At 33.4% G+C, this 144,179-nt stretch overlaps 1 pseudogene; it reads right to left on the bottom strand.

Annotated features, from left to right (window-relative positions):
- Positions 1–2,306: 2,306 nt before the first annotated feature.
- LOC143412129 (RNA-splicing ligase RtcB homolog) lies at positions 2,307–71,465 on the bottom strand (annotated as a pseudogene).
- Between the last annotated feature and the right edge of the window lie 72,714 nt (positions 71,466–144,179).

Here is a 144,179-nt window from a genome sequence, read left to right on the forward strand (position 1 = left end):
TGAAGTATCTGTGTTTAAAAGTTCTAAAATTTTGTCTATACAATATATATATATATATATATTTTTTTTTTTTTCCTCTAGCTTGAGGAATACCATTATCATGAAAATATCCCTGTCAAACCTATATATTCTTATTTTACTTTCATTTATAGTTCTTTTCTATGATATGGAATAAGAATATAATTATACATTTTAGCTAATACTAGCCTTTGAGTCACCATTTATATAAATACAAACATTATATTTAAATAAAAATTCTGCTATATACAAAATTTTGTTGTATAATGATAGCAATTTAATAGTGTTTTATACTGTTCAACTGATTAATGAGGATATTTTAATGAGTATATTACAAACATTATTACTTCAAAAAATATTTTAATGCAAAGGTAGATATTCTTTTATTCTTTGTTGATTTTCCTGTTTACCTGAAAGTGTGTTTGTTTTTACTATGTCAACAAAATTATCTAGTTATAATTAGAAATAATTAGCAAACTTAAAGTAATTTTAAGTAGGAAGTAAATGTTATAGTAATTATTTTCTCTTCACAAAAACAACAGTATATTTTCACATTTGTAGATGTTATTTTAAAATTGAATTTATTTTTATTATACATTTACCTCAAATTGCTTTTAAATCTTAATTCTTAGATATGTAAGATTTTCATTTTCAATTTGAATGTGCTATTTTTGCATTTTGACTTTGGGATGCTTGTATTAAAATGGAGAGAAAATACTATTTTATTTATTTTTGTACTGAAGATTTTTAACTTTTTTTTTTCCCCATGGTCCGAAGGGTCCAACTTTGTTCTTTTTTTTTTTTTTTTTTTTTAATTGGTTATTTAAAACATTACAAAAATTGCAGAATCACATCGGTTACACATCCACATTTTTACATAATACCATAATAGTAACTGTTGTATTCTGCTACCTTTCCTATCCTCTACTGTCCCCCCTCCCCTCCCCTCCCATCTTCTCTCTCTACCCCATCTATTGTAATTCATTTCTCTCCTTATTTTTTTCCCATTCCCCTCACAAACTCTTATATGTAATTTTGTATAACAATGAGGGTCTCCTTCCATTTCCATGCAATTTCCCTTTTCTCTCCCTTTCCCTCCCACCTCATGTCTCTGTTTAATGTTAATCTTTTCCTCCTGCTCTTCCTCCCTGCTCTGTTCTTAGTTGCTCTCATTATATCAAAGAAGACATTTGGCATTTGTTTTTTAGGGATTGGCTAGCTTCACTTAGCATAATCTGCCTATTTTTAACTTTTAGTTATTTTTTTTTATAAATTATTTTGGTTTTCTAGATACATAATTTAAATCATGGAAATGCCTTTTTCTCACTCTTATAAAATGTTTCTTTCTTTACCTTTAAATTTGTTACAACTCCCCTCATAATATTGAATGATGTGTTCTTACTTTGCTCTTACAAAGTAATTGCAAAGTATTATATTACATTCTAATGATGATAGTTCCATGGGTTGTTTAAATCGAGCGCTAAAAAGTAATTTGGAATGAGCAAAGTTGCACAGTACAGGTTTACTTTTTAATAAATAGTTAATGCTTTATAGTTATATTTATTTTCTTATTATTGAAGAAGATAGTCTTTGATTGGGATGCTTCAGTGTTATTTGTTTCAATGATATTTTATTGCCCAAACTTGCATTGCTATAGTATCTCCCTGTCTGACCTATCAGTTTCTGATAGAGAAAGGTTGGTGTTGCTCACTGTAATAGTGGATATACATCTTCCCCTTTCAATTCCAGAAGTACTTGTTTCATATATTTATGTACTTTCATGTTATGCTTCTAGGTGCATATATTTTTACAACTCTTTTGTCTTCTTGGATAACTGAATCCTTCATCATTTCATATTGTTTCTCTCTCTAATTTTTTCTGAAATTAAAGTAACTATACCAGCTCCTTCTTTTTTCTTTTTTTCCCATTTTCTCCCTTTGTTTTTTTTTTTTTTTAAAAAACAATCCAAAATCTTATGTAATAGAATGTTCTTCATGACACCTATTGAAAGGTAAACAGAATCTGGTGTAAAGAAGTTCATTCTGATGATTAAAGGCAGTTTCTTGATACTTTTCCTTCCCCTAAAAGATTTTTCTAGAAATCTGTGGGATAACCTCCCTCTGGAAGATTTTTTTTTTTTACAAAACGGACTCTGGGAAGCAATACCCTCCCTGGAGGCCATTCTGGCATGAGCAGTTTCAGTTGGGCACTTTGGAACCCACCAAGTCTCCTGCCTTGTACTGAAGAGTGTTTCAGTCCACATCCACTTCACTGAGGGTCAGTGGTGTTCAGAGGTCTAGTTTCCACCCTTCGATAATAATAATCAGTCTCAGTTTAATGGCTTATTTCTGATTCCAGCACCATGGTGGGTGTTCACCAGTTCAGTAACATTCTTATAGGACTCCCGAGACTCTTCCATAACCAGCTTGGGTGAAGCAGCATGAGTTGTAATCCTCATATCCGCCAACTTGTCTAAGACATTCTGGAAACCTAAATTATGCTGAGAGTTTGCTTGGAACCCTGCACAGCCTGCTCCATGACAGGATGTCCCATCTCAATCATGCCCTATTCAGTTCCAGTAAAAACATAACTCCTATAGGTTTCCATGGTGCTACCCAGTGAACTGTGGCTGTCCAGTGAGTGGGCTGTCAATGGGTCGGGGGATGCAGAGAGAAAACATGGGTTGATCCTTTCCTTTGTACCAACAGCCTCCATTCCTTTCTGTCCACCACATTCTGCTGTACTTTGGCAATATTGTGAGAAACCTTATAGATCACATACAGGTCCAAGCCATCAGGGGTTATGTTCAAGACCTTGGTAAAAGCCTAATGGGATAAGAAGGTCATAGAAGAGCAGTAGACCCACACATGTTCTCAGCTGTTGTCATTCCACTTAGCTGGTCCTAAACCTCTGTAGAAGCAATTTGAGCACAAGCCAAACGATGGTCATTGACTATAATTTTATCTCTCTTTATGGCCTTTTCCATAGTTATCAGTGCATCAATAGGTACTTGATGGCCCAACACTCTTCTTCCACTGGAGACCATCACATACCTGTCCCTTTTGCTGGTTGCCCATTTTTAGCAACATACTCATTGAAAAATCTCATCCACAACAAGGATTTTTTTGTTTGTTGTTTTTAGTTATACATGACAGTTGACATATCATACATACAAGGAGTATAACTTCCCATTTTTGTGGTTGTACATGATGTGGAGTTACACTGGTGGTGTATTCACATACGAACACAGGAAAGTTATGTTTAATCCATTTGACTGTCCTTCTCATTCTCATCCTCTCCTTCCCTCCACTCCCCCTGTCCAATCTGGTGAACTTCCACTCCTCCCTCCCTCCACATACTGTGAGTCAGCATCTGCATATCAGAAAGAACATTCAGCCTTTGAGTTTTAGAACTGGCTAATTTAACTTAGCATGATAGTCTTCGATTCCATGCATCTACCGGCAAATGCCAAAATTTCATTCTTCTTTATGGCTGAGTAATATTCCATTGTGTGTATGTACCACATTTTTTTTATCCATTCACCTAGTTTTGTTCCATAGCTTCTCTATTGTAAATTTAGCTGCTATAAATATTGATGTGGCTGCATCATTGTAATATGACAATTTTAACTCCGTTGGATAGATACCAAGGAGTGGGATAACTGAGTCAAATTGTGATTCCATTCTAAGTTTTCTGAGGAATCTCCATTCTGCTTTCCAGAGTGGTTGTACCAATTTGCAGTCCCATCAGCAATGTATGGGTGTATTTTTTTTCCCCACAACCTCACCAACATTTATTGTTACTTGTATTTTTGATAATTGCCATTCTGACTGGAGTGAGATGAAATCTCAGTATAGTTTTTTTTTTTTTTTTAAGAGAGAGAGAATTTTTTAATATTTATTTTTCAGTTTTTGGTGGACACAACATCTTTATTTTATTTTTATGTGGTGCTGAGGATCAAACCCAGTGCCCCACGCATGCCAGGCGACCGCATTATCGCTTGAGCCACATCCCCAGCCTGTCAGTATAGTTTTAGTTTGCATTTCTCTAATTGCTAGTGATGTTGACTATTTTTTCATATATTTGTTGACTGATGAATGTATTCTTCTGTGAAGTGTCTGTTCAGTTTTTTGTTTTGTTTTTGTTTATTTGTTTGTTTATTTGTTTTTGCCCATTTATTCATTGGGTTATTTGTTTTTCCATCCATCCTTTCTTTCTTTCTTTCTTTTTCTGTTATTTATATATCCTAGAGATTAATGCTCTGAGGTGCAGGTAGCAAGGATTTTTCTCCCATTCTGTAGGTTCTCTCTTCACATTCTTGATTTTTTCCTTAATTGTAAAGAAGCTTTTTAGTTTGATACCATTTCATTTATTGACCCTTGATTTTACTTCTGGTGCATTAGGAGTCTTGTTGAGAAATTTGGTTCCTAAGCCAGCATGATTTTGATTTGGGCCTACTTTTTCTTCTAGTAGGCTCAGGGTCTCTGGTCTAATGCCTAGGTCCTTGATCCACTTTGAGTTGAGTTCTGTGCAGGGTGAGATAAAGAGTATAAATTCATTTTGTTACATACGGATTTCCAATTTTCCCAGCACCATTTTCCAACGTGGGTTTCTGCATAATTGTTTCCTGTTCCCAGGGTCCCCAACTGAGGAAAGAGTCTTTTTGGGCCCATCAGCTTGCAGCATCCTTCCAAACTACTCACAGTGCTCCTTACCTTGAGCCCAGGCATAGACTTCTCTTAGGGACCAATCCACACCAATCTCCAAGGCCTCCTCCAATTCTTTGGCATTCATTGGAATCACAGCTTGAGATCCCATTCCAGTAGTCATGTGGTCAAACATAGCCTGGTGAGTTGCTACTTCACGGGCTGGACTTCACTCTCCTCTAGTTTGGTTCTTGGAAGGAGATACCATAGTTGATGTCAACTCCAACACCAACTGAGGATACAACTACTTCAGGGTCATTCGTGTAAAAGGTATGACTTCTGATCCCAATAGCAAATCCATAGCCTCAGTAGACATCAGGGTGTTAGAGTCTGTAAACAAGTCAGGATGGTGCCTGGCATTTTGCCAGAGAAATGTTAGCGTCTGTAAGCAAGTCTGGATGGCGCCTGGCAAAATGCCAGAGGGAGTGATTTGTGAGTTAACACCAGCGAGCCATTAAGTGTGGAGATTCCTTATTGGTTGACTGCTGTATCTAGTTTTTGTTAATTAGATAAGCTGTGTGAAATGTATAAATACCGCTCCTGTCCTACAATAAACGGCTCCCACTCCTGCTGCATCAATCTACACAAGTTGTTCGTCAGTCACCCCCGGTTATTTTGCTGCAGCCGGGCTGCGGCATCAGGGAGCCTAATATATCAACGAACAATCTCAGGCAAGGGCCTCAGGTTGCCAATCTGTTTCGTGACTGGCAGAAATCACCGCCACCACCACCTCCATAATCATGCCTTAATTCCTCAAACAGTAATTACTTCAGAGCGTCATTCACATAGAAAACCCCTTTAACCTGCATGTTGAGCACAAAGCCCTTCTTGGTCCTCTAGCAGATTTTATTGATTGTATTTAGAACTGTACCTCATCAATCAGGGAAACTCCAAGCCTGACTCTAAAGAGTTTACTATTTATTTTAGGGACAACATGATATATTTTTCTCCCTAACTTTAATCATCTAAGTGTTCATATTCAAATTTAATTTACTGTCCTTGAGTGTTTTTTAAATGTGTAATTTCATCTATGTTTTACCTGTTATAAAATATTCACTTTAAAATGATTGATAATATAATTAGATTAACAGTTACCATTTTTAAAATTGATTAGTACCATGGACCTTTAGTCTTATTTATTACTATATTTTAAACGTACATATATACTAAATTGTTTTCATTTTTAATTTGTCAGAGTTAAAAAGAAAAAGATTAGAAACCACTGGCCAAGAAAATTTAGTGGAAGAAATTGAACAGAAATTATATGCCATAAGTATTATTAGATTTTTCTGTGATAGATTATTTATGATTTTAATATATGTTTATTAAATTAAATGTATTTTAATTGATACATAAAACAAAAATTGTACTTATTAATGTGGTATAATGTCATGTATTAATACAGGTATGCATTGCATAATGCTTGAATCAGGTTAAATATATCTCTTCAAATATTTATCAAATATTTCTTCATGCTGAAAACTTCAAAATCCTCTCTATTGGCATTTGAGATGTATTATATATCATTGTTTCTATAGTCACTCTACTGTTCAATAGCACAACAGTGTCTTGCTCCTATTTAATTGTAACTTAATACCCTTTAATCACCTGTACTCCCCTCACCCCTCTTCTGTCCAGGCTTTCTTAACCAGCATTCTACTCTTAGCTTTTATGAGAACAACTTTTATAGATGCCATGTATGCTTGAGATAATGCAACATCTGTCTTTCTGTGGCTGTTTATTTCACTTAACATAAATATCTAAAATTCCATCCATGTTTTCCCAAGTGCTAAGATTTAATTTTTTTATGGCTGAATATTATTCCTTTGCATAATATACCACATTTTCATTATCCTTTCATCCTTTGGAAACTTGAATTGTTTACATTTCTTAGCATTGTGGACAGTACAGCAGTAAAATGGGAATTCAGATATTTCTTTGACACACTGATTTCATTTTCTTTACACATATACTTAGGAGTGAGATGGATATCACATGATAGTTCTATTTTTTTTTATTGAAAATTTTGAGGAACTTCCAGAATGTTTTCCATAGTGGCTGCACTACTTTTTACTCTCAGCTAGACTGCAATAGTTTCCTTTTTAACAAATCTTCACCAGTACTTGTTGTATTTCCTATGTATGATAATAACCAATCTTAGGAGGTAAGGTGTTAGCTACCTCATTGTGGTTTTGACTTGCATTCCCTGATGATGTTCAGCATTATGCATATATACTTTGGGGATTTGTACAACATCTTTTGAGAATCGTCCATTGAAATTCATTGCTCATTTGTTCATTGAGTCATTTGGTTTATTTGCTATTAAATTTTTGGAGTTCCTTATATATTTGAGATGTCAATCCCTCATCAGGTGTTTAGTTTGCAAATATTTACCCCTATTCTGTAGGTTGTCTTTAAACTCTGATGATGGATCCCCTTACTGTGCAAAGGCTTTTTATTTGACATAATTCTAGTTATACATTTTGCCTTTGATTTCTTTGCATTTGAAGTCTTGCAAAAATAATATCCTTGCCCATTCCAAAGTCCTAAAGCATTTCCGTTTTCTCATGATGGTTTCATTGCTTTAGGTTTTATATTTGAGTCTTTAATCTATTTTGAGTTGATGTTTGTAAATCATAAAAGATAAGGGTCTATGTCATTCTTATGCATGTGGATACACAAGTTTCCAGGCACTGTTTATGAAAATGCTATCCTCTCTTCAAACCTTGTTCCTCAACTTCAAGAACTAGTTGGCAGTAGATGTGTGGGTTTACTACTAAGCTCTGTATTCTGTTTCATTTTCTCTTTTGATGCCAGTATTATTCTGTTTTGATTACTATAGCTTCGTACTTTTATTTTGAAGTCTGTTAGTGTATTTTCTCCTGCTTTGCTCATTTTGCTTAAGATTTACTTTTTACTTTCTTTTCTAATTATGCAACTTTTAGGATTCCTTTTCTTCATTCTATATAGAATATCATTGTCACTTTAACAAGCAGAAGAGTGAATTTATAGATCACTTGGAGTAGTATAAGTATTTTAATAATATCAATGCTTTGAATTCATGAATAAGGATTTTTTTTTCTAGTTTTTGTGTCCTCTTTGATTTCTTTCCTCAATGTTTTATAGTTTTCATTTTAGAGATCTTTCACCTATTTGGTTAACTTTATTCTCAGATTTTGTTCTTTTCACTAGCTATTTAAAATAAGATCACCTTCTAAATTTCTATTTTAGATCATTTGCTTTGGTCATGTAGCAACACTACTGATTTTTGCATGTTATTTTTGTATTCTACAACTTTGCTAAATTTGCTTATTAATTATAATAATATTTTGGCAGGGTCTTTGTAATTGTCTATATATTGCCATTTGAAAACAGTGACAATTTGACTTCCTCTTTTCGAATTCTGATGTTCTCTCTTCTTGCTCCATGACTCTGGCTAGGATTATGGATTTTCTTTTTTTTTTTCTTTTTTCTTTTCTTTTTCTTTTTTTTTAAGAGAGAGAGAGAGAATCTTTTTTAAAAAAAATATTTATTTCCTATAGTTTTTGGTGACACAACATCTTTGTTTGTATGTGGTGCTGAGGATCAAACCCGGGTCCCATGCATGCCAGGCGAGCGCGCTACCGCTTGAGCCACATCCCCAGCCCAGTATTATGGATTTTCACTGAGTATTTTATAAATTTCAATTTATGTCCTTTCTTAGCTTACTAATCATGCTTTTAAAAATTTGTAATGGGTGAACTAATGTTGATAACACACATTTTAAAGTAATATCAGTATGTATTCAAATAAAACTACATTGCTTTGTATGTATCATAATAATACTACGACAGAGTACTGGATCTATGGATGAATTAATCCAGTACAGGTATTCTGTCAAAAGATTTTTTTTCTTATTTATATAAAGTTTGGTTTATTTTTAAAGTTTCCATTACTCTCCTTATACCACCCCTCTCTTTTTGTGAGTTATATATAAATACTTTGGAGCTATTATTAACACAACCATCGGCTATTTTAAAAATTTCTATTTTTTTTTCAAATTGTATGTTTCCTGTGAGTCTGTTTCTGTTCTGATGGGGGGTATAGCTCTATATCATTTTCTCCCTTGATTTATGATATCTTTCTAATTCTTGTTGAAAACTGGACATTAATATTAATTGAAATAAATTATCCTTATGTGTGAGAATTTAAGCTCATTTGGCTATCAGTTGGTCTGTTCCCTATAGCTATGGGTTTCAAGGCTTCAAATTCTTCTACTGTTCTTGTTTTTATCCCACCTCATCTTCAGCTTTTATACATATACCTCTTTGGAATGCACTTAAACATGCACCTTTGATATTAAAGGTCTTTACCCAATAATGTAATGTTACTATATTAGAGCCCAGTTCATATAACAACAAGGAATGGGAAACTAAGTATATTCTGTAATCTTCCAACTAAACACTATTTTGTAGTAAGTCTGTGCTTGGTACTTTAATTTTCAATGCTGTTTTTAGGGTTTTTAGGACAAAGAAATAAGTCTGTATGATATTACAATGGTGGATAAACATCATTATAAATTTTTCAAAAACCATAGAACATAGAAGACCAGAGATAAACACTAATGTAAACTGTGGACTTTGGCAATAATAATTTATTGATATAGCTTTATTTACAAATATATGACTCTGATATAAGATATTAATAGTGGAGGAGATTGTGCAGTACGAATGTGGAAACTGCTCTCTATTCATTTTGCCACGAATTTAAAAATTTTCTAGAAGTAAAATAGTTTCAATATTCTAAAAGAATTTTTCTGCTGGGTGTGGTGGCACACGCCTGTAATCCCAGTGGCTCAGAAGGCTGAGGCAGGAGGATCACAAGTTCAAAGTCAACCCCAGCAACTTAGCAAGACTCTGTCTCAAAACCTTAAAATGACAGAGGATGTGGTTGAGTGGTTAAGAGTCCCAGGGTTCAATCCCTGGTACCTAAAATACAAAGTTTTTCTTCAATATTATAGTTAATTTATTATTTTTCTTTTCCCCCTCTCACTGATTCCTGCATTCTGCAGATTGCCACATTTCCAATATGTTTTGAAGTCCTCATTCTTGTCCATTATTTTTCCCATTTTCTAAATTTTGAAGGCTGTAGGGGGTTTAATGCAAGGAATTCTCTTCCACTCAACTGTGACAAAGCTCTGCAATCTTTTGTCTGGTAACACGCAGGTCTTTGCTGTGGAGAATTATTTGGTTGTATTCACAGTGATCACTCCTCCCCTCCTCTTGCCAGAGCTATGATGAGATTTTCTCTAGATCTTTACCATGATATCTGTGCTAATCAGATTTGCATCACTTTCACCAAAATACTTGACAAGAATAACTTAGAGAAGGGAAAGTTTATTTTGGTGCTCAGTTGTAGGGTTTTAGTCCATGGTTGGCTGAGTTCATTGCTCTTGGCCAAAGGTAAAGTAGAATGTCATGGTGGAAGGGCATGGCAGAGGAAAGTAGCTCAGGACATAATCGCTGGGACAGAGAGGCAGGGTGGTAAGTGGACATGGGTAAAAAAAATCTTTCAGGTCATACCCCATGACCTTCCCCCTCCAGCAATGCCCCATCTACATACAATTATCACCCAGTCTGTTGGTCTGTTCCCTATAGTCATTCAAACTAGGAGGGACTGATTAGTCCAGTCATTTCACCCCCAAACATTCTTGCATTAACAGCTTTTGGGGGAACCTCATATTCAAATCATGACAGACCCTAATGTGTTTCTTGAAAGAAAAATGCTACAAAATATTGTTTTTCTCTAAGTCTGTGGAGGAGTTTTGTATTCTGACACATATTCCTTCAACTTGTAAAAATTGCCATTTAAATCTTTCTACCTATCTATGGCTCCAGAGGCATTTGTTTCATTGAAGACTAGCTCAGTTTTGACTCTTTCAGGAAAGCATTGGGCTGGCAACCTCAGTTTCCTGAAAGGTCAAAGAAAATTGAATTTTGGTTGTTCCATCTTTCTTTATTGTAAAGCTAGAAGTGATGCCTTATAATCTCTTAAGATGTTGCGTTTTAAATTGTAAATTTCCAGGGCTGGGGTTGTGGCTCAGTGGGAGAGTGCTCTTCTGTCATGTGTGAGGTAATAGGTTCGATTCTAAGCACCACATAAAAATAAATAAATAAAATGAAGGTATTGTGTCTATCTACAATTTTTAAGTTTTTAAAAAATTATTAATCTTCAAAGGCTGGGGTTGTGACTCAGAGGTAGAACTCTTGCCTCACACATGTGAGGCTCTGGGTTCAATCTTCAGCACCACATAAAAATAAATTAAAAAAAAATAAAATGTATGAAAAAATGTAGACTCTTTAAAAAATTATAAATCCTCACTTCTATAGAGTAAATATAATCATCTGAGAGCAAGCCCCTTTAAAAAACTCGATTGTTTAACCTCCTTTATCTCTCCACTCTTAATTCTTCTCTGCACTCGCACAAGGTAAATATGCAGAAATTGTTTCCTGAATATTGGTTGAGTGAATGAATAAATGATTGAGTGACAAATATCAACAGATTTATGGTTAAAAAAAAAGGATGGCTTAACAAATACTAATTCACTAAAACTTCAAACTTAAGACTCTTTTCTCTGAGCTTAGATCATCAGATTACTACATGACAGCTTACTAAACCATCTTCTAACAGGAAGTAAGGGGAAAATAGCTAAATTAAAGATTGACTTTTTTTCTTTCACAAAATATTTAATGCAAAATTATTTTAAGTTGCTCACCCAATGACTACTTTTGTTTCAGTTACTTTGACAACTTTTTACTATTTCTCAAGTTGAACATGTCTTTCCAAGCAATGTGACAGCCCACTATCCAAATCAGATGCCCTCCAAGAAAGAGAAACATGGCTGCCTGTAGAGGAATCTAATTTACATAGAAGCTCAATACTTCTAAAATCATAGTTTAATTACATTCTTTTCATTATCCCTTTAGGTCATTGACTCATTTTTGAGATGTGTGTGTGTGTGTGTGTGTGTGTGTGTGTGTGTGTGTGTTTAAACCTGAATACAAAGACATAAATTCAATATAATATGCCCACCTGTATCCTCCTGTGTTGTCTAAACAGCAGTTATCAAGAATAATTAGTTATTCTGTAATATTTAGATCCTGGAATTCCTTTGCCATGCTTCCTGAAACAAAGCAAGACTTCTTTCATCCTTAGGGCTTTGATTTCCTGTTTCACCTATACAGAAAGTACTCCCTATGTGTAAATATGGCTCACTTCTTCACTTATTACTTAATTATCAGCTTGTAAGAAAGGACATCCCCAATCACTTAGAGATGTTGGTACCACATTGACACAAAATCACTGATGTACATTAGTATTTCCTTAAACATACTTTTTCACTATCATGTTATCATCATCTGACAAACTGTATCTTCACTTGTGCATGTGCACAACATGACTAACCCTGTGCCTTCCTCCACTAAAATACATGCCCTGAAGAAAAGTCTTCATCATGTTTCAATTTGATATATATCAGCATTTAACACCTATATGTTGGCTGAAAATAAAGCAAACATATGAATAAAATATGTAAAGCTTAATTGCTATCCTATTTACAAAACCAGTAAAAGATAAGTGATGCTTCGATGAATAAGTTCTTCCTGAGCTAGAGTAATGAGAAAAAAAAAGATTTCTACTTTGGATGAAAAGTGAGTTTTCCTTTGTGGTAGCATTGCTTGGGACATTTTTGTAAATAAAAGGCATATTCCACTTAGTAATCCTTAATTGTGTGTGTGTGTTTACAGAGACTGCTGTCTCTGAACAGATTTTCTGTGACACTTGTTATTAAAGAAAACAAAAGGACCTTTTTCTATTTGTGTCTCGTTTATAAATAAAGTAGTTAACTCACATATCATAAACTATGTATACCAATTCTGGTTTAATAAGGTTTACAAAAATACATGCATACCAAATTTGCATGTGATTTTTGAAAATACGAAGTAGTTTTTGCAAATATTCTTTGAAGAGGGTTTCTTTAGTATAAGTGACCCACGAGTTCCAAACAAGTTGAAGAGCAATGCATTATGTTAGCAATGCATTATCCTTTCACTTTTTAAATTATCGAATTTTCTTTCTTCAATGTGGTTTTATAACATTTCTAAAATTGTCTTCAAATTCTGTATTTGTTGTTAGAACTTTTATTCTAACAGAGTACACACATTAATTCATGTGTGTGTGTTTGAATACAATGTACATTTCCATGAATTCTGATTTAAATCCCAGAAATTCTGGCTGCTGCACTTTATTTAGATGAATTAGAGTAAAAAAGAAAAAGGAATACAAATATTATATGTATGATTTTTTTTTAGTAAAAATGTTCTACATAAATGAACAAATGCCTTTTAAATTATTTCATACTTATGCTTGTTGTGACTGTTTGAATTATATTTTTCTAATCCCCACAAATCAGATTTTTGCACTGCCATAGTAATACATATCCTCTGAATATTGTCCATACTGAGGAATAAGTGTAAAGGGAACAAACGGCTTTGGTTTTTATAACACAATTTCCCCTTTTTTGTATCCGCCAATAAAGTGACCTCTAAGGTAACCTATATACTCTAATAGGAGAAAACAAAAAGTCTTAAGGCAAAGGTGACAACACAGTCAAATATACTAGTATTTGGAGCTTGAACCTAGTCTTTGGACAAGTTTTAACATTCCTCTGGGCTCCAATAGTACCATATGTAATGACAGTTACAAGGCAGGTATCCAAAGAATGTTTGCTTCAGTGATAACAGAAAAAAGGAGAGCAAGTCAGTGTCAGAGATCAGAAAAAACTTGTAGCCAAAACGTAAATAATTCAGTTAGTACTCCTTACCAAAGATTCTAATTTTCAACACTGTTGTCCTTGACCTAGAGAGCATGTAGCTAAAAATGTATGAAAAGCTTTGCTCTAATGACGAACAGAGTAGAATAATGCCTCTAAAGTAATTTCAAAGTGAAAAGAAGAAAGCAATAAACACAGTGGTGGGCAGATTGGACACTGTGGGAATATACACTCAGAGGAAAGCCTTCTATCCAAATGAAGAGAAATGAGGGACCAGCACTGCAGACAGGTTTGTCCTGGTGCAGCCAGATCTGTTTTGACTCAGCTTATTTTCCCCATCACTGAGAAGGGGCAGCTGTGTCATCAATCATAGTCAGATCATTTTTTTCTCTGTTAAATAGACAACTTGTCAGGTAGGTAACTAAATGTATGTTATGCTCCAACAATGTCACTTAGGAACAGATTCAACACCCTGAGCGTGACTTTCACAATACAACATTTCATTACTAAGACGGTAGCAGACCCAAATAAAGCTCCGAGGGCAATTTCCCAACAGCCCGTTCAGTAAAGTCAACGTCAGTTGAACTTTAGCCGAATGGAAAATGCTACTTCAACAAAAAGTCAACCTGATTGAAATAGTTTCCATAGGAGTTTGTTTATTCACAGAGAATTATGAGAGGGAGCATCACGTTGTTTAAAGAATTAAAATTAAATTCATATTTTAAACCTTAGAATGAGACATCAAATGAGAAAATGATACCTTAAACCAAATGGATTTTCTAGTTTGGACTGAATACAAATTGTGCCATGGAAGCAATGTGCATCCAGGAAAAGATTTTCATTAAAGTGGATTTTGCTGCATGCAAATGTCTTGAGAGATAGCAATGTGATTTTATCACCAATTTTAGAACTGGAACATCTTCGACATCATTGTCCTTATTGAGGAAGTTCAAAATTTCCTCAAATCTGCTTTCTTAAATGAATGGACACTGTCCTATAGCTCTTACCTGTACTTTATAGTTTCTAGAAGCAGTAAATATTTCAAGAATATCTTGATCTCTATAGGAAAAAAAATAACCCTGTGGTATTGAATATTTCATGAAAATATATTGGTCTGTTAGGAAGATCCTATGCAAGGAGTTTAAAAATCTGCAAAGGAAACTGCATGATGTAGTTAAGGCACCCACCAACTTTGCAAAAGTGATGGATTAACAGTCTTACCACCTCAGTTAATTAAATAATAATAAGGACCTAAGATATTCAGTAAGCAGGTGCTCCATCAACTGGTACAGAAAACGAGTCTGACAGTGTTATTCAAATTTGTCATCCAAGCACCTAAGCAGAAAATTTGATTCTAACGTGGATATCGCTGACCTGTAGATCACCTCTTCTCTCCGTTTCATTCTGCCTCTCTCTTTAACTCTTTGTTACTAGAAAGAATCAAAGACACGGATTCATAGCCAAGAATGTAATTAACACATTTTCTCTGTCAGAATGATGATATTGTGTCAGGATATTTTTTTCTATGTTTACCAATCCATCATCTATTTGTCTGTTAAATAGCATGAGCTTCCTTTCATCACTTAATTTGTAGAGGATTTTGCCATCCAATGTTTCAATTAAAAATTTCCATAGCACTATTTTGGCTTCTATTTATTGGACTTAATTCAATTTGTTAGTTTTTTAAAATCTGTTCTATGATCTGAATGTTTATGTGACTCAAAATTTATGTCTTGAAATCCTCATCCCTAAGGTGATATGAGTAGGTGGCATCTTTGGGAAATTATTAGGACATGCGAGCAGAAACCTCATGAATGGAATTCGAGCCCTTTTAAATGAGGATTGAGGGAACTTCTCCCATCCTTCAAGCAAGGACGCAGAAAGACATCACATTCATGAGGAAGTCAGTTGTCACCCAACACTGAATCTGCGAGCACCTTGATCCTGGTCTTCCTGATTGCGAACTTTGAGAAATACATATTTTTTATTCATGAGACATCCTGTTTATGATGTTTTGTTATAGCAGCATGATCAGATTAAGAGTTAGTCTAAGTAAAATTATCATGTAAAAAAACAGTCTTAATTATTATAATCAATACATGTGTTCACTAAATCGGAATATTTAACTTTTCATTATTATATCAAGTTATTTAATTAGTAATAATTAAAGGTAAGTCATTAGCCTCTTAGTGACTTGTCAGTCAATGATGAACCATATATATTGACAGTAGTTTCATACAATTACGTCAACTCTTGATATCATGGCGATCATAGTTTGTGAAAGTATTCTTTATGATGTTCACAGGACAAAATCAACTAAAGACACATTTCTCAGAACACATCAACACATCCCATCCTCAAGTGATATGTGACTGTGTATATTGAATCTCTTGCTCCCCTGTCCCCTGCCCCCACCCTGTGCTAAGGATCTAAATCAGGCCTCAGGCATGCTTGATAAGTTCTCTAATACTGTGATATATCCCAGCCCTATATATTGAATTTTTCCTCTGCAAAAAAAAAAAAAAAAAAAAAAAAAAAAAAAAAAAAAATCATGACACTAGAAGAAAACAAAATCAATTATCCACTTAATATATGGCTATTCTGATGTTCATAACCCATCTGTGAAGAAAAAATTACAAATATTATCAAGAACAGTATCAAATAAATTTGTAATGCAGACTCTTTCAATAACCATCAAAACCTCTATTCTGTCCCTGAATTTCTGTAGGAATCCGGCCCATTGCCTAAGATAACATCTATGATTTAGTATGTACATAAAGCCTTCTACACACTTGACTTTCTTTAACTGTATCTTGGGTTTATTTTCCATTCTAATTTTCATTTTTAAAGAGATGAGTTAAAGCACGTTCAGTTCCTGCAAAATAGTATGGCTTTCAAAGTGCCCTTGACTTTAAACGTCCATCTGTGTATCCTTCTTTCTCATTCTGATATTAGCTTCTTTGCAGGGATGCAGTTTTTCTGACTTCCCCAGGCAAAGCTAAAGACTCCTTCTGTGTGGTTTTCCCGCCTCTTTCACATACTTTTTACATTATAATATTATAGAGTCATTTGCATCTCCAACCAGTAGAGTGGAGATGTCTTGCTGGCAAAGATGATGTCTAGTCTGTCACTGCTCTTTTATTAACATCACAGCTCATACATAATACACCTTTAATAAATATTTGTTACTGCAAAACAATTATGGTTTAGTATAATGACAAATGAAAGAGGAAAATACAATTGTTTTATATTTCAGTAATAAACTGAAGCATGAAACAACACAAGGCAAAGTTAGTAATGCAGAGAGCTGGTACTGTGGAAATCTAAATTGGTCATTTCCAAGAGTTTCTGCAGCAGCATTATCTTAGTGCTGCTATCATTATGCCACCCCTACTGCTCAATATGATTTAGCATAAGAGAGGACTTGTTTCTTTATAAGGGTTCTCATTTTATGCAAGCTCAGAATACTGATGGATAAAAATCTCATATCACTTTATTTCTTTGTCTTGAGAAGTATAATTATTTTGACACACCAGAAAACTAGAGCAGTATGATTTGCATATACTTGGGAAGTCAAAAACTGCAGGAAGTCCAAATAATAAGCAAAGGTGGCTTGGTGAGTATAGGATCATTGCAGTATTTGAGTCCTGAATTGTGTCTTGCTATTAGTGCTATGCTCATCTCCACGATGGAACTGTAAATGCCAATGGGAGTGTAATACCCAAATGTTGGCTGGGACTGCCTCTGACTAGTTCTAAGCTTTGAGAGTTGGTGTGGAAGTTTGTCTGTAAACATCCATGTGTGGTCAACCTTTCATCTAATGACCCACTCTTTCTTTAATAAAGATCAATTAGATAGCAATTAAGTATAATTTACCTAGTAAAGTTGTTAATAGAACATGCTTCACTTTTCTCTCACGGGATACTAGGCTTGGGAGTTCAAAACTTGCCTTGATTTTGTGTTTTTGCATTTCATCAAACATCATTTCTACCCAACAAGACTTTATTAAAAGTAACATAAAAACCAAGTAAAGTAGCCAATGACATGTATGGATACTCTGTATCCACATACTTAAATTGTAACATTATCTCTTGTATGTTTCCTCCCATAGATATTGGTAGCTCATAGACTAATGGAACAGAATCAATAATTTGGGAATAAATGCATGTATATACAGTCAACTGATCTTTGATAATGATGCCAAGACTATACAATAGGAAAACAATTTTCTCACTAATAAATGGTATCAGAAAAGCTGAATATTCATAAAAAAGAGAAACAATCACATCCCTACCTTACATCATACACAAAATCAATTCAAAGTGAACTAAAGACTTAAACATAAGCCCTGTAACTGTAAAATTTCTAGAGGAGTAGATTCTTATTATTGATACTGGCATTTTTTTCTTGAATATGGTGCTGAAAGCATAGGCTACAAAAGTAAACAGGGTCTATCAAACTAAAAAGCTTCTGTATAGCAGAGAAAAAAACAATAAACAAAAAGAGAGAAAATATTCCAAATCATATATCTGGTAGGGTATTAATTTGAAAAATATATAAGAACTCTCATAGCTCAATAGCAAACTCAATAAACAAGAAGAAACAATAAAAAATGGCCAGTGGACTTGAGCAGACATTTCTCCAAAAAACATATAAAAATGGACAACAGGTATGTGAAAAAATGCTCAACATCATTGATTATTCAGGAAGTGCCAATTAAAACTACTCTATGCTCTCTCCTCAGACCTGTTAGATGATTATTACAAAAAAGCAAAAGACTAGTGTTGTTGAGAATGTAGAGAAGGTAGACCCCATAGACTGTTAGTAGGAATGTATAATGATACAGCCACTATTGAAAACATGATGGAGGTCTGATAAAAATTAAAAATGAACTACCAAATAATTCCCACTTCTGTGAGTATGTCCATAAAAACTGAAATCGATCTCGAGAAGAAATCGTTACTGTCATGTTAATGGTGGTATTACCCCATAGCCAAGGTCTGGAAAGAACCTAAGTTTCCAAGGACAGATGAGTGGATAAAGAGAATAAGGTATATGTCTTCCATGAGAATGTGAAATGGAACCTTATTAAGCCTTTGAAAAGAAGGAATTTATGCTATTTTTGACAACACAAATGAGCCTGGAAGACATTATCCTATGTGAAATAAGCTGGTCATTATAATAACTGTATGATTCCACATCATAAGAGGTTTATCATGTATGAACATTCATATGGAAACTTGCTTCTTCATGTTTTCTTAATACCCAGCTATTACTTTATAAATGACCTTACACCCTATAATGTATGTATTTTGAAAAATCAGGAGAAAAATAATGCTATGTGCTAAATGAAACATGAAAGAGAAACAGAGGTTTGAAGGAGGGAGATTCTCATGCACTATGTAGGAGCAAAGAAGACTATTATTCAAAAGCACTATAGCTTTGAAAACTACTTGATTTGTTCAGCTTCCATGCATAAATTTATAATAATTTCTCTAAAAGAAGTAAAAAATATTCACTTATTACTGATATTAAAATTCATATTTAAAAATGCTCTCTGAAAATTGAAATGGCACCTATATGATCTAAACAATTCATTTACATAATCTTAAATAGTAGACACATTTTTGCCGTCTTTTTGATTAGCAATTATTTTCCATGCAAGAATGGTTGGAGCATAGTTTCATACCTCTCACTTTCTATTACTGCTCCTTGATTTCCTATTTAAAAAGTGTAACTTAGTTTACAAAAACTTGAGTGAAAAAGTAGAAATACTTCAGGGTAACTTGTATCTAGGGCAAATCTTCAATAAAAGACAGTGTTTACAATCCACATTTGCATTCAGAGAAAAACTTGACCTGATCCTAAAAGCAGGAATTTAGCATCTTTCTTTAATAGTCACACAAAGATCCTCTATTATAGCCTTCTTCTTCCTGTGATGTTAAAAATATAATGACATTCAGAAGAACAATCTTTGTAACATTTGAATTATCACTGAAATTCTAGGCTTATAATGTGGTTCAAATGAGATTTTGAAAAAGGTAAGTAAAAATAAACAAGTTGCAAGTATGTTTAACACCCAAAAAATAATGGGACAAGTTTTTGCTCTCAGACTGCTTATTCTTTATTATATATCTCCAACTTTTCATGTATGATTTCACATACTATTATTATCTTTTCCTTAATGGATATTTTAAAATGAAAATTTTTAAAACTTACCCAAGTCCTTAACTCTGATCACACCCATATAGTAAATATATTTTGAAAATATTTTAGTTATAAATGAATGTTTTCAGAATTCTAATGTTTTACTTGAATTAATAAAAATACAGTAACTATATTTTTAATTTGTTTTATTTTTGTGAGAAATTTAAACATTTATAAAGATTCTACCCTATTGGCAAATTTTAAGTGTGCAATAAAAGACTGTTGACAATAGGTACAATGTTACAGAGAAGATCTCTAAAACTTGATCATCTTACTTAACGGAAACTTTATGCCATTGAAGAGTAATTCTCTAATTCACAATTCCCACAGCCTCAGGCAAAGAGCATTTCATTCTTTGATTCACTTAATTTGACTATTTTAGATCCTTTATATAAGTAGAATCATGCACTATTTGTCTTACTGTGACTGACTTGTTTCGTCCTTAAGTGTCATCCATCTTTTCATGTATTGCAAGATATTCATATTTAAGGTTAAATAGTATTCCATTGTATTTTCATACTATTGTATCTTCATTCGTTAATTGACATTGAGATTGTTTCTACACTGTGTTTATTGTAACTAGTTTGCTACAAAGTATACGATAGTACTAATATATCCTATTCTTTGCCAAAAGAAGGATTTATGGGTCATGTAGTATTTCTGTTTTTAATTTTTTGAGAAATGTCCATATTGTTGTGCCATAATAAATGTTCCATTTTACTTTCTTATTAACAATGTGTAAGAGTTTTCATTTCTCCTCATCGTCTTTGACACTTGTATTCTTTTGTATTTTTTCAATAATGGCCTGTCTTAAAGTCATTAGGTGATATCTAATTGTGGTTTTGATTTTCATTTCCTCAACAGTTAGTGATGTGAGCATTTCTCACACATATTGGCCATTTCTGTCTTCTTTGGAGAAATGTCTATTCAACTTTGTAGCCTTTTTTTTTTTTTCCTATTGAGTTGGAAGACTCCCTTGTCTATTTCAGAGTGTAATAAAAAGAGTGTGGTACTGGCATAGAGTCATGTTGAACAATGGAATAAAAAGAAGAGCCAAGAAATAAATCCATGCATCTGTGGTCCCTGATCTTTGACAAGCACCACCAATACACAGTAGAATAAGGTGAGTCTCATGAGCAAATTACTGCTGGGAAAACTGGATATCCACATGCAAAAGGCTGAAATTGGACCCTAACCGTATGTTATGCACAAAAATAAAGATAAAATGGAGTAAAGATTTAAACACAAGATTTGGAATTGTAAAGCTACAAATGAAAATACATGGACAGAATTTATTGCAATGACCGTGGTAGGTGTTATTTGGGATATGACATCAAAAGTACATAGAAGTAGGGGCTGGAGATGTGGCTCAAGCGGTAGCAAGCTTGCCTGGCATGCGCGGGGCGCTGGGTTCGATCCTCAGCACCACATAAAAATAAAGATGTTGTGTCCACTGAAAACTAAAAAATAAATATTAAAAAAATCTCTCTCTCTCTCTTTAAAAAAAAAAAGTACATAGAAGTAAAACAAATATAGAGACAGCTTTCCATCAAACAAACTAAAAACTTATGCACTGGAAAAGAACAATCAGTAGAGTAAAAATGCAACCTGTGCAAGGGGAGAAAATATTTGCAACCCATCCATATACTAACCCTATTCACGATTTCAAATTACCCTTTGCTACACACAGGATTTCAAAGAATTGAAGTTTTCACACAATAAGATACCCCACTGAAGCAGAAAGGCATGTTGTGTGCTAAATCTTCAAGCCCCAGCATAACTAAACACACACGTTCGCACAAACACATACACCTATAGCTATAGCTTTTGGTTCAGCTGTCACTACCAACCACTGAAAAGGCATGTATCCCAGTACTAAACCTACAAAATGGTTCAAAGCACCTTGAAGCCTGCAGTAGAGAGCACAATGCCACCCTTCCAAAAGCAAACACCGCCATTTGAAGAAGGAGGCTCCCTAGCATTTTTTCAGTTTCTTGTCATAAATTTTAGATTATTCCTTCTCAAAGGATCATTAAGGTTTGTTTGTCAATTGTTCAAACTTATGTTCAGAAAAGCTGCTACACACACAAAAAAATCTTTCTAAGTGTAGGATGTTGTACTTAACAGATGGGATAAGCACTTTACAAATAATTCTCAAGTATATGATGTTTGCATGGCACTTAACTGAGACCTTTCACAAAAATAAAATGCTGCATTTTGATCAGAACCTACTCTAATCAAGCCAGTTTTTGAATACTTATATTGAAAAAACTGGCATATACATTTTGAAGGAATATAACTTTATTTTACATAAATTTTTATTTCAATGTTAATGAAAAATTATTTTTCATGTTACAACTATGATAAGCAGTCAGAGTGATACATTTGATTATTTTAGGTGTTGGTGTTCTCAAAGGTTATTTTTTACTTTTTTATTTATGTTAATAAATGAAGCACTCTAGATAAGAGATTCAAGTATATTGTGACACAGGCAGATTCCAATTGCATGCGTCTTTAAGGACCTGTCTTTAAGAACTTCTACAGTTGTTATTCCTCATTACATTTTATTAAGGATTGTTGCTGGCTTTTAATACTTCCTTTAACATTTCAATGATATTTAAATGATATGCACATTAGATAACAATCAAAATGTGCCAACATTATATTTATTCATTAATATAAACTAAAATGTGCTTTACTTTTTAAAAGTCTTTACAACAAGATTCCTGTTAAACATCATATGTGTTTTCTCATTTCCAAGCACAACAATGTTACTACAGTAATATGAAAACCATTGAAGGAATTCAACAGGCCACTAGAAAATAGTGATAATGACAAAAAGTATAATTGACCCTTATCCATTTATGAACAATAATAAGTAACACTGAGCTTTATCTTCAAGACATTGCCTACTATTTCTCTACTATTTCTCTAAACACCTAGCCGTTCTTTGTTAATAATTTTATGGGTAAAACATACCAGTGTAGAGATCATATATAGAGCTGTGGAGATGAAGAAGTTATATAAACAGACAACTAATTTCCCAAGTCAGAGCTCTGAGCTTATGAGACAAAAGTGGTAAATAATTTCTAAGAATCTAAACACCTTCCTCTCTTAATCCCTCATCCATACTTCTTTTTGGGGGCTCTATTTCTTCTATTATTTTTCTATAAAATAACCTCTCCTCTTTATTTCTCAAGAGAGAATACAGTTATTCTAAATGAATGCTTTCCACATTATAATCCATTATGTAGACAAACTCAATCTTTCACACTAACCACATACATCCAGGGGGACTGTCTGTCTTATTATTATGGCTGTACTTCTGAGACAACAAAATATAGTTTGTGAAAAGCCATACTGAATTGATAAAATTAATGACAGCCCATCACTGTTCAATTGTTAATAATATGTTGTTAGGACTAAATGTTTAAAATGTTGGTTATATTTGTAAAAACAGAATAGAATGATAATAAATATGACAGCTTCTAAACCTTTTGGTTTTTATTAAGGAATAATTTACATATAATAAAAAGCAATGACTTTCAGTGTTTGTTTTGAGGATACTCATATATCCACAATCCAAGGAAAGATACATAACATTTCTACCCAGAAAGATTTTTAATTCTGCCCTTTTCAGTCATTTTTCTCTAGTAAAGCATTTCTTGCTTCTATTTCATAGATTTCATAGATTTCAGTCTTATATGTCATATAAATGGATACACAATATATAGTTCTGTGCCTTTTCTTTTATTCAACATGGTATTTTTAAGATTCATTCCTGTTGTTTTATTTATGAATATTTCACTTATTTTCTTGCTGAGTAATATTCCACTACATGATATTAGACCAATTGTTTGTCCATGTACTTTGAGGGAACATGTGTGTTGTTCCCAGGATTTATCCTTTATGAAAAATCTGCCATAGATTTTCTTTTGTAATTCTTTTTGTGAGCACAGGTCTTCATCACAATTGGAACAATTGCATGATTCTACAGCAGTCTATAAGCAATAAGTAGAAGAGGAAGAATTTTCCATATCAATATAAGAAGGCTCTTGGGAATCAACTAGTTTTAAAATATCTCATTGTACAATTATCTCTATATCCCTTAAAAGGTTCAAATAGAAGCTGAAAGGTATCTGAAGCATTGAAAGGCATTTTTGCATTTGTGGAAATTGTTGTATTCTTTCAACTGCAGTATTCTAGAATGAAAGGATTATGTTATAGTACATTTAGCACATTTACATGGTGTCATAAAACAGGTAATTTCTCTAATGCAAATCATATGTTTCATGGGCAGGTAAATTGAGACATAAAAGTAGTTAAAGAACGTAAGTCAAATGCTAACCATACTGAGAGAAAATTTTTACTTCCATCATTGTGTTTGGGGAAAAAAGAGTGATTGATATGTGCAAATTAATTTATAAAAGGTTTTTCATAGGGAATACATTTTTCCATGTTCAAATGGATTTTCCCATAAGAAAATATGTTTTTGAATATTAACAGATACTCCACATCAGAAAATAATGCAGTCTAATTTTTGTAGATTGCCAAGAATGTAATCTTGAGAATACATTTTATGAGGTTCACATTATCAGTATATATGCAATTTCTCAGGGCATATTTTGCCTGTAGCTTCTAGTGTGTATATATACCAAGATCTTATCTTGTGTTTCACATTAAGGAAAGAATAAAAGATGTTCCCAAAATGACCCTATGAACCACAGAAGTAAAAATTGAATCTATGAAGGGGCTGAACTGTGATTTACTAAACTCAAAGTTTTTATTTTTTCCTCACAGCACCAAATTCTTAAGAGTGTTATTTAACAAAGTGACTTTGGTCTGTGTGACTGTCCTTTCAAAATGTTCTGGTAATGTGGCTTAGCAGCAGGGCTTTTGCCACTGACTCTAACTACAGCAAAGAACTCTAAAAAGTGCAATTGTTCCGAGAGAGTCCTCTGTGGGAAGCAGAAATGAACAATGTGTTGAAATGTAAATTTTCTTCAGATTCTTACAAATCCTGCTCTACAGGGATTTCACTTTTCAAAGGAATCTTCTATATTTACTACTTTACTTGTTAAATTGTAACTCCCTGGGCCAAGATTTGTCAAATGATGAGAACTGTCACCACAGGGCTAATTCAGCATGCGCCCACCCTTGTTACATGGTACCCTTTTCAACCTAACACTAAGAGTGTATCTTGAAAATGGTGTGAAAAAAATCTGTAAAAATGCAACTTTCAAAATATTGTTTCATGTCTTTTTATCTTAATAAATTAACCAGTGCCATTTGTAAGAAAGAGAAACCAAGTATATATTCCATTATATCCCTTTCTTCTTTGCCTCCTCAGCCCAAACCAATGTATTTATAAAGATGAGTTAAAATAAACCTGTGAAGCAATTTTGAATTTGCAAATAATTTAAAAGAAAAATTATTTTAAAGAATCCTAATTTGTGTTCATTCTTTATTCAATGATGGGGCAAAAGTAGTGCATAGAATGGTACTAAGGATCTGTAAGAGCCTGAGAGAATTTTTTTTTTCTGAGTATCGAATGCTGTAAACAATTTTATATTCTGCTGGTTATATCCACTATATATTAAGTATGCTCATTGAAGTTTAGATTAGTGGGTTTCTAAATGTATTTTTCAGAACCTTGAAGTCTGCATCGAATTGCATGAGAAAACTCTAGTGGATCAGAGGAAGAATTCTCTGCCCATCCAATACAATCCCCTCCTATCAGCCAGAACATGTGGTTGATCTGCTTTCAGAGGTCTCAGTTCATAGATGAATGACTCCATAACTCTGGGCCCAAAAACATCATGATGGAAGAGGATGGTGACGGAAAACAGTTCAGGATATGGCAGGGGGGAAGCAGAGAGGACTCTGTTCACCAATGACAAAGGTACAGTTAAACACAACATCCCGGTGTCTCACCTCCTCCAGTCAATGCTGCCTGCCTTCAGTTACCACCAGATAATCCATACCATTGGATTAATGCACTGATTGGGTAACACCTCACATTATCTAACGATTTCACCTCTGAGACTTCTTGTATTGCCTCATCTGGGGGACATCACATGTCTGAACCAGAACACTAACCACCCTCATAAAACTAGGAAGGTCTCCAGTTATAAGGAAGTTATAAGGAAAAATATCTATATCTGTACTAATATCTCTGTTTCTGTATCTGACTATAAATTTAGTTTAGATTTAGCTTATTAATTACAGTGCAATCATTCTTCTGTGTGTGTGTATGTGTGTGTGTGTTTGCCAGAGATTGAACTCAGGGGTACTCGACCACTGAGCCACATCCCCAACCCTATTTTGTGTTTTTGTTTAGAGACAGGGTCTCACTGAGTTGCTTAGCACTTTGCTTTTGCTCAGAATGGCTTTGAACTCACAATCCTTCTGTCTCAGGCTCCCAAGCTGCTGGGATTACAGGTGTGCACCACCATGCCTGGCTCATTCATTTTTTTTACTGCAATACAGAAGCTTCTATAGATATCTATAATAGGTATCTGCTGTGCAAGGTAAAAGAAATCATGAAGTGTTTTGAGAAACCAAAGTAATCTGATTCATGAGCTAAAGATACCATTTTGGCCTCTGTGCTATAAATAGAATGTAGGATGTCAGTTGGACATACATAGAAAACTGTCTCACTAGGTTAGGCAGGAATGACAGTGGTTTGAAAGTGTATTAGTTTTGAGAGTGCTGAACAGCAGTAAGGTGATTCATATATTTTGCAGGAGAAATTGACTAGATTACCAAAAAACTTAATATGGTATGTGACAGCATTGAGGACAATGATAGGTAAAATTACATAGCAGGTATTTTGGACACAGAACAAACAGAACATGTAGGTACAATAGTTATGAGATGGGAGGGTTTGTAACAGAGTGCAGACGTCTCAGTAGCTGATGGTGACATTACCAAGATTGTAGAAATGTGGGAATGGAGAGGTTTTATTGTTTGCTTGTTTGTTTTGTGATGTTGGGATCTAACCTAGGGCCATGTGCATGAAAGGCAAATATTCTACCATGGGGCCAAATCTCTAGCCTGAGAAAACAACTTTAAATGGGGAAGTTTGTTTATAAAAAAATCTTTACCTACAGCTTAATTGTTGGGTCTAGCAAGTTAGCGTCAGTTATTCTACATTAACTGAATGGCTTTAAAATTCCACATGCTAAAAAATTACTATGCCTAGGTAGAATTCAGATCATGGTAGCTAGGCTTAGGTTAGGTGGACTCAATATGTACGTGTGGGTTGTTCTGTGGTACACGTTGAAACCAGCATCTTGCCTTGAGTACTGGAGAATCTCAGAGTAGCAAGGAAACAAATAATAAAAGCTATGGGCAGACTACAAGGCAATAGACATTTTTTAGCATAACTGCATAAATTCTGAACCTAGGTAATTAAAATATATGAGACTATTTTTAATAAAAATAGCATTACTTAAAGTTTATTTGTTTAATATTCAAGAGTACCTTCCTTGTTTAAAGTACAGCTTTTGGGAAATAAACTAAATAAAAATTACATTATATGAAATCCCCAGAAGACTGAAAAGATTGAAAAGATTTTATGTTATAAAATATTATCCTTATCCCCTGGCCATATTTAATTAAGATATATCTTGTATCTGTCTTAAGTAAGTTGCATATTCACAGCGTACGCACGCCCACACGCGCGCGCGCACACACATATACACACTCACACACACTCAGTTGCAAAAATTTCATATCCCCTGAAATTCAAAATGTGGAGCATATTATCAGACTTGCTAAAATATATAATTTTCAAAAATTAAAGCTTTGAAATTACGACCACTTCTTCAAAGGTGGAGAAAAATTTCTATCATATGTTAGTAGAAGAGCAATTAAGTTCCAATGTTTACCTCTTCAATACCTCCTCCCTATTGATTCCAATCTAAAAGATGTGACATAAATCACTATTTGTTTAGTTTATAATTTTCAGGGTAGTAGTGCAAGCTGAACTCAGCTGGACTTCAGGCAGCACTCACCCATGTTATAGCTGGTTTTGACACAGGGCTCCCCCATGTGTGTGATCAGCTTTGGGAGGTGAGGCAGGCAGCTCTGAAACTCCAAGTAGGCTGCCTGTTTGCTGAGAGCCTGGACCTTTTCCTCCATGTGTTATTTCATCTTCTAGTGGATTAGTCTGGGTTTGTTCTCATGGCAAAAGCAGGACTATTATGAAAGAAAAGTAAGAGCATAAGCAGAACTCAAACCATCTGTAGGTCTCAGCTAAAAGGCTTAAAACTAGCACATCATTACTTCTTTAGCAAACTATTAGCCACAGCTATTAGACTCAGAGTGGGTAAGGAGCACACAATTCTGGCATGGGCGATGGATAAAGAGTGACTATTAATTGAAATCATTAATGCAAACACTCAAAGGACTTCTGATAATGCAAGTCAGATTCTCCATAAGAGGTTGAGTTTTGTTTGTTTCCTTAGAGAAAGCAAAACAAATATTAACTATTTTAGTCAGAGTTGTCCAGAGGAACTTAACCAATAGAATGTACATATAAATAAAAGGAGACTTATTAGACTTGCATACACAACCAGTGGTTGAATAATCCCACAATGGTCATCTGTAGGCTGGAGAGTGGGTAAAATAAGTGCTGTTGAGTCAAAGAAATTAAAAACCTCAGAATGAGAGGGTCCAAAGATCCAGTCTGTATTAATCAATTTGAATTGTCAACTTGATTGTATTAAGAGAAGCCCATGATTAAGAGGCTTATGGTGCCATCAATGTTGGTGTATCTAGGAATGATTGGCATGTGGGATAACTGACTCAAATGGAGACCCTCCCTAAGGGTGGGAAGCACTGTCCAAAAGGATGATGACTTGGATGGAATAAAAGTTGGAAGAAAAAGGAAGCAGCAGCAGATGAAAGATGGATCTTTCTTGAACGTGTTCTTGATTGCTGCTAAAATGGTCTCAGGATATTGGATTCTTGCTTCTTTACTCTTCCAAAGCTGGCTCTGCCAGTGATTCTCCAGAAGTCTTTGATCTAAACCAGGGTAGCATCATTGAGCCCTCTTGTTCTGCAGCTTCAGTCTCTTGAACTGTACAGCTACTGATTCTTCCAGCTCTCCAGCCTGAGGACAGCCATTTAGACCATACAGTTTCTGGTCACATAAGCCAACCTAATTAATCCCTTTTTATAATTATACTTCCTGTTGATTCTGTTTCCCTAGAGAACCCTGAGTAATACACAGTCCAAGGTCAAAGACTGTAAATCACTTGGAAAGTCATTGGTGCAAGTCCGTGTTCAAGGGCTGAAGAATATGGAGTCCAATGTCCACAGCTGATGGCAGTAGCAAAAAAAACTCACCTCTATAATGCGTTGAGGGTGTACTGCACAAGTCCCCTCCCCACCAATTCTAATGCTTTTTGTTCAGTTCAGGCCCTCAGTCCCTTGACTCCTGTGGCCTACATTCAGAACCAGGTTTCCCCACTTAATTTGCTGGCCTTTGTGCCAATCTTCTCTGTGAGTACCCTCAAAACTTACCCAGAAATATGTTCTAAGACTTTTCTAGACTTCTTTCACTCTAGTCATTTTGACAAACAGGACTAACCACTGGAAGCTCTGTTGTATATTTTCACTTTTATAATTGAGCAGTGTTTAATCACTGCATATTGAATCACTAAAAGTATGCATTTTTTAATCAGACAGAGCTAGAGATTTAATCTCTACTTGGATTTACTTGGGCGTAGTTACTTATCTTCCAGACCATTTATTTTCTGTGAAATTTGAAGATTGATGCAAAATTTTCAAGGTGTTAAAACTCTTATGGGTGATGTCTTAAGAATCTGTGCCTTATTTGGGTATGCAATAGACTTATTTTTATTACTATAAATACTTTTAATCCATCATGGTGAGGTGTCTGAATATGTTGATACACATGTGTATCAACACCTACTTGGGAAGCTGAGACAGAAGAATCACAAGTTTGAGGTCAGCCTTAGTAAGGATCCAATCTCAAAATTTATAATTAATTGAATAAATAGATAAATAAATAAAAGGGGCTGGGACTCTAGCTTAGTGAGCATTAGTCCCCAGATTCTATCTTTAGTATCAAAGAAAAAAAAGATAAAAGATGACATTTTATTTTTACTAAATGGAGATATACATCTTTTGTAGTAATACGAAAGTTGGGGAAAGTTATGCTGTATTACATCATAGGAGTCTGCTACATTTTACTTCCCAAGAACCTGAGTGATGTCTACATGATTTAGTTTTGGTAAACTCTTTGTCCAAGATAAACATGCTTTCTACAGGGACAGTAAAATTAGGTTTTTCAGTAATAAAACATGATTTTTCAGGTAGCACTCACCCATGTTATTAGGAGAGCCAAATAAGAAATATTCTTTGATTAGTTTTAAACTTTTTAGAACATTTATGCAAAGATTATCTTCTTCACTATCATCATTGAAATCAGTATTTACTGAGTTTTTACTCTGTCAGATATTGATACTTCCAAGGTCCTTCTATTATCTTCCTTACTTCTAAAAAGTAAATATTTAGGTAAAATTAGAGAAGAAAAACAAATAACCGTACTAATACATTTTTAAATCAGAGAAGCACTACATAATTTAGAAAATGAACATTAAAAATGTAAAGCACGAAGTATCCCCTATACCCATGGACAACCATCATAATCATTTTATTACAAATCGATATTTGTGGATAAAATTTTTTAAATGTTCTCAAAATTTATTTTTCAGTGAAAATTTGCTTTTTAATTAACATATACCAATGATACAAGTTACCCAGTTCATCAAAGGCCTGAAGAGAAAACAAAGGCAGAAATGGGACCTCTATTTTCTCCTGTCCTTAGACATCAGGGCTCCTAGTGCTCACTCCTTAGGGATCAGAGCAGGACTTCCACTCTCTCCACTCTTTCTTCTCTTACTTCTGACTTCTTTGGATTTGGACTGTACCCGCAGCTTCCCTGGACATACAGCCTGGCAGAGTATGGACTTTCCTGCCTCCATCATCATGGGACCCTGTCCCTTCGTAATGAATTTTTTTCCTTATGTCTACAAAGATCTTACTGGGTCAGTGTTTTTGTGTGTGTTTTTTTTTTTCCATATGTCTACATAGATCTTACTGGGTCAGTGTTTTTTCTTTTGGGGGTTGGGGTGGGGGCAAAAATCGCATTGAGTGCATGTACCAATTGCATTATCTTCTTATGTGCATTCTACCACTTCTTTCAAGAAGATCAGAGGCTAGAAGACAAGAGAAGACTGGTGGTGAACACTGATGAGATGATTGTTTTGGTGGGGTTCAGGAAAAATGACTGCTTTTAGATAGTACTTCCACAGGTTCGTACATAACTAAAACTCTTCTAAATATCCTTTGAGAGTTCCTAGATATAAATTAAATTAGTTTTATAAATCTTTTTCTATCCTTGGTTCTCACGTGTTTCTGGAATGTTTCACTTTAAAATTAGTCAAAGTAGAAAGATGTTAGCTTGCAGAGATGAGGTTCAGAACTGATGGTGATTTTTCTTTGTTTCCTTAGCTATTCTGCTTGGTTATGCTAGAATAATTTGCTCATATTTGAAATAAAAATCTGGTCAAATATCAGATCTGTGATCTTAGATCCCAGTTCTATGGAACTTGTTCTTTATATAATCTTCTGTTTAATGAAGCCACTGAATGTAGGGACACTTCTCTTAAAATATTTCTGTGTTTTTTTTTTTCAGCCTAACTTGAAAATTCAGATATGATCATATAATTGTTGTTGAGCTTATTAAGGACCCTGGAAAAATGATAAAGGAACACTACTTGAAGTGGGTAGGAGGTTTGGGTGAGACTTGCTTTGTCAGCTCTTTATTATTTTCTTCCTAAGGGTGATGATTTTTCTTGCTAGAACTATCCCAGGAGAGCAACTCTCAAATGCTACTGCTCTGCTCTCAATTATTGATTCCAACAGAAATATTCCCAAATATCACTATGGTTTGTACTTATTTCTCACTTGTTCAGAATAAGAGTTATCATTGTGTTTGCTTTAAGGTCTGTCATATTTATGGACAGTCTGATGAAATGTGACATAGTTTTTAGCCATTTTGTTTCTGTATTACCAGTGTGTATATAGTTTCTTCTTAAGTGCTATGATAGGCAGAAGAACAGTCCTTCAGAGATAGCATGTCCTAACTATGGGAACGTATTAATATTACCTAGTAAAGAAATAAGATATTTTCAGATATGATTAAGGTAAGACTCTGGAGATTAAGAGATTATCCTAGTTTATCCAAATGGGATTTAAACATAATCTCGAGGCAGAGTGGGATTAAACAGAAAGATGAGGAAAAGGTCATTTGAAAACAGAGAAGGGGTGCATTGATACAGCCCAAAGTCAAGGAGTACTGGAAGCCAACAGAAGCTGGAAGAGGCAAGGAATGTATTCTAATAGAGACTCAGAGGGATGGTGGGCCTGCACACACTGGATGTGGCCCAGTGATGATTTCAGACATCTGGCCTCCAAAACCTTCAGACCATACAGTTCTATTTGCCTTGGTTTGTTAAACATTTGTGATAATGTTTCATGGCAGTCACAGGAATACAATGCTTTGCAATTAAAATGCTTCTAATTAAAAACCATTCAAGAATTAAACACAAGACTAATGCCAGGGTCCCTGTTCCCCAGTTCATCAGTAAAATGAAATAGATTACAGATGATAGGAACAAAGTTTGAAAAAAAAAAAAAAAAATATATATATATATATATATATATATATATATATATATAGAGAGAGAGAGAGAGAGAGAGAGAGAGAGAACACACTGCATATTTACTTCTTTCTTGCTGTTTTCTCTTTGGATGAAACATTTTATTTATTTTTAAGAATTTTTTTATAGAGATGAGGTATTGTGGTTAGTAATGTCTGTGTTAGCATCACACTAATTTGGCTTTATCAGTGACATATGTTGATGTTATCTTATTATTGTTGTTTTCCTTTAGAATTTCAATCTTCCATTTTATTTTGTTCCAACTTTATTTCTTAGTGCTTATAGTTCTTACTTGCTTCAGGATTTGCAGCTCTCCAGATCCCTCAGAGATCAAAAGAATACAATGTTTGTTTACATCTCAATATCAGTCTCTCCTGTATACCATTCCTGATACTTCTTCATGTGCTTGAAGCACACTTCATATTCTGCAGCACAAGCATGCATTAGAATACATTTACATGGAAAATAGAATAAAAATTCAGCAGCACTCCATTTCATTTAAATACATGCACAAAAACTGATTTCTGATGAATTTTAATTAGCGTTTTTAGAATGTATTAATTATATTTTTATAGAAAATTTTCAATGGACCCTTAACACACTAAATTTTAAAAGTAGATTTTTAAAAGTTATTGCCAATTTATATATCATACATAAATATGGTGAAAACATCTTGAAATTCTTCCTTTTTTAGGGAAAAAACAAATTATTTCATAAAATGAAAGCTCTTATGGTTAAAATAAACTGTGGATTTTATGTTCCTAATATTTATTAAAATGTGCTTATGTTTGTTTATTAATATTGATTTTTTTATGTTTTGGAAGCATTTTCTAAAAAGTGGCATGTAACCATTCAAGCCACATAGGTTTCTTTTGATTTTCTGTTTCTTGAACATTCAAAACAGATACCCTTCAGGAATATTTCCAGTGCTATTCTTTTTATCTGAACTGTCTTTCCCAATCCTGTCCTTCACTCCTTTCCTCACTTATGTAAATGTCATCTTATCATAAAAGCCTTCTCTGAATACTGTCTGAAATATTCATTATACTCTACATTTCGTATGCCAGTTTTGTACTTTCTTTAATCACCTGAAATAGTATGTATTTGCTATTTTTGCAGTGTTTCTTTTATCTCTCCACCCATTTTCTTACTCTCTAGACTACAGAAAGGGCAAGCAGTGACTATTTGTTTATTTGCATAGCCTTACGACCTAAAATACAACTGGAATAAATTGAGGATTTAATAATTTTTGGTTTAATCATAAAATAATGGCTGCCTTTAAAAATGTGTTTAGATTTAACAAACATTTTGTCAGGAATATGTGAATAGTGATCCAGGTAATCAGGCTTTATTTACTCTTCACCAATGACTTTACCAAATCTTCACATCATGTGTTATAGATGGTGCTTAAGTCTATTGTGCAACCCTTGCCCAATACTATATCCCTCCATTTTTCTCTCAGATGCTTTTGAAGATAGTTTTAGCAGTTTGTAGCTATATATGCTTATTTTGAATTTTTTAGCTTCATGCTGTCACATTTTAATTTTGTGTATATAATAAATATTAAATGGCAATTTGTTTTTAAATATATACATTTCCTCTGCATGAACCATATGATTTGATAATTTTATTATTTTTAAGACATTTTTAATATCCCGGTTAACATTTCTTTGCTGGGAATGATCATTTGCAAACGGTTCTCTGAAGTAGCATCTCACCTTTAATGATTTATGGTAACTTTTCCTATGCAGAAAATTTAATTTGTATAAATATATTCAAAACTTTAAAATTTTTTGGATTCTTTGTAGTATGTCCAAGAAATCCATCCGTAGACCAGAGTCAAAAAGATATCTCATTTATTGATTTATTCTTTGTTCCACTTGGAATTTATAATAGAGTTTTGTGTGAAGTGGAAGTTTAATCACTTTTTAAAATTTTTTGAATATGAACAAGAAGTTGTCTCAACATGATTGAATGATTTAAACATTATTTGTAATGCCATTTCGGGAATGATTCAGGTTTCTAAACAAGTATAAGTCTGTTTCAGGACAATTAATTTTATGCCAAAAATTAAAGTATGCATCTTTTTGTTTCTACTATTTCATTTCAAATGCTGCAACTTTATAAACTCTTTTGTTGTTGTTCCTCTAAGGACTTCATTACTCCTTCATTTCTGAAGATAAATTTTCACTGAATATAAAATTAGATAATGATGGGAATTTTTCTTTCAACATCATAAATATTTCAGTATTCTTTTTTTTAATTGGTCCTTTTTAGTTATGCATGACAATAGAATATACTGTGACATTATTATAATTCAGTACCCAGTATTTTCATTCCCCTCCCTTCCTCCCACTCCCTCCAGTCTATTGTTCTTTCTGCTATTTACTTATAGGGCTTTTTCTAAGTAGTGTCTTGTGGATATACATTATGTTGAGATTTACAATGGTATATGCATATATGTACATGTGAAATTTAGATCAGATTCATTCTATTGACTTTTGCTATCCAATCTCTCCTACCTTCCTTTATTCCCAATTGTCTACTCCTCTAATCTTTCTTCTATTCCCTGTCTCTCTCATTTTGGATTAACTTACCAGTAGCAGAGGAAACATTTGACCTTTGACCTTTGGGGACTAGCTTTTTTCACTTAGCATGATAATTCTAGTCCCATCTATTTACCAGCAAATACTATTAAGTCAATATTTTATTGTGGCTGAGAAATACACCATTGTCTTGTGTTTGTGTGTGTGTGTGTGTGTGTGTGTGTGTATCTTATTTTCTTAATCCATTTATCTGTTGAGGGGCACCTAGGTTGGCTTCATAGTTTAACTACTATGAATTGTGCTGTTATAAACATTGATGTGGCTATGTCACTGTAGCATACAATTTTTAAATCCTATGATTATATACTGAGGAGTGGGATAGCTGGGTCATATGGTAGTTACATTCCTAGTTTTTTGAGGAATATCCATACAGCTTTCCAGAGTGGTTGTACTAATTTGCAATCCCACCAAACATGTGTGATTGTATCCTTTTCCCTACATCTTACCAACATTTATTCTTACTTGTATTCTTGATGGTCATCATTCTGACTAGAGTGAAATGAAATCTCAGTGTAGTTTTAATTTGCATTCCCCTAATTGTTAGAGGTGTTAAACATTTTTTTCATTTATTTGTTGAACATTAATATATCTTCTTTTAAGAAGCATCGGTTTAGTTCCTTTGCCCATTTATTGATTAGGTTATTTGTTTTCTTGGTGTTGAGTTTTTTGAGCTCTTTGTATAGCCTGGATTTTAATGCCCTATCTGAGGAGCTAGTGGTAAAGCTGGCTCTCTTTTCATGCTCTTGATTGTTTCCTTTGTTGTGAAGAAGCTTTTTAATTTGATGTCATCCAATCTACTGATTTTTTATTTTACTTCTTGTACTTTGAAATCCTATTAAGGAAGTCAGTTTTTGATCCAGCATGTTGGACTGTTGAGCCTACATTTTCTTCTAGCAGACACAGTGTTTCTGGCCAAATACCTACCTGGGTCTTTCATTCACTTTGAGTTGAGTTTTACGCAAGGTGAGAGATAGGGTTAAATTTTATTTTACTATATATGGATTTCCAGGTTTGCCAGAACCTTTTGTTGAAGAGGCTATCTTTACATATCATGTTTTGGACCATTTTTAGTATGCCATCACTCTATTTATGTGGGTTTGTCTCTCTTCTATTCCACTCCATTGGCCTTCATATCTGTTTTGGTGCCTGTATGCTGCTTTTATCATTACTATAGCTCTATAGACTAATTTGAGAGCTGCTATTGCAAAGCCTCCTGCTTCACTTTCTTGCCAAAGATTGCTTTCACTATTTAGGTACTCTTATTTTTCCAAATGAATTTCATGACTGCCTTTTTGCTTTCTGTGAATAACATCAACAAGATTTTGATGAGAATTGCATGGAAATGGTATAGGGCATTTGGTAGTATGGCCATTTTGAAAATATTAATTCTGCTTATCCAAAAACAAGGTCTTTCTCTTTTATATGATCGTAAATTTTTTTCTTTAGTGTTCTATAGATTTTATTGTAGAAGTCCTTTGCTTCTTTTTTAAGATTGAGAGATTGAGTCCCAAGTTTTTTTGATTGTTACATTTTTTTTCTTTTTTAGGTTATTGTGAAAAGGGATTTCCTTTTGTGAAAAGTTAGATTTCCTTTTCAGCAGATTCATCATTTGGCTATAGGAATGTGATTGATTTATGCATGTTAGTTTTGTATCTTGCTCGTTTGCAGAATTCATGTTTGAGCTCTACAAGCCTCTGGTGGAGATTTTTGGGTCTTCTAAATATAGAATCATTTTGTCAGAAACAGATATTTTGAACTCTTATTTTCCAGTTCATAGTCCCTTCGTTTGACTAATTGCTCTGGATAGAATTTCAAGGACTACGTTGAACAGAAGTGGTGAAAGTGGGCATCTCTGTCTTATTCCTGTATTTGGAGAAAATGCTTTCAGTTTTTCTCCATTCAGAATAATGTTGTCCTTAGGTTTGTCAGATGTAATCTTTCCAAAGTTGAGGTAAGTTTCTTCTATCCCTAGTTTTTCTATCTTTTTAAACATGAATGGGTGCTATACTTTGTCAAATGCTTTTTCTGCATGTATTGAGATAATTGTGTGATTTTCTTGTCTCTGCTTATGTGGTCAATCACATTTATTGATATCCATATTTTGAACCAAACTTGCATCCCTAGAATGAATCCTATTAGATCATGGTGCACAATCTTTTCATTATTTTTGTATGTGGTTTGCCAAAACTTTATAAAAAATTTTTGCATCTATGTTCATCAAGGATATTGGTTTAAAATTTTCTTTCCTTGATGTGTGTTTTTCTGATTTTGGTATCAAGGTGAAGTTGGCTTCGTAGAATGAGTTTGGCAGAGTTCCTTCCTTTTCTATGTAATGATTTGGGGGAGAATTGATATTAGTTATTCTTTAAAGATCTGGTAGTACTTGGCTGAGAAATCCTCTCATCCTGGGCTTTTGTTTGTTGCAAGGCTTTTGATGGCTGGTTCAATTTTATTACTTAAAATTATCTGTTTAAATTTATTTTTAATATTATATAGTTCATCTTTGAGGCCTGAAAATTGGTTTTCAGTTATTGTAGATAATTATATAAATTATAATTGTTTTCCATTATAATTGATTTATATTACTGTACACATAACCCATGTTGTATATATCTCTATACATGTGTAGGTGTGTAAAGGGATATGTTTTATTATTTACTTTTATTTATTACTAAGGCCTATTTTCACCAATAATGTATGTATTCTACTCATACTGAAATAGAATTTTTACTTCCAATTTTATAGTATTTTTGCTTTAAATTTGGATTTGGGGGGGCTGGGATTGTGGCTCAGTAGTACAGTGCTTGCCTAACATGTGTGAGGCCCTGGGTTTGATTCTCAGCACTACACATAACTAAACAAAGTTAAAAATCCATTGGCAACTAAAAAATATTTTTTAAAAACTTGGGGTTTTGCTTGTTCCCTATCTCCCCTGCCCTCCAGAAAAAAAAAAAATTACTAGAATTTTACTTCATATATTTCAATTTCTATAGATGTTTGAGATTCTGTACTTTCATACAAGTTTCATAATTTTTTTTTCTTTTTTAGCTCAAGAATTATCTTGGTATTATTTTTTTGCAAACATTTTAAAGTCATTTATTTTTAAATTAGCAATTCGGTAATCATATAAACATTTAAAAAATTACAACAAAGTTTCATATGTTGCATTCCAAGTTTTAAGCCCAGGCTTCAGTTTCAGAGGACAGCATAGGCCTGAGATTAGAGCCAATCCTCTGTCCATCATAGCCATGGAGAAAAGGGCAACCCTCTGGCTCTTCCAAGTGTTGGGTGATGACTAGTAGTTAAGAACCTTTGCACAGCAAGCTAATGAGTAGTGCCTGTTTGGGGTGCTCACACTATCTTAGAAAGCCTTATAGTCAATGCTGAAATACATCCAGTACCTAAAAGCAGGGTGACTAGCAGAGATCTAAGGGGCTAAGTATGGCTTAGCAGTCACTACATGAAAATTTCCCAGCTATTGCTTCCTCTGTGACAAGAACTGGAGAGAACAAAAAACCTGTAAAGCTCATTCACCCAGTAGCAGGTCTTTCCCAACTAGCTCAATCCAAGACAGGCTATCCCATAAGTTGCTGCAGTCTGGCTGGGCAAAATAACCGGGAGGCGACAAGCATCTTGAAGGTTGAAGAGGGACTGCTTTATTGCGGAACAGCAGAGGTATATATACCTAACTGATTACACACAGCTTGACTCAATTAGCATCATCCAGTTACAGCAATCAGCCAATAAGGAATCCCCACCATCTTAATGGCTCCGTGGTGTTGCCTCACAAACCACTCCTCCTGGCAAACTGCCAGGCGCCATCTTGACTTGATTTGAGGCCCCCAACAATAAGTCATGTGAATAACATCAGATTGCTATGGGATATTCTCAAGAAAAGCCTAGTGTAGTCACCAGATAGGGAGAGATGTCAAAATAACTTCTATCCTTTATACAGAAACTTAATGGGAATCAGTTCAGTCCTCAATCCAAATATCTCATTTCATTCTCCCAGTTCTCATCTACAAAACAAGTTTCTTGATGACAGGAGAAGATCATATTTCTGCAATGATTCATTGCAGGCAAACAAATGCACCTTACCTAATTTTTAGTCTAGCTTAAAAAATGTTTTATAAATTTTGAGGTCATAATATCTTCCTTTTTTAGTTTCTACCAAATTTCAAAATTTCCAGAAAACTTCAGTAGTAAAGTGATACATTATTGATGAAAGACCAAAAAATAAGTCAATGACAGAGAATACTCTGTCCAGAGAAAAGTCCACATATTCATTGTTTTTATTATTTTTACAAAGATGCAAAGACTAATCCATGAAAAGGAAAATTCTTTGCAGTAAATGAGGCTACAATAATTGCATAAATATATGAAAATTCACAGCAATCTCTACCTTCGGCAATCCACAAAAATTAATTTGACATATACACAAAAAAAGGTTTCCATAAGAAAATATAAGATAATATCATTGCAATGGAAAATAGGAAAATTTTTTAGGAGGAGGACAAAGAAATAATATTGAACATAAAAATTTAAAAATTAAAAATAATAAATTGAAATTCACAAATGTTTATTTTATATATGGTATATATGTGTTTATGTGGACAGAGAAAAAGACAGCAAGACAGAGATAAAGACAGATACACATAACAGTCATATACTTAGAATATGTAATTAACCTATTCTGATCAATAGCAAAGTAATAATGCCAATAATTAGAAGAATGGCTAAGGGACAATTCACAAGTAAGCCATTCAAATGGCCAATATGGATAGTATGCCAATAAGGATAAAAATTTTATTATTTACATTTCTCATTAGGGAAATGTGAATAAACACCCATAATGGATCACCATTATCCTCACTAAAAAATAACTAAAATTGAACTCAGATATTAAATGTCAGTGAGGGTATAGAATAATTGAAAGTCCTGTATTCTCGATGGGACTTAAGAAAGCATATTTAATTCCTTGAAATACACTAAAGATTTTGTAGTGTCCATTATGGACATTAAGCATTATTTTAGATAATTGTATTCAAAATTGTCAAAGTTGAATTAATAATTCCATTTATGCTAATACTCTAGGAACATACCACTTCTTAGTTAAAAAAATAGTGTGAAAGATAGTAAGGAAGGGAAGGAGGAAAGAAAACTACTATTCTTTCCACAGAGGAAAATCTCCAGCCCCACTGTTGGTTCTCTAGGACTTATTCCAAGCAACCTCTACCATCTTTAAAATCTAGTTGCCTACAATCCAACACCTGTCAATGGAATAGAATCAATTTATGCTGTCTTCTCTATCAAGTTTCTTACTTCTAACATATGTGCTAGCAGAGGTAAGTCGGAACTGGTGAATCTCAATCCCCAGTAAGTGATTTCACCAACAAAAAGATCAGATAACCATGCCTTCTGGATTCTCTTGTGGAAAGAGACATCACATGGTACTAGAAAGTACTCCAAAGTAAAGCAAGAATAATAGGAATGTAGACATTTATAACACTATGGTAGATTCATTTCTTTGCTTTGATATCTATTGAAAGTCTTATTGATAATGAACTCAAACTTTTGCTAGTAACTATGGATAGTCACTTGGCTAGAAACAAGTATAGCATGGGAAATTTCATTCTGAGGCTTTATTGGGGAGTTCCCTGAGGAAATATATATAAGAAGAAAATGAAGAAAGCAGAAGTGAGCAGAAATGGAATCTGACCTAGAGTGTGGTGGCAATCAAAGCCTCTGTTCATCTTACAGGGAGCTCAGAAGCATGAATGAACCTTCAGAATGTTCCAAATTGAGGATGGGAAACCTTTCCCTTGTATTCATTCATCACCCAGTAATTGGCAGCCAGCTGCTCCCAAAACCATGACAAGCTTTTGTGCAATACAATTCCCAACATCAAAGGGCAATTTCCTGTGAAAGACACAGCTACGAAGCTTCAGCCAGTAGGGATCTGGGCCAAACATCCAGGATCCACTATATTTATCATTAATAAAAAGCTGTGCTCATGAAAATACATGAGTAGAATTTTTACATAAAATATGTACAAAATTTGAACTTGCATTTAAATTATCTAACCACTCTACATCCTTTCCTTTATTGAAAAATGATAATGCTAAGAGTTTTTTAACCATGAAAATAGATTTAGAATCCAATCAAATATCATGTTTTTATTTTAAAATAATGATGCAGAATTAATATGCAGAAAATATATGGTTGGTTAATAGAGTCTCTATGTAGCTAGTCTGGGCAACACTATGAGATCAGCAAAACTGCCACAGTCAGGTAATCCAATGCATATGAAGAGTTCCAGTAGCTCTTCTCCAGTAGATGGCTGGTGGTCAATGAATACCCTCTCCAGATGGATGTTGTATTTGATTTCCAGGTACTGGAGCATTTCCCTAGCTTTCTTAGGGTAGCACAACAATTAAATATGCTTTACAGGATTATACTCAGCTCCTGTCTCATTCCTTCATACCAGGAACCCAGAGTTAAACTGAATATACCTTGTCTACTGGATACTCTTTAATGGAGCACTGAGGATATAATATACTTATGAAAATAAATCTTGGAGTTTACTAACATTTTCTTTCATAACTGCACACCATGACTTCATCGCAAATTGTAAAACACCATATTATAATGATTAGCATTACTTTTAAAGGGAAAAATATTTGAGATTACCTATTTAAAGGAATTTTGCATTTAATAAAAGTTGTGTAGAGGAAGTTAATTAGTAGAGTTGTTTCATACCACATGCAGATTCAAGTGCATTAAAAGTTCAGTGGTCTATTGGAAAGTCACCAGTAAATTTAATAGATTGCCTTATCATTAAATTTTAAGTGATATTAAATATTGCTTTGAAATATTTGTGTAATGTACCCTAATTGATGTCAGTGAGATAATGGGAAAAAATTTCAGAGAAAGATTTTTTAGGAGAAGGAAGCTGGGAATGACAAAGGTGAAATGGAAATGTGGCTGAAGGGCCTTTAGCCCAGTTACACGACTTAATAAAGCACTTTGGGAATGATTACCCAAGGGAAACAGTGACTCAGTCACCTGCTTGACTCATTCAATTTTACTGCTGTCCAAAATCTTACAAGAAAGCTTGCTTAAAGCTAATATTTATCTGAGTGAAAGGTGGCTTTATTTCCTGATGTTAAGTGAACTTTCTCAATACTCTTAGAGATAAAGATTTAGATGACAAAGGATCTACCAACTGAGGAGACTTCAGATAAAGTATAGACGTCTGAAGTCTGAATCAGTCAAGCAAAACATTTATATAAAGAAAATAATATGGAGTATTTTATAAATAGAAATACATCCCTTCAGTATAGTCACACACTTTCTTTTTTCTTTGAAGTTGTAAGAACGATGCTATCAGTTAAGATTTTGAGGAAAAAAATTGAATCACAAACATATTAGAAAAACATCTCATAAACTAAAATCTAGTAGGAAGATAGCAGGTATTCTTTTCAATAATATTTATTACAATAAATGTAATTATTAGTTGTAGAATTTTTACTAAAATTATTATTAAAAACATAACTTAAAAAAAAATAATAAGCTGCTTGTTCCTGACAGGATACAACCAAAATACAGCTACTAACAGTTTGGGGAAAAAACTTGCAGCCATGACTTTATGACTACTTAATCTATAATATAAAATTAATCAACTAAGGTGTTTCCTTTTATTTCAAAATACAGCATTTTAGTTTAAGAACTCATATTTCATTTTCACATGTAAAAATACTTGCTGTTTTTGACAAGTGCTTCATAATGAGTTAGTTTCATATTTTCCAAATAGCTAATATTTAGGAATTGAAGAATTGAATTCAATAGTCTTTCACTCAACCTGCTTAGGTAAAGAGGTCATCAGACAAGAGTCTGAGGAGTTCTCAGAATAAAAAGCGGGGGGACTTGACTCAAGCAGAGCAGGATCCTTGGCTTCCATGGCAGAAATGAACTTGAGTACACACCAGTCAGAGGCATAGACAGAGGTTTATATAGGAAAGTAGATACACATTCAAGGGAGAATACTGGCAAACTTGAGAGACAGATGCCTTTGTATAAAGCAAGGAATACAAACATTCAAGGGAGAAGGCAAATTGTCTTGAGAGTGAGAGACATTTCACTCTTCTTTCAGTGGAAACCTATTGATAAATAGGTATGGGAAGGTATGTGGGGATGACCTCAGTCTGGTAATCTCAGGGTGGTTTATGGTGGTTTGGTCATGCTCAAAACCCTTAGGCTGATGTAGTATTTATTATCTTATTGTAGGTAACACTGGAAAGTCCATTAAATTATAGGATTATCAAAATATCAGATATCTCTTTTTTTATTGTATTTTTTGGAGCATTAGGAGTCCACAGAGAGATTTACAGATTTCCCCAGGAATTTGGGACTGATGGGACTGGCTTTGGAAGTGCCGATCCTGGCAAAGTGTTCAGAACTTCTGTATTAAAATCTTAGGAAACTACGTGGGTCAGCACTCCAACATACTGACCCAAGCACCATTTTTGTTAACAAGATGTATAAATATCAAGAAATAAAACTGAGAATCAGTAAGTGGAATAGCATCAAATTAAAAATCTTCTGTAAAACAAAGGAAACAATTAAGCACATAAAGTGAAGAGAATCTTTGCCCGATACTCCTCTGATAGAGAATTGATATCTAAGAATATAAAAAGAACTCAAAAACCTGAACATCACAAAAACAAATAACCCAACCTGTAAGTGGGAAAAAGAACTAAACAGACATTTCTTTAAAGAAGAAATACAAACGGCCAACAAATATATGAAACAAAATAAAGTTCAACATCCTTAGCAATTAAAGATATGAGAATCAAAATCACACTTAAGTTTCATCACACTCCAATCAGAATGGCAATTATCAAGAATATGAATAATAACAAATGTTGGTGAGGTTGTGCAGAAAAAGGCACCCTTATGTGTTCTTAGTATAATAATGCATGCAAAGCAGTATGGAGATTTCTCAAAAGACTTGGAATGAAACCACCATATGAATCAGCTATCCCACACCTTGGCACTTATCCAAAAGATCTAAAATCATAGTACTGTAATGATATGGCCAGTTCAATGTTTATAGGAACACAATTCACAATAGCCAAGTTATGGAACCAAATGCCCGTCAACACATAAATGGGTTAAGACAATATGTTATACATACACAATGGAGTTCACTCAGTCATAAAAAAGAATGAAATTATGACATTTGTACATAAATGATGAAAGTGGAGAACATCATGCTATGTGAAATAAGCTAGACTCAGAAAATCAAAGGTCAAATGTTTTTTTCTGATATGGAAAAGTTAGAGTAAGGGGAATGGGGGGATAAGTTTCATAAGGATATAAAGAAGATCAGTAGAAGGACATTAAGAAGGAGGGAAGAGGTACTGGAAAGGGAAGGAAATAAAGAGTGAATTTGACAAAATCATACTACATTCCTGTAAAAATGTACATAAAGAATCCCTCCTTTATGTGATGCCGCAGTCTGGCTGGGCACAAATCACGAGCCACTCACAGCTTTGTAGATTCAAACAGCAATTCTTTATTCCTGATCTCACACCGGCCTTCTACAAACACGTTCTGGGGAAATCCACGTTCTCTGCCCAAATCCACACCTCCACTGGGCTTCTGTCTCCCCAAAATACTGTCTGAATCCCGTGAGAACTCAAGAGGAACTCAGGCAGCAGGATACGCCCTATTCCCAGAAGGAATGACCTTCCTAAACCGGGAACGCCCTAAACCCGGATCCACCCTGGTCCTTGAGCAAGGTCACTGCAAAATGTCCTATTTCCAGAGTCCTTCCACTAAGCAACATGGGGTACGCTGGCAAGGACATTGTCATACCTACTTGGCTAATGGCTCCCAGCAATGTGAATCTATAATGCACCAATTAAATACAAATAAATAAATACATAAATGGAAGGTGAGTTTAGTATAAGAAGGGGAAATAGGGGGAGAGAGGATAGGAGGGAGATAGGAGGCATATGGACTGATATGGAACAATTAACTTGTGGATGTATTATTATGTCAAAATCAACCCAACTACTATTTATAATAATAATGCACTAATAAAAGCATTAAAATTTTTTCAATTTCTAATTCCTCCTCTATGTCTCCTTTCCAACCTATTTTTATTCTTCTTACTTCAACTCTTAATATATTTCTCCTTAGATTTTACTTTAGTCTACCATTAAATATAAATAATAATACACCTTATATATATGAATATACTTGCATTATACATAAGCAAATATATATTATATTATATATTATATTATTTGTGTTTCATATAATACATAAAAGAGCTATCTGTTTTATTTGACAATATGTGACTCATTTTGTGTTTTAATGACACAATCTCAATCTCACAATGCAAATACATGCACATAAATGACAATATTGAAGTGATATTTACACTGATTAAACAACTTGACTAAACTTAAATTATATAATCTAATCATCTAATCATTCTTTCTATAATATAATTATAAATAAAATTTAGATTCATTGTTTGGAATTATATATGTTTTATATGTTTGGAATTATTTTTTATATGTTTGGAATATAAACATATTCCAAACATATAAAATTCTGAGTGATTTTATTAGAAATAAAATTACATTTGTAAGTTTAGACTTTTTAAATATCTTCTTCCAAATTACAAATATGCTACATAGTCATGAAAAATCTTCTAATAGACATCTCTAAAGATATTATGTATAAAAAATAATAATATTCTAATTGTTCTTTTGTCCTTTTTTTTCTTAAAGTGATTGTAAAATTGTGGTTTATTTTAATTGGCCTTTCTCCTGGTTTCAAATGGACATGCTTTATCACAGTAAAGCATTAACCTTTATCCATGGCTTATTAATAACCTTTTATTGAGAGAAATTAACAGATTATACCGATACAACATAATTGCTGTCTGTATAAAGTAATACAGTTAGCAATATTTAAGGTAGTTTTGCATGGTCCATAGCTACCTAGGTATAAAAGAACTACTTTTTCAAAATATTCTTTGAAGAATTTGAAATGCATAATCTAAAAGATATAATACTGACCTAGCATAGTTTTCTGTATATCTGGAAACATTTGACATAGTATGCTTCAATATTCTTTAATTACCATTTAACAATGATAATCTCTTAAATATAGTTACACTTTTCAATGTAGGTGACATCTAAGTAGTTTTACATTGTCAGTGCCTGCTAAGGAATTATTTTGGAGGAGTGTTCAAAAACAGCAACATAACAAGTCCAACCTTGAGTGTCCCATTGCACTCCTCTCATTCAATCCTGCTTGTCCTTCTGATTCAAAACGTCACCATCACCTATAATTCACATAAATCATTAATTCGAGTCACAAAGTCATCTGTAACTTTTATTTTTTTCTTTGGCATTGTCTGGCTAAACCCATGTTTTAAATATTTCTCCAATCCCTTGTTTTGTTTTCCTTAATCTCAGTATCACACCATCATAGTTTTTACTCCTGGTTTATGATATTTACTTAAATTTCTAATTTCATTATTATCAACACATAATAGAACTCCCAATGTTCACTTGGGCTTATTTCCTAACTTACTTGCAGTCTTTGACTCAAGTAATTTATGTACAAAATAAATCTATTGTAAAATCTTCATAATATATGGCACAACCCATGATGTGTTATCCTGTTTCTCCATCATCAGCTCATGCCTTTACCACATAGTTTTACTTTGATCCTAAGAATATCCCAAGTTTTAATATGCACATCCTTGTTTGCCTCAATTTGTTCATTTCTATTGCTTCCTCTTTTAAACGAACTTTTACTCTACACCGTGCTTTCTCACAGTCTTCATCCTTCAACTCTAAGCTCAAGTTTCTATTTTTTATGTTTTTGATGTATTGTAATTGTACATAATGGTGGGACTCATTATGACATACAGTCATATAATAGGTTGATCAATCTGATTTCCCATTACCTCCCTATTCTTCCCCTTCTCCCTCTCCTTGATCCCCTTCCTGTTCTCTAATAATATGTTTTATTACTAATTATTTTTAAATAGTACATTATATATAAAAATGGAATTCATTGTGTTCTATTTATAAATGCGTATAGTATAATTTGGACAATTTCATTCCAGTACCTTCTCTTGCCTTCCTTTTCTCCCTTCCTCTAGATTCCCTTTCTCTACCTATGAGATTCCTTTGAACTACAAATAATAATAATAATAATAATAATAATAACAACAACAGCGACAATAATAATACAAACCCAACTCCAGTCAGAAATTTTACTAGTTAGAAATAATACAACAATAAATAATATATTTCCTACCTTTGAGGGTTGATATCTGGAATAATAAATGCATAAATATAATAATAGACACATGCAAAGTTATCTGATGTGAAAAATATTCTAAACAAGAGGGGTAGTTAGTGGTGCAAATAATTGTTAATTTCAAACCAAGTACATAAGTCCAGAAATATTTTTTAACACTGGTGTAGTATTAGAGTTAAATAAGTTGAGAAATTGCTCCAATTCAATCACATTAGATATTCTATGACATTAATTGTTTTTTGAAACTCCTATTTGCATTTAGATTTGAAATTAGAATGACTTGTTAATCTATTAGAATACTGTGGCTAGGTCAAGAAACATCAACTTCTCAGTTATTTCCAGTGTTATTTTTATTTTAAAAATGTCTTGAGATATTCATAATTTTATTCATTTTTCTCATATATATTTATCCAAAAATAACATATTTGTGATAATAATCAGAATCCATTTAACAAATGTTTACCAAATATCAAACCTGATCCAATCTGCTAAGTTATATATATGTATATATATAATCTTTACTTCTTACACATCTTGGTAGAGTGTATCCTTATTTTGCAAATGAAAAATTGGTACTTTTGTTGTCAGCATAGTGCCTGTAGCAAGGTACAAAGCTAAAGAAATCTAATCCTACATAATTTTCTATTTTCATTCTACCTCAATATATGAGAATATAAACTATGTGATTTATATCTATTAAACATTATTTGTGATGTTTTTAGTTAAGAATGTAATATTTTATTTGGAAAATAAACAAAATCGGGGATTGTTAGGAAAAAAAAATACATTCTTTACACCATTCAGTGTTATATTAATATATTTTATCATCACATCATAAAATAATGTTTTAAGAAAATCTACTAATTTTTATGTGAGCTTGATAAAATTAAAACCCTGATTTGTTTATTTTTCATATATATGAAAAATTATTTACATTATTGTATATGTTTTTTTCTTGTAGGGTAGCACCATTGATCCCTCTTGTTCTGGGGCTTCAGCTTCCTGGACTGTGCAGCTACTGGTTCTTGCAGCTCTCCAGCCTGCAGACAGCCACTGTGGACTATCCAGCTTCCGGTCGTGTAAGCCAACCTAATGAGTCCCCATTTTATAATTATACTTCCTGCTGATATTGTTCCTCTAAAGAACCCTGAGCAATACAGGATTGGTAATGTAATTGTAAAATTTTTGCTGCATGCATTTCTGGCTGCTTGATATAAGATTTCTATCAAAAAGGAAAAATGAAAAAAGGAGATACTGCTTACCAACCTTGTGAAAAGGTTGTAGCGACTCACACTCCCACCAACAGTGTAGAAGGTAGAATTGTTCCACATGGCTTCCAACTCTTGGTTTAATCAGCTTTCAAATTTTAGATATTTTAGGGAATGTGTAGCTATATCATATTTTAGATTAAATATACACTTCCATAATGATTAATGGATGTTTTTTGTTGTCTTTTTATTATTGATTGATTGATGATGATTATTGACAAAGGCCTAAGAAATCAAAGACTTCCAAGTGCAAGCGTGCAGTCTGACAAAGTCAGATTTACTGACTTGATAGGACAGGGAAGGAATTTCACGGGAACCAGAAGTGCCACTCCATAAGAGGGAATTAGGAAACAACCTCTGGAAGTTTGGCTTTTCACTGATTGATTCCTAGAAGTAAAAGGGAAGTAGAAGTCAATTCTGATTGGTCCCACCTCTGAGGTGAGCATGGATTAACTAGAGATTGGGTCCTGTCATGAGGCAAGGGCGCTTAGTGATTAAGTATCATGGGTAATAGATGGGACTGGCAAAATGGCTCTAGGGAGTTGTTGATAAAAAGCAATAGCCATTAAAAGAAGGGGTCATTATAGCATTCTACAGATGCTGTATGACCTTGGGACAAACAGCAGTTAACAATTAATTTTGAAGCTGGCTTTATCTGAGTCTGACCCTCATTGTGATGAATAGCAAAGCTGCCTTTTGTTTTTGTTTTTGTTTTTTTCAGTCTAAATTCCTTTTCATTCTTCCAGCTCCAGACAAATTTTTACTCTTCATTATATATTCTAAATACTAGTGTTTCCTGTTTTATATAATAAGACTATCATCTACCTTTCTATGACTCCCCCCCCACCCTTATTTTGTGTCTTAATAACACCTTCCAATGAACACAGTTGTTTAATTTTAATACAGTGAATTTTATCAATCTTTAGTTCAGTTTTAGTGTTTGGTATATCCTGCTTTAAGAAATTCTTGCCTGTGTAAAGTTCATGAAGGTCTTTTCTTATATTATCTTCCAGAAGTTTTATTGCTTTATCTTTCACATGAAGTCCTCAATTCATTTGGAATTGATTTGTGTATACACTATAAGATACAACATTAATCATTTTTTTCTGCCACATGTAGTCTACTTGTTCAACAGCTTCTATTGAAAATATTATTCTTTTTTCACTTGATTATAATGGCTCTTTTTAAGTCAAATCAGGTGATCATATATATATATATTTATATACAGATAATACAGATATCAATATATCTCTCATATGATCACCTGTATATTTTGGATTAGTAATATAATCATAAAACTTTTGCTTCACACATTTCTGGTTATCCAAAATGAGAGTTTCATTAATAAAGAAAAAGGAGAAAAGAAGATACAGCCCACACTCCTACCAACAGTATGTATACAAACACACACACACACACACCCCACATTTGTTTCCATGGATACACTTATTATCCTTCTACTAACCTGACACTGCCTTAGTCAGATTTTTATCACTGTGACCAAACAGTTGACAAGAACAATTTAAAGAAGGAAAAGTTTATTTGGCTTATGGCTTCGGAGGTTTAGTCCATAGTCAGTTACAAGGCAGAGACATCATGGTGGATAGGCATGGCAGAGGACAGCTCCATAGTATAAGGCATCCAGGAAGCTGAGAGAGAAAGCAGAGCCAGGGACAAAATGTAATCCCCAAAGGCACAACACCCTCAGTGACTTACTTCCTCCAGCAATGCCCCATCTGCCCTCAGTTAGGAAGCAGTGACCCATTCAAATTATTATATAATCAAAGGGATTATTCCACCTAATAGTTGTAGCTCTCATAATCTAAGCATTTCACTTTCAAACATTCCTGCATGGCCTAACACATGAGCTTTTCTGGGGTCACCTTATACCCAAACCATAACAGGAGGCAAAATCAATTTCTGTTATTTGCAATCAAAATAATACCAAGTTCTCTTCACTACTTCTGACCTTCCTATTGATCACTGCATGATATTGTCAGTGTCCCACAGGTGCTAGCGGTTTACTTTGCATTGATACCTCATAGTATGTGTCTCCTGAACTGGTAACTATAATCACCTGAGCAAAGGAAATCTCAACTTTGAGCACGAAGGTCAAACTTGAATCTCCATGCTGTAGAACTGTCATTTTCTATCATTCTTCTAAGTACAAGTTTAATGGTATATGAAAAAGTTGGAGTAAACTTTTTCTATCAGCCATTTTCTCTTTCCAAACATGTTTTTCCTCTAAGATCATTGTTTCTTTTCCTTAACCTAGAACTATCAGTTTATATATTCCTTTTTTAAATGAAAAACCAGAATTGAAGGAGCAACAATCTTCAGAAAGTCATATATGAATTCACTGTGCCATATTATCAGTGTTTGTCTAAGTATTCAAAATTTGTCTAAAATGTTCATGTAGTTCAACATCTTTTGATGAAAATAACACAGAATTTTAAAAACAGAAGCATTCAAGGAATTCATACAGTTTTCTTTTCCAATTGTTTATAGAAGTTACCTGAATGTACTTTGTTTACTGGGAATTCAAAAGTCACATGTTTGGGAATTCAAAAGTCACATGTTGCCATGTCTAATACTTAGTAAATGAGAATAGAAGAAATTCTGAGTTATTTTCCATGCTACAACATCTTTCTTTTCTGTGTCCCACTTCATTGAATTATTTTTCTTTGAGTTTTACTGACATATAATTGGAAAATATTATGAATATATACATAACTGTAATATTTTGCTGAATGTGCACATTATGAAATAATTGTCACAAAGTGACATATACACCTCACATAATTATGATTTTTGTGAATGGTTAGAATGCTTAAAATAACTTATTCTAGCAAGTATAGAAAACAATATTATTAACTATAGTCACTACACTGTACATTAGATCTCAAAAGCCTATTTATTTTGTATAAATGAACCTTTATATACTTTGATCAATGCAGACTCATTTGGGCAAATGAGCAACCCCCTACAACCTAGGAATTGTTATTCAACTTTCTGTTTTTATGAGTTTGACTTTCTTTTTTTTATTGATTGCTCAAAATATTACAATGATCTTGACATATCATATATCATACATTTGATTCAAATGGGGTATGAATTCTTATTTTTACCATGTGTACAGATTGCAGGATCACATTGGTTATACATCTACGTTTATACATACTGCCATACTAGTGTCTGTTGTATTCTGCTGCCCTTCCTATCCCCTTCCTATCCCCTCTCTCCTCCTCTCCCCTCCCATCATCTCTCTCTACCCCATCTACTGTAACTCATTTCTCTCTCTTTTTTCCCCTTTTCCCCTCATACCCTCACATCCATCTGCTGTAACTCATTTCTCTCTCTTTTTTCCCCTTTCCCCTCACATCCTCTTATGTAATTTTGTATAATAATGAGGGTCTCCTTCCATCTTCCTTGCAATTCCCCTTCTCTCTCCCATTCCCTCCCAGCTCTTGTGACTTTCATAGATTCCACATACAAGTGACTTCATGCAGTGTTCATCTTTCTGTGTCTGGCTTATTTTACTCAGCCTAAAGTCATCTGCATTGATCAATGTTATTTGCAAACATCAGGCTTTCTTTCCGTTAATAATCCATTGTGTATGTGTACCAGTTTTTATTCATATATGTACACCACATCTGTTTATCCATTCTTTCTTAACCATAGTATTATTGCATCTTCTTTCCTATGTGGTTGAATTCACTCTGGTAGTAATTAATTAATATTCCTCACCAATAAGATTCATAGGGTAATTATTTGTTCTGAATTAGTTTAGCCTGTACTTTGAATTAATTGGTGAAAAGGCCCAAGTATTACTACTTTTATTTTAATATGTAATTACATTATAGAAGAAACTAAATATTTTTCAAGTGTTTTTATTATTTTTCATTAAAGCTAGAACTATTTATTAAAATGATTTTTCTTTCTTTTTCTTTTTTTTTTTTTTGTTCAGTACTGGGGATTGAACCCAGGGTCTCACATGTGAAAGGCAAGTGTTCTATCATTCTATCACTTAGAATATCCCAAGACCATTTTTAGTTTGAGATTGGGTCTCATAAACTTGCACAGGCTTGCCTCAAACTTATAATTCTCTTGCCTCAAACTCCCGAATAGCTGGAATCACAGGCATGCACCACCATGCTCAGCAAAATCCTACTAAATATGAAGAATTATCTCAGGTGCCATAAATATAAAACCACATCTCAACTTCTAGCTTTTATAGCAATTTATAGCTTTGTAAAAAATAATTTTCATATAAAAAGAAAATAAGTATATACAATTTTATTAAGAACATTGTATAAATCTTTGTGCATTCAAATTTACCATATTTTTCAATTTAACAAAAAATTACTAAAATTATATTCATTAAAATTTAGAAATCACAATATAAATCAGGTAATCAGAATTTGCAGGAGTTCTTTTAAACAACTTCATATTCTTTTATTCTCCAAAAACTAGACCATCTAATAATAACAAGATTATTGTTGCTGGCAAGAAATACAAATTAACAGATGAGTTTTAAAATCACTAGGCTGGTATATAACCAAAGCTATTAAATCACTGATCTACTATTTTGTAAATAAAATATGATTGATTTAAAATATTTGTAGGCCTTTAATAATGTTTGCTTAAAAAGTTAGAAAGATTACAAAAACAATTATGCTAAAAACTATAGATAATTATACTATAGTATATATTTTTTAAAACTAGAGTGATAGTAAATGTTTTACCATAAAGAAATAGATATGTTTACCCTTATTTGAAGAGTTCTCAATGTACATATGCATTAAACATCATATGATATGCCATATGCCATTAATGTGCATAATTTATGTATCAATTAAATTTTTAAATATGCTAATTAATAAATGAATGTTAAGTTAATAATATTTAAATGTATGTTTCTGATTTTTGAAAGGTAAAGTAAGTTTTATTCTATATGCTCTATCTATGAATGCTAGTTATAATAACCTATAATTTAGTATTTTAAACAAATTTGTCAAGAAATTGCTAATACATTTTTTTAATAATGAGACAAAACTATTAAAGGATCACTGTTTAAAAATTTTTAAGATTTTGCTTTAAAATTTAACTTAGAGATTTTCTTCTTGTATCTTTTAAAAGTGAAACATCAATAATGTAATCATTTTCACACTTAAAGTCCACTTGGGCTTTTTGCCTATTACTATACTGCAGAAAGTCAAAGGTGACAGAGGGTGGCCCACACTTCCTGCTGTTGCTCTTCAGCCAATGGCAATTATTTTTATTCTAGGTTAATAGGGCACCAACATCTTGGTGTATATTTTGACAACTGAAACTTTGCCATTTAAAGGTTAGAATCCGTTTTGATATAAAAACAGAGAAGCACTTCAATCGTAAAAGACATTTTGTAACTTTCAGAAATATGTGAAACTATCATTAAATCATAAACCCTCCCACTTAAGGTAACACTCTTTAAGTATTCTATTATGAACCTAATATTCTATACTTATTATCAAATAAATATAAGAGAAATAAGCAAAAGTATGAACAGAAAACTAAGGAAACTCAAAATGTTAACCACTATGAGATACTGAAACCATTAGTAATCAGGAGGTAAAATGGAAATAAATTCAAAACTATACTATTATTTAATCTTTTTGGAACTGGCTACTATTCAAAAGTTGAAAATCTCTAAGTACTTCTAGAAATTTGGATGTATAGAATTCTTTATTTGTATCAAGTAAGTGAAAGATATTTAGAGGTCAGTAGCAATAAAGTGCTTTGAACTAAGGATTATGATTAATTTAATCCTTGCTACTTGATATCCAGGCAAATCAATGTGAAAGAAGAAAAGTAAAAATGTAGCAGAAAACAAAAAAATTATAAAGAAGGCAATAACAATTTTGCAAGATCATACTACACAAATAAACTTGAAACAAAAATTATTATATGTGAATTAATTTCTAGCATGTAGTTCTCAAATTTCTTTATACTTTCATTTTATATCTATATACTCTGTTTATCTATATCTGTATTTTTATAACTTCACATATAGATTAGCAATATACACATGACTGTTAAGGTAGCATTCTTCCATATTGGAATGGGCTTAGAAAAGTTATCTTTTCTTGATGATCAGTAGTTTATCTTGATGATCAATAGTTTAGTTTAATAATAGCTGGGAAAATAGGCAGTCAACAATCTTCATGGTCCCAGTAAGATGCAATTAAAAAATAACAACAAAAACTTGCTATCACTAAGAAATAGATTAATCCCCTGAGGTTCCCTGACCTAAACATTAGCACCTTCTTGATTGCAGTATTAAGTCTCAATCAATAGATCTAAACCCTGATTCTTCTTGTCAGCCTTCCAATGATGAGTTCTCTCTGTTTCCTACAAATTAGAAACCTCCTTTAGGAATTATTTATTCTGATTAGACTTGAAGAGATAGCTTTGGTGAATACCTTCTTTATTACTAATATTACTACTAGAACCGTTTTATAGTGGCAGGATATATATCCATCCACAATTTGGTTGAGATTTTGAGAGTAAATGGCACATATACAACATGGTAAGAAGTTGTTATTTAACTAATGAGAATTTCTAGAAAGAACAAGTCTCCTATATACTGTTCCAAAAATTGCAGGAGAGAGTGGAAAAATAAGATTGATTTAGGATTCTTATTGTGTTTAGAATTTGGGACTGAATGAGTGTTCCTGTTTGGGGGCAAGGGCTTGTGTTTTTAAATGTGTTACTGGTGCCAGTGATGTGGGTGCACAGGGAAAAGAGGAGAGAGTGGTAAAGATTAGAAGCTGTCAGGAGTTAAACACTATATATATATCCCTGGCATATACCTGTTACTTGGCAAGTTTAGGCAGGAAGATCATAAATTCCAGACAAGTGTCAGCAATTCAGGGAGACTTGAAATGAAATTAAAAAGAAAACAGGGACGAAAGATGTATTCAGTGGTAGGACATTTTGCCTATTTGGGCTCAGGGTTCAATTTCCAGTACTAAAAAAGGAGAGAGAGAGAGAGAGAGAGAGAGAGAGAGAGAGACAGAGAGACAGAGAGAAGTGGGGGGGATGTAGATGTAGTGTCTCTTAAGTCAACCAAAAATGCTTATTTTCACTGTCTTCATAGGGTAAACTTTGCCTAGGGAAAACTAATATTAAAATGTATGTCTGGGTGTGGTAGCACATCCCTGTAATCCCAGTGAGTTATTGGTTGAGGCAGGAGGATTATAAGTTCAAAGTCAGCCTCAACAATTTAGTGAGACCCTAAGAAGATTAGTGAGATCCTGTCTCAAAATAAAAATGTAAATATTTAAATAAAAGGACTTTGATGTGGCCCAGTGGTTAAGTACCCAATTGTTCAATCTCTGGAACCAAAAAACAAAAATGAAAAAATAAAACATATAAAAGGAATCATGGACTCACCAATCCATGGTTCAGCATCTGATACATATTCTGGACACTAGTGGGAACCTACATGTAGGGCTCAGTTCGTACAAGTCTCTGTCCAAGGAGCAGAGAAATATCTTTGCAACACTCCATTTTTAAAACAACTTTCTATTTACATAAAACACTTTCCTTTCTCTCTCAGGCAAAATACTCAGGTCATACAACTTCATCAGATGACCCACAGTTCAACCATCTAACACTTAGATTTTTTTTCATTCTGGGAATTATTAATATGATACTCTGGCCTATTGTAAATATCATTCTTGATGATTTCTAGATACCATTTAAGGATTGCTGCAAGATAATAGCAGAAAAGCTTCTCCCCCTCCTCCTATTTAAATTTTAATGGGAATTAATTATAGTAAAGGGGAAAATCCATGAGTTGGTGGAAATGAGTTCTTCCATTGCAAGAAGCTTGCAGGTATAATTTAGCCTGTTAGGAATTCTTGAACTCAGCCTGTGGTAAATAAAACAGCTCAGGACTTATGCCATCTCGAAATATAGAAAACCAGGTATTTCTTTATTCTTTTGAAAGCTGTTTGTTGATCACAAATTTGTGATAAAAATTTAGAGTTATCTGTGACATTTTGAAATTAAAATGTAATAAATTTTAATGTCATCCTGAAAATTAAGAAATGGATCAAAAATAAAAATTCTTGAAAATTTGCCTCAGTTGTGTTGGAAGAAACCATTTTTGAAAGAGTTTCCTTATTTAAACTTTCTTTTGCTGGGAACAGAAAATCTGTTGGGTCTTCATTTGGGTAACCAAATCATTAGATTGTATATATGTGGCATTCAAGCATCCCATTCTCTAGTTCAGACTTTTATGGATTCTTAGCCTATGTCATCCAGACCAGACACCTGCTTCTTCCATGTACTAACAGTGTTAACATTCTTTAATCTGCACGTTTTTAAAAATTGCATACAGTTATCAAAGATAATTTAAAATTACAACGATTAATCTCAATGAATTTTGATATAAACAAAATTGATCAATTGAGGAGAAAAAGTCTTGAATATTCACTGATGATTATGTCCCTTTCTGTATTGGTATGAGAAAGCTTCTAAAATAAATCCATTGCTTCAAGAACTTCCTAATCATGTCCGTAAAAATGTAAGCACTTCACATCTCTCTATATATGTTAGATTACTCTAAGTCACAATTTATTACTAATGACTTCCATACCTCTGTTGCTCTTTATAAACTGTCCTATTCTATTCCATTGACTTCTGTTGAATTTTGTTCAAGACAATACATAGAATTTCTTAAATAAAGTATACCAATATTAAATATACCCAATTATTTAAAGTATTTTTGACAAATGTACTTTAAAAACAAAGTTTAAAGAAAAAATAAAATGGAATATGTCTTATCTGAGCATCTTAAATTTCATTGTATCATTTAATAGCTCTAATTTGAATCAGTTAAAAAAAACTGCATTAGGAATTTGTGTCAACATTCTCTGGACAGACAAAATCAACAGGTGTGTGTGTGTGCGTGTGTGTGTGTGTGTGTGTGTGTATTTATGCAGGCATACACATATACCCACATTCATTTATATATTCAAATGAATAAGTAAAAGATAATTTTATTAGAAATTTGTATTAGGGTTCTCTGGAGAGAATTTACATATATATATATATATATATATATATATATATATTGATATGGATACACACATTAGGATATTGGATCTCCCTTTTGTTATGTGTTTGCATGTATGTGTGTGTGTGTGTGTGTGTTTGGCAACATAGATGTTTAATGCTAAAAAATTGATAAAAATTAATACTTTGAAATTGTGGATATATTTTAAAACAACCACAATAATTAAGTTGTATTTATGACAGGGCTGGTTCTGATACACAAGTGTAACAAGGAGGAAGAGAAGAACATAATGCAAAAATTCTCCAGCTCATTCCAATTGGTTTTCATCCTGCTCCTCATTGATCATTGATCTTTTACTCTCTTGGTAATTCTCCAAGTTTTCTCAGTTCATCAAGCTTTCAAATAATGCTTCTTGCCAGTTCAGATCAAAGTAATTCCTTTTCTCTTTAGTGATATCAAAGCTTAGTTAAGGGGAAGCTGCCAGTAACCTATGTGTATTAACTATTTTACATGGAATCACACTTTTCTCTCTTTTATATGTGAATAAATATAGTGTTATAATGCTTAAAAATTTTTGTATCATAAATATTTATTTATCAAATTTACTTTACCCATAACTCTTCAAATTGAGGTTATGAAAGAATTTTGTGAATATTTCTTGACTAAGTAATATTTTCTTAAATATAGAAGATATCGATATTTCTTGAATAATACTAATATTTATTCAACAACCAATTTATTGTTTTCTACCCAAAGTTTAATAAATTATTTCAGACATATAAAAATATCAACTTAGATTTCCTAAATTTAGTCTATAGTTCTGCTAAAACTTCAATGTACTAAAAATATATTAATGATAGAGGAGTCTAGAAATATCAGGGATTTTGATGTATATGTGATGCATATGTGTATATTAATGGCTGTTCAACTTTGTGAGAGTTCTGTTTTTATTATGTTTTTAAATATTAGCTGCAAGGAGTCAATGCTAGTGATTATACTTAAAGCATCATATATATCTTACTTTCATTGTTTAAAGCTGTCTCTCAAAAATAAGTGTTTTCAGATCACTTGTTTTACGTCTTAGACTGTTCCATGACTAATTTCAACATATCCAATCTACAACACAGCTTTTCTCCAGCTTATACAGTTGGAAGAAAATTAAAATAGAATTTTATGGGTTCATTTTGTGCTTAAAACAGATTTGAATACACAGTGTGAAGCATATTATTTTATTTCTCATATCTCGTATCCTCCAGGATTTTTATATTACATCCAAATTGTGATACCACTATGTAACTCCATTGCCATTTTTTTTGTGGTAAAGTTCATGAACTGGGTATTAGTAAAGCATTTCCTTTCTAGCACACACTCAAGAAGTCTCTGAGAAGTATTTAGAAAGTCTGGTTGGCAATAATATTTTATTGTCATTTTTAATGCCAAGCTCATGCACAATTTTTACTACATTGCTAAACTATATATTCCAGTTCAGTCACAGGTTTAAACATTATATATTCCAGATTGTGATCTGCACTGTGCTGCAAACAGCATTATGCCTAGTGCAGCTGTCATAATGGAAGCATTATAAAGTGCTGCACAGATATAAAATGTAAACTTAAACTCTGCAAAATTCATGGAAATTAAGGACGAGCAAGGAGAAAATTAGCATTAAAAGTCTTACTCTAAGATAGTTTCCTACATACATACTAGATATATTATACTGACATATATTTGTAAAAATTCTGTACACATTCATCAGCCTATTGCATGCTTCATTCAATCATTTATTGTATGTCAACCATAACCAGATACTCTTTAAACTCTGGGCATACATATAGTAGTAAATACAGCAGTGAGACTCCTCCTTACATGCTGCTTATACACTGGTAGAAGAAGACAGACCTTAAATAAATATATATACAAATATATAACATGTCAAATACTGATAAATTCTATGAAGGATGTTAATACTGGGAAAGAATGATGGGTATTCCCAAGACGATATAGAGGGGATATTTATTTTGTAAATAATGATCAGCGACATTTTCTTGTATGAGAATATATATACGTATATATATATATATATATACATATGTATATATGTATATATATAATATTTTAAGAATACATACACACATATAAATATATATTTTTTAATTTATTTTTATTTTTATTTTTTTGCTAGAGACGTGAAGCACCCAGGGCATGAGCTAAACAGTAGAAAGTTATCTGCTTAAGTAACTGTTCAGGTAGCATTCATAGTGCGTACTCCCTGAGATGGGAGCAGGTGTAGGGGCCTTGAAGGTCCGTGTGGAAGCAGATGCAAAGAGAAAGATGGCACTGTGTTAATATCTTGGAGAAATCTGTGGGCAATTTTAAGTATATTGATGTTTAGAAAAGATTTACATTTGTGGAATAATTGAAATAATATTGGAAAGATTTCCTATTACCTAATACCTACTTTGTATACATTAATCTCCCACATTAGGAGAGTAGATTTATGACAAGTATTAAGCAAGTGCTTACACATGATTTTTAATTTTTGTTTATAATTTATTCAGACTTCCTTAGTTTCTAATTTTTAATTTTTGTTTATAATTTATTCAGACTTCCTTAGTTTCTACCTAATATTATTTTTCTATTTACAGATTCATACCTAAATGTTTCATTTTAAGATTATTGTAAATCCTCTTTTTAATATCAGATTCCATTTGCTCATTGACGATTTGTAAGATAGCAGCTGGCTTTTGTATACTAATCTCAGTGATTTTAACTGCTTATTAGTCCTAGGATATTTTAATTATTCAGGATTTTCTACCTAGAACTATCATGACATCTACAAACACAGACTATTTTACTTCTACTTTTACAGTTTGTATAATTTTACTTTCATTTTTGTCTAATTGAACAACTGGAACTTTCAATTCAAAGTAGAATAGGAATGGTAAGACAGGTCATTCTAGATTCTAGTCTGTTGATAAAGTAGATTACATAAAATGATTTTCATATGCTAAAGCAAATTTGAATATTTAAAACTAAATCCCACTTTGTCATGGTATATCATTCTATTTTATACATTGTTGAATTTGATTTGCTAATATTCTGTTGAGAGTTTTTAAATCTCTGTTCATGAAAGATTAGTCTTTGGTTTTCCTTTCTTTAAATACATTTGTCAGGTTTTAGTATGAGGGTAATGCTTACCTTATAAAACAAGTTTAATAATATTTTCTCAAATTTTAAAACCTGGAAGATTCTGTGAGCTTCTTCTTTCTTAAAATATTTGACAAAACTTAGCAGTAAAAGTGTATAGAGACAAATAATTTTCTCTTCTTTTCTTTTTTTCTTTTCTTTTTTTCTTTTGTTGTAGTGGAGGATGGAATGCTGGGGTATTCTGCCAGTGAGCTACATCCTGTAGCCCTTTTATTTTTGAGCCTGGCCTAAAACTTGGGCTTCACTGCCTCAGGCTCTTGAATTGCTGGGTTTACAGGTCTCAGGATAGTTCCAAGCTATGCATTTTCATTTTTTTTTGGAAGGTTAATGATTATTGTATAAATTTTTATAATTACAGAAGTAATCATTTTTATATTTCTCCGAGAGTCAGACAAATTCTGGTAGTTTATTTCAAGGAATTAGTCCATTTCTCCAAAAATAAAGAATTAGTGAGCATAGAAAAATGTTATAGACTGAATACTGAATTCTGTCTCATCCTCAAAATCAAATGTTGAAATTTCTTAAACATCAGGGCCTCACAATGTAAACACATTTTAGGTATATTCTTTGAATAGGTGACTAAGGTAAAATTAGGTCTTTAAGGTGGATCTGAATCTCTGTGCCTGATGTCCTAAGAGGAAGAAATTGTGAACACATAAAGAAACACTGAAGAGATATTTCTATGGAGAAAAGACCAAAGATGATGTAGCAAGAGGAAAACTATCTGTAAACCAAAGAGTGAATGTTTGGAAGAAATCAAATCTGCCAATGCCTTTGTTTTGAACATCTAGTGTCTAGAAGTGAATAAATAAAATTTTTGCCACCCTGTGATATTTTTATTATGAAGGCCTAGTAAATAAATTTGGGAAGGTTGATGTCTTTGTTGTTCTTTATGGAATTGGTAATGATGATCATGCTAGTCCACATTTAGCTCCAGCAATTCATCAAGATTGCAATTTAAGTTTCTATTAGTTATGGTTCCAGTGGCTTCAGCTTCATGTAATCTTACCTGTGATTCACTATTTTTACCTGTCTTCAGATTTGTGGTCATGGTTTGTCATGAAACTTCAGTACTTTGGTGAAACCAATTAGTCATGGACTTTCAGTTTGGTCTGGATTTTCTTGTTATAAAGATAAGAATGAAGATTTTCAAATTATTTACATGTTGGACCTGAAAGTAGAGATCTCTGAACCTTCACTTATTTACACAAGTGAGGGAATGTCAATGTAGCATTATTATCAGAAGATTGATATAATTCCATGTCCATTTCAAAAGACCATAATTTTATTTATTTATTTATTTATTATTTAATTATACATGCATTCATGTTTGGGATCAAACTCAGGGCCTCACATAACTTCACATTTGGTAAACAAGCACTCTACTATGGAGCTATATCCTCAATCCTCAAAATAATATAAATTCCCAAGGGACAGGATGAAAGTGAAATCACTTATAAGATTTATCATATGAAACCAAGAAAGAGAAGAATGATAAGAGTGGATAAATTCCTATTTGATTTATAACTTGTAGGTGAAATTAAAAGGCTTTACTGATGAAATGGATTTCAGGATGATAAAAAGAAATTTTTGTCAGAGTAACTTCCAAATTTTACCTTACGTTCCTGGTGATATGAAGTCACTCTTTAATTACAGGAAGATTTTGGATGATAATGTCAATAATACTCTTTGGCCATATTAATTTTGTCATAACCATTAACCATATAAGTTTTTATCCAGTTGTGAGAGGTCTGGGATCCTCACCTTACAGATGAATTAACATGAGGAAAGAAGAGAATCGGTATAGATACGTAATCTTCAAACTGAATTCTGCAAAATGGAAATATTTCGATACTGGGGACAGGAGGATGATCCAGCCAAAGCAATGAGAGGAACTGTCCAGTTAAGAAGGAAGAAGGAGGAGATATTTATTTATTATTGCTGGAGATTGAACCCAGGGTTGTCACAGTCTGGCTCTGCAAAATAACTGGGGGGTGCCAAGCAACTTGTGAAGGTTGAAACAGCAGGAGCCGCTTTATTACAGGACAGCAGAGGTATATATACCCAACTAATTACACATAGCTTAACTTAATTAACATCATCTAGATACAGCAGTCAGTCATTAAGGAATTCTCATCATCTTAATGGCTCCCTGGTGTTACTTCACTTGACTTGACTTGGTCATGGCCCTCAACACTCTAAGCATCTCCTGACTAACATGGGTGGTAATCTTTTTGTAAATGGGAAATACTGAGAACGAAAGAATTGTTTTAAATTGGAGCTATTAAAATACATCAGACTGGTAGGAATTTTTCACTAGAGGGGAAAAATGTTGACTAGGTAATTTATGCAATATTGCCTTGAGAAAGCAAGTGGATTTCAGATGTATTTTACAAATAGAGGGAATGGGATTAAACAGCAACAAAGAAAGTCCATCATTAGTAGCTCATGTTGGTTAAGGCATAAATTTATATATGATAGAGCAGATGATATATATTAAGTATAATATATATCACAGTAATAAATTCATGATATTTCATATTGAAATAATTTATTTCAAAGTTTAATTATTTTTTCACTCTATTTTAAATAAAATAAGCAAAACGGCCATAGACTTCTTTAAGTAACAGAAATTTAGATACACGTAGAATTTTATCCAGAATAGAATATATTACTGGATAAATCATTTGACTACTTTGTTCAAAAGTTTCACAAAATGGTCTTTCTGAAGACGTGTCTTTGAAATTTTCCACTCATGGTCATTGTTTACCTCTTTATTCATTTTCCAGTGATGCTGAAAATGTTTCTCAAATGAGAAATAATTAAGAAATATCTAAGTAAATACTAAAGTCAGTTTTTATGTGCACATTTTGTGGGATAAATTTCTAATGGACATGAATGTTATAGTTTGAATCCGGAATGTCCCCCAAAGGCTCATGATACATAGCTGGTGGTGCTCTTGGGAGGTGATGAAATGTGTGGGAGGTAGGGTCTAAATGGAGGAAGCAGGTCTGGGGGACCTGCTTGCCCTTGGTCCCTTCCTCCATGGCAGACAAGAAGTGAGCAACTTTCCTCCCACATGCCCTCATCACAGGATAAGCTGCCTCATCACAAGCCCAGATTCAATGGAGTCAAGTGAGCATGAACTGAAACCTCTGAAACCATGAATCAAAATAAATCTTTGCTCCTTTTAAGTTTTTTTTTTTTTCAGATATTTTATTACAGTAGAAGGATGCTGGCTAACACAAGCTTTATTATCTATTTGATAAACAAGATACCATGATTGTAGTAAGAACCACATTGTAAAATAAAGGTATTACTTCAACCATCCACAGTGAATGGTCAACATATTAGACCTTTAGATAAATAAAATTTTAAAACTATATTAAAGAAATTTTATTCATTCATATAGATTGAATTTATCCCACAAAGATCTGACCAATATGTAAACCTCAAAATATCATAGGAAAGTCTAAAAAAATTACATACAAAAAAAAATTAGGAATGAAAATATATAAGAAAAATGAGAATTATCTAAAAAAACAAGCATGGATCTTTATAACAGAGTACAAGCTCTCCTTTTAGAGCATTTTAGAAAATCCTTTCTTTTTTCAAAATAATCTGTCTCCTAAAATTCAACGATACAAGTAGGAAAACATGAAGTATGACTCATAGAGACTGATCTACCACCCAGTGAGCACTACTGAGTATTTGACCTTCATAAAGTGAAAATCTCTCTGAAATTCAATTTGCTCCTCCGTAAAATACATTAATTCTTATTTTATTTTTCTCTCAAAATCTTCTTTAGAGATTAAATAAGAACTTCAGAAGAAGTTAAAAAGCATATTATTTAAAATATATATAGTTGATTTAAATATATTAAATTTTTTGCTATTTACTTCTTACATTTGAAGGAGAAGGGGGAGGAGGAGAAGGAAAGAAGAAATGTCACATCCCTTCAAAACATTGGCAAGATAGCCCTTTTTAAACTAAAATTTTAACTTTGGAATACTTTCATACTTACATAAAAGTTGGAAATATAAAATGTTCTTATATACCCTTTACCTAGTTTCTCATAATAATAACATATTACATAAAATAGTTTTTATACCTCACAATTAAAAATTAATTTGGGTACATTATTAAATGAAGCACAGACTGTTTGAAATCTGCCAGATTTTTCACCTTTACCCTGTTGTTGCTACTCAAAAATTCAATTCGTATTATATTAAGTCATCATGTCTGTAGTCTCCTCCAGTCTGACAGTTTTTTGGCTAGCTCTTATATTTTATGACCTTAGTGTATTTGAAGAAAAATGTTCAATTTATAGGAGAATTTCTTTCAATTTGAGCTTCTTTGATGTTTTCCCAAAGTTGCACTGTGGTTATTGATTTGGGAGGGAATACTACAGAGATAAAGTACCTTATAACATATCAGGGAATGCATGATATTGACATGATTCATTATTGGTGATATTGACTTTGATCACCTTTTAAACTTTGGTGAAGGTAGTGGTTGGTAAGATTCTTCAGTGAAATATAACTTTTCCTTCTACAGTCTTTATTTTTTTTTGGTACCAGGAATTGAACCCAAGGGCACTTAACCACGGAGCCACAGCCACAACACTTTTTTTTGTTTTGTTTTGTTTTTTAATTTTGACACAGGGTTTCACTAAATTTCTTGGAGCCTGGCTAAGTTACTGAGGCTGGCCTCAAACTTGAAATCGTCCTGCCACAGTCTCTAACGTTGATGGGATTGCAAGCATGCACCACCATGCTTGACCCTTCTGTAGACTTATGGTTCTAAGTCCAATCACTCTCAAAGGGAGAGGTATTAAACTCCATGTTCTGGCTGGAGGGTATATTTTTTAATTGTGATCATATGATAAACCATGAGAAAATATAATAAAATAAATATTATGAGGACAATATGTTGATAATATTCAAGTGTTCTTATAGTTTGAACTATGAATATACCCCAAAAGATGGTTTGCTAAAGATCCCCAGAGAAGAATGCTCAGAGGTGGAGTTTGGGGCAAGAGATTAGATTGTGAGGATATTAACTCCATCAGTGGATAAATGGATTGATGAATTAATCATTTGAATGGACTACTGCCAGGAGATAGTCCCATAGCCAGATGGGGACTTGGAGAAAATAGATCACTGGGACTACATCTTTTCCCTGACTCCTTCCCCTTTCTCTCTTTCTCTCCCTGTCTTGTTTCTTAGCTTCCAGGAGATGAGCAGATTTCCTCTACCATACTCTTCTGCTACGTGTTCTGACTCATCTCTGATCAAAAGTAATGGAGACAGCTGAACATGGACTGAAACCTCTGAAAAAAATAGATAACCTTTCCTACTCAAAGGTTTTTTTTTATTTTTTTGTTTTCGTTTTTGTTGTTTGTTTGTTTATGTTAGGGATTGAATATTTGGCCTCATGCCCAATAGACATTTGTCCCGGTGATAAAAGTCTGAATAATGCATTATTTTTTCTCTTTAAATATTTGCACACTCCTTTTAATATCCATTAACAATCTAGTTTGCAGTAGTTATTACCATACTATTTTAGAGTTAAATTTCTGTTTCCCTCATTCCATCTACATACTTTACTTGGATTTTTAAGTAAGGAACATTTGTTCCTCTCCACACCCATTAGTTGATTTAATAATTTATTGATAGAAGTGTAATTTTATGGGGCAGGGTTGTGGCTCAGTGGTAGAGTGCTCACCTAGCATGAATGAGGCACTGTGTTGGATCGATCCTCAGAACCACATAAATATAAAGATATTGTGTCCACCTAAAACCAAAAAAATAAATACTTTTTAAAAAGTATAATTTTATTTTGCATTTTGTGCTATAATTTGATGCTATGGTTATATTTTAATCTAAATTTTTTAGCTGCAACAATTGAGACCCTTGTCTTTATGATGTGAACCCATTTTTTTTGTTTTAGCATTTCTTTACTTTCAGTTACTACAAGATACTCTAGGTTCATCTTGTGTTCCTCATATCTTAGCTCTAGTACCGACCTCTTCTCCAAAGAGCCCTGGTTACTTTTACTGAAAAATGTTATTTAGAAATCAAGATTTAGACATTTATTGTGGCTCATTGCTAGTGGTTTAACACCATACTAAGTCCTTTCAGTGAACTGGGTTAGTAAATGTATGTACATATAGTAACCTTTGTTTAAACACATATTTAAAATTATTTCTGAAGTTTTTTATCTATAGTGAACACATGAAATTTTTAATGTGCAAACATATATTGCATGTGTATATATATTTGATATGCATATAATATGCATTTGTAACATACACATATATTTAATATACAATACTCATAATTATTACTGAGTGTCATAACAAATCTGTAAATGAGGTGAGTTCAAATTCACTATTCTTTCTCAGAATATTTAACCCACTGTAGTTCCTTTGCATCCCAGTACATATTTGGGGATGAAGTTAATATCTACAACATGCTTGTTAGAATTTCAGTTGGAATCACATTGAAATTATCATTCAGATTAGTGATTAACATGCTAGCAGAATTGTTCAATCTAATAATACAGTCTATACCTCTGATCACTCATACATTTTTATTTTTTCTTCAGTGTCTTTGTTTTTTGGTATATATTTCACGCATATATTTCATTACATTCATACGAAACACTTCAGATTTTCTGGTGGTGTTGTACTGATTGTTAATTCCTAGTAAACTGAAGTACAATATAATGACTTTTTTTTCCTATACCTTTGCTATGCTTACTCATTAATTCTGGGAATTTTCGTTTGTTTGTTCTGCATATACTTTAGATGTCCTAAAAGGCATCACATGAAGTGAAATAAGCCAGTCATAGAAGGACAAATAGCACATGATTCCCCTTATATGAAGTATCTAAAGTAGTCAAACTCAAAGGGGCAGAAGGTAAAAATAAAGCTTGTTTCCAGGAACTAAGGAGGGAGGACAAGGGGAAATTGTCATTAAATGAGTATAAATTCTCAGTTACGCTACCGATATAAGTGCAGAGAACTCCTACATGATATTGTGCCTATATTTATCCTTATATTATATATTTAAAATTTTGTAAAGAGGAGAGATCTCATGTTAAGTGTGTTACCCTCCCCCCCACACACACACATACACATTCACATCCACAAAGAGACATGAAAAAGGAATTTTTGGAGATGATGGTGTTTATTGCCTTAATGTGGCAGTTCTATCATGGTTGCATGCATATATCAAAACTCATCAAATTATTTACATTAATTGCACACAATACTTTATATTATGTTATGTAATACACATCAAAATGTTGAAAGTGGAATTGAGTAAAAAATATATCATAAAGATGAATTAAAGAAAATGGTGAAAATAAAAATACAAAAATTGCAAAGGTAGACTATAATACAAATTAATGTAGGAGTAACTTATTAAATAAAACAGTAAAAAAACACTAGGAAGAATAAATGTGAATGATTGGTTTCATTAATAAATAACTTCTAACTTCTATGTTTCAAATTATTAAATATATAATGTATATTCTTCAAAGGAAGGGCCAAATTTGGAATTATATGTCATGGTTTGGATATAAGGTGCTCCCTCCCAAAAATTTATATGATAGACAATTCAGAAATGTTCAGGTGAAATGAATAGATCACAAGAGCTCTAACTAAATCAGTGGTTTTAATCTACCCATTCCATGGATTAATGACTTGAAATGACTAGTTTACTGGGTGATAATTTTAGGCAGCCAGGGTATTGCTAGAGGAATTAGGCCACTGGGGATGTGCCCTTGCTGATTGTATCTTGTCCCTAGCGTTTTGCTCTCCCTCTGATTCCTGTCTGCCATAAACTGACATCTTTTCTCCAGCTGCTCTGCAGGATGGGCTTCACTTTGGGCCCAGAGCAAGGGAGTTGGCCAGTGATGAACTGGAAACCTCTGAAACCATGAGCAAAAAAACCTATTCCTCCTTTAAGTGGTTCTTGACAGGTATTTTGGTCACTGCAACAAAAAGCTAAAACAATATACAACAGATTAAGAAATATCTATTTTCTTTCTATATGTCTATCTTGGAAAACAAAAACTTCTATAAATCCGGAGTAAAAATGCATGAACATCTCACAAAAAGAATAGGATTTGTGGAGAATTATTTTTAACAGATCAAAGAGTTCACATTTTATGGTAGTATTGCCAATTGTGTCCACATCCTACTCCAGTATCAATCTTTCCCTTTTGCTTTTTGTAATGGAGCTACAAAATCAGGGTCTTAGCAGAATCACAGTTATTTATCTGAAACCACCAGTCATTCTTATGTCTATATATATTCATAAAATTGAGCAATCTTGAGAAAGAGAGGTGATTGAAAATAACACATGCAATCTCTGCGACAATTCCTACAAAGGTAAGCTTTTTGTCTTTTTTTTTTTTTTTAAATCCTGTCCCTAAAACCAGAAGTCAGAAGTCATGCTGGAGATCCATCTTCATCTATGCCCTCCCCTTACTCACAAAAACAAACAGAAAACTTATGAGATGATAGACTCACAAAACAAAATAAAACAAAACCAAAAGTGTCAGAATCCATGCATGAACTTATTGAGCAGAAAAAACATTCCTTCTCTCCTGGGCTGGTCATTTATGCTATGAAAGTTGTGGCAAAAAGAATCAATGTCTATCTCAATTGAAGCACTGAATACATTTGTTGTAACATCATACCTTTAATCATCAGAATTCAGAATAAAAGTGAACTAAAAGATTTTGGCACATATTTTGCTGCTGCAACATTTCATTTCTACAAAGTCTACAGAAAAGTCATAATATTGGTATCTCCTTTCAACTCCTTTTTGTATCAGCAAGATTGTAAAGTCCAGATTAATAAAACCAAACAGAGATGGAGGACATACTACTCTGATGGCAACTGCAACTTAAATTGACTGAGAATCCACTAACATGGAGTTCTCAGAGTTATAAAGCTGAATACTTCTGTCCAATAAAAAAACAGTCAATAAGATTATGGAGCCTACATATCCATATGCTTCAACCTAAAATGCTAACCAGCACAGGTGCAAAGATCCGATTATGTATATAGTCTGTTAATCCAGGCGATTATTTCAGAGAGACTTGAAGTAGCTGCCATTATTAAATGAGTACAGATATCAGTAAATAAAAGAGAGTTATCCAGACTTAAGAACTTGTCCAGATATATGCTGGATTTTATTGTAGATTCTTTCACATGGAACTGGAGAAAAGTAAATAAATGAGAAACATCCTGAGTTTCTGAGGAAATTGTATTGACCAAAATACTTTAGCTTTAAAGATGGTGACTGTCAACTCCTCACACAAACCTAAGCCAAAAAAAAAGTAACAATGGGAATTGAGCATTAAAACACTATCTTATCAAGGAAGACACATTTTCTACTCTTGAAATGTGGCCATAATAGACAAGGAGATCTAAGTAGACATAGGTTTCTGTAAAGTTATTCCAACAACAAGAAAGAGAGGCTTCATAATATCTATCCAGGTTGATATAAGTTAGCTCATAGTTTCATTAAGTCCCATTCCTCTATCATCACAATTGAGTTGTAATTGCAGTTACTCTGTATTTGAGGGAGAAAGGTGGTCAGGCTAATTATATTTGCCTGTTGATTTCTTAATGACTGCACCATGTGAGAAGAAATTTATTAAACAAAAAATACTATGCTTGACTAAAGTGGAGTAAATTAGGTATAAAGTAATAGGTAACAAGATTATCATGAGGCAAAGAGCATATGATGTTGATCTCATAAAGTCCTACTCAAAGTTGGTACTGAATGTATGTGTTCTTACTATATCAATTTGCAAGGCCAGAAACAAATTTATTTCAAAGTGTTCGAAGCACAAAATATATTTCTATAAACAATCAGAAATTTAGAATCAGTAACAATCTGGCTATAATAGTTGCAGCTACTTTAAGCAGAGTAGTGCAGTGAATATTGCATTAAATTTATACACTATTATTGTATAGTGAGATGTATTGCAGATGTTGGGGTGTAAGACCAGGGCCTGAATGAGCTTGAGACGGTTAACCTTTCTAAAATAATTTTTTATCAAAATGATAGAATAATGATATTACTTTTCTCCTTAGAAATATTGTAAGGATTCATTCATTTATAATCTTTCCAGATATTTGATATCAAAAACATTAGTTTTTGAGCTATCCTTTGGAAAAAGTATATCCTTGCTCTCACTAGCAAATTCATAGTGGATATTGACACCAAAGCAACGTTGGAACTCTCTACATAAAGTTATCAACATTTGAATTAATTAATAATTTTTAATTGAAAATATAAAATTAATATTTGTTGGCAACATGAATGATTATTTATTTTAAAGGAATTCACTAAGACTTTGTTAATTTCTGATTCACAAACACAGTCCTAACAACCTGTGGATAAAATTGAGCTTATTACTCACCTTTGTGGAACTTCGCCATTCTGATCCAGTCTTATTGGCCTGTAGGAGAGATAAGACTACTACTACTACTACGACTACCACTACTACAACTATTACTGTACACGCACACACACACACACACACACGCATTCATAGGTGTCACTGAATCTTAGTATAATAATTGAAATATATTGCCCTTATTTCATTACTATCTCCTATACATAAGTACACTTTGGATCATGAGAAAAATTGAAAATTCAATGGCTATGCACATATTCCCTGGAATGCAGAGTTGTAGAATTTCAGGAACTGAATTCTAATATAGAAGGTAGAATCTCTTATAACCAACTGTTATAATTGTCCATTCTTAGGAATATGTGCATGGACAAATATCTTGATTCTAATTGTACAAAAGTAGCACATTCAAACCATTATTTTTTTCTCACTTTTAATTTATTAAAATTTTAGCATTCTTTAAAAATAACAAATTTAAAGCAAACTAATATAAAATATTAAAGTATTATATTTTGTATATAGAACTCAGAATGAGGTTGTTACTTTACTCACCAACTTATGTACAAAAAAAACTATATGTGCAATTATTCCTGCTATTGAACAACACAAAACTATAAACTCATAATTTTACAGCATCTTAAAATTTATCTTACAGTGTGTCTTGTATTTCCAGAGGCAGAGGGCTTATCTACTTTAGTTGGTGCACTTCAGGCTCTGGTGACTTGTCTACTCTATACCTAGTTTCCCAAGGATAATGTTCTGAACCACCTCATCAATCATCCCTACAACATGTTTGCTTTACTCTAACATGTCCAACTTACTTTGTGAGTTCATTGTTAAAGGCCTTTTATCTCACCTGTTTCAGAAAAAGCTTCTAGAACAGCCATCAAGATTTTTAATGAATTTGCTACTTTCCATTAAGTCACTCTATACCCACCTGACTGATGTTGAAATGGCTGACTGCTTCTCTTACTGTTGAAAACTGAAATGCCAAGGTCAAGGTGAGCTCTACTTAGGCCATGGTATACTGGCACTTGTTGTCACTCTCTGGCCTGTGTCTCTCCAGGAGGTTGGCAGGGTATTATTGGAGAATTCTCTTTATAGAGCTTCACAGAAACTGAGCTTTATCCTTACCCAGGATACACTAAATTTGTAGAACAAAATCAATATCTAGGTGTAAAATATCTCAATGACTGTGACTGCCACATACTTTGGATTTTGTGCACTTGTATCATGATAGAAGTGTTTACTTTACCTTTCAAAAAATTATTATTTTCTATTTCTCTCAAAGTCATGATAAAAATTGCAACTCTTTCTTACTGCAGGCAAATAAATATTCTATAATTGAAAAAATATCACATTTGATTTTTAAAAAATAAAGCATCTACATCATTTTCAACATTTGGGACAGAATTTTAGTCCCATCTCTTCAAAAAAATACAATATTCATTAAAATGCACAACTGATGTAAAAAAATCACATAATAATATTAGAGCACCACAGTCAATATGTGAATGACTAACAATTCATTGATCATTGGCAAGTCAGTGATAATATTTATTAAACCAAATATAATGATAAAAAGAATAAGGTATTAAAAGTTATTAGATGCATTAATATTGTAAAATTATTTTTCACATATCTTAATTTTATTTTCTACACTGAAAATTCAAGGCAAGTAAGTTTAATTTGCTAGTAAACATCGATTTCAGAAATTCAATGAATGACCATATATAATAACATACATAATAACATAATATTTGAATATATCATATAAAAGAATTAGAGAATAGAATGTATTCAATAGAAATTAAGTGTAAAATATGTAAAAAATAAGATTTATTTTAAAGTATCTTATACGAAAAATATGATATGAAGTTCCATAAGCAAAAATTAATTGAATAAGGTAGCATAATTTGTTTTAGGACACAAATTTGACAGTTAAGCATGGAATTTAAAATATTTATTGGTCAAAGTGCCAAGTCAAAATTACAAATAAATAAAATAAAGCGTTTCACAAGTCTTCACGCACACACAAAAAGCCGTAGAAACCAGTAAAAAAATCTGTAACCTCCCATATACATCACTGGCAAGCAAGCTGTCTAAAAACTTATTTTACATAAAAACAGAAATTGAAACAAAAGAGTATGACTCTGGAATTCACTTTGAAGATAAATTGCCTTTGATTGGAAATAAAAAACCATAAAGGCTATTATAAAAACTATTAAAAATCTTAAGAATTTTTTTTATGAATCCATTTCCAAACTGTATATTCACATGATCACAGCAGAAAAGGGTTGGTTGAAAATAAAGAATTGAGAAAATGGGATGTGTGTTCAGGATAGGATCTGTGCTTTCATGCTATATACTGTAAAATAAAACTACAACTTATGTCTTGTGTGTGGTTAAAATATTTTTAATAATTTTACTACAGTATCATCTAGTAGATTACTTTAAATTACTTAAAAGCTCCTTTCTTAATTTCCAGAGTAAAAATCTGAGCTGACATCCCACAAACCATTATGTGTGTGTGTGTGTGTGTGTGTGTGTGTGTGTCTGTGAGAGAAAAGCATTCCTAAATAAAATTCTTCAAATTTTTTATATTTTCCATACTAGCCTTTCTTTTTTTCTTTCTAGTCAAAGATAGATAGATAGATACAGATAGATATGTATACATCTAGATATGTATACATATCTATCTGTATATATATATTAGATAGATACATATCTATCTGTAAATATATATATTTTCTGCTAAATAGGGAATAGAATGTATGATTATACAATAGAATCCTTACATTCAGATTTTTCCAAATATGATAAAAATAATGCTTTTATAGCAAAACAAATAAAAGTAGTCAACAATTTTTTTTTCTGGTGTATAGAAAGCAAGCAAATCTTCTGGGTATATAGAAAAGGGTTGCCTAGGGAAACAGGATCATCTTTCAGACTTGAGCTAAAAGAGAAGGACCAAAATAAATCCTTGATGCTCTTAGATGGCCTAACTTTATTTACTGAGGAATGAGTCAATATAAAGATTTAACAGTACTTCTAATAATTAAAAATTTTCCACCAATACACTTATGAACTTCTGTGATATTATAGTAAAACCTATAATCATAGTATAAATTCAGAATCTGATATTTAGAGCAAACTAAAAGTGTTCAGCAAATTGCTTTGGACTTATTATACATTTATTGTACCTCATATTTACAAATAAAAATGTTAAAGGAACTGTTTGTTTTTAATCTGAATTATCCAATACATACTTTAAATAGAGAAGAGTATTATCTACAATTAAAATTGCAATTAAAATTGTCAGCTTAATTTTAATACAACACAGACCTATGACAAGTCAAAAGTCATTTATTTTCGAACCATGTCAAGCTTAACTCATTAAAGGAAATAATTTCAGTGGAAGGGACAAAAATATAAATGTTTTACAGCCTGTATACTCTCACGGTCACAACACATGCCTGAAACAAAGGACAGTTTAGTAAGAAAAAAATCAAGTAAGTTTATTAACAAGTGAAGTTTACATCAGAGTGCTGGGAGCCATTAGCCAAGTAGGTATGACAATTTCCTTGCCAGCATACCCCCATGTTGCTTAGTGGAAGGTGACCTTGCTCAAGGACCAGGGCGGATCCGTGTTTAGGGTGTTCCCGGTTTAGGATAATCCGAGTTTAGGGTGTTGCCGGTTTAGGAAGATTATTCCTGCCCGGGAATAGGGCTAGGGCGTATCCTGCTGCCTGAGTTCCTCTTGAGTTCTTAGGGATTCAGACAGTATTTTTGGGAGACAGAAGCCCAGTGGAGGTGTGGATTTGGGCAGAGAACGTGGATTTCCCCAGAACGTGTTTGTAGAATGCCGGCGTGAGATCGGGAATAAAGAATTGCTGTTTGAATCTACAAGCTGTGAGTGGCTCGTGATTTGTGCCCAGCCAGACTGTGGCATCAGAGGAAGAAGCCCTAGATAAAAGCAATCCAAGGATTTTGTAAGACCTTCAACAAAAAACATTTCATTTTAGGGCCTGGGACTGGGGCTTAGCAGTAGTGCACTTTCCTGGCATGTGTGAGGCACTGGGTTCAATTCTCAGCATTGCATATAAATAAATAAGATAAAAGTCTTATCAACAACTAAAAAAACCACGTACATTTTAGCAAAGTGACAGGACAAAGAAGAAAACATCCACAGGCTTCCAAAGGGAAAATCTGAGGAACAGAATGAAGTCTACCTCCAGATACCACTGGTGTCCTCATCCCTGAGTTGATAAGCAAGCACTGTATTCGAGAATTTATACCTTGTCTTTGGGTATCAGGAGTGCAGGGAGGCAGAGGAAGGTCTTTTGTTTTTGTAGATCCCTGTCTCTTTTTTAGTTGTAGTTGGACACAGAACCTTTATTTTATTTATTTTTATGTGGTGCTGAGGATCCAACCCAGTGCCTCACACATGATAGCGCTCTACTGCTGACCCACAGCTCCAGTCCCTCCCTGTCTCATTTTTTGGCAAACAGACAAGGAAATCTGGGAACTCCTGTGCATTTTGATTGACTTCAGCTCAACAATCCTTTATCATTTAGGGAGAAATATTTTTCTTTCCTTCATTGTGGAAATAATTGAGAAATTCTAGGAAAAAGAAAACTACATGTTGTTCTTTAGTATCATGTTACTCAAATAAAAATGACCGTACATTTTAGAAAGAACCATTGACCACAAAGTATTATGTTGAGATGATATTTAAAAAGTCAACTTTGTGATTTCTTCAGGTTAAAGGAGAGCATATCATTCCATGCTCAGAGTTATTATCTCTAGGTAAAGTTAAACTGGAAACAAAGGTTTCAAATTCTATCTTCCATAGATAGAAAAAGTGAAGATACTTTGCAGTAAAATTGTGAACCTGGATATTAGTGCATTCTGACACATTTAAGTTTTTTTGCTTATTTTAAAGAAGTGCTTAAAACATTTTCACCAATTAAGACTCATTATTTTTTCTTTGATAGTATTTGAACAAGTGTAGTGAATTTACTCAAATATATTGCATGTTTCCCTACAAATGTCTTCAAATTATGCATATTTTAAATTCAAAGTACCCATAAGAAATTTGTGTTAATTTTCATATGCTAAAACATTAACTAGTATTTAAAAAAAATATTATGGCAGGTTTATTAGATTTGTTCTCAGTATTCTCTCTCCTGGGTTCATTTAGCCACAGATAATGAAACCAGATAAAATGACCTGTCCAAATCTAGATATTGAATAGTGCCAAACACTGAGGTTCTTTCTTGAGATTTATCATAGTCTGTCAAATCACTGCATAGTCCCTTGATTTGGATTAAAATGTCCAAGAAATATATAATCATTAGAACTGTGAAATAACATCAGCTTCTAACAAGTTCTCCAAGTAGGAATAAAGCTAAATGGATTAAAGTCTTTTCTCTTTTCTATTAGTATTTCTCCTCCTCCTCTTCCTACTTCTTCCTCTTTTTTTTTTTTTTTTTTTTTTTTTTTGGTATTGGGGATTGAACCCAAGGATACTTTACCACTGAGCTACATCCCCTGTACTTTTGATTCATTTTGAGACAAGGGCTCACTAACTTGCTGAGGCTAGCCTTGAACTTGTGGTCCTCCTACATCAGCCTTCTGTGTCACTGGAATTACAGATGTGAGCCACTACTTCACTGGCTGCTGCTGTGGCTTCATCTTCTTCATTTTAAAAATAATTCCCTTTCTTTTTTTCTCCCTTTCTTTCTCCCTCTCTTCCTTCCTTCTTTTCTTTCTTTCCTAATGAGAATCATGCTTCAATCGTTGAAGCACATAAGCACTCCAATTTTAGGACCCCTTTGGTAGAACATGCTCAACTGGACACCCGAGGTTGCAAGAGAGGCTGGGAACATTATCAAAATGAAAAAAGAATTGAGACATTCGTGAATGTTTTTAAACATAAAGAATCAGTCTGATCCTATGTTCTTAGCAGAACTAGATTTCCAATAGCAAAGAAAGAAAGAGAAATAACTCATAGAAATAACAAAGAATATCTATAATATATACATTCTTTTAAAATCCCAGCATTACATAACAAGTCCATTTATACAAGTCTTCCTCATAAATAACTAATGATGAATTTCTTGGCATATCTGTGTCCTTGGTAAACTGTATGCTAAATTTGCATCAACAATATTTCAAATATTAGCTAAATAATGTTCATATGATTGCTAAATATAATTCACTTTAATTTATAGATTCCAGAACTAGTGAAGAATCTGTTGAACCAAAGAATTGTGAGATTAGACTCATGATTTCTGACATTGCTATTTGAGATTAGACTCATGATTTTTGACATTGCTATTTCTGACATTTGCTATGACATCAAAAGCACTTACCTTTTGATGAATGTTGTATATATTGTTCACCAAATATATAATATATAATCAGAGAATTCTTTAGTTATATCCAACTAAACTGCAGAAATGCAATGCAAATGCTGATACGGTAGTCTAATTCAATGCTAAGTAAGGCACACACACACACACACACACACACACACACAATTTCTACCTTTTTGGAAAAAATAGTTTCGTGTCAAAATGCCATTTGTTAAACTGAATGGAAAAACTGAAAATGCTCCTATGATTTTTTAAAGAAATAACTTCAGGTACTTTTGATGCATGTTAGAAAATAGATACTTATGAGCCTCATCAATTTATATGATGTGTTTCTAAGTAAGCATTTAATTACAGCAGCCCAAGGACAATTTTAGGTTCCATATAATCTGTGGATTTTAGAAGCAATAAATCGACTGCCTCCATAGACAAAGTGACATTTTAGCCAATGAGGAATTGGATACCGAACAGTATGACATTTCTCCCTCCTGTTAAGATCAAAGTGACAAGTCTGTGCTTTCATCTGGATTTGCAGACTGAAAGTAGGTGATGAACTTTAACACGTATACATTATTAACACTGAAAACAAAGATGCTCATACATAGAAGAGACTATGCTGCCATTGTTAAATGTTGCTGTACCTGAATTGGCTTTGAATCACTCAAAATTTGGTGATTTTAAAATGATTTACAGCAATGGAGAACACAATATCATTTCAAGTAATAAAACAGCTCTCACAGTTGCACAGAAGTTTCAGTTTTCAAGGAAGGGCTTACACACTTATTAAACAGATTTGCTAATAGCCTAATAATTAGAACTAGACAAACTTGATTTGTGTCCGCAATCTACCATTCCATGATTCTGTAAGTTTGGGGAGTTCATTTATCCTCTCTGAAACTCACTTTTAAAAATATTGTAGTCAAATACACATACCATATGATTTCTCTTCTGAATCATTTCTACAAGTACAGTACAGTGTCACTGAGTTTCTATAGATTTTTGATGAACAATTATTATCACCATTCCTCCAAAAGTATTTTACACTTGAAAAAAAAAAGAATCTGTACCCATTCCTTCCTCCCCCTATACAGAGAAAACCAGCATTCTACTTTTGGATTTTTTTTTTTAATTTGATTCCAGGCAGCACATATAAATGGAAACATACAATTTGTCCTTTCATGAATTCCTAATGTTCTCAAGGTTCGTTAAAGTTATAATATATGTCAGAATTTCCTCCCTTTTTAAGGCTTAATAATATTCCATTACATGTATATACTATATTTTAACCCATGCATCTATTAGTACAAAGTTGGTACACTTGGGATGGTTCTACCACTTGGAAATTATAAATAATACTGCTATGAAAATCAGTGTACCAATATCTCCACAAGTCTTTTTTTCAGTTTTTTTTTACATATATACTCAGAAGTAAAATTTCTATATCATCTGGTAATTCAGTTTAATGTATTATAGAAATCTGATACTTTTGTCCATGGTGGTTGTACCCGATTACATTTTCACTAAGTTTAGATAAGAGTTCACTTTTTCCACATTCTCACCAACATTTGTCATTTATTTTTTATAGTAGTCAACCTAATGAGTGTGAGGGAAACTCATTTTTAAAGTGCAAGTAGTAATACCTACATTACAGTCAAATACACATACCATACTAATGGTTTGACACAATTAGTACCTAGAACTTCTCAATTTCTAATGTCATTTCCACGTTTTCATGATACTCCCCAAAATAAGGTGACCAAATTTCTTCTTATAAGAGCACCAGTCATATTGGACTATGAGTGAGGCTTAAGCCTCATTTAATATTAATTATCTCTTTAAAGTTTCATCTTTAAAAGAGTCACATTCAGATATACAGGGGGCTAGGAGTTCAATGTAGTAAATTGAGGGGTGGGAGAATTCATCCCAGAATATCATATGGAATAATTATATCTGCTATATGCTTAGAAGGAAACAAAAGATTTACAGAATAAAAATTTTAAGAAAATTTAGATTGTCCATCGCTTTCCAAGACACAGAAAAAAATGCTTTGAAAAAGAAAATAATTGGTCTTAAAAACTTAGTTCATATTGTTGTCAAAGATTTTTAGACTCTGACAAATACTAATAGCTTTGTATACAATAATGAAGTGTAATTAACATTGAATTTGGTGACAATACAAGATTTAAGCAATGGTAAAGAGAGAAGCTTCTTGGAGAAGTTAGGTTCTCTGATTCATTAACAACTGAATTAAAAACTTCCCTCAAGATTAGGTTTATACATTTGCACCTTATGCATAAAAATGTAATTTTGGAATGCAGGCTGCAGCACATTGGGATTTAGGTGGTTTTTAGAGGATCTTACATAATTAAAGAAAAAAAAACACAGGCCTAAAGAAACGTCATAAATATAGTCTTATGCAAATATTCTATGCCACCTAATTCATAAAGATTAGGGATATGTGTGATTCCAAAAGACTTCAATTGTATCTATTTTTCTTCAATGCAAAGTAAAAATGCCCTTTGCATTTTTTAATTTTATAAAATAATCTAAAATAGAAATGACCTATAGCAATCCATTAATAAAATAGTACTGAATTATTCCTTATTAGACTAATGGTAAAACTATGCCAGAATCCACAGATAGCTCCTAATAAAGTATTTCTCTATCCTTCTCAAATCAAGTACTATTAATTACACTCAGTTCTCTGACATTACAAATGTCCAGTTTGCATCTCTGCCATGTGAATCCCTTCATAGCGATTGTCAGCTTAATTTTACTCCACCTTCATTTATAATGTGATACATGGATTTTGTCTAGTCCTATATATCCCACCTTTACTTTTTATTTGTTGATGAAATTTGTATTGATTTGACCATGCATGATTGACATTTTGTGATAAATTAGAGTAATGGTCCCAATTTATCATGCTCTGAACTAATAACTGATCCTATCTCCTCATCACATTGGAAGTGTATTTCCTCTTCCTTTGTCACTGGGAAAAGTCATGTGACTTGCTTCTGTTGAAGATAAATGTGAAAAAGTCATGGTGCAACAAGTCCGATTATAGACTTCAGGAAGGAGATTTTTCTACTTGCCCTCACATGTTTATTTCATACTAGAAAAGCATTTTTCATTTAGAATAATTTCCCCAAGAGTACAATGAGACAAATGTGGAACCAGATTGACCCCAGCTTCTGCACCCTCAAGCAGAACTGCCCACATACTTGCAGGGAGAAACAACAGTTAGCTGACCTCATCTTCAGTCAACCAAATTGTAGATATTGGAATGCTAAGAAGTGGTTATTGCTCTTTTATGCCTGCTCTGGAGCAATAAATAACTGACACATGTTTTTTGAATTAAATTTTTCCCCCTCAAAATTCATATACTGAAGTTCTAATACCCAGTACATCAGCATACAAGTGTATTGAGGAGATAGGGCCTTTGAATAGGCAGTAAATGTAAAATAAGTTCATTGGAATGAATCTTATTTACTATGACAGGTGTCCTTATAAAACAAGTTGATCAGGACACAGACACACACACAGGAAGGACAATAGGAGGAGGTAGATTAGGACAGGTATCTTCAAGCTGATTGAGAGAGAACTTAGAATAAAACAAACTTGCCAACACCTTGATTGATAACAAGGATTGAACCAAGGCACACTTTACCACTAAGCAACATCCCCAGCCATCTTTATTGTTTTACTTTGAAAAAAGGGTCTCACTAAATTCTGAAGTTCTAACTAAGTTACGGAAGCTAGCCTCAAACTTTTGATCCTTTTGCCTCAGCCTCTTGTGTTGCTGGGATTACATGAATGGTGTAGTCCATCATGCCAGACTTCCACCCCCTTGATCTGGCACTGTAAGAAAATAAAGTTCTATTGTTGAAGCTACTAAATTTTTGGTACTTTGTTATGAAAGCAAACAAATAGAGATTGCAATCCTGGTCTTTACCTTTCCAGATATTTCATGTATTCAACACTAGATCTTGTATTTGAACCTACTCAGGTAAAGCTACAATACTGACATTCAGATTCCCCAGGATGTTGATGACCTATATCCATGAAACTAACGCAACAAACTTAGTAGTTAACTTAGATAGCCCCAAAATTTCAGTTGCTCAGTCATATCAGGCCACTCCAATTGTTTAATAGTTAAGTAGACCTGGTGGCTATTTCATTGGAGAGTATGAATTTATAGACATTTTTATCTTTTCAGAAATTTTTTGGGCAGGTTTGGGCTAAAGAACCAGTAAGCATACAAGTAGATTAAAAATTAATTTTGGATTTTATAACTTTAATTATAGAGCAAATTCTGGTATTTTTAGAAGGAAATTTAATTAGATTTTTCTATGTACATGAGTAAAATAGCAGAAGAGGAGGTCCCAGGATCTTGTTCACTCATACCCAAAAGTCCCTTTAGCAACTTTTAGCAGATGTTAATACCTTTGTGAACGTTCCAGAACTTGGAACTTTTGAGACTAAAATGCACACACAAACCATGGAACAGAAAAAAAATGAGTTAGAAAAGTTAAGAGGAATGATCCCACAATGATGCCAAAATGCTTTTCCAAATTGGCAAAATATTATAGGAGGATTCCTCTAGCCCACAGTTTTCAAAATGGAAAAAAAAAAAAAAAACAGTTCATAAAAGTAGACATCTAGCTTTCCCAGCACACGGGACCCTTCCTACTTCATCATCCTGAGTAACTGGGACTCTATGTATTTATCTCTTTGAAGTTTCAATATTCAAACGTAGTCACTTTGAGAGTGGTTAGAGCATCAGCATATGCATTTGTGCTAGGGGATGGAGGAACATAATTCGTTCTATAACAACAGACGTAAATAGCTTAAAAAATAATAACTGTAGTAAAACACTTACCAAGCATGCGCAAGGCTGTGGGTTCAATCTGTAGTACTGCTAAATATCAATAAATTATACCTAGAAGAGTTGAGTGTAGTCATAACAAAAATCTAAAAGGGGTAGCATTGATTTACGTTAGTGATGGCAGGCGGAAATCAAAAGTATCTGGCAAAACTAGCAGAAAGAATAAAAGCAATGATGAAATTGCTATTGGAGGTAGGAGAAAATGAGAACTATGGTTGTATTGACAGGAACATAAACAACACTATTTCTTTTAGTAAGTTGAAAAATAAAATATGTAATTAATGAACTTATGAATTTAGAAATTTGGCTAACATAATTCTGATATTGATATTCAAAGTACCAACTACGTTCTGTTTTTCATCTGTGTATATCTATATATGTGTGTGATTTATACGTTATTTGATTTATACGTGTGACAAGGTAAAGATTCAAAGAAGTGAACTGAGAAAATAACTGATCACATTGAAAGCAGAATCTAAGTGAAATATTTCCAAACCAATATTTAGTTATAGAAAATAAAACTTTGCCTCAGCACAAAGGAAAATACAGAAAACTGCAAAACAACAAAAAAAAAAAACCAAAACATCCTTACAATCAAATTCCTATAGAACCTTTTGGCCTTTTGTAAAAGACTCAAAATGATTTAAGGTGGCCTATTCAGTTTCTCTAAACTAGAAAATAAAGCCTGGAAAAAATTTTAAGCACCCTGACTTTCAGCCTAAGTTGAGAAAGTCTACCTCAAGATTTGTGTGAGTGTTTATTTTGCCTATGGAGAGAAATATAATTTAATACATAGGAAACCACAAATTTTAAAAGCAAATATATTAGCTTGGACAAAAACAGTTAGTGACACTTCAAGGTGAAAAAAAGGGTTTTAAACCAGAGGGTGCACACTTATAATCCTAGCAACTCAGGAGATTCTGGCAGGAGAGGCGCAAATTTAAGGCCAGTCTCAGCAACTTAGTGTGATTCTGTTTCAAAAATGTGTTTAAAAAGGACTGAGTCTGTAGCTCAGTGGTAAAGTGCCCCTGGGTTCAATCTCTAGTACTCCCTAGTCCCAGCCAAAAAGAAAAAAGCATTCTGGTTATTCAATTTCCTACAAACTGCAGCCTGAGAAAGCTAATTAGTAGCAAGTCTGGGGCATTTTGAAGCAGGAGGGGTAACTATGACTCTAGGTGGAGGCAAGATCATGGAAGGTATTGCCCAGAATCAAATAAACCATTCACAGGAATAAAATCGAGCCCCAATAATTGCTGGTTCTGTGTACTCAAGTGGATTTAGAGAATGATTGTGTGCCAATGACTTCTATCTGAATTTCATCAATGACTGTCCATTATAAATAAAAATATCAAAGTTAGGCAATTCTTCCCTTGACTATGCTGGATATGTGGGGAGAAGTTGGTTTTTTTTTTTTTTTATTTATTTAATCAATGGATTAACAGATTAAAGAAAAAATACACACAGGTTTTATCCACCCTTGGACCTTACTTACATGATAAGATCTCAGATTTCAAATTTGAGTATAATGTTCTAATTAGAAGAGATTTTGAACACCTTTAGTGAATAGTTACATAAATTTGGCATAGGTTAGATGCCATAGGGGCTGGCAACTAGCACTGCTGTCAAGGTTATATTAGTGCCCCCATGAATAATGCGCCTTTTAATTACCTGTTTGTTATAAGTTCACAGCTCTCTTTCCCACCCACACAGCCCCATGAGCTGCTTTAACTGATGTATCATTTCTGGGCTTATGCCATAAGAAATTCTGTCACTTTCTGCCTTTGTACACTTAGAAACAAGCAGCAACATGAGAAGTACAAATATTTCAGAAAAAAAATAATCTATTTAAAAATCAAGTGATAGTATAGGAAGATAAGAGACACTCAGTCCTTGGTTTTATTCCATTGCTTTTACCCTGCTCAGAGCTTCTGCTGACCAGATAATACTTTTCAGTATGATTGGCTGCTATACCTCTGTCATTCAGAGCTAAATCTCTAAAGATCTGTGATTTGTTGTGTTTGAAAATTAGTTTACTTAATTTATCTTTCATAGAAGATAAAAATGATTAAAATGATCATTCTAAAGCTTATTTGAAGAGAATAAGGATAACTTCCAACATCACATATACGTCTAATCCTAGGATACTTCTCTTTTTTTGTTGTTCTCTTTCTCATTCTCCAAATATCTCTCTGTTCAACTCAATAAAGGCAAGACTTGGTGATCTCAAAAAAAAAAAAAAAAAAAAAGTTCAGATATGCTGATCCTTTCATGCTGAGTGGAAGATTAAAATCATCATGGGCCAGAGAACTGAGGTACCCAAATTGACAGCAAAAATGTGTTTTTCTTGGTTGAAAGTCTCTGCTGAGCTTCCAGGGAAGGACCAGAATCATCTTTATGACAATATGAAGGGAACCATTTTTGAAAGCATATGACATAGTTCCAGTTGGTAAATTCTAGCTATTTGTCAATCAGGCAGGCATTCTTAGCTGAGGTTCTACACATGCAGAACAAAAATTATTATGGAGCAATCCAGCCCCAGCAAACATCACACAGAGCAAAGATAATCTGCTCATGTGTTGCCCTGAAATCTCTAGAAGCACCATTTATAGCTTTGAGATGCTATTTGTGTTTTCTGTCCTTTTAATTTGCTGAGCTCTTTTCAGCTTAAATATACTGTTCTCCCCTCATACTCCCATAAATTTCCTGAAGTCCTATTCCTATTCCAAGCCGTGTTATTAGTACTACTCAAGTGTCTTTCAAACCAAAATTTTAAAGAAACTATTCAATTTACTAAAAAAAAAAAAAAAAAAAAAAAATGAAGGGAAGAATGTAGCAATAGATCTACTGATTTTTTTCCCCAGCATAAGACATGATTAAGTTGGGGAAAATATTGCTCAACCAATTTAAGTTCGCATGTATTCTACAAAAAATGATAGTTAAGAAAATAATTTTCCATTTATTTCTTTAAAACATCTAAATCATAGAACAGAAAACAAATGAAAGGAGTATTGCATGAATTCACTCACATCTCAGGTACTGTGTTGTACCAGACTAGATAACCAAACTATTCTGACTAGGCTCTGTTAATAGTAACTCTCATAATTTTTGAGACTCAAAAGATCAGGCTAAGTAAAAGAATTGATGAATAAAATTTCTCATGTCAGAAACCTTATAAAAGTCACTCAAATTAATAGGGATCAATGATTTTCAATTATGTTTTCTTGATTTTTCAATTATAGTTTTATCTAAAATGATTCAGATTGTATTTATCAGTATCTTCTGCTTTTATTTGTATATTTATTTTTGGTACTGATGATTCAACCCAGGGATGCTTTACCACTGAGCTATCTCAGCTATTTTTCTTTTTTATTTGGAGAAAAGATCTTGCTAAGATGCTTAGGGCCTTGATAAGTTGCCCAGACTGGCTTCAAATTTGGAATCCACCTGCCTCAGCCTCCGAAGTTATAGGCATGCACCATTGCACTTGACTCAGTATTTTCTGCTTTTAAAAGATAAGTTTCTATTGAAAATAAAATATAGATCTATCAGCTTTTATTTTCCCCACGGAGAAAAGTGTGAACCAGTCACTTCTGGAACTGCACAAACTGGCCACTGACAAAAAATGACGCCCACTTGTGTGACTTCATTACCTAAATGAGCAGGTGAAATCCATCAAAGAATTGGGTGACCATGTAACCAACTTGCACAAGATGGGAGCCCCAGAATGTGGCCTGGCAGAGTACCTCTTTGACAAGCACACCCTGGGAGACAGTGATAAGGAGAGCTAAACCTTAGGCTGACTTTCCCATAGCTGTGCAAGTGACTTCCCTGGTCACCAAGGCAGTGCATGCATGTTGGGGTTACCTTTACCTTTTCTATAAGTTGTACCAAAACATCCACTTATGTTCTTTAATTTGTACCATTCCTTCAAATAAAGAAATTTGGTAACCAGCAAAAAAAAAAAAAAAAAAAAAAAAAGACATACACTAATAGTGTTCTGGATAAACTAGGTTGGGCTGCCCAGCTAGGACCAGCCTTAAAAATAGGTGTTCTACTATTGAAGAATATTATAGTCTTCATCATCTTATTAATAATTCCATGAAGAAAGCCTACAGTTATTTGCACCTTTTTATTATTTTTTCCTTTGTCTTTATACTCTTAAGCTAGGATTAATAATTCAGATCATAGTTTAGATGAAAATCTCCTATGTTATAAAAGTTAAAAAGGTGATAAAATTGCCTTGTCTCAAAAATGATCTTTTGTGTAAATTAGGATATTATCAACAAAAGTAAATTTATGTCAGAGACAACTAAAATGAGGACCATAAATTTACATTTATAAAGCTTTGTAGCAAATTTTAATATATATCTAGAATTGAGAGCCACTATTCTAGATTTCATAAAATTTATTCTATTTCAAAATATACTTAAGATGTATGTATATTTGTAATAATTCTCAGCATTTCCTCACAATATTGATGATAAACATCAGTACACCAGTAATAACATTGCATCACGATATAATCTAATATTGATATAAATATAATACACAGGTGTAATTCTAGAAAAATAGATATTAGAAATAATTAAACTTGGATGTAAAAAACTTACAGTCGAATGGATAGTAGGAAGTGACAGATTTTATAAACAAAACTGTAATACAATAGAAAATAGTTTATGTGAACAATAAAAGGATGAAAATCTTTTTATTATTTTTTTGAAAATTTTAACAAAAAAGGAATGGAGAAAGAATGAAACAGATGTCTAATGTCTAAAATGGAGATATTTAAAATATTTAAAATTTAAAGGAAAAGTCTAATATTCAACAAAATTTGAATTCAATGGAAAAAATAGTGATTTTTACATTGTATAACATTAAAGAGCTATATGATACAATTAATGCACATCCAAAATGTTAAAAATTTCGGAGTTGGAGCAAAGAAAGACCTGCTTTTACCATTATGTTATTTTGACTTGACAATCAAATTTAAAGTGTATACATATAAACATATAGATATTAGTATGCAGATCCACAATAGACATTGTGGTTGATTCATTGCATGATCAGCCCATGTTTTGATGACTTCCAGTGTCCATACCATTTGACATTATCTGCCAATATTTCATCTATTATCGCCTGGTGAATAGTTTTGACTAGCCAGAAACTTGGGAATAAAAACACCTTTGTGTTTCCACTTTTTTGATGAACCTCTGAGTTGATTAAATTTTCATTGCTGTGACTGAAATCCCCAAGGACAATATAGGGGAAAAGTTAATTTTGGATTCATGAGTTCAGAGGATCAGTCATGGTCAACCAACTCCATAACAATGGAAATGAGGTGATGGCAGAACATCATGGAGGATAGACATAATGAAGGAAGGTTGTTTAATTCTTGGCAATAACAAAGCAGAGAGAGAGAGAGAGAGAGAGAGAGAGAGAGAGAGAGAGAGAGAAGAGAGACAGAGAGAGAAAGTAAAAAGCCAAGGGGACAAGACACAATACCCAAGGGCATGCCCCCAATGACCTACTTCCTCCTACCACATTCTACCTGCTTATAATTGCCACTGAGTATTCCATTCATATTATTAATTCATCAAATACATTAATGTACTCTTTAGATTATAGCTCTCATAATGTAATGATTTCACCACAGAACATTGCTGTTTTGTCTCTATCATGTAAGTTTATTGGGGACACCTCAGATGCAACCCATAACAGCCTCTCTCAGCCCCATGAGAACACGCTGAGAGTATGTAGACGGTTGGAGTGGTAAGAGGAAAACAGAGTCAAATCAAATAAGGGATCCCAGAGCTAATGTCTATACCACATGACCATCCTGCTGCACTGCAAATGCTTGAATAAGTTGATAAGTCCAGCTCTTATCATTGTAACATCATAGTGAAATGTAAACTCCAGCATAAAGATAACTGTTCTTGTTGTAAAGACAAGATTTTAATGTGGAATGTAATGTGACATTATTTTGACAACAGATAAATTAGTCCAGAAGAACAGAAGCTCAAAAGAAAATGAGTTGAGAGAAAAGTGCCAAAGAAAGGGAATGATGTCCTGTGAAGACTAGTGAGGAGGAGAGCTTGGTGTACTTGAAAAGAGACGCCCAACATGGGGGACCACATTGTGTGTCTTTTGAGACAGATACAGAGTCATGGTTTTTATTCAGAGATACCTTTTATTTAAATATTTAATTCAAACATAATAACCAATTTTGTCCCCAGAAATATGATAATTTTTAAATTGCTTGAATCCAGTTTTTAGTAGTCACCTGATTCTAGTTTGCTACCAAATTTTTAATCCAAACAGAATCCAAAAATCTAAGCAAAAATATTAAATTACGGCCTTAAAAGAGGGCGATTCTCTGTAATTGAACCATCAAATTTAGGGGGAATATTTATTTATAATGGATCTTATAGGCAACACACTCTTCAGGGAATATTTGAAATTCTAATTTGAATTTCCCAAAACTCACACAATTACAAGTAGATGTGAGAACTTAAATAAGCATTGAATGGAAACTGCATTTACAAATACATTTGAAGCAATTTATTCGTTAAAATTTTTTTTTTGTAAGTTGTAGGTGAACAGAATGCCTTTATTTTATTTGTTTATTTTAATGTGGTGCTGAGGATGGAACCCAGTGCCACATACATGCTAGGCAAATACTCTGCCACTGAACTACATCCCCAGCCCACAATTTATTCTTTATTATGAAGATACTGAAGTTTTGGAGAAAAAAATTAAATTATTCGCTAACATTATTAAAAATAAATCTTGTTATGGTTTATATTAACCTATTATTCACTTATTTTTACATGCTTAGTCATTATACTAGGCACTGAAAATACAGCAATGAATATAATCAAATACTGTAAATTATCCCATTTACAGTGAATGGGATAATTCTATGTATATTATCTCATTTGATACAACCACCAAAATACGATTTTAAAGCCATTAAAAATGCAAATGTAACTTTTAGATTTTAGAAACAAAGACATTATAACTACTACCAGGAAAAAAAAAAAACATGTGTATGATTTATTTAAAATTAAACCTGACCACAAGAATAGTTCTGGTATTGTGGAGTATTGAAAATTCATTTTTAAAGAACTCATTTAATATTTACGTGGATGTTACAGAAACATGATTCCTATTAGTACAGAGGACTAATAGGAATTTCTTTGTTTGTGTATTCTTCAAGCATCAATGCAAACACACAAAACACATATGAAAAATGTAACAATTTCACATAAAAATTGTCACTCAGAAAAAGATAATAACTAAAAAATAATCCTTGTGGTTATAAACAAGTTTACCTTACCACAATTTTAAGGACTCATTATATCAAGAATTCTTTTTATGAAAAATTATAGGAACCATGGAGTTCAAAGAGTATTTTTAATATGAGGGGAAAAAAGCAGAAAAAAAGCCTTAGAAAAGAAATTTTTCTCTACAGTCAAAAATATAATTTACCCCAAATCAGTGAGAAATTCTGGCTATAATATTAATAGATAATATCAATGTTATGAGCAGCAACAATCAACTTTATGCTCTGTGTTGATGTTTCCTTTATTGTGTATCAGAATATAGTTTTAGATTATTACAAGTTAATTCTTTGAGGATAAAAATTAGAAAGCTTTTTGTTTTTCTTTTTTTAAATTTTCATTGTAAAAAGATCATTATTTATTTATTTATTTATTTATTTTTAGTTGTTGATAGACCTTATATTTTATTTATTTATGTGTGGTGGTGAGAATCAAACCCAGTGCCTCACGACATACCAGGCAAATGCGTTACTGCTGAGCCACAGGTCCAACCTCATAAATTAATCATTTTAAAATATGTAGATTTATGAGACATACAATGATATTATTATTTATGAATATAATGTGGATTAAGTACTTGAGGCTAGTTAACATTAATCTTTTCAAAAAATTTACTCCAAATGTTTTATTAGTAACTGTATTCACAACAGTATATGATATACCTCAAAAGAAAATTCTTACTCTCTGAGATAATGTGCCCTTCAACCATCATCTCCCCATTTATCTCATCTTGTACATGGAATAACCATTCTACTCTCTACTTCTGTGAGTTGATGGTTTTACATTCTACTTATAATTGAGAACATATGCCATTTGTCTTTTTGGCCCTTGATTATTTCACTTAGCATAATATGTTCTCCAGTTACATCCATTTTGTTGCAAATAACAGAATTTCCTTCTTTTGTAAGACCATGTAGTATTTCATTGGGTATTTGTACCACATTTCCTTTATCCCACTGACATGTTGGTAGACATTTAGATTGATTCCACAATTTGGCCATTGTGAATAATACTGCAATAAACATGGGAGTTCAGAGATCTCTTTCACAAAGTGATTTTAAATCCTTTTGGTTAACACCCAGAAATGGGATTGCCAGATCATATGGTAATTCTATTTTTAATTTTTAAAGAAACTCCATATGGTTTTTCCATAGTGACTGCACTAATTTCCATTCCATCAATAATGTATATGGATTCCCTTTGATCTGTAGTTGTTTATTTTTAAAAAGTCTAAAAATTGTATCATAATATGGTAACACTTTTCTTGCTGCTCTAGTCTATTTGGAACAATGCAGTGTAAAAGAGGTCAAAATAAGGATTTTTCATTTATTCTCTATTGTCACATGTTTAAATTGGCTACTTATCCTCGTTCTTAGCAATATTCTTGCAAGGGCTAATTAAATGATAATGAGGAAAAGTGTCCTTTTGGTACATACTGCTAAAACTGAAGTTTGAAATTAAGCACACAATACTGTTTAAAGAGAAACTTGAAATTTGGCATGTTTAGGGTTTTTTTTTTTCATTTCATTTTTAAGGAAAATAAATTATTTTAAGCCAGATAAACATTATTTTAAAAAATTAGAACTCTCAGTTATAGCACAGAGATAGCACAGCTGTAGTACAGAGAGCTTGTTATACACCTTGTGTCTGGGATGCTATTATTAACACCTTAAATTAGTATGGTTCATTAGATATAATTAGGGAAACATTATTGATACATTTTTCTTAACTAAACTTCATGCATAATAGAAATTTCTCTGGATTTTTTCGCCTTTAGTCTTAACTTGATATTCTTCTCCTGTTCCTGAGTCCCATACAAAATGACACATTATATTTATCATGTCTCCTTTGGCTCCACTTGTCTGTGACAGTTTCTCAGATTTTTCTCATTGTTGATGGCTTTGGCGGTTTGGAAGACTAAAGACGGGTATTTTATAGACATTGCAGTCACATATAATTGTTGATGTTAACTTTGAACATCTTGTAGAGAAAAAGATTTTCAGGTTTTTCCATCCTAGAGTTACTTTTTCTGTCCTCTTTCCAACCTGTACCTTTGGAAGGAAGACACTTAGTGTAGCCCACCCATAAAGAGTGGAGAATTAAGCACCAACTCCTTGAGGTTGCAATTCCTATATAAATTATTTGGGATTCTTCTGCCCAGAAGATTTGTATCATTCCCCCATTTATTTATTTACTCAATCATTTATTTATATTAATGTAGATTTGATGTTTATGTTATACGTTGAGTTACAATGTAATAGTGTATTCAGTTATATATACTTTATTGTGTGATCTCCACTTAATCTATTACCCCATGGGTTACTTTAACCCCTTCACTTGCTGTTTTAGTTAGCTATTTCGATGCTACAACTAAAGGACCCAACCATCAATCACAATTTAGAGGAGGAAATGCTTATTTGAGGGCTCACAGTTTCAGATGTCTTAGTCCATAGAAGACTGGCTCCACTCCTCAGGGCTCCAGAACATCATGGCAAAAGAGTGTGGCTGAGGAAAGAGGCTCACATCATGGTGATCAGGAAGCAAAGAGGAAGGTCTCACATATATACCCAAAGCCACGCCCCAATTCTCACCTCCTCCAGCCACACCCTACCACTTCAGTTACCACTCAGTTAATCCCCATTAGGGGATTAAAATCACTGATTGGGTTAAGACTCTTACAATCCAATTATTTGTCCTCTGAACCTTTCTTGCATTGTCTCACATGTGAGCTTTTGGGGGACACCTCACACCCAAACCATAATATTTGCTTATATGTAAACACCCACTTCATAATTAGAAATGTGACTTCCATCATTTGTTGCTTATTTATTTCATTGCTCAATTCCAGTATAAATGTTTAGCACTATCAAAAATTTTAGCCCATGTTCCCATGGAAATAACATATCAACTACAATATAATATTTCATCATAGTTTTTGTTTTTCTCAAATTTTGCAGAATACATCTGTTTCCAAAGTTACTTGGGTCAGCACTTTCATATTTTTAATATGCTTACATTATACTATGACAGTCGGCATTTCTTCTTGGGTCCTCCAACATCTTAAATGACTTTAAAACTTGCATATATTAAGAATCATTTTTTGTGCTTTAATGTTCTGTTTCAACAAATTCAGTGTCTTCTATCCACCATCACAGTATCATAAAGAGTAATGTTTCCAACTTAAAAATTTCTTCATTATTCAGGCTTCTTTGCCACCAAATCTTTGGCCATTGCTGATATTTTTTTAACATTCCTAGGGTTTTCCTATTTCATAATGTCATAACTTGGAGTAATACCATTTTTAGCTTTTTAAAACAGCAGTTGTTTATTTAGCAATATCCAATTGAGATTCATCCATGCTTGTACATGGTTTGAGGTTTGTTAATTTTTATAGCAAAATTACATTTTATTGAATGGCTATACCAGTTTTCTTTTTCTGTTAAACTGTTGAAAGATATCTTTGTTATATCCAGTTTTAGAGATTATCAATAAAATTGCCAAAAATATTTGCCTGCCAATTGAATATGGACATAATTCTTCAAATCAGTTGGATTACATTCTAGGATTAGCAATACTAGATCCTAAGGTAAAAGTATATTTCAAATTGTAAGATACTACCAAATTGTACTCTAAATTTGCTTTAACATTTTTCAGTCTTTTGCAATGAAAGAGAGTTAGTATAGCTCTTTGGGCTTGTCAGTAATTACACTGTCAGAGTGTTGCATGTTAGCCATGCTAATAAATGTGTACTAGACTCTCACAGAGTATTAATGTGCAATTTCCTAATGGCAAGTAAAGTTGAATATTACTTCATATGCTTATTTTTCTGTGTTCTGTGGTGAAGTATCTATTCAGATATTTTACCCATTTAATTTTTAATTTGGGTTGTTCATTTTTTTAGTGTTTGAGAGTAAATTCTTCTTAGTATATTTTGGATACAAGTTCTTAATCAGATATTTGTTTTGGATATTTTCTGAGTCTGTCCTTATCTTCTTATTCTCTTAATGGTGATCTTTGTAGAGTGGGAGTTTTAAATTTAGTGAAGTCCATTTTATCAACTTTTTTTCTGTCATCCTTCTTTTAGAGACATATTTTAAACCTCATTGCAATCTAAGACCAATTATATTTACTCAGTTTTTTTTCCTGAAATTTTGTGTTTTTCATTCAGTATGGCAATGTATTTTGAGTTATTTTTAGTGAAGGATGTAGTTTTGTTTTGAAGTGTTGTTTGGGTTCTGAGTTTTGTTTGCATGTGGACATCTAATTGATTCAATACCATTTGTTGAGATGGCATGACTTAGGGTTTTTTTTCAGTGAACTGCTTTTACTTCTTTGTCAATCACCAGCTGACTGTATTTCATTGTTCTGCTTCTGGACAATCTATTATGTTTCATTTTTTATGTATCAGTATTTTCACCATAACTATGTCATCTAAACTGTATAAATTTAAAAATATGTGAGTTGGGTATACACTTTAACTTTGTTTTTAAATGTTGTTTATTGCAGATTTTTTTTTAACTCTTCTCACAAATCTAAGATAAATGTCTATTCCTAAAAGTAAAATTTTATGGTATTTAGACTGGGATTGTGCTAATCTAATCACAAAGTTAGAAAGAAGTGGCAATAATATTGAGGATCTTAATCCATGAATAAAATGTCTTAAAATGTTGTAGATCTTTTTTGACTTCTTTTATGAATTTTGTAGTTTTCTGCATATATAACCTGTACATATTTTGTTAAATTTATTCTTATATCCTTTTTTGTGTCTTCAATTCAAAAAAAAAAATTATCAAATCCCAATTGTTCATTGTCAGTATATGGGAAAGCAATATTCTTTTTGGGGGGTGTGAGGGGGTTACCAGGGATTGAATTTAGGGTCACAACCCCAGCCCTCTTTTGTATTTTATTTAGAGACAGTATTTCACTGAGTTGTTTAGTGCCTCCATTTTGCTGAGGCTGGCTTTGAACTCTCCATCTTCCTGCCTCAGGCTCCTGAGCCACTGGGATTACAGGCATGCCCCACCTTGCCCAGCCAGAAAGCAATATTCTTATATGTAAATCTTGTATCCTGTGATCTTGCTGTACCCACCGATGAAGGCCAGAATCACTTTTTGTGAAACTTTGGATTTTTCTTCATAGTAATGTCATCTACAATCTAATCAAATATTTTTCTTGTTTCCCAATATGTGAACTTCATTTCCCTTTTCTTATCATAATGAGTTACCTAAGACTACCCATACATTGTTAAATAGGAGTGGTAACAAAAAAGATACTTGATTTCTTCCCAAATGTATCCCACTTCTGACTTGTAATTATCAAATTTTTTGTAGTTGTTTTTAATAAAGTTGATCAATTTTCCCTCTATTTCTCTTTTCATTTGCTCATTTATTTTCTGTGATTGGGCACTGGATTTTGTGAGATATTATTATTTTTTTGTCAATGTTACCATATGGTTATTCTTTGTTAGCATGTTGATCAATCATGGACTACACTTATACTCTTCGTTTGCGGGGAGGATAACCATGGATTGAATTTAGGGGCACTCGACCACTAAGCCACATCCCCAGCCCTATTTTTTGTATTTTATTTAGAGACCAGGTCTCACTGAGTTGCTTAGCACCTCGCCTTTGGTGAGTCTGGCTTTGAATTCACAATTCTCCTGTCTCAGTCTCCAGAACTGCTGAGATTACAGGCATGTGCCACCGCACCTGGCTGCACTTACTCTTAAATATTGATCCAACATTACATACCAGGATAAACCATAGTTGTTATGAGTATTCATTTTATACATTATCAAGATTCAACCACTAATACTGAGCACTTTACATCAATATTTGTAAGATACTAGCCAGTTATTTTCTTTTTTTATGATGTCTTTATATTCATATGACTTTGATACTATGGTCATGCTGACTTCATAGTATCAGTTAGTAAGAACTAGTATGCTTCCTTTTTTCTTTTTTTAACAAGAAATTATGAAGAATTTATATTCTTCATTTAATGTTGGTTAGAATTTATGGGTCAAGATATTTGAATTAAGTGCTCTCATTTTTAGAAGGTTATTAATTATTTCTAAAAGTCATAAATCAATGCAGAATATCTATTTCTTCTTGTTTAAAATTTTGGTAGTTTATGTATGTCAGTAAAATACTCATTTCACTGAAATAATCAAGTTTGAGGGCAGAGAGCTGTTTATGGCACTTCTATATTACCCTGTTTATGTCAGTTGGCTTAACCTAATTGATATTTTCAGATTAATACTACTGCAGCATCAGTAGAGATGGCTCTCCTTTCATGAATGACATTGATATGTGAGACCCTATAGTTCTGGGATAGAGCTGAGAATTGACATTTCTAACAAGTTTCTAGATGAGAATCATTCTGCTGATTTGGGAATCACAATTTCTGACTGCATAGAGTAGTGAATTGTATCAAAAACAATTTTGGCACTCACATTAATAATAATGAATTTTTCACCCTAATGAGTACCTATTGCTTATATACTAAAAAGTCATCAATTAGGCAGCCTTGTTTGATTAAGAGGTTCCTTGAGTCTTTAATAACCCTGTCATTCAAACCTCTTATTTACAATCTTTATTGACTTGGCAACATTTTTCTTAAAAATAAAATATATAATCAGTGTACATAAGTAGAGTTAAAACATTTAAAGATATACTTAATATACTTGGCTGAATAAAAAGTTAATAAAGTTGCCTTTAGTTAACATTGGCTAGTGGAGAGGTAGGATAGGTTCAGCAAAATGCTCTTTTTTAATTTAAACACCTTTAAACAATTTTTATTAGTACTTATTATAATTTTATGATAACAAAATTACTAAAAAATTAATAAAAAATCTGTAGTTTTAGTAAGAGAAGCAGGTCCCTAGAACACATTTTGATTGTCTGAGCATATTCCCAGCTATGACCAATCCTGTTGTCCCAGATGCAACAGGTCTCTCAACCAAGCTAAAATAACTACTTCCAGGCTCAGCTTCTGGAGGAGTGGAATTCTATGATTGTTTTGTTTCCTTATTTCAAAAGTAAATATTTGAGGGTGGGATGTAACACTGTGGTAAAATACTTGCATAGTATGCTCAAGGCCCTGGGTTTTATTACCACAGCAGAAAAAGTAAAACAAATAAACAAAAAAGAGCAAATATTAAAAAAAAAAATGTATAGTGAGGGTACTTTTAAATCACAATCCTACCACCCAGCAATTATAAGGATATTATTGAATTTCCTTGCACTTTTTATTTTATACTAATTAATATGTGTGTGCACAAGAAAATAGACAAATTGCAATTTTGTCTTAAAATTTTTCACATAATTTTAAAGTTAATCACATGTAAACTTTTTAAAAACATAATAGACAAAACATTGACACAAAAATATAGATACACTGGGGCTAGGAAAATAGTTCAATGTTAGAGCACTTGACTAGCATGTACAAAAAAGAAAAGAAAAGAAAAAATACACACACATACACATATTTTCAACCTATCTTTTATAAAGGGGCAAAAGCAATGCAATGGAGCAAAGAGAATCTTTTACACAAATTGGGGTTGAACAACTGGACATCCACATGCAAAAAAAAAAAAAAAAAAAGTGAAGGTAGACACAGACCTTGTCTTGTTAATAAAAGCTAATAAAATTGGTTCCCAGACTTAATTATAAAATGTAATGCTATTGCTATCCATTTCCTAGAAGATGACACAGAAGAAAATCATTCAGTATAGTATTTTAAACACTACATTTTGTCATGTTTTCTTTGAAAAGTTTGTAAATACTCCTATTTCAAAAATGTGTTTTAAATTTTTACAATTATGATTGTCTTTCAATATCCAATACAAGCAGGTCCTGCATATGTTGACTTAACCACCTGAGAATAAATAATATTCACAGAAAAATATTTCATTTTTACTGAACATGTACACATGGTTTTCCTTGATATTAGTCCAAAAACAATACTGCATAACAACTATTTACATAGCATTTACCTTCTACTAATTAGTGAAAGTAATCTAGAAATGATTTAAAGTATGTGGGAGGATGTGTACTGCTTATAAGTAAATATTACACCATTTTCTTTTTTCTGCTTCTTTTTTTTTAAGAGTGAAGGAGTAGGATTAATTCAAATGTGAAGAACAGAAATAAAATTTTCATTGGTGCAAGAGGAGACCCCAATAGGTGTTGCCATATTAGGCCATTTTCCATAAAGGACTTGAGCATCTGTAGACTTGGATATCCACATGAGGTCCTACAACCAGTTCTCTATGTATCCTGAGGCACAATTGTATTAAGAAATCTGGGACTAAAGTATTTGTAATAAAGCTTTGTGCTTATCTATTTTCTTTAAGATAGATCTTTAGAAATGTATTAGTGATTCGAAAAATATTAGAAATGTTAGCACTTTAAGCTCTTAACAAACATTAAAGAGCTGAATTCCAGAAAGGCTGATACTTTTTATATTTTTTACTATAGTTTATGAGTTATTCCAATTGAAAATTAGCACTGAGTATTTGCTTTTTTCCTCTTACATTTTCTTCCCTCCTTTTCTTTTATTCTGTTTTTCTAGTTGCCTGTTTGCCCTTCTATACCAGATAAGACCATATACCTATTCATTTATAATTATTTACTAGCATTGCGTTATTTTAGTCTTTATTCTGATTATTTTTAGGCATGAACTGTGCTTTTACACTTTTGCACTATTGTGATTGTGTCTCCTAAATATTATATTAAAATGTGTGGTTGTGAGCTTGTAATGCTATTGAGTGGTGGTGGTACCTTTAAAAGGTGGAGATAAATTGGAGGAAGTTAGGTCATGGTGGGGGCGTGTCCTTGAAGTAGGTATTGGAATCCCAAATCCTTCCTCTCTCTTTTTGTTTCTGATGTAGTAAAAAGGTTTCCTTCATCTCAGACAGGATATACTGGCTGTCATGCCAAGTGACCTTGGACTCACACTGTGAAACTAATAGGAAAATTAAGTTTTCACTCTTTTGAATAGATTATCTCATTTTTTTCTCTCTCTCTTTTTCACAGTAATAAAAAGTTGACTAACACACGCACTTTTGATTACTTTAACAAAAAAACTCCATTTGGATATAACCTGTACTCCTTCCAGTTTTCTAGATAAATTGTGAAAAGGCCTTATGTTTTGTGCTCTTTTGACAGCACATCACTACAAATGCCCATATTCCATAGACTCATTTTGCCACCTGGATATTGGTGCATGTACATCTGTGTGCACTTGGGACCCCACAAAATAAGTAATTAGCTTTGAAGAGGGGGTACAGTGTAATCAAAAAGTTTGCACATCAGCATGATGAGATATGAATGATTCCTAAATTTTTAGCTTGACTTGTAATCCAGCTTTGGCAGTTTAAGCAGCTAAAGATTGTCAGCACAAGCCTGACTGAGCAGCTGGGAAGCCTTAATTGGAGCTAATTGCTGATTGGAGACTGGCGATTACTAATTACTCTCACCTGTACAAATTGGGCCTATTTAAAAAAAAAAAAAAAAAAAAAAACAAACTTTCAAAAAGTGAAGTAGAAGGATTCAATTTAATAGCCCTTACAGTGTATCTTAGAGCAGACAAAGCAAGTGAGTGAAGCTATGGCATGAGAGAATTGAGAAGACAACAGTAAACCAGGTACTCTCACTTAATGGCATATTAGGTGAATCTACAGTTACTGTTGCCTGTAGGGTATACCTATGTTTTAGTGCACAAACTGGTTCTAGTGATGTGCTTACTAAAAGAAAAATTACTTCTTAATTTAAGAAGAAATATCTCAGAAAAGATGAAATCTTTTAAAATGTGTTGGAGAAAATATGGTTGTAAAGAATGAACACTTTTCAAAGTGCTGAAGAAATTACAGAAAATTTACGAAAATCTGATTTGAGGCAGATATATATTTTGTGCTATACAATTTACAACTTTCTGTTGGGGACAAAAAAAATCTGCTAAAATTACCAACAATTTTTTCCTCTTCTAAACGAAAACTTTAGTTTTATGCCCATCAATCTGTCAGTCTAATGATGTTTGACATATACATTTTTTTTCTTTAATATAATAAGGATTATTTGAATGTTTTCTTTTTCTAAACAATGATCTCATGATATTAGATTTTCACAATAGTTTGGTTGTAGTTTCTTCTCTTATATGAATTTGAAATAGAACTTTCTCTTGTATTTAAAATTAAATTTTCTATTTTTTCCTTAATTCTCAAAGAAATGAAAGTGTAGGAATTACTATTCTTTAGAGAGAAATACATTATATTTATTGGTATAAAAATAATAAGAGGTAGTGATAAGAAATAGTAGAATAATATCTAATTGGAAAGAAAGGAATTATTAAACGATAACAAAATTATTTTAATGTAGACAATTTGACAAGAAGCACAGTACTATATTCTAGAAAGAAATGAGAATTTCTAGGTAGCAGCATATTTGTGGTGACTTTATTAATAGCTAGAAGAAATAAAGATGGTTTGATAAATTTGTTGTTGAAACTGTAACTTTAGAAAATAGTATAATAATGTTTTGCCTGAGAAAGAATTTTTTTTTTACTTACTGGATTATCTCTAGTTGGACGTGTGTATGTGTTCAATGAAAAATGTGGTAAATACTGATGTGGGGATGAAACATAAGAAGAGATGACTAGATAATACTGTCAACTTCTCATTATGAAAGATAGAAGACTTCACAGAACAGTAAACTTGTCAGGACATGTGTTGGCAAACATTGGGAAGAAAACAAAGCAATTAGTATATTTCCACCAATGTCCTACGAATATTCAGACAATTAGTCATAACATACTTTATAATAATTAAGGCTGATTGTTAAATATGTCTCTCAAGTGCTTAGCTGCTAGGGAAATAACTGGTCTACTGTTATAGAAAGGTCAACCATGTAGGGTATACTTCTATTTGAAAGATGGGAAGAGTTCTTTTTAAAAATTTCCAAAATTATCAGAATTACATGAAAATAAATTTATGTGAACAAGAATAAATGCTGAGGGTTAGGGATATAACTCAGTGGTGGAGTACTTGACTAGCATGTATGAGGTGCTGGATTTGATCCCCCCGAAAATCTCCCTAAGTCTGTTTTTATCTGTCTTAGGTCTCGAAGGGAGAAGGGGATATGTACTTTGATTGGCCCAAATTCTCCTCCTGGCATCTCCTGGAGGGGTAATATATTTGGGACAAATGGAGAAAGGCCAGGGTATAGGGGACAGGAGAGCTGCTACTGGCCATCAGCAGGGGATAGTGATTTTGTGAATCCTCCTGATTCTTTCTCCTCAGAGGGTGATTCCTGAAGATTTTCTCTCTTCGTGGCAGGGATCATAGATAAGTCTACTTTATATTGTTGGCATAGTTTAGGGTTTTCACTTAGGGCAAAGAAAGCCCCAGACATATGGAACCTCAAACCAATTCCCTTCCCTTTGGCAAAATCTGTCAAGCTTTAAAATTGAAACTTCTCTTGGGGGGCCAGGATTCTCCATCAGGGAGTTTGTATTGAGGTCAGGCCCTGGTGGCAGAAGGAAATGAGGTGCTTTTTCTTGAGTGTCTGTGAGTCAAACTCATTCCAATTTTTCCATATGCAGGTAAGTGGTGTACCTGGCACACTGGAGAGGGAAGCTCCCATTTGAGTGAGAAGAGAAAAAAAACAGGACCCAGGTTCCCGCGTAGGAGAAAACTGTTCTTATCAGGGACGTCTCCCTAAGCTTGAGCTTCCATACTGTCCAGAAAACCCTTCTCTCATCAGCTGGCTTTGCCAAGGTTGTTTCCGGCCCGCTTTGGCAAAGTGCTAGGATCCCTGTACCTGAGACCTCGGGAGGATTCAGACTGAAGGGTTTTACTGCTTTCCTCCTGCCACTATAAAACCCACAACAAAAGAAAATCGCCCACTCTTCTTGTTTATCATTTTGCCCCATAGACTAAAGGAATCTCCTGAGGGTGAAGGAAATATCTACTAGTTGTAAGGCATATAACATTCTCTATCGGAGGGATGCATAGAAGGGTGATTCTTAAGATGCCTCCCTCTGGCAGCATAAAGAGAACACAGCACATTTTAAGCATCAGAATGGTAATGGGGAAATTCTAAACAGACTTGTGAAAGCTACCTGTGCGCACGAGGGGAACCTGGGCACCTTCTTACTAATCATCTTATGTCTTTCTCTCAGTCTTAAAATCTGAATTGCTAATGTTTCTGACCAGCGAAGGAAGGGGAGCATCCAAGAGGGAATGGATGCAGGGGTGGGAGGCAAATGCAATTAGGGCTTTCCCTCAGTACCATTCATCTACTGACCACCCCAGATACCCCTTAGGGCAGTCGGGAGAGGATTCAAAAAGAAGGAACTTTGAATACGTCTGAGTGTAGCCCAGACTGGAATTCTGCAGTTGTTCTAAACTCCTTCCTTCACCTCGAAGCATCCAAGGCAGATCAGGACTAGGGACACTGTGTACTCAGGCCAATTGCTCTCTGGACCTGGACAGAAAAGTGAGAAGTGGCTTCTGCAGAAACCAAAGTGCCTCTGTACCGAACAGGTGATTGGGAGCTGCCAAGCCCAGAAAACTTTCACCGGAGTCTTGAAGAGTGGTGGCTGCACTAGGTGAGTTTAAGTAGTCCTCGATGCCCACTCTCAGAAGTTTAAGTCAATAGGCTCTATTCATGTGAAATTTTAAAATTTTGCATATGAGTTGCAAATATTCCAAAGGAAAGTGTTATTAGTTACTAATAATTCTGGAATAAGGGTAAAAAAATTATACAGAAACTTCAAGTAGATTCAGGGCATTTATAACTAATGTAAATAATAAATTTTTAAAATATTTAATCAATGAATTTAAAACATTTAATTAGATTACTCTTCACAGAAAACCAGTTGAAAGTCAAAACATTATCTTGGTCTCAAAATTACTACTAAATTATTCTTAAGAATTCAAGAAAAGGAGGACTTCTCACAGGACTCAGAATTCTGGAAACATATCAAAGGTGAGCATGGGGTCCACCAAGAACTAGAGGGTCTGTTTCTTGTGAGGAGCTTCTTATCTTTACATCATTCATTATGTGAATTCTTTGGTCAAATGTCCCCAGATTAACAAGTATTCAAGCTGACTGCTTGAGATTTATAACTCACTACACCTAACCAAAGTTCTACTCTCCATACTGACTTTTTATCAAGATTGAGGATGATATATTATCTGTTGTAAGGTAGGTACAAATTGAATAAAAGTTTATATATTACTGACAATTTAAGAACCATGTTTTACACAAGGTTTGGTTGCATTTGTTCTTTATTTTTTTTAATATTTTTTTATTTATATGTGACAGTGAATGCATTACAATTCTTAATACACATATAGAGCACAATTTTTCATATCTCTGGTTGTGTACAAAGTATATTCACACCAATTTGTGTCTTCATACATGTACTTTGGATAATAATGTCCATCACAATCGACCATCATATCTAACCCCTTGCCCCCACTCTTCCCCTCCAACCCCTTTGCCATATCTAGAGTTGCTCTATTCCTCCCATGCTGTCTCTCGCCCTACACCACTATGAATCAGCCTTCTTATATCAGAGAAAACATTTGGCATTGGTTTTTTGGGATTGGCTAACTTCACTTAGCATTATCTTCTCTAACTCCATCCATTGACCTGCAAATGCCATGATTTTATTCTCTTTTATTGCTGAGTGATATTCCACTGTGTATAAATGCCACATATTTTTTATCCATTCATCTGTTGAAGGGCATCTAGGTTGGTTCCACAGTTTAGCTATTGTGAATTGTGTTGCTATAAACATTGATGTGGCTGTGTCCCAAAAAAAGCCCACTAAATTGTTTTACTTTGAATACTGAATAATAATATTTATTAGGGTTTATTTTTAAAACTGAGCTCAATATAGGCTAATATCTTACATAAAATCAAGGATAATTTGGATATATAAGAAGTCATAAAATGTTGCTTTTTATTTGTGATATTTATATTACTGTGTGAAGATATTAGTTGATTTTCAATCTTTTACATGTGCCCTTGGATCCTCATGAATGTAGTCTTTATTTCTCTAAAATATCACTGTCTGCAGAATCATCTTAGCTCATTATTCTCTAAAATTATTAGTCTCCTTTTTGGCCAAGTATCTTCCTACCATGGGATCTTTGTACCAGCTACTTGTGGTCAACATTTTTCCACAGTATTTGCATAAGTGACTTCATCCTGACAATCAAGCTTCAAGTTAGAAGCACTTTTTATAGAGGCTTTCTCTGTCAACTACATCTGAAGTGGAGATTCTTCCTCTGTGTGGAATATAAATTTTGTGTGGATATAAGCTTTGTGTACATATAAATTTTAATATGTCTTAGGCAAATATCTGGGAGTGAACTGTTGATTGTTTATAACCGTTTGTTTAACTTTATAGGAAAACTCCCAAACTATTTATCCCTGAATCGATTGTAATGTTTTATATTCCCACCAACAATAAAAAAGAGATTTAGTTGATATATATCCTCAGCAACACTACATATTAATGATCTTTAATTTTAGCCATTTTAACAGGTATGTGATGGTATACACTTATAGTTTTGGTTTGAATTTTCTAATAATTAATGATGTTGAGTATCTTTCTATATGCTTATGCACTATATATTATGCATACTTATATACATGTATTATACGGCTTTATACACACACACACACACACACACACACACACACACAAGTATATATATTTAGAGAGACAGCCAAATCCATTCAGACTAGTTTTAACAGAAAAGAAAATTAGTATTTTTTTAAATCCCCAAGAAAAATGACATTGAAAAATTAACCACAATCTATTCTTTTAAAACACACACACACACACACACACACACACACACACACAAGTAGCTAAAATGGAGCACACACATTTTGGTGAAGTGCTGATCTAATATTTGTAATTTATGTCAAATCAGGTTGGCTTTCTTATATTTTAATTAAAATAATTATTTACTTATTTTATAAATAATTATGAATATTTGAAAATTTTATAAAGTATTATAAATTTGCAAATTTAGTAACTTCTTCTCTTTCCATTTTTGTGACACTGACCTTAAAGTTCAAGAGTAAAGATTCATTTACTTTAACTGTTGGTGATGTCGAGTACACATACTTTTCTTCCCTTGTTTGTGCTTTTGTGTCCTATCTAAAACATTTGGAGCACCTCCAGGCAAAGATTTAAAATATTTTCTTTAAGAAATTTTGTGGTTTTAGCTTTTGTACTTAGATCTCTATGATCCACATTAGCTTTTGTGTGTGTTTGCGTGTGTGTGTGTGTGTGTGTGTGTGTGTAAATGGCAAAAGGAAAGAATTGTGACATTTTTTCTGTATCAATTTCTCAAGTACCATTTGTGCACATTTGGGGAATTTAAAAGAAAATGATTTTCTCTTCTGTTCAAAGGAGTCTAAATGGATTCGACTCTCTTTAAGTAAGAAGATAGCCCAGTGCAAATGGTTTATTGAAAAGAGTAAAGAGTTGAGACAGGAGAGAAAGACAAAGTGGCCAGGTCAGCAGCCTTTACTAGGAGGCTTTAACTGCATCCTGAAGAACAGGGAGTCAATGCAGAGTTTTAAGACAACAGGAGACATGGCCATATTTACACTTTAAAACACACTCTGGCTTTACTGAGCAGAGACAGTATATATGGCTTGCTGCTATCTCATTTATAGTTCTATTTATTTGCCACAAAATCTGAACTAAGAAATATAAAAGCATTCAAAGAGAAGTTGAAGAACTCAGGGTTATAAATGTACCTTTATTTTGAGAATTAATCATTGTCATATTACTATGCTGAATACTAGGTAACTTAATCCAGTATGCTCAAATTTTATATTTTCAGGGAGGTAAAGCTAAAAGAATGAATAAAAACTGCTGTACCAAAGAAGATGAAAGTTGGCCTTTCATGTATGTGTTATTGGTAAATTTTACTTTAACAAAGGATTAACTTCTAAATATAATTCATACATGGTATAAACGTGAGTAAATGCATTTGAGTAAAATAAACACAGCAGGACTTTGGTATGTGTGCATGTATACTATTTGGAACCAGGGGCAGAAAGGAAAAAAAATATTAAATGTAGACAAAATCATTCCATGTTTCCCAATGAAAAATTATAAACATATCCCCAGAAGCAGTCAATATCATGATGGAAGAGAAAGACAGAGGAAGGAGAGAGAGAAGAGGAGAAAGATATGACCTTTTGGGTAGGAGGTTGATTAGATGAGTTTCCTTAACCCTAAAGCAAAACCCAAGTTTGTTTGTTTGTTTGTTTGTTTTAATGGAATATACTCCAATATTCCTAATTTACATTCTGAGAATCATTGACACTCTTACAAAGGAGGACAAATTATTTTATTTTAGGCAGATGGATAAGTAAGTGAAATATGGTACTGTTCAAATGTAAGATCACTAATTGTTGTAGACCATTTTGAAGATGTTTTATACAGTTATAGTTGATTATCATGAATTAGGATGTGTGCTCATCAGAAAAGGATAATAGCTAAAATATTATTTGAACCATCAGAAGATTGTAGGGAAAGCTTTGAAGATTTATTACATTAATCATTTTCTTATATGCTAATCACAGTTTGAGTCTATACTTTCTTTACTTATGTTTTTTAATTTTATCAAGTGAACCTCAGCAGATTTGACAGAAATGCCAACTGTACATTTTAATTTTTCAAGGCTGACTATTATTAAGACACACAGAGAATATAGTTTCAAAAATTCATAGTTTGAAAAGGTTAAAATGTTCTTATAATTAAAGACTATCTCTTAAAAGAAATAGATATATTGGGTTTATAATATATCAAACAGTTTTTTAAAAAGTTTCGTTCAGAAAGACATATACTACTAAAATATCACCTTAGTAATTATGTGGTTATCTTAGTTCTTATATATTTTCATTCTTTCTTTCCCATTTTTATGCTTTTTCATTCTGATTTATTTAGGATACCCTTTTTTTCTTCTTAGATGGTTTTACATATTTCTTATGCATGTCATAATTAATTAGTTCCCTTAGTTTTAAAGGGTTAGTCAATGTCATTTTAATAAGCCAACCATCTTCATAACAATATTTGTTGAACAAATCCTATATTTTCTGCAACAGCTTCATAAATTTCAGCTACTTCTCCTGATAGAAAATAGTTCACTAGCAGCTCTCATACTTTTCACTGCACAGAACTCATTTCACTCATACAATTTTGTCCCCATTTCTGGCAGACTACAGTAAGCAGCTCCCAAAACTTTCTATGCAAAATTGCTGACTCACTGTCCCAATACAGTTTTCTTTATTAAGTCAACAGAATTTATGGTGCCAAGGGCTGGCTTGGTCCTGGCGGTGGGGACTGGAGAGAACAGTCCATTTTGCCCATTTTCTGACTACAATATTACCATACTTTGATGAGAAGTGGAATTTGATAGGACTTCAAGATTTACAAAGATATTGAAAGTACTGAGAAATCAAGTTCAGGGAATTCACTACTACTAATCCCACCAGAAGCTTAGCAGCAGGTTATCCAGCAGCTTACTGGGAAGTTACTACAATTCTAAAGTCTCTAGGAGAAATTATAACTGTCACAATAACAATATAGGTGGAATTCCACAGCTCTCTAGGAATCAGGTGTGTCTAGTGACAATTATCTCTAAAAATTAATGTCTTACCCACCTTTTTCTACCTCCCAAGCTTTTCATTAGTACCTTTCATTGGCAAATTCCACCTTCATATTGATGATTAAGAAATCTTAGAAAGGTGAGGGTTAAAAAAGAAACATGCTGATTGAAAATGGACCATTTGAAATGTTAACTTCTGCTTCTGCTTCTAAATAGTGGAAAACTGAGCTCAGCCAAATATGTTTCATGCTTAGAAAAATAATTTAATATTATAAATAATAAAACGATCATCCATGATAGAATAATGAGATGGTTAAATAATAAGTAAAAGAACAAATTATTAAGCTTTATTTTAGGATTCACGTGACCCGCCCACCGGCTACAGACGGCGGGACGCCGCCAAGAAGCAACCAGGAAGCAGGGAGAAACTGGGCTGTGATTCTGTGGAATCCTGCCGGCTGAGCACGCACTGACCCCCGGGCTGAGTTCAGGATTTCAGACGGGGAAGGAAGCATTACAGTTCTATCCCCCACAACGGAAACTCCACCAAGGAAACCAGTGGCCACCAACTTGGAGAGCTGAAGTGACCACCGCCACTCTCCGACAGATGCAACAATAAAACAGGTGTGTGTTACTCAGCTCATCTCCCATACAGCGCGGAATTCACATAAAATCTCTCCTAAGCTTTCCGGGGGAGGGATTATCAGAGCGAGCCTGCATAAAGATGCGGGGAAAACTAGAGACACCTGACCTTCAACTCCCCCTCCCATCAGCAATGAAAAGGAAACCTGTCTAGCCAACACTGGGGGAGGGGCAAGCGGAAAAAAATCAAAACAATAGAGTGCCTGGGTTCCCAACAAAGGAGGGAACAAACAAAGGTGTTCCCTCCGCACCCAACAAATGGCAGGCCCAGAGTACAGTTTGAACTGCAGAGAGGCATCACTCAGGGGAAATCTGTTCTAGCAGGAGAAACCAGGGGACTAGAGGCCAGGCCCTCGCAACTGGGCAGCTGGAAACCACACGCCTGCCGGCGACAGTCCACCCACTGCCCGCGTAGCTGGGCAGCTGGAGTCCGCCCCCCGCCGGCGACCAATCACCCGCCTGCTGCCCGTAGCTGGGCGGCTGCAGACCCCAGACCACAGGCGACTGACCGCGTGACTGGGCAGCTTGAGATCGCCCGCCCGCCGGCGACAGCCCACCCGTTGCTTGCGCAACTGGGCAGCTGGAGACCGCCCGCCCGCAGGCGACCGACCAGGCGACCGACAGGGCGACTGGGCGGCTAGAGATGGCCCGCCAGCCGGCAACAGCGCACTCGCTGCTCCTGCGACTGGGCGGCTGGAGACCGCGCTCCCGCCGGCGACCGATTGCCCGCCGGCTGCCCGCTCAACTGGGCGACTGGAGACCGCCTGCCTGCCACGACCGGGAGCTGAAACCAACCAGAGACAGTCCAGTCACACACCCCCATTCAGACACCCTGGCAAGGAGCCAGGGGCCCGTCATAGCAGAGAAGTGACCTCACTGGAGCTCGGCCGTCGGAATTCCTTCCCAGAGGAATCCATGTTAGCAGGCATAGTTTACCAACACAAAGGAGAGACAACAGAGATATACAAAACCAAAACAAATCTATAGAAGAGAGCAGAAACACAGAAATCAAATAGAGCTGGAAAGTAACGTGAACATCATAAAAAAACAAGGGACAAAAGGAGTACAAACAATGTAGGACAACTTAATTCTACAGGAGGACCTAGAAGCATCAGAAACAGGGAAAGGGAAAGAACACAAGGCATACCTAACTCAAATGGAAAGGAATATTAGAGAAGACATAAGACAGCAAGTCCAAGCAATAAAAGTATATTTTGAAAATGAATTAAACAAACAAATTCAAATGGCAAAGAACGAGATTTACCAGGAGATAGAGATCTTTAAAAAAATCAAACAGTAATCCTAGAAATGCAGGAAACTATAAACCAAATTAAAAACTCAAACAAGAATATTACAAATAGACTAGATCAAGTAGAAGTCAGAACATCAGATAATGAAGACAAAGTTTATCAACTTGAAAAGAATATAGTCAACACAGAAAAGATGCTTAAATCCCACGAGCAATCTTTCAAGAGATATGGGATGTCATAAAAAAACAAATTTGAGAATCATCGGGATAGAAGAAGGCATAGAGATTCAAACCAAAGGAATGGACAGCATATTAAATGAAATAATTCTAGAAAACTTCCCGGAGATGAAAGATGGAATGGATTGCCAAATCCTGGAAGCCTACAGGACCCCAAACATTCAAAACCGTAATAGACCAACTCCAAGACACATAATTATGAAGATAGCCAACATACAGAACAAGGAGAGAATATTAAAAGCTACGAGAGAAAGGAGGCAGATTACATTCAGGGGTAAACCAATTAGGTTAATGAATGATTTTTCATCACAGACCTTGAAAGCGAGAAGATCCTGGAACAATGTATTTCAAACGCTGAAAAATAATGGATTCCAACCAAGAATACTGTATCCAGCAAAATCAAGCTTCAGATTTCACAATGAAATTAAAATCTCTCACGACAAACAAAAGCTAAAAGAATTCGGAGCCAGAAAACCAGCACTGCAAAGCATTTTGAGCAAAATACTACAAGAAGAGGAATTGAAAAATAGTGCCCAAACCTAACAGCGGGAGGTATCTCAGTAAAGGGGGAGGAAAATAACCAAAAAGTAAAACCTAGCCAAACTAAAATAAATAAATAAATAAACATGACTGGAAGTACAAATCATATTTCAATTGTAACCTTAAATGTTAATGGCCTAAACTCACCAATCAAGAGACATAGGCTAGTAACCTGGATCAAAAAAACAAATCCAACAATATGTTGCCTTCAGGAGACTCATATGATAGGAACAGACATACACAGGCTGAAGGTAAAAGGATGGGAAAAATCATACCACTCACATGGCCCTCGGAAGCAAGCAGGAGTGACCATACTCATATTGAATAAAATCAACTTCAAACCTAAGTTAATCAAAAGGGATAAAGAAGGACACTATATACTGTTAAAAGGAACCATCCACCAACAAGACATAACAATTATCAATTTGTATGCACCAAACAATGGATCTGTAATGTTCATAAAACAAACTCTCCTCAAGTTCAAGAGTCAAATAGACTACAACACAATAATTATGGGTGACTTCAACACACCTCTCTCACCATTAGACAGATCCTCTAGACAAAAACTGAATAAAGAAACTATAGAACTCAATAGCACAATCAATAACCTAGACTTAACCGACATATATAGAATATATCAACCATCATCAAGTGGATACACGTTCTTCTCAGCAGCACATGGATCCTACTCAAAGATAGACCATATATTATGCCATAGGGCAACTCTTAGTAAATATAAAGGCATCGAGATAATACCATGCACCATATCTGATCATAATGGAATGAAATTGGAAATCAATGATAAAAGAAGGAAGGAAAACTCCTACATCACTTGGAAAATGAACAATATGTTACTGAATGATCAATGGGTTACAGAAGACATAAAGGAGGAGATAAAAAAATTCTTAGAGACAAATGATAATATAGACACAGCATACCGGAATCTATGGGACACAATGAAAGCAGTTTTAAAAGGGAAATTCATTTCTTGGAGTTCTCTCCTCAAAAAAAGAAAAAAAACAACAAATAAATGAACTCACACTACACCTCAAAAACCTAGAAAAGGAAGAGCAAAACAACAGCAAATGTAGTAGAAGACAAGAAATAATTAAAATTAGAGACGAAATCAAAACAAAAAAAAACATTGAAAAAATTGATAAAACTAAAAGTTGATTCTTTGAAAAAATAAATAAGATCGACAGGCCCTTAGCCATGCTAACGAAGAGAAGAAGAGAAAGAACTCAAATTACTAACATACGGGATGAAAAATGCAATATCACAACAGACACTACAGAAATACAGAAGATAATTAGAAAGTATTTTGAAACCCTATATTCCAATAAAATAGAAGATAGTGAAGATATCGATAAATTTCTTAAGTCATACGATCTGCCCAGATTGAGTCAGGAAGGCACACATAATTTAAACAGACCAATAACAAAGGAAGAAATAGAAGAAGCCATCAAAAGACTACCAACCAAGAAAAGCCCTGGACCCAATGGGTATACAGCGGAGTTCTACAAAATCTTCAAAGAAGAGTTAATACCAATACTTTTCAAGCTATTTCAAGAAATAGAAAAAGAAGGAGCTCTTCCAAATTCATTCTATGAGGCCAACATCACCCTGATCCTGAAACCAGACAAAGACACTTCAAAGAAAGAAAACTACAGACAAATATCTCTAATGAACTTGGATGCAAAAATTCTCAATAAAATTCTGGCGAATCGAATACAAAAGCATATCAAAAAAATTGTGCACCATGATCAAGTAGGATTCATCCCTGGGATGCAAGGCTGGTTCAATATACAGAAATCAATAAATGCTATTCACCACATCAATAGACTTAAAGACAAGAACCATATGATCATCTCGATAGATGCTGAAAAAACATTTGGCAAAGTACAGCATCCCTTTATGTTCAAAACACTAGAAAAACTAGGGACATCAGGAACTTACCTCAACATTGTAAAAGCTATATATGCTAAATCTCAGGATAGCATCATCCTAAATGGAGAAAAACTGAAGGCATTCCCTCTAAAATCTGGAACAAGACAGGGATGCCCTCTATCACCACTTCTATTCAATTTAGTTCTTGAAGCACTAGCCAGAGCAATTAGACAAAAGAAATTAAAGGCATAAAATAGGAAAAGAAGAACTTAAATTATCGCTATTTGCGGATGACATGATAATATATTTAACAGACCCAAAAGGGTCTACAAAGAAACTGCTAGAGTTAATAAATGAATTCAGCAAAGTGGCAGGATATAAAATCAACACGCATAAATCAAAGGCATTCCTGTATATCAGCGACAAAACTTATGAAATGGAAATGAGAAAAACCACTCCATTCACAATATCCTCAAAGAAAATAAGATACTTGGGAATCAACCTAACAAAAGAGGTGAAAGATTTATACAATGAAAACTACAGAACCCTAAAGAGAGAGATAGAAGAGGATCTCAGAAGATGAAAAAATGTACCCTGTTCATGGATAGGCAGAACTAACATCATCAAAATGGCGATATTACCAAAAGTTCTCTTCAGGTTTAATGCGATGCCAATCAAAATCCCAATGGCATTTCTTGTAGAAATAGATAAAGCAATCATGAAATTCATATGGAAAAACAAAAGACCCAGAATAGCAAAAGCAATTCTAAGCAGGAAGTGTGAATTTGGAGGTATAGCGATACCAGAGTTCAAACTGTACTACAGAGCAATAGTAACAAAAACAGCGTGGTACTGGTACCAAAACAGGCAGGTGGACCAATGGTACAGAATAGAGGACACAGAAACCAATTCACAAAATTACAACTTTCTTATATTTGATAAAGGGGCTAAAAACATGCAATGGAGGAAGGATAGCATCTTCAACAAATGGTGCAGGGAAAATTGGAAATCCATATGCAACAAAATGAAACTGAATCCCTTTCTCTCACCATGCACAAAAGTTAACTCAAAATGGATCAAGGAGCTAGATATCAAATCAGAGACACTGCGTATGATAGAAGAAAAAGTTGGCTACAATCTACATACTGTGGGGTCGGGCTCCAAATTCCTTAATAGGACGCCCACAGCCCAAGAGTTAATAACAAGAATCAACAAATGGGACTTACTTAAACTAAAAAGTTTTTTCTCAGCAAGAGAAACTATAAAGGAGGTAAATAGAGAGCCTACATCCTGGGAACAAATTTTTACCCCTCACACTTCAGATAGAGCCCTAATATCCAGAATATACAAAGAACTCAAAAAATTAAACAATAAGATAACAAATAACCCAATCAACAAATGGGCCAAGGACCTGAACAGACACTTCACAGAGGAGGACATACAATCAATCAACAAGTACATGAAAAAATGCTCACCATCTCTAGCAGTCAGAGAAATGCAAATCAAAACCACCCTAAGATACCATCTCACTCCAGTAAGATTGGCAGCCATTATGAAGTCAAACAACAATAAGTGTTGGCGAGGATGTGGGGAAAAGGGTACACTTATACACTGCTGGTGGGACTGCAAATTGGTGAGGTCAATTTGGAAAGCAGTATGGAGATTCCTGGGAAAGCTGGGAATGGATCCACCATTTGACCCAGCTATTGCCCTTCTTGGACTATTCCCTGAGGATCTTAAAAGAGTGAACTATAGGGATACTGCCACATCAATGATCATAGTGGCACAATTCACAATAGCTAGACTGTGGAACCAACCTAGATGCCCTTCAATAGATGAATGGATAAAAAAAATGTGGCATCTATACACAATGGAGTATTATGCAGCACTAAAAAATGACAACATCAGAATTTGCAGGGAAATGGATGGCATTAGAGCAGATTATACTAAGCGAAGCTAGCCAATCCTTAAAAAACAAATGTCAAATGTCTTCTTTGATATAAAGAGAGCAACTAAGAACAGAACAGGAAGGAAGAGCATGAGGAAAAGACTAACATTAAACAAAGACGATTGGGGGGAGAGAAAGGGAGAGAGAAGGGAAAGCATATGGAAATGGTAGGAGACCTTCAATGTTACTCAAAATTACATATAAGAGGTTGTGAGGGGAAAGGGGGAGGGAAACAAGGGAGAGAATTGAACAACAGCAGAGGAGGTAGAGAGGGAAGATGGTAGGGGAGGGGAGGGGGGATAGTAGGGGATAGGAAAGGTAGCAGAATACAACAGTCACTAATATGCCATTATGTAAAAATGTGAGTGTGTAACCGATGTGATTCTGCAATTTGTATTTGGGGTAAAAATGGGAGTTCATAACCCAATTGTGTCAAATGTATGAAACATGATATATTATGAGCTTTGTAATGTTTTGAACAACCAATAAAAAAAATAAAATAAAATAAAGTGCAAAAAAAAAAGCTTTATTTTATACATTTTTATACATGAACGCAGTGATTTACATGTTAGGTTAAAATTTCTCATATTAGGATAATATTCAAATCGTCACAAAAAGCACTTTAGCCTATTTTCTTGCATGTATCTCCAATTATTTTCTAAACTCCACTAACTGCCAGTCCCCGGTTTCTCTACTTGTGTGCATTATTTGCTCCTGTTAGTTCTCTACTTCCATTAGACTTGTTGCCTAATCTCCCAGCTTCAAAGCACTACAATTCATTGTTCTTAGCTGGTTCCTGAACGGCGAAAATCTTATTTCATTGCTGAGCTGGGGGCTGCTGAATGCCCTTATGGGAGTTTTGTGGGGCCAATTTTAAATCCTGTTCTTTCCAAGTGTGTCTTTGTATCTCTTTATCCTTGGTGCGCAACACCCAACGAGTATTTGTTAAATACTTACATCTCAAGCACTTTTAAGGGGACTAAGGAACCTTGGCACTTGTACTAACAGCTGGACGACAGTCATTCAAGTGGATAGATGTCAAATGATTTTGGTGAATGCCGTAGAGGAGAAGATTGCATGTGATTTCAAGAAAGAATGAGGATGAATTCACCATTTTATGATTTTTGTATTTTTTAAGTGTGAATCCCTAAAGGGTATTTGCTCATAAATGGATTCTCTAAAATCTTTTTTTTTTTAAATATTTTTTTTAGTTGTAGATGGACACAATACCTTTATTTTATTTATTTTTATGTGGTGCTGAGGATTGAACCCAGTGCGTCATTTGTGCGAAAGCAAGTACTCTGCCACTGAGCCACAATCCCAGCCCTCATAAATGGAATTTATTTCTCAGTTTCTTCTGGACTATATGTGGTGAAAGACAGTCTTACCAGAAAATTCTAACTTGACACTACAAAAGCTCCCACAGTCTAGATCTCAAGTTACACCTAACTTGGCAGAGGAGCAGCAGGCCTGTTCTGATCTCATTTTCCAATTATTCTTCTATATATGAGACAGTTCCCTATAAATATTACATAATTGTACAAGCAACCAGGTTTTTTCTTTTTTGCTTATGCAAACATCAAAGTCTCCCCAGAGGCCTATTTAGCTTACCAAATACTTTGATACATCACTTTAGAAGTATAGTTGCTTATCAATAAATGGTTGCTTAGCTGCTTTTAGAGGAACTCAAGTTTTCTTTATAGAGATTTTTTTAAATTTTGCTGAATAGAATACACATAATTTATTTGCTTAAGAAAACTGAAATCTACAGAGAATTTTTGCTTGAAAAGAGAAAGGGAAAAGAGCAACAATGTGAATGGAAGACAAAGACAAGTAATTTTTATGAATATGGTATAATATAAATCTCAAAAATGTATAATGTACATTTTAGTAATTGAAAATAAAATTGTGAAAAATTGTAAAGCTTTTCTTCTCTTCCTTCCTTTTTTTTTTTTTAGTAGTCATTGATGTATGATTATGACAAATGCTAAAGGCAGTTTCAAAGTAAATAAACTTCTAACAGAGAATGTCCTTTTAGATCCAGTCATTCCTAACTTAGGCTATGTGCAGGTTAATTGAGCATCCAAACTTGGTGGAGTACGTATGTGAAAACTTTTCTTTTCTCTAACTATTTCCCACTAGATATCTGCTAATTTTTTCTTTTGGTCTATTAGTGATATTTGAAGATTCATATTAAAGTGGACCTGGCAGTTTATGTTGGCATGGCAATGGTAGAATAGAGTATATAATATATCTAGTTCAGTGTATCACAGTTTAAAATTTTGGTTTCGTGTACAGTTGAACTTTAATCCTGTTTTAGTTAGCTTTTTCAAAGCTATCACTAAAAGACCTTACCAGAACAAAAGTAGAGGAGGAAACGGCTATTTGAGGACTCATGGTTTCAGAGTTCTCCCCCAGGATGGAGATGAGGCTTAACATCAAGGCAGAAGAGTAAAGATCGCATGATGATCAGGCAGCAGAGAGACTCCACTGGCCAGATACAAAATATGTACCCCAAAGACATGCCCCCCAATGACCCACCTCATCCAGCCCCACTCTGCCTGCCTTCAGTTAACACTCAGTTGATCACATCAAGAGATTAATTCACTGAAGGTGTTAAGGTTCACATAACCCAGTCATTTCTCCTCTGAACTTTCTTCCATTGCCTCACACATGAGTTGTGGGGGACACTTCACATCCAAACCGTGATAATCCTATCTCTGTTCCCAGTGCCTGGAGGCTGACAGGCCTATTTTTACCTTTCTTCCCTCACTCTGTTTCCTTACACCAGAGTTAGGAGTGGGAATGAAAAGATTGGAAGATGTATTTATTTCCTACACGTGCCTTAACAAAGCACCACACGTAGGGTGGTTGAAAACAATAGAAATTTATTCTTGAAAATTATTCTGGAGGCTAAACATCTAAGATAAAATGTTGGCAAGGTTGCTTTTTTTCTGAGGGCTCTGAGGAGATTCCTTTTCATGCCTCATTTCTAGTTTTGAGTGACGGCAATTCATTCCATTCCTGGACTGGTAGATCCATCACTCCAGTCTCTGCCTTTTTCTTCACGTAGCATTCTCCCCGTGTATCTCTGCCTCTTAAGAAGGAAACCAGTTATATTGCATTAGGGGTCATTCTACTCTAGTAAGTTCTCATCTCAAGTAATTACACCCACTGTGACCCTCCTTCTGGGCATGATCACACACATTTAGAAGTACTAGGTGTTAAGACTTCAACACACATTTTACCAAGGACACAATGCAACCCATATAGAAGAAATATACACACAAGGAGTCCTCTTCTTGGATACTAACCCTTTAGCACTCTCCAGGCTCTTTAGAGTGTACTGTGCGTGATTAGTGTGGCCGGTTGCAGGGAACTCTCTATTATATCGTTACCTGTAGTCGGAAAGTTTTCATTGACCATGCCCCGGACTCAGCACCTGTTTCTGTGATCCACCCAAAACCTTTTCCTGTTAGTTGTCTGGTACCTGGCCCCCAGGTGATTAGAGAAGTTATATAATGGCCTGGAGTTGAGGGTCCTTTAGGGGGAATTTGTTGAGGACATGGACTTAAGAAACTGCTCAAAAAAAAAAAAAAAAAAAAGAAAAACACTAAGTCAAAATCATGGAACTAAAAAACAAAACCACATCACAGGGAATAACCCCACAGTTAACCTGTATGGAAAGAGTAAAGGAATAATCTGGGACTAAAATAACACTATTGCTACTGAAGCAGTCTTCTTTAATTCCTAAGTCTCCAGCTTGACTGGGATGTTGGAGCAACGCATATCCCTGCTGTCCTTCCATCTTGAGGGTGTGTGCCTGGCACCTCTGAGCTGTCATTCCTTGTACCTTGCTGATGCTTGGCTTCTTTTCTGCTTTGGCACTTTAGTAAAGAGCTTTTCATCTTTTTTTATGACAAGAATGAAAATATCCCTTTTAAAATCCTTTTTCCAATGACATTTAATAGGCTCTATTTCTTCAGTAAGATGCTCTCTCATTAATAAGACCAATAGTCCCTGCCAGAACAAAGAGCACTAGTGTCTTAGACACAAAGATAAATTTACTTCTCTCCAATTTATCTCCTTCAAAAATAAGTATTCTTCAAACCCTTTTATGCTTGCAGTAGATTCAAAAGCATTTCTGGTCAATCTATCACTGAATAAATGGTATATTCACTTATCTTCACATGATCAAAACTTAAGCTTCCTCTCCGAAGGAAGTCTATTTTTAAAATAATTTTAAAGTTAGGGGAGGACCTGGTGCAGTGGTGCATGCCTGTAATCCCAGCAACTGGAAAGGCTAAGGCAAGACAAAGCAAGCCTCAGCAATTTAGTGAAGCCCTGTCTCAAAATTTTAAAAAATAAAAAATAAAAAGGGCTGGGGATGTGGCTCAGTAGTTAAGCACTCCTAGGCTAAATCCCAAGTACCAAACATAGAATAAAATATAAAATTAGGGGAGGAAGATCTTTGAAAACTACTAAGTATTTTCCAGGTGAAACATTAAAACACCTGGGGCGGGCTCTCTTTGGAATATTTTCCCCTATTAGCTACTGGCTCTCTGGTATCTTTAGGATTTGTGGCTTTTGGAAACATGAGAAACGAAGCAATGGGATATTCCTTCCCTAACACTCTAGAGCAACAGTGACTAATGAATATTGCTTTCCATAAACACTAGACATTTGGCTGCATGAAATAAAATAAAAATTGTGTTGGGGACAAAATTTAAAATTTCTTAGATTTATTATTTTATTAATTCTTAACTTTTGAAATTCAACAAGATAAATTCTTTTCCTGTAGATTCACAATGTGAATTAACATATGATAGGATGTGAAGAATTTTACAACAAATTAGCCATATAACATTGATTAATTTAGACTTTATAAAAAAAAATTTGGCCACAGGAGTTGCTTCCAACGTACAACACTTTATCAGTTCTGGGACATAATTTTTTTAAGGCTTAACATCTTTAGAAGTGTGAGAAAAGAAAGTTGTTAAAATTTTGTTCTCACTGTTGTTCCAGTGGCAATGCTGACATTTATATCACTACTTGCATATGCTTCAACTTTTTCATGGCTTTTCATGTTGTTGTCACTTTAGGTTGGTTTTATGAATTGTTGTTATCACATTTGTTGAATTTAATAGCCACTTAAAATATTCCCATTTTGCTTTCTGAACTATAACATGGAAATCATCTAGTTAGATCAAGAAGTTCTCGAGAACTTATGGAATGCATGGCATTGATTTGGAAGCAGATTCAGGAAAAATAAGTAGAACTCTCTTAAGAAATAATCACTGGCATAACAACTGTATGATATCTAAGAAGTTTTGATCCATGGATATGGTTTTTGCTAAAATCCAATTCCCTCTCTCCATTTTTCTCTTTCATACCCACTTTCCTTAAGACACATGTGGAAGCAAGATTGAAAGGATAATGTTAATCGATATATGTGAAATTAAAACTTACTAGATCAGCCATACTTAATGGAAAGCTGAGTTTTATCGTTCATAAAATACCTAAGCTATTCTTATCTAAAGTCATATACTGTAAGCAAGATAACATACATAAGAATGTTCCATTTCGCAAATTACGTAACAAGCATTATTACTCCTTTTTTTTTTTTTTTTCCAGACGCATTTTGATAGTGCCTGTGTTGTGTCCTCAAGGCCCAAGACAGATGATTCAGAGCGTTGGTTAAAGAGTGGGTACAATTTGTAATTTGATGGTCAGCAGAGATGTCACTGAGAAATGGACATTTGAATAAACTTGAAGGAAATAAAGGGCATAGCCATTTAAAATCTTCCAGGGAACAGAGCAGCCAATACAAAGTCCTTTAGGTTGGAAAGTAACTGACAGAGCCCAGTGCTGCTAAAGTAGAGTGAGTCAGGGAGAGATTAGCAGGAAATGACATGAGGCAGGTAAAAAGGGACAGACCATGCAAGAGTGAACAACTGTCCCAGTTTGACTGCTACTGCTCTTGTTTTAACACTGCAAGCTCTTTCTACCCATAAGTTCTCAATCTCAGGAAAACCAAGACATTTTGTCACCCAGTAAGGATTTCTTTTTAAGCTCTATTTAACAGTTTTAAGTAAAGGAGTAGATCTGTCAAGAGGGCTGATAGAGGCACCAGACACATGCCTCTTTCACAAAGACTGATCCCAAATGGAGAATATACAGCTACAACGTGTAACAATATTTGGGAGAGAACGCTAATATCGTGTGGAAGAAACTGATGAGTTGTGGAAAACTGAGACCCCAGATGATCTGGTAAAGAAGGGAACAAATTTTCATGCATCACCTGCTCTGTCTCCTCAATCTGGACCAGTTTGCATCCAGGCAAACCATGCTATGATAGGGAGAAGGTAAATGTGAGACCTCTAACGGCCTACATGGGCATCGTGGGCATCTGAAATTTTTGTAGCTGGGGAATCCTGCAGGCCTCTTGGGCCCTGAGCATCTTTCAGAGAGAACACACCATTGTACTGCTCCAGAGGGAGAAGTCAGTTTTGTACAGCATTGCTTCCTACCCAGGCTGCTGCTGCACAGTGCCATTTCGAGGCCAAACACAACGTTGCCTTGCCTCCACTGCCATGTACAACTTACCCTCTCAGGCCACTGGTATGCAACCTTAGTGCCCTACAACCGGGCAGTCACCTGAGTCTGATGTGAGTATGTTTTGCCACACAAACATGCAATTCATGTGGCTGTGCAAACTGTACCACCCCAGCTCAGGGCTAATTGGAGTGCCTATCTCCTAAGCAGCCCATAGAAGCTGATTCACACACTTCTACCATTGACTTGTGCACACGCACTGTGGCACACCTGCCCAGCCATGCTGCAGTCACAAAGCCAATGAGCAGCCCACAAAGATTGACAGCCACACTCAAGCCATCATGCGTGTGTGCTACACCACACCTTTCTAGTCCACTGAAGTGTCCCCACCCTTGTGGAGCCCCTGCAGGTGCATGGACTGTCTGACCTCTGTTTCAGTCAGCTTCCTGCTACTAGAACAAAGACCTGAGATAATCAACTTAAGGTATCCTTTGACTAACAATCTTGGAGATTCCAGTCTAAGAGTAGTTGTCCTCATTTATTTTAGGCCTGTAGAAAGGCAGTGCATTAAGGCAGGGGCATGTGACATAGCAAAACACTCAATGCATGACAGGCAAGGAAGCAAAGAGAAAGGAAGAGATTAAATCCCAAAATTCCCATTGAGCTCATGACCTCACTGACTTTAAAACATCCCACTAGTCCCTATCTCTTAAAGGTAAAACTATTTTCTAATAGCACTATGCTGAGGACCAACCTTTTCCATTCAGAACTTCGGGGGATACTTAAAATCCAAACTATAGTAACCTCCCATGTTCACAGGAAGAATTAATATTGTTGAAATGTCTACACTACCCAAAGTGATTTACAGATTCAAATTAAAATAACAATGCCATTCTTCACAGAACTAGAAAAAACAATTGTAAAATTCATATGGAAGCATAAATGGACCCCCACCCCAACTATCCACAGAAATCTTGAGCAAAAAAGATAAAGCTGAAGGCAAAGCAATACCTGATCTCAAGATACAATACAGGACAAGAGTAACCAAGATAGTATGATATTTGCATAAAAGCTGATATATAGACCAATGGAACAGAGTAGAAGAAATAGAATAGTAATTCCTAAAGGCAAGGAAAATTAGAGGAGAGAAGAGATATGAGATTGGACAGCAGTTACCAAACTGCAGATAGGTAGAATGAATTCTAGTTTTCAACCATGCAGTAGGAGGACTATGTTCAAAATAGCCCTTTATGTATTTTTTTGAAGAACTGGAAGAGAGGAGCTCAATAGCTCCAAACTTCAAGAAATGATAAAGAGATGAAAAAACTAATTACTCTGGTTAAATTGTACACATTATATACATGTATTTAAATGTCCCAGTCTATTCCATAAATATATTCAATTATTATTTTTTAAATAAAAACTGACAATAAAATAAACAAAAAATATAAGTAATTATAAATAATTAATATGTCATAAATATTATTAGTAACTCCAATGTGTTTGGCTAGAGCAGCTGATGGGATGGAATTTCTATCAACTGAGATAGACTGTGCATAGTGGCATGAGTCTGTGGAGAAAAATGGTTTTGGAAACATTAAAATTGAGATATGTGCAAGCATTTTGAAATATATGTTTATAATTCACAAGACTAAGGTTGAGAACTGTCAGCCTACAAATGATATCAAAATTATGAAGTTTGATAATTAGTATAGATGTAAACGAAAGACAGATATTGAGCCCTAGAGTACAAACTGAATATAATTGGCGAACTTTAAATAGCAGTTTTATTAGACTAAGAACTGAAGATTGATTATATTGCATTTTTGAGAGAGTGAAGAATGGGGTGAGGAATTGGAAACAATAAAGATTAGTTATTTCAAGTGTCTTTGCTGCAAATGGAAGAGAGAGTTGGGGCTGTAGTCAGCATAGGACATGGAATAATACATGGTCTTTTTAATTAAGGGAGATAGAACAGAAAATGAAAGAAATACTTAGCACTAGGGGGGAAAAAGTCAATGAGGAAGATTATAATGGGAAAGACTGCTGTATTTATAGCCTTAATTTGACAAGTAAAATGTAAGATGAATGGTTAATTTTGGCAGTTTTGTGATTTCAGCCAAACTCTGTAAGAAAATGGCAAAGATGTTTGAGTATATGTGTGTGGCTTCAGGAATGGCCATGACATGTTAAGTATAAGTAGAGAATGTGAGCCTCCTGAGAGCTTTGAGTAGTTGATAAATTATGATCCTCACAGTCTTGACAAATTCTTGGAATTTCTAGATAGTCAGAAAAAAAGGAGTTAGTGATACTTAGAAAAATGAGATTTTTCTCTTAAAATGAGATCATGATAATGCATAAACAAAGGGCATATCCCTGAGAATGGGTGATTCTTTGAGCACAGGAGATAATAAGATGATAATTTAAGTGCAACTCATAGAACTTAGAGACTCTGTGTGGGATGATTTCTATAATATGTGGATAAAATCATAGTGCTCGGAGTAATATAAGGACAGGGGCTGGGGTTGTGGCTCAGTGGTGCAGCATTCTTCGCCTGGCTTGTGTGAGACGCTGGGTTCCATCCTCAGCACATCTACAAAATCAAAACTCAGGTGAAAGATGGTTTGAGAGCAGAAACTTTCACCAGGGTGTTTGCGATGGAAAAAAAGGGTCAGATTCAGGGAATTATGAAGAAAGAGCAGAGTTTGCTGATGAATTGCATGTGGTAGTATAACAATAAAATAGGTACAAAATAATATGGAGTTCCTGGTTCAAAGCACTACAGAATCTTATTTTTTTAGACTAATGAGTAGAAGACTGTAGAAGTACTTTTGTGGGACTGGAGGGAGGAAATCTCAGAATCATGATTCTGAATATTTTGTATTTCATAAAGAATATTTTATTTGGGCTAAAAAATAATGAATAAAATTAAATGGGCTAAAAAATAATAAATAAATAAAATAATAAATAAAAATATTTTTGAATGAGATCCCTTTTTTTAGGGATTTGATTATAGGCCTGCCTTAAATATATACAATTTAGTCTATTATATCAAATATTATATATTTTTTCTAATATATGGTTTCCTCTATCAACTAATGATATAAATATATTTTACTTGATATTTAAATAGTGACACAATTATGTCATCTGTATTAGTTCTCTATTGTGTAACAAATTACAATAGACACAGAAGCATAAAGCAACACTCATTTTGTTTCTCTCAGTTTTTAAGGATCAGGAGTCCAGATAGGGTTAAATGGATTCTCTGCTCAGGGTCTTCTAAGTCTATAATAGAGATGTTGGCCACTCAGTGATTCTCATTAGTGGTTCAAATGAGGATGGAAAAGATCAACTTCCAAGCTCATTCAATTTGTTGGTAAGATCAATTCCTTGTGGCTGTATAAAAGAGGTCCCTGTTTCTTTTTAACAGCTGGAATTCACTTAGCTGGAAGCTCCTGGGGGCTGCCCTGAGCTCCTTACCATATCCCTCACCCACTTGCAAAAGAACCTCCCAACCTTGAAGGTTGATGTTTTCAAGCTAGCAAGAATGGATCTGATGCTTCATCTTTTAAAGTTTTCTTTGATTAAGTCAGATCCATTTTGATTAACTCAAAGTGAGCTAATTAGTACCTTATCATAAGAGTGATTCTGATCACATTCACAAGTTATGCCCACTCTTAAAGGGGGGTGATAAAACAGAACATCTGCACATGGGAGCTGAAATCTTCAAAACCATCTTAAATCATGCCTACCACATCTACCATAGAATTTCTTGTCTCATTAATGGGAATTTAGAATAATGTACCAGCAACAATATGATACATGAGGGTGTGGATAATGATGAATTTCTTCACTTGATTTGACCTATTTGCATTATTTCTGATAGTATTAACCAATGCTTCAACAAGCATATTTTGTTCTAAAGGTGAGTCAATTTGGTACTTCTTAGAAATCAGAGAAAATCTTGACCTTTGTATAATTTTCGATGCCAAAATAAAATAAAGCAACATGGAAAATGTAAATAAATCATTGGCTCAATCTTTTATCTGAAAGGAAGTTAAAAAGTGAAAATAAAATTTCTCTACTGAAATTTAATACACACTTATATTCTTCCTATAATCTAAGATCAATGGCATAAAAGATTTTGATAAATGTGCTATTGATAAAGAAAGAAATACATAGACTGAAAGCCAGCCATTACCATGAAGAAGCAGATGTTTTCTTTTCATGTGCTACTGCAGGCTTTCATCAGACACTCCTAATTATAGTCTGTACATTGGTATTCTTGCAATTCAAACCATTAACCTTCATCTGAAGCACTAGTTTCTGCATAAGGTACATTGTCATTGCAATGCTCTTTCTCTGTAAAACTCTGTGCTTGCTTGCAGAATGAAAAGACTATTGAATGGACTTGGAGTTTATTTGCTATTCTAACCCAGAAAAAAAAAAAATAAATCCCCCAACCAACAGCTCAGAATGAGACATAAGCTATTTAGCCATGTTCAAGGAGAAACAAAAATATTTTAATTACAGAATCAGTAATAATGTATTGCTGAAAATTAGTTTGGCTAAAAATGAAGAGAAATACAAAGAGAATTAGAGGAATAATTTAGCAGTTCCAAAAGGAATGATGTGCAATTATAATGTACAATTAAATTCAAGGCTATTCTTCACAAAAGAAAAGGGAAAATGGCATGCCCAAATAACAGTTGCTTTGTTTAAAATGTAGTTTTGGTTTTCTTAATTACTACTTAAGATTCAGATTTCCGTTTTAGAGTTATAAGAGCAAATAATCACTAGTTCCTCTCATTTCTGTAACATAAGCTTAATAAAATGGTAGAATATTGCATGTGATAGTTTATGTCTCCTACATGAGACTAAATAAAAGCTTTAGCAAATTACTCATGTGCTCTCTCAATTAACCCTTTAAGTGCTGTAAAGAAGATATAATGGCAATTAAACCAAAACTTACTTACTCTCTTGCTAAAAATGTGTCTATTTTTTTCAGAGTCTATGTATATAGGAAAAATAATTGTAATATATCTAAATGACATAATAACTTTCATATGATAGGTTTGTTAGAGTTCTTTTAATATTTTTCCCCAAGTGGAAGGTTTATAAAAATAGATTCCTTTAAATATATAAAAGGTAAAATTCCTTCTGGCACATTTTGCAGGGCCTCAAATGGAGCCCAGGGCCTGGTAGTTGTCAGGGAAGTGCTCTAACTCTGAGTGAACTACATCTACTAACTCTGATTGAGCTACATCTAACCTAACATGTATCCTTTTAACCTATCATCTCATCATCCCATATGTGGAAAACCTGTAAAAACTTAAATTTATCAACACATATACCACCTTTGGTAATTAAAAAAAATATTCAAACATTTATCATGTTCCCAGAATGGAAAATCTGGAATGATGGGCTAAAATGCACTTGTCAACTTCAAATTTCAAAGGTAATCCCTTTTTGTCAAAAATGTAAACTTATAGGTTGTTTTCTCAGGATAATTCAGAAATTTAGAGCTATACTTTCATAGGAGTTGCTAAGAGGCAACTTTTGTCTCACATTGGAATAAGGGACCATAGGCTGTTGTGATAAAATTGTTTGTATGTTGTCTCTATCTTCCATATCCAAAAAAGATTTTTCAGTTCTATGATATTAAATTTTAAAAAATATATAGTTAAAGTAATGCATATTTACAAAGAAACACAGATTATTAAGAATATTTAAATTAATCTGTCAACAAAGCAAATAATCTATAAATCCTCTATACTTTACGGCACTTAGCAATTCACCCTAAACTTCTAATTACATACTCTTCCTTCAAATATTCAACAATTTATTTAAACCTCACCCTAACTTTATCATTTTCACCTAGTAATAAATATTTGCTGGTAGTTTACTGGTTGTTGGCACTACATGAGGCAAATGGTAATCATAAACAGTTTTAGATCATTATCTCAATTCTCAAATACTTTTTATTGGAGTCAGAATATATATGGAAAAAATCATATACAATAAGGAAAAGAAATTGTTCAGTTCTTATTGAGTCAATGGAAGAGTCCATCTCGAAGACTGATGTGAGAGCTGAGATGACTAATACAAAAAAATATCTTAGCTCAGTCAATGCTTGTGCATACAGCAATAACCTATTTCATCTCTTTTATCTATGAAGCTTGATAATATGAAAATAATAATGAATGTAATGTCTAATTCTCTTGCTCTTTTACTCTTTGAATGCATTTATTAGTCTCTGATATGTGAAACTAACAGATCATATGTTAAAAGTCAAATGCTTTACATCAACCTATTTAACTAAATTGTTTAGTTTTTTCTTCTTTTCCTTTCTGAAGTCAAAAACTAAAGTTCTCAATAAATTCTGCCACGTATAAAGCAATATGTCAATAAACACAAAATGCCAGTGCTTTAGGATAATTGCAGGAAAGTTCAATTTCTTCAGAGTGATGGAATTTTCTCACTTTAATGACTCATGGATATTTAATAGATCTCATATTTTCTGTATTTAGCAACATAAGCATCAGTAAGCATGATTCATAGTACACACTTTTTAAGAATCTTCTTATACAGTTCAGTTCAGTATATGCAGTAGCAATGCCATAAGCACTAGAGTGTAGATGCAATTATCCTATACATGAATATAAGTAAATAAAGGTTGAGTGTAAAATGTGTAAATAGACAAAAAGCATTGCATGTTACCGTACGATGAAGTATGATGAAATAAATAAAAGAACAAAGTGTTTTAAGACTATTTCATCAAGTACATTGTTGATTTCAGCAAGCTAGAGAGAAAAATAAATTTTGTAGACATAGTGAACTAACACTTTGCAAAGTTGATACTGCTGCTAGGGCATAAACTTGACCCACGTCATCCTTTTCCCCAAACTTAGAACAAAACTGAACAATTTTGTGAGTGTTACCTTAAGTGCCTTGCATATAACTTAGCTCATGCTGCAGAAACCTATGAGGCAGGTAAAAAACAGTCTCCCATTTTACAGATGAGAATTTAAATTCCTTAGGACCACAGAGCTTAAAATTAGCAGATCTTAGATTCAAATTTAAACAGTCACTTCAGAGTTTGAGCTCATAATCACTATATTCTTCTTCCTCTCTATAATATTTCTGTTCTGTTTCTGAATCATACCATTTTGCAAGACCCAGCACATTGTTTTCTTAACTCCAGCATATGAAAACACGACTCAAATTAGTATTGAGTTACTACAACAATAACTATAGATGGATGATATAATAAAGAAGAAAATAAGTAGGTAGGCAGATAGGCAGATTGATGATAGATGGACAGAGATAATGATTGATAAACATATGAAGGAACATCAAAGAATGAATACAAATAAAAATCAAAATTATTTCTTCAATTAGCCTGAGAGATAACTGGGGTTAAATAGACTGTGTAACATTTCATTCCATATCTTTTTTTATCATGCATTATGCTAAGTATTTTAGATAAAATATTTGAGCACACAGAAAATATGCAAAATAGACCATTTAAAATCACTATTTCAGTGGAAGATAATAATTTCATTCATCTTAGGAAAATATTGTTTGAACCACTACAGATCACACTATTGAACTATTTACAATGAGTTTTTAAAAAGATCTCAATTGCATGCTTTACTCTTTCTCTAAGAAGAATTTGTACTAAAATGAAAATAAATTTATTTTTGTTCCATATAGATTTCAGCTTTCAATTCAATATAACTCAATTGGACAAACATGTTGATTCCTAAATTTAAATGTAAATGCTATACATAAGGTAATTAAATATATCAGAATCAGTTTAATATTCATTGATGGTCTTTCCTGAAGGCTTATCATACATATAGCAATGGTGCAAAATTGGTAATGAATAGAAAGTAATGAAACTGAATTTTTAATGACAGCTTATTTAATATGTATTGGATTAATTCCTAAAGATAGTGAAAAATTATTATATCCTATTTAATCTACTTACAATGGTTACTTTTACCTTATTTCACTACCATGTATAACTTTCAATTTTCTTATTATATGTATTCTATATAATTAAAAGCCATGAAATTTGTCTCCACTTCATTTTTGAAAAAAAATAAGTATTAAATTGTTGCTAAAATATTTTTCTTCCTGAAATATAAAAAATACGTTTTTCATAAATGTATTTACCTCTAATTATTTGTACATGCAAAAAAAGAATGTGTGTAAACAGAATCAATGTACATCATGATAATACAGCTATGCATTCTATTTTATCAATTTGATTTTGGGTAGTTTATAATTAGTATGGTGAACTATGTGTAATTATTTGGGCACTTTTCCACTTTTTGCAATATTTTCTCTCCCTTGCTAAAATCCCATTGTCCTATTTGCAGAAACCAAAGTCAATTTCTATTTCTCTTAGGAATTATAGTTGTCCATCGATTCCCTTAAACTGCTAGTAAAATTGAGTTAAAGATCAATCTTTTCTGTTTAACTTAATATTAATATTTTACTGTTAATATTAATTTAACATTAATATTTTAATATTAATATTTTAATTTAATAATGTTATTGAGAGCTAAATGACATAAACTCAAAAAAGAAATCTTTACTCTCAGATCTTTAAAATTTCTGTCATGCAGATATGAAAGAAGCTTTTGTCTAAACTCTTACACATCAACTAGCCCAATCTGCTCAGAATATTGGAATTATACACAAAATCCAAACACCAACAAAGAAACTCATTTAAGATAATCAGATTTTGAATAATCAACTTGAAAAAAAAAATATATTAGAAATCTTACAGGGCACTAGATTAAAAGAAATTACTATTTTTAAGAGAAATGTGTTCTAATTGTTTTATTGTTTATTGTGATTCCAATATCTTTTATTTTTTCAATAGTGTTTTTCTCCCAAGTTTCTTTGCTTTTAAAAAGGCAAAGAAAAACAAATCACAACAAAACCAAACAAAAATATGCCTCAAACAATATATTGTAAATGTTGGATATGCTTCTTAGAACAAATAATGAAGATGGATATTTTTCCATAGGGGAATCTCTTGCCCAAGGTTACTTCTCCAACAGCAAAATGTTATTTTTAAATCTTCACCTGCTTTAGGGAAGCAAAGAACTACAGGAAGCTTGGGTTGTAGCTAATGAGCAGAATAATACTAGTTATACTCTTGACTTTTAGTGTTATACTGAACCAGTACTAGAAGAGAGAATATATGGAGAGCAGGCATTAGAGAACTAGAGTTTCAAAAAAATAAAATATACAGCTATTCCCAATAAAACATGGAGCCTTTGGATACACAAGTGGAAATATGTTGACTTCAAGGTTTTATTCTTTAAAGAATGTAAACAAAATTTTTGGAGAGTTAAAAGATTTATTGTACTTAATTCATCTTAAAATCTTTAATTCCCACCACCTTTTTTTAAGTACTGCATACTGGGGATTTAACACAGGGGTGTTTAGCCACAGAGGAACACCCCTGAGCTCTTTTTATTTTGAGACAGAGTCTAGCTAAATTGTTAAATCTTCAACACATTTTTTTAAAAAAAGAAAATCTGAAACCAATTCCTAAGTGGATTATAGGTGAAAACATGCAGCTTTCCAGGCAATGATGTTTACTTGAGACTTGAACAAATTAAATAGGTTTGTCAAACTTCAACTTTTAACATATTATTTATAAACATTGACTACTTTGTATGTGAATGTCAAAACACATAAATCAGGGGGAAAATGTTGTTTACATTTATTTCTGAGAGAAAAATTAACTTAAGTGTGGAAAAAGAGTAAAATTGACAATCATTCAATGTTTTATATATTTAAAAAAATTCTAATATCATTTAGAACAGCTTCTGTCTATGTAACATATCTGCAGCAGGCATTACTTCTTTTATTGATATTGTTTTTGTGTGTAGTACAGCTACTTTCTAAACATTTGGCCTTCAAAAATCAAGAAATCCAACTCACAAATGAAAATGTGCAACATTTTTGTTTAAAATATGTAGCAAAGCATACCTTACAGGGAAAATATAAATGAGTGTCTGCACATACTGAGAAGGGATGGGATAGAGAAAGACAGTGGAATGAATTTGGCCTAACATTCCTATGTACTTACATGAATATTCCACAGTGAATCTCACTGTTGTGTACATCCACAAGACACAATTTTTTAAAAAAGAAATCTATAAGTTAATAGCAGAAAGATCAATGGAGTAGAAGGAAGGAAACAGGGAGTATGAGGAGGAAGGCAAATTACTGGGGGCTGAATTAGTACAAATTATATTCCATGCTTCTATAATTATGTCAAAATAAATTCTATGGTCATGTATGACTAAAAACAACCAATGAAGTAAAAGTATCTGTAGATGAATTTTGAAACAAATACCTTTGTTCCTCTTAGAAATAGGTACCATGCTTATCCTTCACCATGTATATATACACACACATATATATATATCCAAAAATGCAATGTGGTTCTTTCAGTATTGATGCTATTTGTTGAAGGTAATAAATAAGAAAAAAGTTATTTTAATCTACCATATTATTCTTTGCTCTTTCCAAACCTACAAAAACACAAGTTAAAATGATGAAAACATACAAAAAAATTCTTGTAGAATCTGGTGAGTGGGAAGTGTCAAAGTCAATTTTTAATCATTATATCTGACTTCCACCACGTGATCTAAGAAGAATTTCCTTATGGTAGTTCTGGTGTTCCTTGCAACAGCATGTTGTTCTCTCAAGGCATTAAAATTTTGCATAATGATTTGTGTTTCAGAAACCCCAGAAGCAGAAACCAAACTGATGTGTGTTTTAGAGCCTGGGAACTTGCTCTAGGCAGAGTAGTGAACTTGTTTGTGTGAGTTCAGTTTGTTCTGCACTATACAGTCAGGCTTCACTTTACAGTGTAAACGTGAAATCACTGAAAAACCATGAGGTAAAAAGCGTGTTTTTTTTTTTTTTTTTTTTTTGTACTCAATGATTGTAAAGTGCAAAAGAGGCAAAATATAGTTTATTCAGCTAAATGAATAGAAATAATTCTGGTCTTTTTCCCAAAGATGGATACAATAATACCTTAATTATACTCTCAAATGCATAGGAACATGAACTTTAGCAATTAATAAAATCAGTCATATTTCAAACAGAAAAGATACATGATGTACTGATTTCTTTAGTAACAACAACGAAAAAAGACCTTATAAATAAGACTTTCTTCAAAATTCAAGGTGGAAATGATGTACTACTTGATTGAAATTAAGTATTATATTCAAGCAGTTCAAAAAAACTATTAAATTTAATTCAATAATATATTACTCTGTGATGTTTCTCCTTTCCCTTCCCAACTAGGAATCTCGTTTTTTTTTTTTTTTTATACCTGCATTACATTTATTTGGTTTTCTATCAAATTTATTTTATATGTTACAAGTTTATACATTATTTAGCATTGTGACCCAACAAATAAACATTTTAAATACTATGGGGTCCCAGATTTGGATCTGGATTCAGTAGAAGTAGGAGAACTTTTGGTGAGAGAGGCAAGTTAATGTAAAGATGTACATGGGATCATTTAATTAAGAAAATGGGGATATTTTAACATGCTTACATAAGAAGAAATGTGTGTGAATTGCCATTTACTTTCTAGTGACAGTAGTGTGGCATACATACTTCCTTCTTCTTATTCCAGTGGAACCACGATGTAACACTGGATGTTACAGTTGGTACATGCTTAAGCCAAGGAATACACCACATTTTTTTAAGCCAGATGAATTTCTTTAGTCATGAATATGTGATTCAACAAAGGAAAATAATTCTTGAGAATTTTTGTAGAAATAATAATTCAGAGAATATCCTCTTCCCTAAAGAACTCGATGGAGAGCACAGGAAAGATCTTGGCTCACGCCATCCCTTGAACACAGCAAAAATCCTTTGAAGCTGAAGGGGATGAACTGGACAGATAGAAGATGGGGTAGCATTATTTGAATTCGGAATCAAGCGGAACAGAAACTTTTGCTATCTATCCATGTACTTTCAGTTTTATAGGTCAATGTAACCATTTTCTTTCCCTGTACATTTCCCCCCTGCTATTTTTCTTAAGCAAGTTTTTAGTGAGGTTTTTGTCATTTTACTCTTTACAAAGTTTTACCTGATCAAAAAGCATTAAATGACAGCCCAGGATTCTTCCAGTATTCATAGAAATATAGTTCTTCTTCCAGATCATGTGGTTCACATTTGGTTGATAGGTAACATTGTCGATTTGCTTAGGGGTTTCTGGGTTCCATGGAGACCAATAATATCCCTAACCTAGGATCTTTTAAATTATAACTAAGAAACGCAGGTCATACTAGTGGGAAGAATGATTAGTTTCAAAGTATGATAGGCAGAAACACATGTGTTTCTCAATTTGTTTTGGAAGTCTGTTCCAATGAGATTAGGATCCTTGCTATTATAAAATGGAATTATGAACACTAAATAATCTAATAGTGATATATATATATATATATATATATATATATATATAAACACATACACACATATATACATATTATATATATTATTGTGATATTTTTGTGAGGAAATAAGTCTATTTTAAGTGTTCAACATCAGAAAAATACATCGGATGTCAAAACCTAGGGATTCCAACACTCAGGAGGCTGAGACAGGAGGATTGCAAGTTTGAGGCCAACCTGAGCAAGTTAATAAGACTCTAAGCAACTTAGCAAGACCATGTCTCAAAAAAATAAAATGTTTAGTATTTGGTTTAGTGGTTAAGCATCTTTGTGTTCAGTTCACACTAACAAAAAATAAAATATATGTATATTTTAAAAAAGAAAACCTAAGAAGACATCAAAAATAAAAATGTGAAGTCCTCAAAGCTTATTTGATTTTAGAATGAGTCAATTCACATCAGTACTTGGAATGTAATTTTAGACACTGGGCAAGGGGATATTTATCAGCAAAACAAGTGTATAATTTCATATGAGATGTGGATATAATTTCACATGAGTCATGGACACATAATGGATGAGAAGAGATGAAAATAAGGAGAGACATAACAATGAATGGAGATGTCTCATTGATTTTTGTCATAATCTGTTTTATCTAAACACAGAAAATAGAAATAGATTGTGATTTGGGTAAGAAAAGGTAAATTTCACTTTTTAGCCCTAGTGTGTTTTCTCTTTTTGCTACTATAATAGGAATAGAATTACCTATTGACTCTCTTGTCTGAAAAAAATAGTTATTGCATGATAAGAGAAGAAATCAAATTTGCAATAAGAAAATATAATGCATCTTGTGTTGCATTACAATGTTTACTCAGGCATTTGCCTCATATTTCAAAGCTGTAAAACATAATAGACATCACTGTCAGTCATTCCAGGAATTGAAAACTTTCTTAATGCTGTGATTACACAAGAAAAAGTACTGTCTAGCATGTTTAATGGAAAACCTATCAGAAATATTATTTTTGAAATATTTTGCATTTTTTAGTCAGATATTATTCTTCACATATAATTTCCTAAAATGGTAAAAGTGTTATTGGACACTTTTATATTTAAAAACATGTGATTAGCATATTTGCAATCATTAATAAAAGTATCATGATATGTGGCTAATTCTGCAGGAAATGACCTAGAGGAAATAACATTAATCCTTATGCTCAGATGCCTTCAGAATGTATTACAGAATACAATCAACTGGAAAACTACATTGCTATTAGTTTGTTCCTATTTTTTAAAAAATGTTCATTGAAAAATTCATTTTGGAAAGAAAAAGTAACTTTTTATCTTCTGAAGTTTCTGCTAAAGGCCCAAGACAAAAGTTTTAGAGAGAAACTTTCTCTGCCGTATTTTAACTGACTGACCTTAGGCAATTTTTTTAACCCCTCTAAAGTCTCATGTTTCCTGTTTATAAATATTAACGATAAAAACAACTTAATAAGCTCAAGAAGATCAAAGCAATAACAAAGCAATGTTCTTGTTCTAATACCTGACACAACTCAATTGCTATAAACAGAATGGAAGTCAAGATGTTGTAGGACCCATTTGTAAAGAGATAAAGGATGGGTTAACATTTTTTTGGTAGAAGGCTACATTCATTCAAAATTACACATTGAATTATGATGTACTAATATGGCATAGCATTAAATTAGTTTAATTTTGAAAGTTAAAATAATATTTTTTAAAAAATTATTATTAAAATTATATAGTTGTCCCTGTATATACATGGGGGCTTGGTTCTTGGAACATGTCTTTCTACTCCTCAAATACTAAGATCTGCTGATGCTGAAGCTCCCAGTATAAAAATGAATGTAACATATATACATGTGTCCTCATGCTTAAAATATTTTATAAATAACTTATAACATCTACAACAATATTACCACTATGTAGTCATTATATGGTATTGTTTAGGAAATAATAAGAAAAATGGTTTATACATGTTCAGTGCAGACTCAATTTTTTCCCTAAGATTTTTTAATCCATGATTAATTGAATCCAAACAGGTCCTAGTGTTGGCTTGGCCGGTTCTCTCCTGCACTGTTCTGAAATCCCTGTCCTATTTGAAAGTGTGCAGGTAGCTGAAGATATCAACCACAAGGGCAACATCGTTGGGGAAAAAGGAATAGCAGTACATAAAACATAAATTTTATGTGGCTTTATTCTAGAGATGATGTTGACAGGATTTTAAAGAGTTACATTTGCTTAAGAGATAGGGCTTTGCTTAAAATTATTTCAGAATTTAGACTGACTGTAATGAAAATATTCATTTTAAACTTTTAAAAATATATTAAACACAATCTCTCTTTTTCTCTTTGTTCATATAAATTGGGCATATAAATAATATAAGTTTGTATAATCATCATGCAGAAGTATATACTGCTTGGTTTATACATTTTGGAGATAGTCTCTCTGCTTTTGGCTTTAATTAACAGATGTTTCTAATTATTTCACCTTATCTTACTTATAATATTTTCACTTTGTATGACACCTCAAATACCCTGCCTTGTTTTTTATGTGAAAATAGGGACAATTTTCATAATATACTCAAACTGTTATGTGTTCACTCATATAAAAGAGTTACCTGATTTATTCTATCTTCCTTGAGAGGCCTGAAAATATTCCACTGAAATAAACCATTAAAAAGAAACACAACTCACTCTTAATATTTGCTGGAAGAATAGTGCAACTCTGCCAAACTTCTGTAAAGTCAAACTTATAATTATCACTCACAAAAGGTAAATTTATAGCACTTAAAGTCGGTAAGGCATTTTCAAACTTAAATACATCACGGTAGTACCTTGACATTGAGTATCATAGTCAACTACTTAAAAAATACCCTGCACAATTTAAAGCAGGATGTGTCACCTCAGCACTTTATATTGATTGAACAAAATTTCTCTAACTGGAAGTTGAAGCATTTCATCAGGCACAGATTGTCCCTACCATGCCAGTTCAATAGACTCACCTGGGTCTCTAATGATAATAGAGTGGCATTCCACAACCTCCATTGTGATGAGAATAATAAATGGAAAGTGCTACCTAGATTTTAAGCATCTTTCTTAGTATAAGAAGGATTTTTATTAAGGAGAAAAATTGATCATGAACAGTCATAATGCTAAAAGTAAATAAGGATCACAGGAAGAGTTGAGCAAAACATGCTAAAGAATATTTTTAAATGAAAAAATAGGCAATACTCCACTGTTGTAGAATTTAACCAAGAATATAAAGCGTTTCAATTTATAGAGTGATTTTACTCTGATATGGTGCTGTTATTTAGCCTGTAAGGAGAAATTTATAGACTAAGTCGATTTTTAAAAAAATCTTTGTATCTTAAAATTCAATTTCCGGTGAATACTGTTTCCGTATTTCTGATGCAATGGAAAACTGAAATAAAACTTTTAAAAAATGTATAAAATGTCATGTTCTATTTATTGTGTTCCCTATATACTATACAGAATCAAGGAAGCAAATAATTTGTAAATATCTATTTATCTATTTTAAAATTCAGATTACACAGCTTTTCCAATGGAATAAGTTTGTGAGATGTTTGCTTTGTATTGTGAATATTCAAATGATGTGATTAAAGATGAGAGTGTATATCTTCAGGTTTTATTTAGGCAATGATTGAGCTTCTCTTCTCTCAGTCACTACTATTTCAGTCAGGTTGGGTCCTCTCTGCCCTCTCTTTCCTCATGTTCCTAAGGTATCTCCCACTTCTCCTCCTTCCACCTTAATCCATTCTCTGAGGAGTAGCTTGAGGGTTTTTTGTTTTCTTTTGTTTATAATCCATGTGAATTGGATCACTTCAGAGACATTTTATTTTTCGCTTTAATTATCTGTGAACATTTCACTGACCTCACCCAAGCTCTTCTTTCTGTATCCCAGGCTGCTCCACTTGCCTTTTCTCTTTAGGTATTCAAACAGCAAGGTGTTTCTGCCTCTAGAACTTACACATGCCTTTTCCAGCCTGATGCAGCTGCTCCTTCTCCATCTTCCCTTTCTAGGCTTCAGATTAATAACCTACCATGAAAGCCTTTGTAAGACATTGAATATAAAATAATCTTTTGTATAATTCTTCATATTACTAATTAATTCTACTTCAACTATACAGTCATTTAAAAAATTTAATGCATTTGTGCTTTTTATTTCTGTGACCTATCTGACTATAAACTCACTGATGGAAAGGAACATGCCTCTCTCACTCACTGCTGGGTCCCTATCAACCAGTATCATGGCTTTTATATGGTAGAAATTCCATACTACTTAGTGAATGAATGGGTGCTTAATAGCTACCATTAGACATCCAGTGCAATAAGAATACTAGGTAGGACAGAGTTGATGAATTTTGGCACACAAGCACAGTCTCCAACTCCCATATAGTAAGGTAACTATAATTTGTTCATATTTTAAGATCATACATTTCATAATTTTTGTTATTTTGATTGAAAGCCTCTTGCCTTGCCGATAGTCCTTCTCTCAGTATAGAGTATCCATTTAGGAGTTTTCATTCACTTCCACTGTTGCTCTTTGGATATTCCTTATATTTTTTTAGGCTGTTAGCCAAAACCTGATGGTTACACCTCTGTATGACTCAATCTAAATCAATTTTCCTATTTTCAGAATTCTCATAAGTAATCAAGCCCTCCTGTTAATTCTTTCCTAGAATTTTACAATTTTGCCACATGCATGGAATTTGCTTGCTTGACTTTTGATCTAGTTTTACACTAAGATCTGAGTTCAAATCTGGATTCTACTACTTTCTTCTCCAGGAATAATGTTATGGTGATCTTGTGGAAGGTAAAAATGAATAAATGAATAAATAAATAATTATCAAAATTAATCAGGGCAACTCTGAAATGCTAGTTAATAATAGTTACATTTTTTAATAAAATGTTTCATTTGATATATAAAGTGATGGATAGTTAAATTACTATTTCTAAATCAATAAAATTACTATTTCTAAATCAATAAAAACCTTCTTTTGAATAATGCAAAAGTTCCCATTTTACTCTATGAATAATGATAAAATTATAAGGAAACTGTGAATTTTAAGTTGATTAGAACTGTACCTTAGGTACTCCCCCAAAAATTAAAATACAAGTGTTGCATGTATTGGTCTCAATTTCATAGTTCTGTTAATTGGACTGAGTAGTGGTGAGGATATACTAAAGTCAATTCTTAAGAAACTTAAAATATTCATTTATACCATAGAGCCAACAAAAGTAATCAAAGGTTACTTTCAATAATCCTTCCTTAAAAACTGATAATTTAAAAATGAATCTATAAAAACCTTTTTAAAATTTAGAATTTTTTACTGTTATTTTCAAATGAGGTAATTTTTCAATAAATATTACATGTGTCTTTTAAGCATACATGGGATAGATTGGCAGAATTCATTGTGCCTCAGGCAAAAGTAAGAAAAAAGACAGAAACAAATAAGTCTGATATAATAATTTTGCCATGGTATATGAAATATATTTAAATGGGCATAGCATTTTGACATTGGCAAAGATGCAAAACCAGAACATACCCTACCTGCTTTCAGGCAGTCTCGCTAATAATATCTCTTAGTGCTTTTATTAATTTGTCCTAAATCCCAATTCAGCAGCTAGAAGACTTTCCAAAACAGAAATTTAATCTGTAAACATTTGTAATAAGAAAAAAGCATACATGTGAAAGATGTAAAAATAACTCCATCATATTATTCTTTGATACTTTCCCTAAATTGCTTGAACTGGCTCTTTGTAAATCAACTCTATCATGAACCACTGAACATTTACCTGACATATTTATTCTTTACTAGAGCTGACATTAATAGCATGTACTCCTCATTCTTTAGTTAGTATCATCATTTGATTTTATACAAAATTGTGTAAGCAAAAAATCCTACAATGGAGAAAACAATAAAGCAAAAATTGTGAATCAAGGAAGAGTTTTCCCCAAAACTATATCTCAATGGGAATATCAGTCTGTTCTTTAACAATTTTCTTGACAATATAGTTGTTTAAGTTTGGTGATTAGTTTTGATCCTTTGCTATATCACTATTCAGGAAAAATATAATGTAAACCAAAAATAGGAACCACACATGAAACTTAAATATTCTGGTGGCCACTTTACAAATTAGTCTTTAAAAATATGTGAACTTAGTTATATAGTTTCATTTAGCACAGAATGTTATGATTTAATACAAAAGTTATTAATGAGTTTTTTTTTTGTTTGTGTGTGTGTGTGTCTTAAGTCTTTGAAATCTTCTATGATTTGTATGTTTACATCTTCCCCTGGACCATGCACATTTCAAGTGACCATTTATACCTTATTAGACAGGGGCAGCCATTTCTGGAATTACATAACCAAAAAAGAGATTGGTTGAAGAGCATGTGAACAAGACAGCCACGGGCTGAATCATGCATCTCATAAATAAAATTAAAGTGACTGGATTTTATTCTAAGTATGAAACTACTTTTCCAGATTTGAAAGTACTGACTGATTACCTGATTACTTTGGCTGCCGTGTATACATTTGACTAGATACAGAAAATTGTAAATATGAGGTAAGGAAATCAGTGAGAAAGTTTATGCCATTATAAAGATAAAAGGTCACTATGGCTTCAAAAACATATCACATCTTAACATCTCAACTCCATTTTGAAAATTAGAATTTCCAGTTGGGAGTTGACAGGTAAGAACATATTCCCACGTACCTTCAAAAGTAACACACAACCTTCTATTAAAAACTTTTAAGCCGGCATGGTGGTGCTGGCCTGAGGCAGGAGGATCCTGTGTTCAAAGCCAGACTCAGCAAAAAAACAAGGCACTAAGCTACTCAGTGAGACCCTGACTCTAAATAAAATACAAAATAGGGCTGGGGATGTGGCTCAATGGTCAAGTGCCCCTGAGTTCAATCCACACCTTGTTCCCCCCTAAAAAAAAGAAAAGAAAAAAAAAAAAAAAAAAAGCTTAATAACACTGCCTATAAAAATTGAGATCCATTTAATTACATGTATATTGTAATTACATAGTAGCTTTGAAAAATCCACATAAAATATCAAATTATATCATTTTATCAATAATCTATAAAACATGTAGATACATGGTACATAATATATATGTAGATAGGGGATACTAAAATAACATGTAGTGGTAACATTTATTTTATGGACCTATGTCAATTAAGAATAGGAAGATGAATAAAATGCATTCATTAAATGTTTGTATTTCCCTAAACGTATGTACATATTGTACATAGCATATAGTAATAATATATTTTATTATTGCAACTCACAACATATATATATATATATATATATATATATATAAAATTTCTCATAATTCACACTACAAACTGGAAAAGATTAACATATAATTTTCCTTGTTTTAAAATGCAAACATTATTAAAAAGTGTTGTTTCTCTAAATCATTCCAAATTTATTGATTAAAAAAAGAAGTGAATTTGAATTCAAATTATAAATCAAACTAGTAATTAATACCATTGTAATAAACATCTGATAGAATCATGTGATGTATGAGAAAAAAAGTTTAGAAAATATTTTATCATAATTATATAATTATCAAATTAAATAATAAATAATTGAACTACTGAATAATAAGGAGAAAAAAATTAACCTATTGTCAGCAATTAACTTTGTATATTTTGGTCTGTATAAACTGAATATGGGATACTCTTATGGTTAGTTTTTATGTGTCAACTTGACTGGGTCATGGGGTACCCAGATATTTAGTTAAACATTATTTCCAGGCATGCCTGTGAGACTGTTTCTAGATGATACCAACATTTGAACTGCTAGATCCAGTGCAGTGAAGTACATTGTCCTCCTCCTCATGTGGGTGAATATCATTGAACATGTTGAGGGCCTGGGTAGAACAAAAAGGTAGAGGAAGAATGCACTCCCTCTGCCTGACCATTTGAGCTAGGACAATGATCTTCTCCTGCCCTCAGACTAGGACTTACCCTATTGGGTGTTAGAACATACATCTTAGAACTTTAACTCTGACTAGAACTATACAACCAGCTTTCCTGGGTCTTCCGTATGTCCAGATCAGATCATAAGGCTCCTCATTACCTATAATTTCTGAGCAAACTCCTTATAACATCTACTAAGAGATGCGTACAAGATATAGAATCATTTACATAGATGACATACCTATATATTTGTGTATATCTATGTATGCATACCTAAAGAGATGTTTATAAAATTAATATATAATATATACACACATATATCCTGTGGATTCTGCTTCTCTTGAGGATGCTGGCTAAAATATGCAATTAAAAGTTTTCTTTGAAGAAAAAAATGTTGAACAACAGGAGAAATGTATAATTATAACCATATATGTGTAGATAGATAATCCATACACATATAATCAAACATGTGGATATAGTTAATATTTTAACATGGATGCCTATGTGTTCTCCAAACGTACAAATGTTCATAAACATGTACCTCTGGAAGTTCTTCTCCACAAAAGTTAAAATATCCCAATAGAAACTTCTTGATTCAATAAACTAACAAGCAATAGACTTTTCTGGGCATCCAGCCAAATAAGTATGATAATGCTGATTTGAAACATGAAGCCCTCTTGTGGAAAGTCAGCTATATGCTCATTTATTTCCCGAAGCCTCATGAAGAGGGAAAAATACCCTAAGCATTTCTTTTACTGTACTCATTAAATACTGTGAAACCATTAGGGCAAATCATCATTCACACGGCTTCTCACTTTGTTTGGCATTGTTTATAGATTCTATTTAGAGGCACTTGGAGAAAACCTTCGCCAAAATTTTAATCACTTATCAAATTCCTAGTAAGTAGAGTGCTTTCAAACACTAACAATCCATAAACAGTTATAAAATCAAACAAAATGATATAGAATCAAACTGACAACTGGATAAACACTTCAGCTGCATTTTTTGGAATTATTCCCACCCTGGAATGCTTTCAGCTTGAAAATAATAACAGTAATAATAATCTGTTCTTGATTCTTAGAGCTACTGAGCTAGAAAGGGCAGTTAAACCTAACAAGTTCTTAAAGACTTAAAAATAATGACAAACAGAATTTGATAAAAGGGATATACCTAACTTATTTAGCCAATAAAAAGAAGATGAAGAAGAATCCATTCTTCTGTATTCAGGACAATTTAATTGTGATAAATTCGAATAAACATTAAAATAGAAAAGTTATGATAGTGGTTTTAATAGAAGAGACAATTAAAAAAGAATTCATGGGTTATTACAGAAGTGATACTTTTATAAAACATTGTGCAAAAAATTTCTTCATTCTTTCTTTCAGGTCAGATTTAGATTAAGCCTGAATCTTTGAACAAATATCCAAAAGTCCTTTACTCTTTTGTCTTGTAATGACTATTTTCTTTTCTTCCTATTTCAGATTCCTAGATTTCTCCTGTTCCCCACGTTTTGGTGACTAAGCAGATAGGCGTGGTTTCATGCTGCTATCTCCAAAACATGCACCAGTAAGTCTATGAATAAATCTGAACTAAATTCATACCAGTAATTCCCTGAAAGAACAAAATTAAAAAGTTAAATGAACTTTTAAACATTAAAAAAGTAGATAACTACATGTATCTTGTGTTAGAATTCAATATGCGGAATGCTATCTAATGATTAATGTATCTGAAGTCCAAGTGCAAAATTCCTATTATCTGCAACAAATAAAGAGGCTAAATGTATATGTGAAAAGTCAATATATTCCTAGAGACCTAAAAAATAGTTTCTGATAGTTTCTGAGATGACTTTCCAGATGCACATTTAATGTATATATACTATAGCAGACAAAGTTTACAAAATGTTTAGGATAAACTTTTTATCTGTTTTTAACTTTTTTACTAAAAGTTTTTATAGGAATTATAATTTAGATTGGTGTGTCATACATGGGACAGTGCCTCTTGATTTTGTGCAAATATACAATATCTGTTTGCATGGTCTTTAATTTCCTACCAGCTGCTTTAAACTTAGGAGTTTTTAGCTTACTGAAAGGGGCACATTAGGACCTGAAATGTGAGGAGTCAAGGATTAGCTATGGGCAGCAGAGAGTTCGGGTATCACCACACATGCTTCACCTGAGATCACAAACACAAGCCTGTGACATGTGAGATATGACTGAAATATTTGAGTTTTACAGGAGGTTCACCTAAAGAATAAAAATATTAAAAAATAATAAAATAAAGTCCACAAGAAAAGGTGGTTTGTGTGTGCGGGGAGGGGGGGGCGTATATACCTGTTCCCAATTTGGGAAAAATATTTAAATTGTGGTTATTAAAAATTATACCCTATTTTTGTCTCTGGTGATTTTATGATATCGAGTAGGATTTCAAAGTAAAACATTTGAGCTACCCCAAAGAACATTATAATGTTCTTATAAATCTAGATTTTGTTGTCTATAGGGAATGTCTTCCTTTACTAAATCCAAAAAGTGTTGTTCTGTCTAGTGAAAATCCTACTAGTACACAATCTTAATCTTCCCACCTCTGTTACACTTTTGCTTATACAATTGTTCCACTAAACTATAAAGTCTTAGAATTTTTGAGAAGTGAAAAATAAAATAATAATTGGCCACATCTAGATCATCTGAAAATATACACAAATGCAAGCCAGGGTTTGTGTTATATGTTATCTGTAATGCAGTTTATAAACAAAAGTTATTTTAACAATTTCCCTGTTGAAATCTAGAGTTGTTAGGTGACATTAGAAATTAGATTGAATTTGATGTTACACTAAGAATTATTAATCAACTATAGGCTCTGTGGATTTTTAATAGTCCTTCAAGCTGGATGGCACAATTAGCTTCTGATTGGATGAAACACAATAGAATTTTGCAATCAACTCTGACACTTATTATTCTATGCCCAGAACTGACACACCATTAGTAGTTCTGGGAATTGCTCAAAAT

The sequence above is a fragment of the Callospermophilus lateralis genome, chromosome 13 (genome assembly GCF_048772815.1).
Source record: "Callospermophilus lateralis isolate mCalLat2 chromosome 13, mCalLat2.hap1, whole genome shotgun sequence".
NCBI lineage: Eukaryota > Metazoa > Chordata > Mammalia > Rodentia > Sciuridae > Callospermophilus > Callospermophilus lateralis.